Source organism: Spermophilus citellus (genome assembly GCF_964194105.1).
Source record: "Spermophilus citellus genome assembly, chromosome: 14".
NCBI lineage: Eukaryota > Metazoa > Chordata > Mammalia > Rodentia > Sciuridae > Spermophilus > Spermophilus citellus.
In genome coordinates, this window is record NC_138194.1 from 56,336,301 (window position 1) to 56,480,479 (window position 144,179).

General features: G+C 37.9%; 2 protein-coding genes across 2 annotated transcripts; one reads left to right on the top strand and one right to left on the bottom strand.

Moving 5' to 3' along the window:
* Window positions 1-21,979: 21,979 nt before the first annotated feature.
* PSKH2 (protein serine kinase H2) lies at window positions 21,980-37,238 on the bottom strand (the record flags this gene model as incomplete). The annotated part of the gene is made up of 3 exons (XM_081266361.1): window positions 21,980-22,333; window positions 32,045-32,711; window positions 37,063-37,238. 3 exons carry the CDS (start codon window positions 37,236-37,238, stop codon window positions 21,980-21,982), a joined length of 1,197 nt encoding a protein of 398 aa, XP_081122487.1.
* A 20,099-nt stretch (window positions 37,239-57,337) lies between these two features.
* ATP6V0D2 (ATPase H+ transporting V0 subunit d2) lies at window positions 57,338-119,441 on the top strand (the record flags this gene model as incomplete). Its single annotated transcript, XM_081266653.1, has 8 exons — window positions 57,338-57,467; window positions 70,756-70,927; window positions 107,955-108,133; window positions 109,536-109,615; window positions 110,976-111,053; window positions 115,686-115,862; window positions 117,655-117,729; window positions 119,280-119,441. The coding sequence occupies 8 exons, from the start codon at window positions 57,338-57,340 to the stop codon at window positions 119,439-119,441; spliced, it is 1,053 nt and encodes a 350-aa protein (XP_081122779.1).
* Between the last annotated feature and the right edge of the window lie 24,738 nt (window positions 119,442-144,179).

The following is a 144,179-nucleotide window of genomic DNA, read 5'->3' on the forward strand; positions in this document are numbered from 1 at the left end:
TACTGGAATCCCCACAGCAGAAAAGCACGATTATAACTGCTATTCCCTCAATTGCAGTTTCCTTCTGCAAACAAGTGCCTATTTTTTTAATATTTTTTTTTTAGGTGTAGATGGACACAACACAATGCTTTTATTTTTCTGTGGTGCTGAGGATCGAACCCGGGTCCTGCACGTGCTAGGCGAGCGCTCTACTGCTGAGCGCTCCCAGCCCCACGTGCCTATTTTTTATGCTTGTGACTTTGAAGGTCTTAGATCCACAACTCATGCTTTTCCCTCCCTTATCCCAAGTTCGCCTAACCTTTAAAATCCATTTATATTTCAACTTCAAGTTCATTATCAACCTCTTATGACTAGACAGGTCATTTGTAACTTAATAATTAGAACCCAGAAAATAATTTTCTTGTCCAAGAAAGAAATCTGTCCTGGGTTGTGTGGGTTTGAGTGGAGCTAAATATATATATGTTAGTGTTAGCTCTTAGTTGTTAGCTATGAGAACAGATCCTTAAAGGAGAAAGATTTATTAATATCTTCATATAAGTACTTAGAATACCTGCTATGTACAAACCTGGTGATATACTGAGAAACAAGAACTTCAGATAATTTAGAATCTAGAGGAAAAGAAAGGTTTCATAAATATTAATTCAATTCCAGTTGTAAAAGTGCAATATTAAAATATAGGTGCTTTTACAAAACAGCAGGGAGCCTGGTATGGAGGTACACACCTATAATCCACAATGCTCAGGAGGCTGAGGCAGGAGGATCGCAAGTTTGAGGCCAGCCTGGGCCAACTTAGTGAAACCCTGTCACAAAATAAAACAAAATAAAAAGGCTGAGGTAGTAGTAGAGCACTTGCCAAGTATGTGCAAGGCCCTGGATTCAATCCCAATATCACTTTAAAAAGAAAGAAAGAAGAGAGACACAAAACCAGGAGTGACTAAATATTCCCAAGTGACTCTCCAAAAATAAAACTTAATTTGGAACAGGGAAGGTAAGCAATAGTTAGAAGAAGAGTAGGGAGAGTGTTCTGGGATAAGAGAGCAAATAGCTACTCAAAGATGCTACTGTATGTACCCAGATGCATATTTAGTTTGACACATAAACAAGGCTATAAAATATAAAGAGTTATTTCCAAAGACCCAGAGCATAACTCTTTTTTGTTTTTATTTAAGAAAAATGTTCACCACATTTATTCACTCATTGATTGATTATCATTCAATCAAGTAGTTGTTCTGGGTAGTAAGAGTAAAAGGAACAGGAGGGGGTGACTACAGAGGGTGACAGACTAAGAACAGGAATTCTCCTTAACTCAGTGCAATGAGGTCAGTAAGAATCAATAAGAAGCTCCACAAATTTTTACCACATGCACATCAGATAGAGCACTGATCTCCAGGATATATAAAGAACTCAAAAAACCTAACACGCACACACACACACACACACACACACACACACACCAAAATAATAATAATAATAATAACCCAATCAATAAATGGGCTAAGGAAATGACACTTCACAGAAGAAGATGTACAATCAATCAACAAATTTATGAAAAAAAAATGTTAAACATCTCTAGTAATTAGAGAAATGCAAAACAAAACTACTCTAAGATTTCATCTCATTCCAGTCCAAATGGCAATTATCAAAAAAATCAAGCAACAATAAGTGCTAGAAAGGATGTAGGGAAAACAGTGCTCTGATTCATTGCTGGTGGGATTGCAAAATGGTACAACCACTTTGGAAAGCAGTATGGAAATTCCTTAGAAAACTTGGAATGGAACCACCATTTGACTCAGCTATCCCACTCCTCGGTCCATATCCGAAGGATTTAAAATAAGCACCCTCAGTGATACAGCCACCTCAATGTTTATAGCAGCTCTATTCACAATGGCTAAACTGTGGAAACAGCCTAGATGCCCTTCAATAGATGAATGGATAAAGAAACACAATGGAATACTACTCAGCCTTAAAGAAGAATGAAATTATGGCATTTACAGGTAACTGGACGGAATTGGAGAATATCATGTTAAGCAAAGTAAACCAATCCCAAAAAACCAAAGGCCAAATGTTTTCTCTGATAAGTGGATGCTGATCCACAATGGGCATGGGGCAAGGGAAGAAGAGAGAAACTTTTGATAGAGCAGAAAGGAGGGAGTGGGAGGGAGATGGGAGAATGATATGGACATTATTATCCCTATGTATGGGTATGATTGCATGAATGGTGTAACTCTACATCATGTCTACCAGAGAAATGGAGAGTTGTGCTCCATTTGTGTAAAAAAAAATTAATTAATATTAAAAAATCTAAAAAAAAAAAAAAAAGAGAAGCTCCATTTCTCAGGATATACTGGTCTAGCCATACATGGAGGACTGGGTAGTGGAGCCAGGTGGTAGGCACGCATGGAGCTGGGGTGAATACAGAAGCCCTAAGCAGAGAGGATGCAAGAGATGCACAGAGCAAAGTCCCCTGTGCACTGTAAGAACCGCAGTCAGGGCAGAAGGTGAGAGAGGGGAAGGCACTCCTCCTAGGTCCTTTAAAAACTCCCAGCATGCCTATGTAAAGAGCCAACCCACTCCTCCAACATAACTATGCTGGTTTATTTGCCTTCCCACCCCACCACCTCCCTGCTTGTCAGTTCCTGCCAATATCTGCTTCCTCTGGCTTTGCACGTTGGCTCTTTCTTCTTATCTGTTTGAACTGAAGCCCAGCTTTGTTTGCTCCTGACCCAGCACATCCTTGAGATGTTCTTTCTAATAACTTCCCCCCAGGTCTATGTATGGCAGGTGAGGTGAGGAAATCCACAGCCCCCAGTGCTGTGCAGCTTCCAGGAATGATGCTGTTCAGAACCGCAGGACTGACCCTAGGGAAGAAACGCAGATGGGCTGCTCTCTGATTATCAAGGCCCTTGTAGTCACATGTAAGGGGTTTTAACATGGAGATTCTTGGCTATGGGCAGCTGTCACAGTAGGGCAGGCTGTGATCAGATCACACTTCAAAGGAGCGGTGAGAAAGGGATTTGAGGATGAAGAGGCTGAAGCCAAGGAGACTTGTTAGGAGCCACTTAATTATCTCCCAGGTGAGATCAAGGAAGCCTAGCCAAAGGAGAGGCAATAAAACAGAAGTTAAAAGACGTTTGTGTGGAATTTGACATGCCTTAGTGAACATCTAAACACAGAACACAATGGAGAAAATACAATTGAAGCTGGCTTGGAGAGTTCTAGCTTGGAACACTGGGAAGAGTTGATGCCATTAAGATCGAAAATTCAATATGGGAAGAGATGGAGCAGCCATAAGAGCAGAACATCTTCACACCAATGAATCACCAACAGTACACTCAGCAGCCCCCAAGGCCAATCTGATGCTGCCTGCAGGATCCTACAAGGTGTCCACATAAACTGGGGAGTGAAAGGGGTGTTTCTAAGGAATAATTTAAAAATACATATCCACATCACTGGATGAAAGATATCTTCATTACAACCATTTCCCTACTAGCAAATTACTTGGGAATAAAAGTCTTATTTTAAAAGCCTTAGCCAAGACAATTTCTGTCTCAGCCTCATAGCTTTTGAAGGCCAGAACTTGGAAAGATCAGCATGCTGGGCGGTGGGAATTTAGAAACTGGGTGGAGAAGAGGAGGGACTATCAAAAAGAGGGTGGGTGGAATTAATGCAGAAGTTATTGGCACAATCTAGAGCACATGCTATGTGATCCTCTTGCAGATCTGGCAGCCGCAAGGATCACCAAGAGAACCCTGCCCAAACTAAGTAGGTCATGTCACTAGGAATGGGAGGCAAAATCATGGGAGGAAATCTCCCTGAGAGAGGCACAAAACCTGCATCCATAGATGGGGGGAGAAAGGCAGGGGCCTCAGACTGCTTCAGGTGAAAGGCAAGAGTGAAGTGGCTGTGGGTCAGTATCCACAGCTGGCAGCACTCAGGGTGTGATTCCCCCGGGGAAGGGGGACACAGGGCAAAGGACCTGAGCGCAGCCACTGCTTGCTTCATCCCTTCCTCCTCTTGTCGTTTTAGTCTCTTCTAAGAGATCAGAACATCTGTTGGAACGTCTCAGAAGGAGTGCGGGATGTGGGTGGTGCTGCCTAGGTGAGGCACCACACGAACTGAGAAATTACCACAGAAGCTGGTCCACACCTACAGAGGCAAATGGGCACCACCCCACGAGGACACCTTCACAACCAGGGCACCAGCATGATATCGTGGAAAGCAATTTCCACTTGCATAAGCTCACAGTTAAAAATCACAAGCTGTCCAGGGGGATGAGCGGCCATGGAGAAAGCTGAAAGATACAACAAAGAACAGAGATTACTTCTCAAGAATTGCTGATCATGGAGCAATCGGAGATAACAGAGGCTTACTAACGAAGATGGCAGTTATAGAGCACGTCCACACAAAGTGCTATGCCCACTGCTTCACATGATGATTCATACTTTACTCAATGGAACCCGATGAGTAGGTACTACTAGCTTTATGAATGAGGAGAAGGAGGCTTAGAGAGGTTATGCAAACGTACCCAAGAGCACACTGCTGGTAACCAGTGGTATCAGGATGCAAAATAGAGCTCCCCCTTTATATAAACCCTTGCATTAAACCCTTGCATTAAACTTCATCCCCAATAGAATCTCTTAAGACAAGATCTTCTGAAAAGGAACAAACAAAACAGATAAAGAAATATATGAACAAAAGGCTCATAAGAAGATTGAATGACAGATTGAACAGAATCAGTTGCAAAATCAGAAAATAAATTTGGGGAAATTACCCCGAAATATGGTGTGTAGTGATTAAAAAAATGAAAAGTGAAACATCTGAAAGGTATCTGAAGGAGCCCCAACATTTATTTAATAGAAGTTGCAGAAAGAGTGAATGTAGATGATACAGAAAAAATATTAAAGAACAAATTTAAAAATTTCAGAATTAAATGTTAAAATACACATTAAGGTATGCATTTGATCTTAATCATGTTTAATCATCCTGTTACTTACTAACTTTGATTTATTGCAAATTGTTAACTTTTATGAGACTAATTTCCTCTGCCATGAAGAGAGAATTCATGATAACTTATTTCCTTTGAAGACTAAATGATATTTGTATTTAGGAAACATTTATCCCAGATTCTAATACACAGAAGCACTCATTAGTTACTTATTCATTAAATCAGAATTTATTTAAATATTTTCATATTATAACCTTAGTTATCTGATAGGTCTTTTCTCCAATGTTATCAATTCTTCTCAGTTTTCTGAAAATAAAGAAGCTCATTGGAATGTATTTTCTTCATTACTAGGAGAAATACCATCTCCACTTATCTCAACATAGAAAACCATTATCTTAACATAGTAACCATTTGGGCTGGGGCCGTAGATCAGTGGTGAAATGTCTGCCTCGCACGTGTGAGGTACTGGTATGGATCCTCAGCACCACATAAAAATAAATAAATAAAGTTGTTGGGTTTTTTTAAGACCAACATATCAATTAAAAAAAGAAAACAGTAATACTTTAGTAAAGGTTGGGCCTGAAAATAAAAGAAAAATGGAAGTATATGCTATATGGTAACAATATCAATATATAAATTTTAAATGGAAAATATATTTTATAACAATCTAAAAGATATATGTGTGTGTGTATGTGTGTGTGTGTGTGTGTGTGTGTATATATATATCATTCAGGTTTTCTAAATATATGAAGATTTTATGAAAATACAAATTGTTGACCTTGCAGATCTGGCAGCCACAAGGATCACTATATCTTTTCCCCAATGTTTCAACCTCAAGCTTCAGCTTAAACTATCACTTGTCTGCCAAAATATTAACATATGAATGTCTTATGGCACCATCTAGTGTCAAATGGTTATTAATACAACCTGCTTTGCTAGAAATAAGCATCTATATCATAGTATAAAGCTTTCATAAAACATTAGTAAGAATGAGCAGTGAATGCCTGCAATACAAAGTTGGAAGTCCTTCTCTCTGTTAACATCTTGCTCTGTACATATTTGAAAGTAATTATTTTTGCCAGGTGAGGTGGTGCACACCTGTAACCCCAGCCATTCAGGAGGTTGAAGCAGGAAAATGGCAAGTTCAAAACGAGCCTCATCATCTTAGCGAAGCCCTAAGCAACTTAGTGAGACCCTGTCTCAAAATAAAAAATAAAAAGCTCAGTGGTAGAGCACCCCTGGGTTCAGTTCCTGGTATGAAACAGGGGAGGAAAAAAAAAGTAATTACTGGTGAGTCCATGTGTTTTGTTTTGTTTTTTACAATTCTATTTTCCTAGACAGGTAGAAACCCACCTTCATTCATGTCTTTCATACTGTGTGCATACTGCCTGGAATAAGACCAGTTCTAAGTAAATCTGAAAGGATGAGAGAAGAAATATCAACCATTTGATAGAGTTATGCTATCATTCAAAGGAAATGTTTTGATACCCAAAATGATTGCACTATAAGATACATGTCTACCTTTACAAAAAATAACAAAAATGTCTAGTAGTCAATCATTTCTTCCATAAGTTGCTTTAATTGAGGCATCCTGTATTTTGAGTTCAATGGCCTCATTATGCAGCTGTTAAGAGTCCTTATTGACAGAAAATGTCTTACACTTGCGTGGCACTTGAGAGAAAGGAACTGAAGTTCAAAATATGCAATGTTAATATTTGCCCTATGAGAAGTATATGCAGGCTCAATTTCCTTGGTCAGTATCTTTGGGTATAACAAGCCCAATTCCAATGAGAAATAACCTACTGTATTTGCTAGTTTCTTTGCTTATTGGTTTTTCAGGGATGGGACATGATTTCTAATTGTACAATGAACCATCTCAAATATTTCAACAAAATAAAATAAAAAATTGGTCATTTCTCCACTTCTATGAAGTCTCCAGTGAGTGGTGACAGGGTTTTTATGTTTCCTATTCCTTTGATAAGAAAGTGCCTATTAGACACCAACATCTTCCCTGCAAGCATAATAGCTGTCAGACAGAACCACAGAATCTCAGTGAAAACAGTTGTAGGTGCTACAGAGACAAGATAAGTTCAATTTTCTTCCTTTTATCAGCATTTCATCTAATACAAGTGTTGGTGCAATGATGATTTGTTCCTGCTGCTGCCTCAGATTGAAGTTGTAAGCTACCCCTTCCCAGGATCCCTCAGGCCTACAGCAGAGGAGCCTTGACTCTGCAACCCTCACTAGACTCTGATGCTGGCAGCAGGGGGATGTGAAGGGTATTACCAAGAATACCTCATCCAATTAAGCCATTTTGTGTAACTTTTCAATAAATTATAGAACAAATTGTTTTAGCTATGGGTTTTTCTTTTTATTCTTAGCAGGGAAAAAAAAAGGTGGACCCAAATAAAGCTCATCAAAATAACACACATCTATCTTCGAACACATGTATCCTCAGGTTTAGTTTCTGCCCTCTGACTTATCTTTGAGATCATTTATAATTAGAAAATAAAGGAATCCAAATTAAATCAAGATATATTGTTTCACTTCCGAAGGTGGATCTTGTTTAAACTACCCATACCTAAAACACTGGCAAGAATGAAGAAAGTATAACCTCATACAAACTTTCAAGGGAGTAAAGTTTATGCTCTTTGATCTGGCAATTCCATTCTCAAGATTTATCCCAAGAACAAATGTGGAAAGAAAAATGTTATAAGAACTTTCATTATACCACTTACTTACAATAGCAAAGTTTTAATAATGATCAAAAACAGGATGGCTGGAGTGAGATGGTATCTTAGGGTGGTTTTGATTTGCATTTCTCTGACTGCTAGAGATGGAGAGCATTTTTTCATGTACTTGTTGATTGATTGTATATCCTCCTCTGAGAAGTGTCTGTTCAGGTCCTTGGCCCATTTGTTGATTGGGTTATTTGTTATCTTATTGTCTAGTTTTTTGAGTTCTTTGTATACTCTGGATATTAGGGCTCTATCTGAAGTGTGAGGCGTAAAAATTAGTTCCCAGGATGTAGGCTCCCTATTTACCTCTCTTATTGTTTCTTTTGCTGAAAAAAAACTTTTAAGTTTAATTAAGTCCCATTTGTTGATTCTAGTTGTTAACTCTTGTGCTATGGGTGTCCTATTAAGGAATTTGGAGCCTGACCCCACAATATGTAGATCGGAGCCAACTTTATCTTCTATCAGACGCAGAGTTTCTGATTTGATATCAAGCTCCTTGATCCATTTTGAGTTAACTTTTGTGCATGGCGAGAGAAAGGGATTCAGTTTCATTTTGTTGCATATGGATTTCCAGTTTTCCCAACACCATTTGTTGAAGATGCTATCCTTCCTCCATTGCATGCTTATAGCCCCTTTATCAAATATAAGATAGTTGTAACTTTGTGGGTTAGTCTCTGTGTCCTCTATTTTATACCATTGGTCCACCCGCCTGTTTTGGTACCAGTACCATGCTGTTTTTGTCACTATTGCTCTGTAATATAGTTTGAAATCTGGTATCGCTATACCGCCTGATTCACTCTTTCTGCTTAGAATTGCTTTTGCTATTCTGGGTCTTTTATTTTTCCATATGAATTTCATGATTGCTTTATCTATTTCTACAAGAAATGCCGTTGGGATTTTGATTGGCATTGCATTAAATCTATAGAGAACTTTTGGTAATATCGCCATTTTGATGATGTTTGTTCTGCCTATCCATGAACAGGGTATATTTTTCCATCTTCTAAGATCTTCTTCTACTTCTCTCTTTAGGGTTCTGTAGTTTTCATTGTATAAATCTTTCACCTCTTTTGTTAGGTTGATTCCCAAGTATCTTATTTTTTTTGAGGATATTGTGAATGGAGTGTTTTTCCTCATTTCCATTTCAGAAGTTTTGTTGCTGATATACAGAAATGCCTAAGATTGGCAGCCACTATGAATTCAAACAACAACAAGTGCTGGCGAGGATGTGGAGAAAAGGGTACACTTGTACATTGCTGGTGGGACTGCAAATTGGTGCGGCCAATTTGGAAAGCAGTTTGGAGATTCCTGGGAAAGCTGGGAATGGAACCACCATTTGACCCTGCTATTGCCCTTCTCGGACTATTCCCTGAAGACCTTAAAAGAGCATGCTACAGGGACACTGCCACATCGATGTTCATAGCAGCACAATTCACAATAGCTAGACTGTGGAACCAACCCAGATGCCCTTCAATAGATGAATGGATAAAAAAAATGTGGCATCTATACACAATGGAGTACTATGCAGCAATAAAAAATGACAAAATCATAGAATTTTCAGGGAAATGGATGGCATTAGAGCAGATTATGCTTAGTGAAGCTAGCCAAACCCTAAAAAACAGATACCAAATGTCTTCTTTGATATAATGAGAGCAAGTATGAACAGAGCAGGGAGGAAGAGTAGGAAGAAAAGAGTAACATTAAACAGAGACTTGAGATGGGAGGGAAAGGGAGAGAAAAGGGAAATTGCATGGAAATGAAGGGAGACACTCATTGCTAAACAAAATTACATATAAGAGGTTGTGAGGGGAATGGGAAAATAAACAAAGAGAGAAATGAATTACAGTAGATGGGGTAGAGAGAGAAGATGGGAGGGGAGGGGAGGGGGGATAGTAGGGGATAGGAAAGGTAGCAGAATACAACAATTACTATTAGTGCATTATGTAAAATTGTGGATGTGTAACTGACGTGATTCTGCAATCTGCATTTGGGGTAAAATTGGGAGTTCATAACCCATGTCAATCTAATGTATGAAATATAATATGTCAAGAGCTTTGTAATGTTGTGAACAACCAATAAAAAAAATGTAAAAAAAAAATAAAAAAAAATAAAAGACTTCTTAAAAAAAAACAAAAAACAGGATGGCTTATTAAGTTAAGGTATATCGATGTGATGAAGCACCAAGTAGTCATAAAAATATACTTATAGAAGAATAGTTAAAGAGATAAAATTTCACTGTAAAAATGAAGGAGGAACAGGATGTACATGTTTACATGTGTATGATCATGTGAGTGGCAGACAGCTCTGAGTGTTATTATCCAGAGTAACTTGATTTTCTCTTTGGGATTTACAGATTTGTACAAAAAGCATGCACATCTGTTATAATCTGAGAATAAAGAGACAATAAAAGTTGTGTATAAAAAATTAAAAAGTCATGAGTTGGATAGTCATGAGACTGATTGAAGAGACAGAGACATCCATTGTCCTTCTGAGATAATAGGGACTCTGTAGCAGCAAGTCAACCGCCATAGCAAGGGCCAGCCAAGTGTCAGCCCTGTTGAGGATCCCTGTGATGTGATGACTGAGTCCATTTCAGATTCTGTCTTCATAACAATTTATACAAGTGCTGACCTGCAGCAGGACTCTATTAGGCAAGGTACACGCAGGAGGTTTGTGCTGAGGTGAACGGTGAGCATGGTCCCCCTGGGATCACGCCAAGACTTTACAACAGAGTCGCTAAGCAAGCTGCAGCACACACAGTGTTTCTGGAACTTGAAGGCTACCATGTGACCATTTGGGCAGTGGGTAGTACATGGAGGGAAAAGGTGAGGAAATCAAAAAGGGGGTTTTAATGTCTTGAAGAGTAGAAAAATGGCATGAAAGGACTTTAGTTGATGTCTGAAATATTCTGTCAGTCTTTATTTTTTCCCAAGGATTTTAAATGTGTTGATGCCACAATATCAAGATGCGCACTTTTAAAAATGTTTGTGCATGAGTGTGTGCACGTGTGCATGTGTGAGCATGTTGGTGGGAGGGGGAAGAGAGAGATGGAGACAGGGAGAGAGAGGTGTGGAACATGAAGTAAAAAGAAACTAAAGGCAAGCAACTGCAGCACTGATAATTTCAAAAAATAAAAATAAAAAGACCTGAAATAGGGCTAGGACAATAGGAATGGAGAGAAGAACATAGATTAGAGAGGCATCATGGAGTTGATAGGGCAGGGTTCGATGATGCACTGAAGACAGAAAGTGACAGAGGGGACATTTGAAGGTAAATGCTCATGCTGTGATGATATGATCAACACAGTTTACAGGGATGGAAAATCGCGGAAGACCACTAATCTGCTCCTCCTGAACCAGAGGCAGTGTGCCACAGTTGTCCATCCAGCTCCCTCTGTAGGAAGCACTGGCCTGGGTAATCTGAAACAGGATATTTTTTAAATACTGGGTTTAGAATATAAGTACAGTTTTCAAAGAACCAAATTTTGATCATGCCTCCCAAGAAGCTTTTATTTTTTTTATAATTAAAGTTTATTGTTGCTGCTGCTGCTATAGTTTGGCTAATGACATGTGAGGCACTATCCTCCACTCCTTCCTGAACCTCATCTTGCATTCATGGTGGGGGCCTCGGATGGGACAGAGGAAAGAGCTGATGGGTGGGAGTGATGGTGACTCCTGATCCCTCAGAGGAGCCACACATGACCTGGACAGCTCTGTCCCACCTGCTCCTCAGGAAAAAGGGGAAGCATCTGCGTGTCCTGATCACTGACTCTCGTAGGCTGCATCTGGCTTCCCATGTTCCTCTTGCACATTTAAGATGGAAACATTCACCGAAGCAAATTTTAGAGTTGGCATAACTTCTGAAAGTATAGTATTTACCATTACTTAGAAAAGCTACTATGATCCACCGAGGATTTAAAATAGAACTGGATAAGCATAGCTATTTCATTCTTAAAGATTAAAGTTGATTTTAGAAAATTTTTGTAAATAACAGTAACTTTTATATAGGGAAGACTGAAAAAAAGCTAAGGGTTTGACTAACAATGTGAACATTCTACTCTCAGAACTACTTAGGCTACCACCCTGGTCTGATTGTCTTTATAAGATGTGTAACTGGATGGGGTTGTGGCTCAGCGGTAGAGCGCTCACCTGGCACGTGCGAGGCACTAGGTTTGATCCTCAGAACCACATAAAAATAAAGCAAATAAAATAAAGGCATTGTGTCCAACTATAACTAAAAATATATTTTTAAATATGTGTAACTATATCCCTTCTCTCTGCAACAAGAGGTGGTCTTTCCTATTAAAAAAAAAAAGCAAATATTTTCTAAAGTTATGAACCATTGGCTCATTAGACTTTGTACAGGAAATGATGCCATTTTTTTGTTTCCTCTTCTGAATAAATTACAGGCTGGGGTATAGGCCACAAGTATGCTCCAAAACACCCTGTGGGTAAATCTGTTAGGAATAACCAGATATTTCGTAATTTGGTTGTCCTGTTTCTACTTTGCTCTGTGGACAGACTCAGCTGAAGGTATGTTCCTGAGATCAAAGCAAAACTTGGGACTTTAACTTTTTTATTTGTTCTTTCTAGATATACATGACAGTAAGGTGTATTTTCATATATTTTACATACATAGAATAAGTATAACTTGTCCCAATTAAGATCCCATTATTGTGGTTGTATATGATGTGGAGCTACATTGGTTGTGTATTCATATATAAAAATAGGAAAGTTATGTCCAATTCATTCTACTGTCTTTTCTATTCCAATTCCCCCCTCCTTTTCTTTCATTTCCCTTTATGTAGTCCAATAACCTTCTAATCTTCCTCTCCCTTGTTGTGAGTTAGCATCCACATATTAGAGAGAACATTCTGCCTTTGGTTTTTTTGAGACTGGCTTATTTCATGTAGCATGATACTCTCCAGTTCCATCCATTTACTGACAAATGCCATAATTTCATTCTTCTTTAAGGCTGAGTAATATTTCATTGTGTATATATAGCACATTTGCTTTATCCATTCATCTGTTATAGGCTACCTATGTTGGTTCTATAGCGTGGCTATTGTGAATTGAGCTGCTATGTTGATTTTAAGTCCTTTGGATATAAAACTGGGTCAAATGGTAGTTCCATTCCAAGTTTTCTAAGTAATCTCCATACTGCTTTCCAGAATGGTGGAACAAATTTGCACCCCACTAGCAATGTATAAGTGAACCTTTTTTCCTACATCCTCGCCAACATTTATTGTTACTTTTATTCTTGATAATTGCCATTGTGACTGGGGTGAGATGGAATCTCAAAGTAGTTTTTTGTTTTGGGTTTTGTTGTTTTTTTTTAAAGAGAGAGTGAGAGAGAAAATTTTTTAATATTTATTTTTTAGTTTTTGGCGGGCACACATCTTTGTTTGTATGTGGTGCTGAGGATCAAACTCGGGCCGCACGCATGCCAGGCAAGCGCGCTACTGCTTGAGCCACATCCCCAGCCCCTCAATGTAGTTTTAATTTGAATTTCTCTAATTGTTAGAGATGTTGAACATTTTTTCATGTTTTTTGACTGTTCGTATTTCTTATTATGTGAAGTGACTGTTCAATTCCTTAGCCTATTTTATTAATTGTGTTATCTGTTTTTTCTTTGGTGTTTAGTTTTTTGAGTTCTTTGTATATCCTGGAGATTAATATTCTGAGGTGCTGGTGGTAAAGATTCTCTCCCATTCTGAAGGCTCTCTAGAACTCAGGACTTTTAATATCAATAACTTATATTATCTGAGTTTGCAGATCATTAAAAATAATCTTTTGATAGCTTTTATGAATGGTCTCTAAACTTTCTTAACTAGTCTTTATCAGTAAATATGTTCCTGTATTTTAAAATTATACACATATACAACTCTATTAACAAATAACTTAGGAAAATAATACTAAATTAGAAATTTCATAAGGGAAGATGAACACTTCTTTTTAAATAACTTTTATTTAAATTTTTTAAACTGATTATTATTATTTTATTTTTATTATTTTAAATAATTATTTAAAATAATTTTAAATTATATTTATTAGTGATAAAATATTTAACAATAAATTTTATTTCATGTCGCAGTCTGGCTGGGCACAAAATCACGAGCCACTCACACCTTGTAGATTCATACAGCAACTCTTTATTCCCGAACTCTCACCGGCCCTCTACACGCACGTTCTGGGCAAAATCCACGATCTGGGAGAATCCACACTCTCCACCGGGCTCTGAATCCCAAATACTCTCTGAATCTCGAGAGAATTCAATGGGAACTCAAGGAGTGGCGCGCCTGAGGCAGCAGGATATGCCCTATTCCCAGCAGGGTACACCTTAAACCTGGAACCGCCCTAAACCCAAGGAGCAGGATACTCCCTAATCCCAGCAGGATACACCCTAAACCTGGATCCGCCCTGGTCCTTGAGCAAGGTCACCTTTCTCATGCAATGTCACTGCAAATGACCTGGGTCCAATATGGAGAGTCCTTCCTCTAAGCAACATTGGGTAGGCTGACAAAGAAATTGCCATGTGTCATTCCTACTTGGCAATGGCTCTCAGCAATTTCAGGGGCTGGAGTTGTAGCTCAGTGGTACAGCATTTGCCTCATACGTGCGAGGCACTGGGTTCAATTCCCAGCACCACAAATAAATAAGCGAATAAATAAAGTTCCATCAACAACTAAAAAAAAAATTTTTTAATTTGATTTCATTAATATATATTTAATAAGACTAATATGATTATTTATATTATTATTAAAAACTTTGCTTAATACTTTGCAACATTGTGGTTAGATGCTTCTAAATGAGATTCATTCCTCATCTGTTTTTAATGACTGTCAAAGCGGTAAACGATCCCTCACCACGTACGTGTGTGTATTTCAATGGCACATCCTAGCCCAGCACTCTACCAGCCCCTTCTTGAAATGTTATTTTGAGACAAGGTCTGCCTGTGTTGCTGAGGCTGGCCTCTCTACCTTGGGATCCTCCAGCCTCCGCCTCCAAAGTAGCTTGGATTATAGGCATGAGCCACCTCACCTGGCAAGTGGGTAGGAACCCTGAAGAGCCAGGCCTGGTATTACTTTACCCTCTTCTCCCTTTTTCTATCCAGCAGCCACTGATACATTTTAGGAAGAAGGCCCCATGTTCACTATCACTGATATGTGAATATGAAAACACGTGTTCCAGAACACTAACCTTTCATGGAAGACCATTCTCACTGGGGCAACACACTTCTTTCCACTGAGAACACTGTTTTCTGCAGCTGGCTTTTGTACACAGAGCACTTGGCATCTGGCATTTGTGCGCAGTCACATTTCCAAACTGTGACTGTCCTCTCTAGCTTTCCTGCCTAGGAGCAGCGAGTGCAGTCTCCTCGGTCACTGTGTCTCCTGTTTCTTCTGGAAATGCCGATGGAGACCGCCATCCCTGGGACAGGTGCCAGTGCCAGGTCCCCTGTCCTGGCTGGAGCCTGGATTACTGAAACCCTCAAACCCAAGCCGTGACTCACAACCACTCTGGAAGGAGGCTTTGTTTCAGATTAGTGCCTGCTGGGAAAGAAGAGTCCCTTGGTTGCTGTCATGAGTGGAGTGTCTGCTGAGAAGTGGCCATATCCTGCCCCTTCTCCTGTTTTCTCCTGTTCTTGTGAACACGGGTCTGTCCCCAAAGGGCCATGAAGCACTCTCTCCCTCCCCATCCTCCACTCTTCTCACTCTGCTGCTTGTCCCTAACAGACACAGGGTACGGGAAGATGGCATTGATGACGGCAGGGGATGTCCTTCACACTGAAAGTGATGCTAACACAAGCTGTCCAGCACTGAGTCTCACTCGCCAGCCCTGGCACCCAGTGAAGCAGGACTCTTCTGAAATGGCTCTAAACTAGGATCAGAGCTGCCACACCAGGCTGGTACCAGGAACACTGCCTGGGGCATGAATCCAGCTTTAGATGGTTTATAAGAACAAGCAGAACTCTTACCTCCCCATCCAGAGGAGAACAACCCAACTGCACCCATCGGCTAATCTCCTGGAGGACACCGCAGACACAAAGCAGCCTCAACACCCTTCCCGCTGTGTCTCTACCCAACTTTTTAAATGCGGGAGAGGGCAGGAGATGTGCAGGTCAAATATCCAACATCACAGTCCTTTCCCCATCCCATCCTTCCCACTACCATGGGAAGCAAAAGAAACTGGCTTTTCTTTGGTCTGGCTGAAGCAAAGGTGCCCAAGGAACAAGTTCCTTGCTCTTTTGATGAAACAGAAATTTTTTCTTGGCCAAGGAGAGGAGATTCTCTCTGGAGCCAGATCTTTTATTTTATCAAGAAAATGTGTTAATAATTACTAAGAAATTCCATTTAAAATAATTTTTTTCCTGAGTACTGGGGATTGAACTCAGGGGCACTCACCACTGAGCCACATCCCCAGCCCTATTTTGTATTTTACTTAGAGACAGGGTCTCACTGAGTTGCTTAGTGCCTCGAAGTTGTTGAGGCTGGCTTTGAACTTGAGATTCTCCTGTCTCAGCCTCCCAAGCCTCTGAGATTACAAGCATGTGCCACTGCGCTAAGACAGTGACTGTTTTAAAATGTATTTTTACGAACCTTCGCTGCCACAAGCTAGGTTTGTTTCCCCCCCACCCCCGCCCTTGGTCCTGGGGATTACACCCAGGTCCTCACACATGCTACACACATACACACATGCTCTACCACTGAGTTCTGCCCCAGCCCTTAGGTGTGTTTTTAATAGACAAATGAACCTACTATCTGATGCCTGCAGATGGGTAAGTGACGTATTTTAAAACCAAAGTTGTCATTTTTGTCAGATGATCTCCAATTTATAAATAATTCAGAAGTATTGGTACTATACGTGTTGATTTATTCCATTTCCCTAGAAATAGTAATACACTGGTTTATTTGCAAGAAAGGACAATCTGTGAAATTCTGATTATTTGTGGGGGGGGGTTTGCAATGGAAATATTTTGACACAGACACTTTAAGATTTTTCAAATATAAATTATCCATGATATTTACTGGGAAGTTTGGGTGACCTTGTTTGCCTTTCTTTGGGGCATTGCAGCAGGCTCCAATTTCTGGAGAAAATCCTGGCAGCCTCCAAAAATGTGCCCTCACCCTACCTCCGCGTGGAGAGGACGCAGCTTCTGTTCAGCATGGCTGTCAGCCAGCTCCACTGGTGCCAGCTAAAGCAGATGACCGTGCCCAGAGCTGGCATTGCTGGGCAGCCACCTTCAAGGTACTGGTCACCAGCACAGCCTGAACCACCACTGTGTGCTACAAACCAAAACATGGCAAGAAACACTATTTTTGGAATATTGCTTGAAAGGCTCGCTCTCCCTTACAACAAATTGAGGTTAATTTGCTTTAATGTTATAGGTACTTCAAGGCATGTACTACTCTGAATGATCTGCTAGAAACTGTTTTTTTTCCCCCCTTAGTAGTAGTAGTACTCAAATATCCAGCTTATTCTTAGCAAGTTACCATCAACAACGTACATTTTTTAACCTTTTAATTTTCATTTTGAATGTCTAGATAATAAGCTTGCCTTCTAGCTGTTTCCTATCCTTTCTATTTTTATTTTATTTTTTCCTGAGCTCTTCCATTCCATCAAATTAATTTTTATCTCTACTTCTATAAAGCACCTACAACCTCTAAAACGGGAAAATATATAAATAAAGGAATAAAGACTAAACTATCTGGTCCTTTGAAATAATTATTTCTAAGAGACAAATGAAATTCTCTCTTTTTCTGAAGTGAAACTGCAAGCTTATTTAACTTTACAGAATTGGAAGAATTATGCAGAACATGGTTCCAAACAAATCTAATAGTTAACACCAAAAGCACCATTTCATGAAATACTGAAAGTGGATTCCCAAAGCCCAGGCCAGGGGCAACAAGAAAGCCAATGATTTAGGAAACGATTTTTCAGGGAGGATACCACTATTCTCTCCCCGATGGGTGCTAATTGCCACCTGTAATAATTTACACAGAGATCCCTAAAAGATATTTCCAAGCAGATCCTGTGACCTTATTTGGTATAAGGGTTTTTCCCAAGTGTAATTAAGATAAGGATAAAGAGATGATATCATCCTGAAGTCCAATGAAGAGTGTATCCTTAGAAAAGATTGAACAGGAGAAGACAGGGACACACAGAGGAAAGGTCAAGCAAAAAATGAGGCAGAAATCAGGGGTGGGATGGAGGTCACAAATAAAAGAATGGCAAGGATTGCCAGCGACCACCAGAAGGAAAGACAGAGGGAGCTGGTTCTCCCTGAGAGCCTCCTGAAGGAACCCGACATAGTGATACCACCACGAGAGTTTAATTCTGTTGTTTGTAGCCACACAGTTTAAGGAAATTTGTTACAGCAGCTCTGGAAACTAATACACTATCTTAGGTCTCAAGATTCATACTTTCACAGATTCATGTTTTAAATTTTGGAACCTTTCTCTGTGAATCTAAATTTTGCTTAAAATGGCTTTTTAAAAGTAAAGCTTCTATGGCATACTTTTTTAAAAAACAAAATCCCAAACTCAAAGAGTAACTATTGGCCATATTAAATTGAAGGCATTTATACGTTAGCCTAAATATTTTAACTTTCCAGAATTTTACACACTTCAAAGACTGTTCAGCATCCCATAGTTATGTGGTTAATGAACAATAGTAATGATGTATGCTAGTATGAAAAGATGACTAAATATAATTAATGTGAACTTTATTTCTTTTATTTAGATTATGTCAAACATGGAATTCCTCAAAGTACAGTCATCAACATTCTTCATGCATTGTGAAAATTAGATCTTTTGGATATTTTTTAAAATATTCCAAGCAAAGATGATAATGAGCTACCACAGAATCCAGGAGATAGGAAAAAGGTGAGAAAGAAAATACTAAGATAAGAGAACTCATGTATGACAAATAATATTGCAAAACAAAACCTAAATGAATATGAGACTGTGATAAAAGGCTAGTTAATATTATTGTTCAGGAGAAACTTATATTTTCTACTAGAAAAAAATAGTAGTGGTTAATTAACATAATGAGAGAAGAACTTTAAAAATAAATGTGAGATTGAATGTGTTATAAAATAACCTGGGTGTTCTTTTCACTCTATTCATATTAATCAGTTGATGTCAAAAAATAAGATCCAAATATATAGAAAGTGGATTGATTGCAATACCTAATGCTACCAGAAGATGGCAGAATAGGGTCAAAACATGAACCGGTGCTCGTTTGTGTTTCTCCCTCAGGATTTCTCAGTACCAAGTGATATGCCCAGTAACTGGCATTGTCAAAATATTTATTCAAAAACAAAACTTAGAAATGTGATATGTTTTGTTGGCTGGTTGACTTTTCTTGTTAGTGTGTTTTGTTTGGAGTACCGAAAAAAAGAGTAGGGAGAATATCACCCCAGGTCATAAACTATCCCTGTCACATCAAATCAGCCTAACAAGAAACTAAGTAAAAGAACTACAAACTTGTCAGAGAAACTGTTAAAAACAAACCGAGTTGATTTATAAGAACTTCACAAAAGTTGGAGGGAAGAGAACTAATTATTCAACCACAGTCTTCCATTCAAAAACCTTCAAGGTCAGGGGCACCATTAATGTGGATTCAGCAAGTTCTCAACAGGAAACAGAAGAATTATTTCCCTACTAATGAAAATTCCCAGCATAGATGTTGCCAGGCATCTCTGCCCTGACCTTATTATCACACACCTTCTCCCATTTCACTCACCCAAACACTACAAATGGTCAAGCCATTTAAGAAGATCTTCAATGGGAACTTAATGGCCAAGCAGGGCACACCATGAGGTAAAGGGACTATGGAAAACAGTCCTCGAGTCATTTTCAAACACTGTGTGCCTGCTGCGTGTGGGCTACCAGGTCCTGGGCTTTCAAAGGTAAGACCTGGTCTCTGCCCTTAAGAACTTAAAAGAGTCAGAAGCCACTGTCCACCTCTGAATCCTTCCATCCTGCAGGCTCTCTGAGAATTTACATTCCCATGTAAACAGGCACTCTAGGGATCCTGGCTCGATGCCAAGTCTGTGAGGAAGCTCTGACACTTTATTATCTCCCTCTACCTGAGTCTCTCAGTATTCGCTTTTTATCTTTGGGACTAAAATACCTGATGTAAACAATCTAAACAAGGAAAGGTTTATTTTAGCTCAGAATTTCAGAGGTTTCAGTCCGTGGTCCGACAGCTCTGTTGTTATGGCTGTGAGGTGAGGTATCATGGTGCGAGTGGCAGAGGAGAGCTGCTGAGCTCGTGGCAGTGACCTACTTCCCCCAACTATGTCCCACCTGCCTGTAGTTTTCACTACCTCCCATCATTCAATCAGCTATAAATGGATTAATCCACTGATGAGGTCAGAGTCCTACTATCCATTCACTTCCCCAAAGCCCCACCTCTAGACATTGCTGCTCTGGTGACCAAGTCTTCAACACATAAACTGGGTCCATTCCGGATCCAAACTACAACATTGACCCTTCTTTTCTTGACTGCTTGTCTGGATTTCTCCTGGTCCCATCTATTCCAGACAGCCTCCCTGGGTTTCCAGCTCCCTGCCATTGCAGGTATCTGAGGCTTGACCCATCTCCCCAGCCCAGGCCCACCTCTCCTAGACATGCCTCTGTTGCCCAAGCAATAACCAAGTCCTACCTCTGGACTTGAAGAAGTCTGCAGGTGGAATTGGTAAGAGTTAAGACTGTCGTTGATGAAAAAGCACCTCAAGTCCACCTACACAGGCAAAGGATAGAAAAGTCAATTCTCCAAGGAAACTACCAATACCTACACCATAACTTTGCAAAATAGTGTACGCCGTTGGTTCTTTGTGGCAGTATTAAAAAAAATTCTCTGAGGCATCATAGCCTACTTTTTGCATTCTTATTTCTTGGAAATGATCCAACATAGAGATTAAAGAACAAGGTCCAAGTTTCTGATTCCAGATCTATTATTTACCTATTGGTGATCTTGAATAAGTTACTTCACATCTCTGAGCTTCATGTATCAAACCAAGTTAAGAATAACACTTACCTCGTAGATATGTTATAAAGAGCAAATAAAATAAATTATGTTGAAGATCTTTGCATGATATTTGGCACAGAATAAATGGTCAATAAATGTTAGGATAAAACAGTTTCATGTTAAAAAAACTTTTTATTTCATTTTTTAAAACTGTTTTCTAAGTATTTAAGAATCAGAAACTAATATGGTTATGAATTTTTTATTGATATTTTTATTCTGAAAATCTTAAGTAGCAAATATATAAAATATCCAATTAATAAGAACCAGTTTTCATATCTGATTAGTCATTCACCAATTCCTGTAGAGCTGCTAATTCAAGCTTCTCTTTTCAATCATTTACCTTCTTCCACTTGCAGTTTTAATTGGATTTCCTTTTTACTACAGATTTGGAGCAAATACATCAATTAAAAATTTTTTAAGGCAGGAATATGTGTGAAATGAAAAGTAAACCTTTCCCTCCTACCCATAACTTCCTATTCCTTTCTCAGAAACAATCGCAATCTTTATCAAGCTCTTAGGAATCTTTCAAGCCTCTGAACACATTTGTGTCACACCAAGGTCATACTGAAATAGCCATCAACACCTTGCTTCTTCATTTAACACAATAACATATCACACAAAATGACAGTAAGTCTGCCATATCATTTTCAATAGCTGCATAAATGGTAGCCCTTTGCTAAGATGTAACACACTTCAAGATGCCCTTTTAAAAGGCATTTACTTATAGTTTCTTTTTTTATAAATAGCAATGTTTTATATATTTTTGCAAGAATGTAATATGTGTAGGACAAATTTCTAGAAATGCCACTAATAGATCAAAAAAATAATCAATGCTGTGTGTGCTAGTGTGTATCTGTGTGTTTGTGCACACACACACACACACACACACATATGCTAGGAATTAATCTCAGGGCCTCACACATGTTAGGCAAGAGATCTACCAGTCCTTTTTTTATTTTATTTTGAGACAGGGTCTCCCTAGGGTGCCCACACTAACCTTGAACTTGGACTCTTCTTGCATCAGACTCCAGAGCAGCTGGGATTACAAGCACTCACCACCACACTCAGCTTTCCTACATAATTTATCTTTTTGTGGAAGTATATTTTCAGGAAATAAATATAGGAAGGATTATAGACAAAAAAATACTAAAGCTAAGGATCAATGTTATCAACAGTAACCATATGCTCCCATGTCCTTGAAGCTTTAAGGTGCCCTGATCATAATGAAATGGTCCCTCCTGAGCTACTGCTATTAATGGAGCTCATGAATCTGGTTTAAAATTGGAGAAAATGGTTTTAGAAGCCATCTGCTTATAAAAGTGCGGTAGCGGTGATTCTGCTATCTTTATGCTTCTCTTGGTCCACATGTGTTTTGATTTGTGAGAATAACGTGACTTAGAAGATTGTGCAGATCCTGAACTCTGAGACTGGGGAGATGTCCTCTGAGTGAGGTTCCGGGAAATGGCTCTCTGAAGATTGTTCATGGAAGCCCCTGCAGCCATAGTGATCACCCAGGGATGGTCCAGCGCCTGCCCAGCCGACATTCGATGACTAGCCTCCAAAATCAGTAGTTTGTCTATAAAGTCCTTTGCCAAGTGGGAAATATTTGGCCAAGGCTGAGAAGAAAAAATAAATGAGCAAAAGATAATAAATAAAAACACACACACAACGATATTCATATTCTTGAACAGATCAATGTCTATCAAATCCAAAAGACTTTTTCAAATAAACAATTTGAATACTTTGTAACTGTAATATATTAATGAACCTAAAAAAGTCACTTTTGGGAGAGACCTGCAATTAGTTTTCTTTAGGAAAAAAAAAAAAAAAAGCAAACACAGAAATTCTCCTCTAAACTCTCTGACCAACAAATGAGAATTTCTTCAGAAATCTGTGCAGCATGCTACATTCACAGCCCATATTTCCACATCATGTTGACAAGAACTGGACCAGGCAAAGCTGCTGATTTTAATAAGCCCCATCAATAAGTTAGAGTTTATCACACTGCGATCATCTCCCAGAGTCCCTGTGACTCCAAGAATGAGCTAGAATGGAATGCCAAATGGATTGAGGAATTATTCATTTTTCTCTCCCTTTGAAAACTTACTCTAAACTCAGGATGCCTCTGTCTCCACTGCCTGGAGAGAGAAGAACAGTCAGGGCAATTCAGCAAAGGACCCCGCTGTGGTGAATTTCCTCAAACACACAGGGCCCTCTTTGTTCCCAATCAGTTGACTACAAATGGAATTCAGCATGGAGTAAAGGTACAGCACAGTGTGGGCCGCACAACCAGCTGCCTGAGGGTCCAGACTCCTTCTGTCAATATGTAGGGCATTTACATATACCTGAAGTCCAATAGGAGCAGTTACAGCAACATTTGTAAGATGGGGACAAATGAGCTATTGTTTTTATACTTAAATTTGTTTTCTGCATTATTTACCACACATAGGGCTGAGGCTGTAGCTGGATGGTGACACATTGCCTAGTATGAGACCTTGGGTCTGATCCCAGTACACACAAACACAAACACACATACACACACACACACACACACACACACACACACACATACACACACACAATAATGATAATAAATTTTTAAAAACTAACTACCAACTACATAGCAAATACCTAGGGGAAAAAAAAAAACTAAGTTCTGTATAACCAACCTCTACAAAGAGAGAAAAATTGAAAAAATTGCCCATTTTCTGTATCTAAAATACAATTTCTAGTGGGTGCATTTTTTTTAATATATCCAATCTATTGCCGTTTCCCTTGTGTAAGGAAAAAGCAACCGCAATAGGTAGACATCACACACTCTAATTTCTTAGCATTCTGTTAACCTAAATTTTAATAACAAGAAACCTGTAAAAGAACTTTTTTTTTGGTTTAGTTTATTTAGATAAATTAGATATGAGAAATATTTGCTCCAAAAATAGGAGCCATGAAATAAATGAACATATTTTTCAAATATCAAAATATGGGGGAAATAAAAAGCACACGTTACTCGTCTAGACCAAGCACATCCGGGGCTGACCCAGGGACTCGCCCTCTGATTCTGGCTAGACATCTGTTTGGCCCTGGATCCAGACACATTTATCTGGGCTCAAGATTATTTAAATGAAAGTTAAATTAGATGTCTCCAATGGAACATTTTAGGACAAGGAAAACTGAATCTTTCTGGAAAGAATATAAAACATTATCAAGGTATATGGAGAGCTCTTTAAAATGACCCTAAATGAATGAACATTAAAAACAGCAATTTCAAAAAATAAGGTAACTGGTGTGCTGGAAAAGAAGTTCTTCAGCCAAAGCTTATTATTCAAATACAAGTTATAAATTATACAATTCCTGAGCCATAAAGAACAATCAGATGGTATCTATGAGTCAGTTTCACATTGCATGAGAAAAGGGCAGGTACAGGAAGAAAACAAGCTTCTATTTTATTTTTTATCTTCTTACTCCAAATTTTATTTTTGCCTATGTTTAATAAGGGAAAAAATAAACTAATATCTATGCACGCACATAGTCTACAAATGAATAACAACTGAGTGAGAATGCTCAAAATTTTTTCAACTAATAATGATATATGATCAAATACAATTAGGAGACCACACAATGAATTAAATTCCCACTCTGGACCAGGAGTCACCTGTTAAAGTGAATGGTTACATTAACATTCACTTTAACATTCAATGAAGCTTTCCTCATAATTTCTCATCCCAGGCTCAGCCATCCCCACTGCCTCCAAAATTCACCTTAGTCTGTTTTCAGCAATCTCAGGTTGGGTTTGGGCTGGCTTGGGTTCAGCCTGTTAATCCACTTTAATGAGGAAAAAACAAGAGACTGAGGTCAGTGGGCCTGAACTATACAGTCTGCCCAGCCACACACAGCTTTGCAACCACAGATGACAGTTTCCTCCGAAAAATTGGGATCCTAATTCATTTTCACAAGAGTACTACTAGTATCAAATTGAGTATATAAAAATATTCAATATTACATAGATTGTTATTGTTTTATGAGTTACTACTAAATCTTCACAACTTAACTCATTCCTTAGCTCTTGTGGATATATTTGCTGATATGCAGAGAAATGAAATATGAATATTATCCAATACTTGCCAGACTAGTTCCACATATTATTACCATGGGAAATGGGTGCCCTCAAAAAAATAATATTGACTGGGGGTGAAGGCCAGTGGGTAGAGTACTCACCTGGCATGTCAGGCCCTGGGCATTCCCCCCAAAAATGTTCTGGGTTAATTAACTATGTGAAAATAAAGATAGAACTTTCTTTCATGCAAAAATGGTTTAATTAATTTATTTGCAAGTAATAAATAATATTTGTAAGTGATTCAGGCCCTTTTATCCATCTTCTTTTTCTCATCTGATTCTGGTTCTTTGCCAATTAGTAGGTTGAAGTCTATGCAAAAGATTGATAAGCATATAAAAACTGATTTTAGAAATGAATAATATTCCTGTGACTAGTCAAAGCTTTCATATTTCTTACCTCCTTTTCAGAAATGCCCACAGAGAATCATTAAAAGTATCTTTCTAAGATCAAGCATGACAAACAGACACACGCACACCACAATCTCTTAAGTTCGTAATACAAAACTTTGAATTTCAGGGTTGCAATTAATGTCACAATTTTCTAAATTTAAAGTTTATTGATGAATATGGTACTTATTTTATTGATGGAGTTAAATATTTTCCAAAAAAATCTACAAATATCTATTAAAAAAAAAACAGATGGGGGTGTTATGGTTGTAGCTTAGTAGTAAAGCACTTGCCAAGCATATGCAAGGCTCTGGGTTTGATTCCAGCACCAAAATAATAATAATAATAATAATAATAATAATAAGAAGAAGAAGAAGAAGAAGAAGAAGAAGAATTTGTTATAATTCAAATCCTTGCATGAAAACCTCTCAATGTAGCATCTGTCCCCTAAAACAATAATAATTTTAGTAAAAATTTCTATTGGTGACAACCCTCTGACTTGCATTCTCCTTCATTCTTTAATATTAGTGTTTGGTTTTCATATTATTTAACTCAAGGCTTCGCAATCAAATTTTATGCAATGTGCCCAAAAGGACAGAGTAACTCCCCAGGACTGCACTAGCAATAAACTCAGGGAAAAGTAGTCTTTCTCAAACAGCAGGAGGTTCCATAGATTATTTTATGTCACCAATATTTAATGTTTTTCTTTATTCCCAATCTATAAAGCAGACTTTAAATTGTGCTTTACCTTTGCCAAAGCTGAAACTGCTCCGAGACACAGTTTAGACTAATTATATCAGATTGAAAATGTTCCCTTTTCCCGGGCATTTGCAAACTCTGGAAAAAGTGAATTCACATTTATAGGTTATAGGTGACATATAATTTAAACATGGAGAGGTAATGAACCCCATCTCGGGCTCAAAAAGAAGTCATTTTTATGAGTACAGAGGCTCTACCATGAGGGCAGAGATCCCACTTCTTTGCCAACCAGGAAAATGCTGAAATTGAAGAGGATTGAGTAGAGTTAAAGGTTTTTGAGCACCTATCATTTTTTGAAGCATCAGAAGTTGAAAAGAGGAGTGTTCCATTTTTTCTCCAAGGAAAGAACCTAAGAAGAGTAATCAAAACAAACAGGTTACCTCTTGAACTCCAAATCAGCAGTTGATTTATTTTTCTATACCCAACATACATTTTACAACTAATTCCTATAATATGGCTCTCAGAAGCCATGATATAAATAATATAAACACAGTATCAAACCCAGATACTCCCAGGTCTCTAGCACTTTTGTATGGGTAAAATTTTTCCCCTCAGCTCCTGATTCCATTGTTGATATCAAGGTGGAAAGTGCAGTAAAATCAAAGAAGCAGATGACATGGCTTCTTTTGCACTCCGCTCATCACCCTCCCAGTCCAGAGGTAACATCAGCACAGACAACACAATGCAAACCAACTCCAGTCCCAAAGAATACTCATTGTCTGGGGTTGGGTTTCAGGGAAGATTTGTATGTGTTCCCTGAATGTAACTCAGAGCAGAAATGAAGGAAGTGACAGAGTGCAAATTAAGCACATTTCCTGAAATTTTATAACTATTAAAATGAAATTGGGGTTGTGTCTGGTGAAAATGAACATAATCTATCAAATTGTTACTTCTAAGGGAGTCTATCAATAAACTTTCCTCTAGGGATCATGGCTGAGCCTAAGCAGGTGGGGATAATTTTTTATCAATGTCCATGTGGGTTTTTAAATGAATATAAAACACACACACACACACACACACAGAGATACACACACATTTTTAGTGCAGGTGTTTATCCTTGATACCTGGCTCATACAGTTGTAAGATTCATTTTACTATTAAATTATTTCCCACCAAAAAAAAATTCACTGTGATATAGGGGAGTACACTTAGACAACTCATTGGCAAGAATGCTTACAATGTATCATTAGTATTAAAATTCTAATACCAAACCTTGCTTACTATTCCATTTAAAAGATCAAAAAGGTACACTTGGTAAATAAGTTTTGTACTGTTAAAAAAATATAACTCATAATTTACTTAAGTTATATGCAAACTTTCAACCCCAGTTTCCCATGTTAATAGTAACAATAACAGAAATAGCTAATGCATAAATAGCACTGACTCTGCTTGGAACACATGTGGAACTATTCTAGGCACTTATATTATTCATTCATTTAATCTTTGCCACAACCCTACTGCTTTACAAACAGTAATGGAAGCTCTCATCCTATATAATGTGGAAACAGAAATACAGAGAAGTTAAAAAGCATGACCAGGGCTGGGGATGTAGCTCAAGCGGTAGCGCACCCGCCTGGCTTGAGTGCGGCCCGGGTTCGATCCTCAGCACCATATACAAACAAAGATGTTGTGTCCGCCGAAAACTAAAAAATAAATATAAAAAAAAAGCATGACCAAAGTTGCACAGTTAGTAAATGGCAAAGCTGGGAGTAGAATCCAGCCAGTATTGTTCCAGATTGTATTCCTAACCATTCTATTGCACTGCATTATGAAATATTTACATCAGAAATCATGTATGTACACACACAGCATATGAGTACACACACAAGCTCAGAAATTCTTACATTTTAATAGTCAATTTATTCCCTCTTATGTGCTTTTCCATAGGTTGTTCTGTTTGGAATGTGTTTATCTCCTCCCTTTAAGAAACTTCTCACCTTTCCTCCAAGACAGAACAAAGGTCACCTTCTTTATGGAATCTGACCCAAGTCTCTAAGCAGTGATTGTCCCTCTTCCATTGCTCCCACAGTACTATAGGGTGGACCTTAAGTGTCCCCCAAAGGACAGTGCCTTAAAGGTTTGGTGGCCAGGATAGCACTATTGGGAGGTGCCAGCACCTTTAAAAGATGAAGTCTAGTTGGGCCTGGAGACTTCATGAAAAAAAAATATATTTCATACTAAAATCCAAAACAGTTAAAATGTTAATATTATAGCCAATTTTTACTTACATGTGGGTGGGGCTAATTCATGGATTGATTGACTGGGTTTCTAACAAAATATTTGGTATTTAGAAGGCTTGGGATAAAGCTCAGTGGTTAGATCACCTGCCTCACAAGCTCAAGGTCCTGGGTTCATTCCCAGAAACAAGAGAAAAAAGAAATTCACTGTGATATAGGGGAGTATACTTAGACAACTCATTGGCAAGAATGCTTACAATGTATCATTAGTATTAAAATTCTAACACCAAACCTTGCTTACTATTCCATTTAAAAGATCAAAAAGGTACACTTATATTAAACATATCACTCTTCTTCACCATAGGAGCTATATACAACATGGATCCCTGGAAGCTCTCAAACTATTTAATTCACTTTGTCCACCTGAATTCCAGAGAAGAAACGCAATACATCATTCCTGAAATTTCTGTTATAGACTTAAGGACTTTTTTTTAAAGGCAAATTTTGGTTTCTGTAAACAAAAAGTTCAAAATTGGTTTTATAGGCTGAAATTAAGGTGTTACTGAGCCACGTTCCTTGGAGAGTCTCTGGGGAGAAATTGTTCCTGGCCTTTTCTAGTTTCTTCTTACTGCCCTCATTCCTTGACTCATGTCCCCTTCCTCCATCTTCAAAATACGTCACTCCCACCTGTTTCCATAGCTATCTCTCCTCTCTCTAACTTTCACCTACTATATGGACCCCAATAATCCAGGATGATCTCCCCATCTCAAGACTCTTCACTTGGTCACTTCTGCAAATTCCCTTTTGTCATATAAGACAACATTACCAGGTTCTGCGTATTAAGATGTGGACATGATCAGTTGCCTTTATTCTAACATCTAGGCTTTCAGACGAGGTGGTCACCCTAATTTCGAATAAATGTGTGCATTAGGAATTAATAAGCTTGTCAATAAGCGCTAAGTAAACAATAAAAATGATGATATACTTTTTAGGGTCTATCACCATGACCCTGAGGTGTTTTGGACTGAGTGTTTCTGCACCCCAAAAATTCATATGTTGAAGCTGTGATCCCCAAGGTGGCTGTGTTCAAAGATGTAGCCTCTAAGGGAATAATTAAGGTTGAAAAGAAGTAACTAAGGTTAGGGGCTGGGGAATACAGCTCAGTTGGTAGAGTGCTTACCTCACATGCCCAAGGCCCTGGGTTCATTCCCCAGCACCACCAAAAAGAGAGAGAGAGAGAAGTAACAAAGTTAAATTAAAGATAAAGCCTTGGTCTGATAGTGCCTTTATAAGAAGGAACACCAGAAGGCTCTTTCTGAGCACCCAAGGACTAGGCTGAACACCCAAGGACTAGGCCATGGGAGCATACAGCAAGATAGCAGCCATCTACAACCTAGGAGAAGAGATATCAGAGTGAAACTACTTTGCCAGCCCCTTGATCTTGGACTTCCCAGTCTTCAAAACCATGAGAAGTAAAAGTCTATTGTTTGTGTCACTCAGACTATGATTTCTGTTATGGTCTCCTAGGCTGATGGATGAGCGCCTGGTCACCATGAGGAAGACAGTCAAGGGAACATATAAACAATAACTTATTGTAAGTGCTACACTCTCACAGCTATCAGTACTCTGGGGCTACAGACAGGCATCTCCTAGAGGAACAGAGGAGCCTTGGGGTTTCTACCGTGGAGAAGGTGTTCGTGCTCCATCTGGACTCCAGGCCCCTCTTTTTTGTATGTAGGCACATAGCCCTCCTTTAAAGTGCTTAACTTCTAAAACCCAGCACACATTATTTGCCTGAATCGCAGAAAGCTGGAGAATTTACCACCAGCAAAACCCCACTTGAGCAGCAGAGAGGTAAGCATGTGCAAGTCTACCTCTCTGCCTCTGGACAACACTGATAAGTAACTTCTCTGCTGAATGAGGTGGACTCTCTGTGGCCTGGGCCCCTGTGCTTCCCTGTCCTGCTACCCCCACCACCTGCTCTGCCCCCCTGGGAGTCTGTCCCTAGCAAATCACTTGCACATGAATCCTCTTCTCAGGATTGCTTCTGGGAAACCAAAACTTAGAAATCCTCTGAATTAAACCTGACAAAAAGACTTTTAACAGAGTATTGTCATTATTTTTTCACACTAAAAAAATGTGTTGAGATATCTGGTCCAAATATGGCCCCTCAACGGAGGACACCATCCAGTAGCCACACTCCATGTGATTTCCTCTCACTTGGAATGAGGTGGAAGTGATCCTGTGCCATTTCCACATCCAGCCTTAAAGATAACTGCCAACTTCCACTCTCTCTCTTTTGGAATACTCCATTTTCTGGCTGCCCTGCTGGAGAAATAGCATGAAGACAAAGACACCCTGAAAGGCCAAGAGAGGATAATGAACCAGGTTTCCAGCCACCCCGACCAAGATGTCAGATATCTGAGTGGACGTTCCATTCCAGTCCAGTCCTCAGATGACTGCAGTCCCACCCCATAGCATGGGAAGCAAAATTGCCCTAAGATGAGCCCCATCAATCCACAAAATCATGTGCCATAATAAAATTGGTGTTGCTTTCAGCCCCTATGTTTTGGTTATCTATTATTGCACAACAAACTGTTGCAAAGGTAGATAACCAAAACAGAAATATATGTTACTTGAACACAAAACAAATACAGGGATATAAAATATTTAAAATATAAAGAAGAAAACAAAATGATCCATAATTCCCAAACCAGCTCTTTTTTTCCATTTGGCATATATTGTGAACATTTTCCAATGTCCTTAAAATTTTTAAACAGGCATAAATCAGGAGCTAGAATACTATATCATATCAATATTCCATAATTTATTCACACATTCTCTTAGGATAATATTTGTAAATACAACTCATATGAACATCTGAAAACTTTGCTGCATCTGGGATTATTTCCTCAGAGTCTTAGAAGGGAAATCACCAATCAAAATATGTACATTTTTTTAAATATATTTCTAGATACAATCAACTTTCCAGGAAAACTGTGACAATTTCCCCTCTACCAGCAATAAATGAGAGAGCTAGTAACATTTAGCAGCAATGATCAGAATTAATTGAGAATTTTTCAATCTGAAAGACAAAAAGAAGGATATTTTTGTTTTCAATTGCATTTCTTTGGTCATTAGTGAGTGTGGACATTTTAAATTTTTTAATAATCAACAGTATTGCATTGTATCAGTATTTTTCTTTATGAAAAATTCAAAGTAAAATAAGTTGGGTCACTTGTCCTACATAAAATGAATTTACTATTTTGTTGAGCTCCCCACACACAATCCTTGGCAACTTTCCTTTTCCCGCCAGAGCAACTAAAAGTGAACACATTCATGAGCACCGAGAGTTCTGAGTCTAAACAATGGATAAATGCTTTACCCAAGCTGGAAGCTTACACATTTCCCAGAGTAAACACTAGATCACAAAAAGAGATTGGACCATCTCAATTTGAGGCAGAAAATCCGTTTACCAAACAGCTAAGCACCATGCAGAGATTCTAAGGAACACATTCCTCTATTTGCCAGATCAGGCCCCCAGTACTGAAGGAAGGGGAAAAAACCTTAACTAACTCACTTATCGGAAATACTAGGAGTTCAAGGGCTAACTATAAAGTTCACTAATCAAGGCCCTTGGTTCCTTGAGACCAAGAGCTCTCAATCAGGGACAATTTTGCCCAAGGAGGAACACTTTCAAGGACACTTTGAATGTCACAACTGGGGAAGTTGAGTTACTGGTAACTAGTGGGTAGAGGCCAGAGATGGTGCACAGGAAGCCCCCATTTCCCCCTCCTCCCACCCCCCAGACTCCCACTCCCACCAATACAGAATCATCTAAGAAACTTTATTCTAGGCCCACACAACAGGCATAAAGTAATGTTCTCTTACCTCTCCTGTATAATTATATTTGCCTTTCAGAATCTTCCTGTAAAGTCTCGTATGGCTTTCATCATCAAAAGGCAGGGATCCACTAAGTAAAATGTATGTGATTACACCCAGAGCCCACATATCCACAGCACCGGTATAAGGTTTCCTTAACAAAATCTCGGGGGCCATGTACTCTGGGGTCCCGCAGAGCGTCCTCATGGTCCAATCGCCACTTTTGTTCCCAGAGTGTGCTAAACCAAAATCTGTGATTAAAATTTTCGACTCCGCACCTGGATGATAGTATAAGAGATTTTCAGGCTTTAGGTCCCTGTGAGTTATTCGCAAAGCATGCAAATACCTAATCCCATCAGCAACCATGCAGAGGATTCTGACGGCATCCCGCTCTGTAAATGATCCCTGAGCAGCCAGTCGATCAAAGAGCTCCCCTCCTGTAGCCAGCTCCATCACCAGGTAAACTCGATCCTGGGCCTCAAAGATCTCCTCAAGCTGGACAATGTAAGGATGGCTAACTCGCCTCAGGACACTGAGCTCAGCCTCACACGCTTCCCGCCCTTCGTTCACTCTGGTTTCCATCACCTTCATGGCAAAAGGCTTCTTGGTGGTCTTGCGCTCCACCCTGACAACCTTGCTGAAGCTGCCTGTACCGATGATGGCCTTGATGTCATATCTGTTGGGGAAGAAAATCCAAAGCTATTGTCTTCTGAAGTGATGAGTCTCAAAATTATTGAAGTCCAGGCTTAATGTCATCTTTCTATCCTTATACCCCCCACACACACACCAGATTTCCTTGTTTATTACTGCTCACATTCATTTATTAATTTATTGTGATGCTGGGGATTGAACCCAGAGCCTTGTGCATGTGAGGCAAGCATTCTACCAACTGAGCTATATCCCCAGCCCTCATCTTTATTTTTGAAAGCTACTTCAAATCCTTTATTGAAATGGAGGCAAATGAAAATAAAGATCTTTAGTTGGTAGAAAGACAGTCTTAATAATAATAGCTACCATTTATTATGCATTTATTATGTGCCAGGAATTTTTGTTTTAAACTTCAGCCCTATGGAAACCCTAGTAGGTGACATAATAATAACCCCCTTTCTCAGATAAGGAAATTAAAGCTTAAAAAAAAAAAGAATTAGTGTCTTCCCAAGGCCTCACAGATGGTAGCTGGAATTGATGGGATTCAAATTTAAACCCTCTAAATGTTTTTCACTTTAATTTCCTTAAAGAATTTTAGGGCCTTCCTCTACTCTTTTCTTTCCTTCCTCCAACACTTGTTTCTGTCATTCTTCCCCAGTAACAGCCAAATCAGGTGGAGAGAATAAAAAAGAAGCTTTCTCTTGTTTGTAAGTTCTGAATACAGGGAGAATACCATCATAGGGACAAACAGTATGTTCCTTTGGGTTACCTGACTTTGGGCTCTGTCCCAGGCATACCTCGTCCACAGTAGATCTTAATACAGAAAAGTAAACTTGGCTGAGCTACTGTAACAGCAGGTTTCAGAGGTCTGGTGGGAGTAGTGTTAAGGCCACCCTGAAGCCTCAGCTTTGCACAGTCTCCACCCCTGTCTTCTACATTTGCAACTTCTAAGCAGTAAAGAGAATTTTAACACAGAATATATGTCAATAATGTGCCAACTAGTTTCTCACAAAAAGGCCAGGAAGTTAGCTCAGATTTCACATGCTAAGGATCTTATATTTTAATATATAAACTTCTACTTAAATTTAAGAATCCTATCCAAGTTAGCCTTCTACCTTTATTGAAGAAATGTTGAAAAAGTGCTAGACTTAAAAGCCTCCCCCCACTTTTTTTTTTTTCAGCAGAAGCAATATTTAACCCAATTCCTCATTGTACAGATGAGGAAATCTGAAAAACAAGTTAGTCCATTTTTTGCTTAAATGAGGACTAGAACCCAGATTTTCTTATTTGCACCACAATTTAGTATTCTCTCTTTTGAAAATCTCTCCCAAGGAAGGATGCCAGAGAATGGAATGTACCCAGGGAGAAGGCAATTCTTTAAATCACATACTTGATACCAAAGTTTCAAATACAAATATCAATGTATTTTAAATGGCCTTATTTCTTTTTCTGAGCTTATTCTTGTAATTTTTATTTTTGCCTATTTATTTGTTCCTTATATTCCTGGGCTTACTGAGTAAAAATGACATTTGGCTGTACCAGCTTACAGAAAGCAGCTTTTGTTCTACACAGTGCATTTAATTTTCTGGCCAATTACCTTATCAAAACAGATAGCAATTTAATAATCTTAAATAGATTTTCTCCCTCTTCCTTGTCCAACTCTGCTTTTTTATTCACATACTCTCTCAGTATGATTTCGAAGATAATCACAGGCATTTCAAATCCTATTGCTTTTCAAATCAAATTTTACATTACCTCTAACATGGATGAAAGCACTTTGCAAATACTAATTTATCACTATACCCTCAAAACTGCAAGCAAACTCATTTGCTCACAGAATTCATTGTTAGTTATCAAACAAAATACCATTTTTCAGGAACTATAATCTTTTGCTCAAATAAAAGGAGCTTTGTTCGATACTGTTAAATACAAAATATTTAGGGGGAAAAATGCTAGTGATTTGGCAGAGAGGGAAACAGGAGGCTTCAAGCCAAGATTTAAAGCAGTGGAAATAACGTTCTTACTTTGATTAACGACCTGTGCCATGTTCCGTAACAAATTCCTGCAACCTCAGTTTTGCCTGGTAGTCCCTGCCAGACATAGATCTTGACCACTTCTGACTATGACCTTGTGTAGTACATAGCACAGAGGGGGGTCAGCAATAAATGTCCAATGAGAGACTCATTCCCAGAATATATATTTTTCCTGAATCATTACATATATTTTGAAAACTTAAGTGGTGATGAAATCAAGCAGAAGAAAATGCTTTTATGAGGTCTTTCCATTTCCCCCACTTTCACTCATCCATTCCCACCTCTCACAAAGCAGCCTCAAAGTCACTTTTATAGACAGTGCAATTTCACATCATTCCAGATTGTGTAAATTGAAAATATTACCTTAACCTCAGCTGCTACAGCAGGGAATTTTTGAACATGGGTAAAAAAGTTAAATGGGGGAGCTAGGGATACATCTCAGTAATGGAGGGCTTTCCTGGCATGTACAAGGACCTGAGTTCAATCCCCAGCACCTCAACAAAACAAAAAACATGGAAATAATAATACTGTAATATCACTGCCTGTATGATGAAGCAATGATAATGAGCTCCCAAAAGAAAGTAAATATAGTCAGATTTAAATTCTATCATCTCTTTTCTGCTAGAGTGATAAATGGAATCAAAATGGGAAAGAAAGAGAACTGTGTTCCCAATTCTGCCACTAACTTGGACAAGTCGCTTAACCTTCTGGGATTCAACTCTTCATCAGTTAAAGACGACGGGCTCTGAGTTAGTCTCGGAATCCTTTAAAATGTTACTCCTCCTTTACGCTCAAAGGGGTAGAAATTACTGTGGTAATAAAGAACAGATCCAGTAGAATAGACTCCCTGACTATAGGTGACCAGAGGTGCCACTTAACCAATTCAGTGTTGGCAAGAGCCTGTGTCCATTCAGATTAAAGTTCAGTCACATCAGCCAGTTTGGCTCTTCTCTTAGCTTAGCAGCTATTGGACTGATCCTTCACTCATCATTGTAAAGCTCTCCAGGAAGCTGGGAATGGCTCTGCATAGATTCACTTTGATGAATTGAGCATATAAATTCATATTAATTCTAGGTCTACAAGTGTGGAGGAAGCACACTGGGTCACCCATCACTGTGTCCCCCAAACATTGCAGAGCAAAAGGGGATTCTGTGGCTCCCTTGGGTGACGTATCCAACATGACATTCTGAGGAAATTAGTTCCCAGGCTAATCCACCAGCAATCTGCTCATTTCCTACATAGGGCTAGCTAGGTCTTAATTATTATTTCATGAAGACAAAAATAAGGATTGGTTCAGTGATAGAGTACTCCCCCCAGCATGTGGGAGGTCCTGAGTTCAACACCTAATACCTGAAGAACTAAAAAAGAAATAAAATAACTACTGCACTACTATCTAAATGAGGCCTTGTGCCATGCATTGCACAGCATGATTTACACATATTAGTTTAGTTATCCTCACAACGATGCAATAGATATTATCATTCCCATCTTACATATTATCATTCCCATCTTACAGAGGCAGAAATTGAGAAAGAAGAAAGGCAAAGGAACATTCTAAATGGCACATGACACAAGAGGTGCTAGTGGATTGCGAGTCTGACTCAAAGGCCCATTCTATTCCATTAGTTACAATCCCACTTGATAGAATTTAAGAAGATACTTGGCAAATCAAGTTTGCTGGCCCAGCCCCAGGATATGAGTGGCAGTGCTACTCCCCTTACAGAGCTTGTGAGGCTTGGGAGGCTTCCTCCTTCCAGCTCCAAGGGCAGGAATTCCCTCTCTCTTCTTGCTGCTGCTCTGGTTCTCCTTTTCCTCGTCTCTGTACTCCTTGCTCAGAGATGTCAAGAAGAACTTGTATTGGACACTTACTAAAAACAGCAGGGAAACCTCTATTCCAGACTATCTCAATAGGAATCAAGACTACAGTAGCAGACAGAGTGAACTCAACTCAACTCTATTTTTTAAAAAGCAAGAAAAGTTTCAGGAGCACCACTGCAGAAGTACTGGAGGTCACTGTGGGCATGACAGCCATCAGTGCTTGCTAATTGATTCCTGCTGAAGTCGCTCTCCCACCCTCCTACAGAGACTGGGAGATAGTGGCCCTAAATCTTCCTTGAGGATTACAATTCAAAAGGATGATTTGGATGCCCTTGAAAAAGATGTTCCTTTCTCAAAGGAAAAAGAATTTAGGGATATCTAAGGTCTGTAATCTGGAATAAACCTGTCTAAAGTTTAGGCAAGCTGACCTGAAAGTTAAGGCAGTCTGGTCAATAGTTTATCTTCCTCAACCCAGTTCCAGGACAGTCCCGCCTGGTGCTTCACCTGGCGCTTTACCTGGCGCTTTACCTGGCAAGGACCCGGGAGTCGAACTTGGCTCGGAAGCGGGCCACCTGCATGCTCTGAGCTGCCTGAGCCACCACCTCCTGCCCTCCTCCCACGCTGCCTTGGCTTTGACCCTCCGGCTTGACCTGGGCCAGCGCAGGAGGCTCTGGGACCACCTTCTTGCTGGCTCCACAACCCATCTGGGGCGCTCCGGGGGAGGTGGGGGCTGAGCAAGTAGCCTCTGAGCCTTGCTCATTTATCCTCAGGACAGCTGGAAGGGGGAGGAACCTGTGACTTGCTCCCAGGGGACTTTGAAAGAGACCCCTGGGAGGTGAGGTCCCAGTTAAGAAGATAAGCCTCCAAGTGCCCCGCTGATGGTCACAGTGCCTTGATCAACATTGACCAACTATTTATATGTAAAATTTAACAAAGTTAAAAACAAGGTGGACTAGAAGGTAGGAGCCTGGGCTTAACCCTTTGGGCCTCCCTTTTCTAAAGGTCTCCAAATTGGGAAGAAAGTGAACAATAAAATCATACAGTTCCATGGAGTATGTAGTCCTTCTGAAGAACTCTTATGTTTCTGTAGCTGAGCTCATATTCACATGCCATGAACATTATCACTGCCAGGCGTGTTGGTGCACACTTGCAGTCCCAGCAAGTAGGAAGATTGCAGGTTCAAGGCCAGCTTCAGCAGCTTAACTTTTGAAACTCTGTCTCAAAAAATAATTAAGAAATGAATAAGCTAGAGATGTCACTCAGTAGTAGAGTGCTCCTAAGATTCAATCCCCAATATCTCCCACCTTCAAAAAAAAAAAAAACTCTATTACATTAATTAGACAGTGGAGGCTGGTCTGTGTCTGGCACTGCACTAGCCCTCTTACAACTGTAAGAGACATGACCTTGACCCTCTGGGTAATCCTTCTGAGGCAGAAGAACAGTAGATATCTAGAACCCAGATGAATATCCTAAGCAAATGCAAAATTAAAATGTTTTTTAAATTACATATTTAAAATATATTATATAATAAATGAATATAATATATTATATTTAAAATATATTATAATCACATTTTCATACATTTCATTCATTCATTTATCTTTATACATGTACTATGTGAGAGTGCATATATGCAATATATACAATATGTTTATTTATATTTGTCTCATAAGTATTATTTTATACATTGATTTTATCACTAAATTGAATACATATTAATAAATTATATATGGTATATACAATTTTATACATATGTGTGTGTGTGTGTGTGTGTGTGTGTGTGAATGATGTCGGAAGTGGAATTCAGTTGAGATCAAACAAGTCAAGTTCACCTTCCTGGCAAGTTGCAAAACCCAAGATCAAGGTCAAATCTCCCAACTTCTGATCCACTGCTTTTTAAATTGTGTCATTTCTTTTCTAATTGAATTAATTTTTAGTTTGGTTTAATAGGACATGTCTATCATGGGTCAATTAGTCACAAGTTCCTGAAAGAACTGTATTTTGAAGGAAAATTCAACATATAGCTCAGGTACAGCTGAAAGAAAATAAGCCCATCCTGCAAAGGAACCAAATAAAGGACTTTTCTTAGTAAATAGCCCTCAGAATTTTCCAGCTGCCAGGAGACAGAGAGGTTGATTCAAAGCTAGCTCAGTGGAAGAGTGCTTGCCGGCTTGCACAAGCCCTGGGTTCAAGTCCTGTTGCTGCAACAGAAATAAGAAGAGGAAGAAGAAGAAGAGAAAGAAGATGAATTACTGGTGCTTTTGGTCTCAAGCTTTTGAATTAATTTGCAGAATAGGCTATATAAGCTGAATGGAAAAGAGAAGGAAAAGGAAAGAAGGAATATCAAGGTGCCATTTAAAGAATGGTATCTGTGCCTCAGGGACCCCGGGAATAAGGATTGTTTGGTAGGTGTGGTCTAACAAAGAGGATGGTCTAACAAATATCCCCTGTTAATTCTAAACCTAATTCCATGGGGCAGACATTCCTTCTGTGTGGGGGGTTTCTCCCAGTAGTGTGCTGTTTCATCATTGGCTATAAATCCTCTCATGTCTGACCCACATAGCTAGGAAACTTTGTGAAGGATCTCCCCCTAATCCTGACATGGTTCTTGAAAATTGGCTAATACAGTCACTCATTTTAAACCCTTAAAAAAAATGAAAACATTGATGGAACCACTGATTGTTCTCTTTTGTGAAGTACCATTAACTGGAAGTGTTATTGATAAAATAATTCTGGCCTAGAGACAAAACTTAACTTCCTATAAGATAGTCAAGGGTGACACATATGGGACATATGCTCCATTCAGTGACAGGTTCCTTCCATCCTATACCCCATTTCTAAAAGCAAGGTAGAAAGCACATAGTTAAATCCTAGACTATGTCTTGAACAATGGAGATTGTGAACCCTAAAAACTTCCTAGAACAACTCTCTGGCTTGTATTTCACACATTGATTTAATTAAGTAACTTAATTTGTGAAAGATATGCTCCACAAGTTATAAACCAGCCCTTAAAGAGTATTCCACTAAAAGGACATAAGAAATTGTGCTAAATTAAAACCTCATTAAAGACAATCTATCAGGGAAAACTCATTTTTCTCCTACATCAACAATATTGGTGGAAAACACGGAAAAATATATAAATAATTCATATTCTACTCTCAGTCTTTTAGTGTACTTCAGTGAAATAAAGAGAGCAAAACAAGTAATTAGGCGGTATCCCAGGGAGTGATATATTCAAAAGATCTACAATGCAATACCCTCCTACTTCCTAAAACTAAAAAAGATTTAACCGAAAGACAGTTTTAACAGGAAACATGAGAAATTCACTTCATTTAGAATTAGTTCTTCTTTGAATAGCTGTGATTTTGTTGTTGTTTTTCAAATTTTAGCTCTCTTTAGAGCCCCCCTGCTGGGATTAATTTTCTCTAAAGTGATCTCCTTTCTTAAACATCAGTTTAAAGGTGTTCAGTTTACTGACTTCCTTTCCCCAAGGTGTGGGATTTGTGTTTGTAATGACAACTGGCATGGGGCTTTTGTAAGCCCATTTCACATACCCCATGATGTGTGGAACTCACAATGCAAAGCACTCTCAGAGCCTTCCCATGAATAAATAATAATAAGCCTCCAAATAGGAGGTCTTTGTGTGAAACCCAGAGATAGGAGCTGTCTTGCTACACTTGCCTGCCTCTTACTCACTATCACAGCACTTCACAAATATAGGACCCTAGTAATTCAGACAAGTCAGTCATGCTTTTTCAGTTCCTGAAAATATTTTTCCTTTACTACGCTAGTGAATAACTCATGTTAATTTGCATATATTTACATTTAGCACTAAAGAAAGAGAATTTGGGGTTGGGACTGCAGCTGAGAAGGAAGCAGGGGAAGAGGAGGGGAGGAAAGGAAAGAAAAAAGAAAATTAGCTTTTGAGCAGTTTCAAGTTCTACAAGTAATTTGTCTTATAACTACAAAAAACATAAATATTAGTAAATAATAATAAATTACAGGTTAAAAAATCCCTGCTATTAAGTAAAAACACAAATTTTACTTTATATAGAACCGACTTAAAGATACCACCAGTCATGGTGGTAAATGAAGTTTCCCAGTTTTAGGGCATAAATTTAGAAAGATAAAGTGAGAGAGCATTTTACTATATTTTAGTTGATTTGCTTCAAGGATCTTTGCCTTTTCAAGTTGGCAATGTGCATCTAAAACCTTTAAAACTATGATAGTTAGAAATATGTTTAGTCACATAGAAAAATATTCACAATATGTTGCAGGGTGAAAAAAGAAAAATCTATATTGCATGATTTCATTTTTAAAACACTAATGAAATAAATTCCTACAGTGAGGAATGGAGACTTCCAGCCGGGAAGTGAGGCATGTTGATGACCCTGTGAATCAACTTGGGAATAGATTCTCAACCCTAGCAGAGCACTGAGATGACTAGCCTTGGCCCCCAGTTTGCTAATAACCTCCTAGGAACTTGGATTTGAAAGCAGACTTGCCAGGATCGAGCACTGATAACAACACTTAACAGCTTTCTAACCTTATGGAACTTTTTTAGCCTCTTTGTCTCCCCAGTTTTGTTATCTGTAAAACTGAAATTATAATAACATAAATGTCATAGAGTTTTGTTTTGTTTTGTTTTGGTACTGGGGATAGAACTCCAGAGGCACATAAGCACTGAGCCACATCCCCAGCTCTTTTTAAAATTTTCTTTAGAGAGAGAGGGTCTTGCTGAGTTGCTAAGGCTGGCTTTGAACTCACAATCCTCCTCCCTCAGCCTCCCAAGCCTCTGGGATTATAGGCATGAACCACTGCACCCAGCCCTTGTTCTTATGAATAACTTGACTTGTGTGAAGCACCTAGAATAGCACCTGAGATATTATAAATGCTCAATAAGATATTACCTTCTATAACTGAGTGGCTTTATAATGTTGTATTAGTTATCTACTGCTGCATAACAAGTTTCCCCTCAAATTTAAAAGCTTTAAAACAACAAATATTTATTTTCTCTCATTTTCTAAAGATCAAGGATGTAAGAGGGTGCATCTGACTCAGTATCTCAGGAGGTCGGTTGCAGCCAAGCTGTCTGAGGAGGCTGCATTTACCATAGGCTGGACTGAAATGGAATCTCCTTCCAGACTCAAGCATGTGGTGTTAGCAGGCCTCAGCTCCTGCTGGCTGTTGACAGATGGCCTCCATACCTCCCCATGTGGGCTTCTCCACAGGCTGCCTGAGTGTTCTTTCAGCGTGGCAAAAAAAGCTGGTTCCCCACAGCTATTAAGGCACAGGAGCACGCAGGACAGAACCAGCAGGAGAGCATCCAACATCAGCATTTCCGTCTTTTCTACCTTTGCCTCAGAAGTAGCATACCATCACTTTTGCCCTGTAAACTGGTCACATGGAGAATTCTGGGATGATGTGGTAGGGAACTGCACAGGGGTGTGACCACAAGAAGGTGAGAGTTCAGGGGAGCCACCGTGGAGGTTGGCTTCACCAAGAATAGGACTAGGACTGAAAAGTGTAATTTCATTATAAAGAGGAATTTTAAGAGTCAAAGATAGATCTAGGGAGGGACGCATACTTAAAAAGTTTCAGGCTCTCTATTTCTAGAGCTGTTCAAGCAAAATCATGTCATCCCTGGCTAAGGAAGAAAATATTCAGGCACAGGGTAATTGACTTTGAATGTTCAAATCTCTTTTAAGCTGAGCTTCCTTGACTTTTTATTTCACGTGGACAACTCTAACCATAACAAGGTCGCAAGCTCTTGAGAGCCTGGCCTTTAGAGCTCCAGTGGCGCAATCGGTTAGTGCGCGGTACTTACAAGAGAACCTGGCATTTGAGTCCAGCCAAGTGTTGACAACAAAACTGGGCATAGTGGCACATGCCTGTAATCTCATCAGTTTAGGAGACTGATACAGGAGATCATGAGTTCAAAGCCAGCTGCAGCAACTTAGTGAGGCCCTAAGCAACTCAGTGAGACCCTGTCTCTAAATAAAATATGAAAATGGGCTCGGGATGTGGCTTAGTGGTTGAGCGCCCCTGAGTTCAACCCCCAGTACCAAAAAAAAAATTGTTGAAAACAATAGAGGATCACTAAACTGTATTAATTCAGTCTGTAACTTTATGAGATTAAAAGTATTATCAGACAAGATCAATAAGAGTTTATGTTGTATCTCTATGTTTATATATTTTAAAACATTTGTATCTATACCTCTGTGATCAGATTCTTTGATGTTGCCCTTATATTCCTTGTCTTGCATTTCTTTAGAGATTTCCCCTCCACTTTATAAAACATTTAAAGGTCTATGATAACTACTAACCCATGTGATTTCAAGTAAACATCCTGCAAGGCAAGTATGCAGTTGCTAGGAGATTAAGAAATGAAAATGAAAAGAGGATCAACTCATCTAAGAAAGAGAGGAGACTGGAAATACAAAAATAAATACGAGTGTTCTCAGCATGGTAGGACATTTTTAAACTTTCCACCACGGCAGTCTAGACTCTAGCTCCATATTTGTTTTAGTCGGTTTTTCATTGTTGCAACCAAAAAACCTGACAGGAACAATTAGGGAAGGAAAAGTTTATTTGGGGGCTCATGGTTTCAGAGGTGTCAGTCCAAAACAAGTCTGGTTCCATTCCTTGGGGCTGAAAGTGAGGCAGAATATTGTGACAGAAGGGTATAGTGGAGGAAAGTGGCTCAGAACATCTTACCAGGAGGCAGAGAGAGAAAATGCTCCTCACCATGACAAAATACAAACCTCAAAAACATGCCCCAAAAGACCCACCTCCTTCAGCTATACCCTACCTACTCTCAGTGACCACTTGGTTAATCCCTATCAAGGATGAATTCACTGATTGAATTAAGGTCTCATACCCAATCATTTCACCTCTAAACCTTCTTGCATTGTCTCACACATGAGGTCTTGTAGGACATCACATATCTTAACCATAACATTTCTGTTCTAGCACTTCAGATTCAACTGTGTAACCTCCCATCCGAATACAGTTCTGAGGGAAGAAGCTAACAAAGAGAACTTGTGTTATGCCAGGTCCTTCAAGAACCGAAATAGGATTAATGTGCACAGATTCTATTAGTTGAATTGTTCATGTCACTGAAAATAGGGAGAGAGATGGGAAAGGGCTAGGAGAACTACTGAAGAGGACTGGGACAGAGTGTCCTGGAGCACCATCCAGAAGGTCAGAGAAAGTCCTTAGGCTAAAGTCAGGTGAGATAGGACCCCTGTTTCTCAGCAGCACGTCTGCTTTAGCATTCCCGCCACATTCATGCATCTGGTGAAGAGCTGCTCAAGGGAAGTGTGGCTTTGGTGCTGCTATGGTTTGGATGTGAGGTGTCCCCAAAAGCTCACTGTGAGACAATGTAAAAAGGTTTAGAGGAGAAATGACTGGGTTATGAAAGCCTTAACCCAATCAGTAAATTAATCATCTGATGGGATTAAATGAATGGTGATTGAAGGCAGGTGGAGTGTGGTTGGAGGAGGTGGGGCCTTAGCAGCATGGCTTTGGGGTATATATTAGTATTTGGCAAAGAGAGATCTCCCTTTCTGCTTTCTGATCATCGTGTTTCTTTAGGGGCTCATAGTTTCAGAGGTCTCAATCCAAAACAAGTCTGGTTCCATTCCTTGGGGCTGAAAGTGAGGCAGTGCCACACTATTCTGCCATTCATGTTCAGCCTCAACTTGAGCCCCAAGGAATGGAGCCTGTTGTCTATGGATTGAGACTTCTCAAACTGTGAGCTCCCAAATAAACTTTTCCTCCTCTAAAATTGTTCTGGTCAGGTCTTTTAGCCACAGTGGCAAAAACACTGACTAAAACTGGCCAACTCAAGGACAGATTTCAAAACTCAGGTACTGATCGGTCCAATTGATTGTTTTCTCCATGGGCAGAGATTTGCAAAAGTAAGTTCTCCTGGCTGCCATATATATCATTATGTCTAATGTCATTATTATAAACACAGCAACATCTGAATACCTAGACAAAATATTTTCAAATGAGTATTATAACCAAAATCACCTCTTCACTTTCATTCAAGGAATTTTGCATAATTTTCATAAACATTTCAGAATTGATTTCTAACTTTAAAGAAACCAACATTTCTTAACTATTTATTGAAATATGTCCTATACTTCCCTAATGAAACATTTAACATAAATAGAACTTTTAAAACTTAGCAGAGAAAAGAAGATCCTTGCATCTCATTTGACTTGTTTCTACATATTTGCACAATCTATACAACATACTTCTCATATATCTATAATTCTCACACAAATCTTTCCTCCAAAGAAATTGCTTTTTCTTCTTAAAACACTATCAATTGCACTCTTGCCAATCCTTTTCTTCCCTACTGTTAGTCTATGGCCAATTTTTCTCTCTGCAACATTTTGAAGAAACCTGCTGTAGGTTGAAATTGGAGGTCACGGTTTTCTTCCAAACATTAGTTTCTGAATGTAGGACACAGCCCTCCTACCCAAGAGAAGACCATAGCCCAGTCGAAGCCTACTGTGAAAGACTTCAAGACCTAATTCTCTTCAGTCTTTTATCAGCTTCTCTGGTGTTCAAAATTGTCAAGCGTCATTTGACTTCAGGAATACCAGAGAATGTTTAAATCCAGATTTTTATCCTTCCATTACTTAAAGTGCTCCTTCTGAAATGCTATTATTTTTTAAAGACATCGCTTCTTGGTTTATTTACTTCAATTTTCAAATACATGTGAGGTACTTTAATGAAGTAGGAAATTTCTGGGGGAAAATAAGCTCTCAGGTTATTAAAATTGCATCATTTATTTGTACCTATTTTTGTGTGTGTGGCTTTAAAAGTGTCCACTAATCATCTCTCAGGAAAATAGTTCAAACAAGGAGTCAAAAAACACAAAATCAGAGTTTAAAAGCACGCAGCAGGAGCTTGATATGTGTGTTCTTATTTTTCTTACCCTTGATCTCAGCCATTATCAATAGTTCTCACACTTTAACGTGTATAAAGTAACCAGGGAGCTAGTTTAAAATGCAAATTCTAGAGTGTTATTCCCCAAATTTCAGATTTATTGGGCTTGTCTACAAACCACAATTTGAAAACATGGTTTTAGATACTCAAATTTAAAATTTAAATCCAAGATGAATGCAGAGATTTATAGTCATATTTACTGCTATTACTTACAATGTGGCAAAGTTGGCTACCTAAACAGTAAACTTATAGGATTCAAGTGCTTCACTTTCAGGAAAATCGGGATATGAGGCAACCACCAGGTTAAAGAGTGGAGAGTGAGAGCTATGAGTTAAAGTGAGAGAGAAACAAAGGGGGACTGGGGAGAGAGAGAGAGAGAGAAGGGGTAAGGCCACTTTACATCTACCAGGCTCTAAGAGGCTTAGACAGGTAGAAAGCATTGTATACTTATTACTGCAGAGAAATTGCTTTACCAACTCTTTTGTTTAGTTTACATTTGGTTTTCCCAATTTTGTTTTATTTTTATTTTATTTTATTGGTACTGGGATTGAACCCAGAAACATTCTGCCACTGAGCTACATCCCCAGTCTTTTTAAAGTTTTATTTTAAGACAGGGTTGGGCTAAGTTGCTAAGGCTGGCCTCAAACTTGCAATCCTCTTGCCTCAGTCTCCCAAGTCACTAGAATTACAGATGCTTGCTACCATACCTGACTGGTGTTTTTCCAATTTTAGCGTTAATACATGTTCAATGCAATATTATTAAAAATGCAAAGGAAAGCTAGCCATTAGCAAAAATAACTTTAGTTTATAAACATGTGAATGCCATTCTAGTCCATATTTATGTTACTGAAGATATCATTGTGTATATAAAATACAATATAGCATGTTGCCCAACTAGCATTATTTTATTTTCCCATGACAAAAATTTATCTAAGATGGTTTTAAATGGCTAACCAGGATTCCATCATTCTATATTTAATTAAACATTCATTCATAGCAGCACAATTCACAATAGCCAAACTAGGGATCCAAGTGTCCATCAACAGATGAGTGGATAAAGAAAATGTGATATATATATATATATATATCACAATGGAGTTTCAAAGTTCGGCCTCAAAGAAAAACAAAATTATGTCATTTGCAGCAAAATGGATGGAACTTGAGACCATTATGTTAATGGAAATATGCCAAGCTCAGAAGGTCAAGGGTTCTGTTTTCTCTCATATATGGAAGAAAAAGGAAAAGAAAGTGGGGGGTGGTGTCTCATGAAAATCAAAGGGAGATCAGTAGAGGAAATGAATCAAGGGGTAGGAGGAAGTAAGGGAGGGTAGTGCTAGGGAATGATTTTGGTCAAATTATATTGTTACATTGTGTGCATGTATGAATATGTAACAACAAATCTCATCCTTATGTACAACTACAATGCACAAATTTTTAAAAGTTGAAAAAAATTTTATTCATTATTGAATATTTAGTTCCACTGTGTGGTGATCAATGGACTGTGCCACTACCATTCCCATCAAGACCAAAGCACTTTTTCCTACCTCTGGAAGTTCTGCTGGAAGATACCCTATGTACAACCTTCAGCAGGGGTGCATCAGCTTTGGACCCCTGGAGTGATCATTGTTTTATTACCCCTTTCCCTCTTGACCATATATTTATTTTCCTTATAATCATACAAGTAATAACAACTAGAAAATATACACAGACAACAAAAATTTTGTGGGATTTTGCTAATATAAAAAGGCCATTAATATAATAACACAAAAAAAATGGAAAAATAATGGATAAATACTTTTAAGTTATACCTATATATTTTAAGAGAAGAAGAAGAAATTACTCCCACATGTTGGCCTGTTATAATACTAAATAACAACATTATAACTTCTAGTTATGAATATATTTCTGCCAATTTGTGACTGACTTCATCAAAATTGTTCTTCTTATATTAATTTTCAATAGTTTAAATAGCCAGATTTGTCAATCAATATTTCCTCATGGTTGACAAAACAACACTTTTTTATTATCTTAATTTTGACTAGCTTCTTAGACATGGAGCAACAGATATGTGAATAGTTAAGAAAAGTCTCAAATGTTGAGGTTAAATTTTAAAGACTTTTTATAGTAATTTTAAAAAGACTTTGGCCAACTAGATCTTTGAAAACAAACTATATCTAATAGGAATATAACTAGTGGATTAGAATTCCAGAAAACATGTTATACTTTGCTAAGAAACAGATATTTCTAATACTTGGAAATAGCCGAAAATGTAATGATCTGACTCAGAAAGTCAAGCATCCCTTCCTATTTGCACAGTTGGTGTGACACTATATCAAATGACCTCTGAGGTTCTCTTCTACACTAATATTTCAAGACTTATTAGTATAAAACCTTTTCTGGTTACAAATCTTTCATCTGTGACATTTTTCTAGCCTTATAATATAAAATAATGACCTTTCTACATATAATTCATTTTTCTTAGTTCATATTTTCTCCTAGAAATACTATTCTCAGCATAATAATGCTATTTATTATTCCCACTGGTGAATTTTCCATCATTAGTTTCATGTAATTACCATACAAGATACTACTCTAGCAAGACAGGTCCTGGGAACACTGCCATCAAAGTTTGAAAAGAAAAAAAAATTTTTTTTTAATGGAAACTACTTGGTGGGAAGAAAAAAACATTTTAGACTATTAAATTTTAAAATATGTGTGAACTTTAAAATATAATTTCTCCAAGTGAAAATTAATTGAATATTTATAAAATAATAAGAGCCTTATGACACTTCTTAAAAAATTGATGTTATAAATCAGAGCTCCCAAAGGATGTTCCAAAGAATACTACTTCTTTACATTTTAAAGGTGCTAATTACCTAAATAAAAAGACCTATTGCCCAGTCAATTATTTGGAAATGCTGGGTTAGAGTTAAGAGTTTTAATTACTGAAGGATTTCTCAAGAGACTTTACTATGTTAACATGCACATTAACTGTCTAAGATGGAATACACGTTCAAATGCATTTCTCACACCAATTTATCCATGCAGGTCTCTTCCCCCACAGAAAATATCTCAGGGATCCTAAACAAGATATATCACTGTAACAGAGAGAGTAAATGAAACCGGCTTGTGGAATAACCAATGAGAAGGTAGTTCCATGCCTCTTAAGAGGAAAGGGGGAGGACTTGGACCCAGTAATGGAGACATTGGTAGTCTGGGGCAAGGAGTAAAAGACAGAGGGAGCAGGATTCCTTGACACTTGTGAGTTGCCTAGAGACTGTTTTAAGACAAACTGAAGGACACTTTGTTAAAACTTCAGTGTAACACCTTTCAAATTAAAAATTTATTGGTTCCTGAGCCCAATGAAAAGACATGCTTGCTATAATGTTATGGTGACCTCTTGTGGCTCAAGGCCAAAATGACCCTTGGAAAAATTAAATCTGGAACCCAGAGCAAAAACATTTTGGTGATTCAGGGGCCTTTTTCAATGTCCACCCAAACTGCTTTGGGAGATTATCTTTTCAGAAAAATATTAGAGTGACTTTTATCTCATTTATTTCTGTAATGGCTCAATTTTTGCAAAACATATGAATTGCTCTGGTGAGAAGAAAATAACAGAACAAAATAAGATAAAATATAGGGGAAAATGATTATCTTCCTCATTCATTTCTCTGAAAGCTAGCATATAGAGTTTGGATTAAAATACTAATAAATTCCCTTAAGAATTTGAAATTAACAGCTGATCCATAATTTTGAAGTTTTCAGCTTTGTTTTGTAGTTATACCTATGTAAATATTTTATCTTATTGCTGAGTGATGACTGATTTTTCTCTTATCAGATTAAAAATTCTTGCCACAGAACAGATTTTATAATAAGAAATGAAATAGGGTCACTGAAGAACAATGAGATATTATGAAAGAAAAGATGCACTAAAATAGGACCAGGTTTAATTAATATATAAATGCAAAATATCATATTGTTAAAGTACAAAAGGTACAACCTTAGGGCACATACCACATTACAAATCATTGATTGGCAAGATTTAATGGCTGACCAACATCTGAAATTCTTTTAGTCTTTTCTTTAGGAGAAAGAAAATATTAAAACCGACAGAGTACAAATGATTCCACTCCTAACCTCAGACATAAAGGATCTTTCGTATGAAGTGGCCCAGAAAGTCAGTGACTCTGATAAGAGTTCACAAATTTTCCTGTTTGTAAGAAGCAAGCTAAACCAGGAGTGTGCTCAGCCTTAGCAATGCCAGAGCTGTTCTGAATCGCTGTCAAGGGAGCAATCTGGATTTGCCTGCAGCACTCCTGTCGTGAAGACAGTCACATGCTTTCTGGTTTTTGTCACTGTAATCCACTTTAATCAAGTCAGGATTCCTGAAGAACATACACAGAAATTAAGTTCACGGGGCTTTAAATTTTAATTTTCTTTCAGCATATTTTTCTTAAACTGACAAGGGAAGTTTGTTTTGTTTTGATATATTGTCATTAAAAAATCTTAGGTAGAGGATGGAAAATTAAGGAAAGGTAACCACACATGCATCTGCCCCTGGAAATCTGCCACCCTGGTGGTGACCTCAGCCTCCAGGGAGTAGCACCCTCCACTACAGGGACTTCACCTTTTTCTGACCATGAATTAAATGAATTAAGAGCTGCAGTGGTCTTCAGGTTTATCCATGTTGTTGCAACATAGATTTTCTTCTTTTTATGACTGAATGATATTTCACACTCACACAATTCTTTATTCTGATCACCTGTTGATACATACGTGGGTTGGTCCATGTCTTGTGTATAATGGTGCAATGAATGTGGAAGTATAGAAACCTTTTTGGGATACTGATTTCATTTCCTGTGTGTGTGTGTGTTCATATACATATATGTACACACAGTTGTGGGAATAGGAAGACAGACACCATTTGACATCGTAGAAACAGAATTAAAATGATAGCTGCCAGGGTAAGGTGGGGAATGGGGAGATGTTGGTCAAAAGGAACACACTTTCAGTTTTAAGATGAATCAGTTTTAGGACTCTAATGTACAGCATGGTGACTATAGTTTATAAAAATATATACTTGAAATTAGTTGAGAGAGTTGATCTTAAATGTCCTCACCACACATATTTACATTGCTCTTAAAAGGTATTGGAAAGGTTAGTTAACTGGTTTGTAGTAACATTTCACAATGCATACATATATAAAAATTCAAATTTTGTCAACTATATCTCAGTAGAACTGAGGGAGGGAGGAAGAACTGAAGTGTTCAAACAGAGCTTCTCGGAGAATTAGCTGGTTCTAGATCTAGGTTGTACAGAACAAGCAGGGAACATCCTGTTGTTCTAGATCAAGAAAGCTGTGAAAGAGTACTAGAGAGATATCAAAAGAACAGGTCAGCTGGGTGTAGTGGCATATGCCTTTAATCCCACCTACTCCAGAGACCAAAGCAGGAGGATCATAAAACAGGTCAACCTCACAGGTTAACAAGACCCTGTCTCAGAATTAAAAATAAAAAGGACGGGGATGTAGGTCAGTGACAAAGTACACCTATACTGAAAATAAATACATAAATAAACAAGCAAACATGTAAACTGTTTTTAAATATATAATTTAATATTTGTATTTATAAAAAACATATTTGTCTCTTTGGAGGATGGTAAAGAGCCCATTATATGAAAACTGGTAAATAAATGGAGAAGGTTACACATCTATTCTGCTTTTCCTACACACACTGGTAACAAAGGTAAACGCTAGTTGATGTTGAAATTTTTCTTCTTATAGAAGTACTGCAGCCAATAAAGGAAAGAGGAATAATAAAATATAATGATTTTGTTGTTCCTAATGAAATCATGGATCTAGGTGAGGATCATAAATGGCTGCTTTTACAAAAAAAAAAAAAAAAAAGGTGAGAGACAGGTGTTCCTTGCATCTTGATGTAGTATTCAGTACTGCTGTGAGTGTTCTTGAAAAAAAAAACAACTCTAACATAAAAGTGATCTAGTCTCCACATCTAAATATCAATATATAAGAATTACAGGAGACAGCCCAACAATTAAATGACACAAGATACAATCAGCTAATTTTAAACTGTGGAAAACTCTATAGGATATATGACCCAGTTTTTCAGAAGGCAGAAGTGATGGGGGAGGGAGAGGGTACCTAAAAGAAAATGAGGAGTTATATAAACCATTTATAGTGTCTCTTCATTCAAACAAACCAACTGCAAATAAATAAACAAACAAATATTATGGGGCAATCAAAAAAAAAAGTTGAACATTGACTGGATTTTTATTATATTAAGGGAAATTTTAAATATTCTTATAGAATTGTGATTACAATATAAAAGGATATTTGCCTTTTAGAGATACTGAAATATTTATGGACAAAATAATGTACTAAGGATTTACTTGAAAATAACCGAGACTGGGAGAAAATAAGCAAAATTATAGATCAGGGATTGACAAATTATGACCTTGAGGTCAAATCTGGCCACCCCGTTTTTGTAAATAAAATTTTACTAGAAAACAATAATACCTATTCATTTATGTGTGGACTAAAGCAGTTTCCCTATTACAATGTAGAGTTGAGTAGTTTTGACAAAACTATATGGTTCACAGTGCCTAAAATATTTACTATTTGATATCATACAGAAAAAACTTTCTTATCCATAAATCAGTTCAATCAAGTTTGGCCATAAGTGATGTAGTATGTCCCCTGAAAAAGTTAATGTGTAAGCAATGTAGCAACATTTAGAAATGAAAATATGGGATTATAAAAAGCTATAACCTCACCAATGGATTAATCCACTTGATGGACTAACAATTTGAATGGATCACAGGATTGTACGTGTAGGCAGGTGGGCATAGCTAGAAGAGGCAGATCACATGGCCTTGGACTATATCTTGTCCCTGGCTGTCACAAACTGAGCAGCTTTTCTCTGCCACATCCTTCTACCTTAATGTTCTGCCTTACCTCAGATCCAGAGCAACTGAGTCAGATGAACATGGATGAACTGAACCTCTGAAACTGCAAGCCCCAAATAAACTTTTCATCCTCTAAGTTGTTATTTTAGGCATTCTGATCACAGCAACAAAATGCTGCCAACACAGTAAATAATTATTGAAGCTGAATGATGGATACATGAAAGTTCATTATAGAAATGTTTCCTTTTCTATTTATCTAAAATTTTCTGTAATAAAAAAATTTTAAAATGGTGCTGAAAGAGTTAGAAAAGGATTTTGACTTGGCTTTTGATTTTTTTTCATAATGGATTACATTCTGGGTTTGCTCTGAGGGGTCCCTTCAAAACCTTGCTTCTAAGGATACTCTCAGGGACTATCTGAGTGTGGTCAAGGATAACTCCCTGATATTAGCTCAGAGTTCAGCCAGGCCTCAGCCTGCCTTAGCGGCATGGCAGACATCCAGAGGGTGGTGCACAGGCACCAGCCTTGATCTCCTTTGCTCCCTCACTGTGTTTTGAAAAGCTCACCACATCCAGAAAACTCTTATATCCAGAGTAACAGGCACCATACCTCTCCAAGGAACATCTTTATTCCTTAGAAGAATAATCGATCCTCTAAAACTATGAAGCTAATGACTCCTGGGAGCTCTTTAAATGGACAGAAAGTCACAATAAACACCACACAACCTTTAAGAAAAGACACACAGCCACAGTTACATATTTCGGTATATTCTGCTACAAAAATCACAAAATACCCCTACCATTCAGATTCAGTTACCAAGTGAAATGTTTCCTGGAGAAACATAAAATTAAAGGTTCTCTAGAAGCAATTTTCAGTCATGTTAGACGTGTGACTCTGGTTAATAAAGCAAACAGGAATTGAATATTGCTTTCCCACAAGGCCTGCTGCTAAGCACTTGAGAGAGAAATGGACGAAGCTTTATAGAACTCAATTCAGTGTTAAGTGATTAAGATCCTGAAGGTTTGTCAGTAAATGGAGGAAGAGAAGCTGCTGCAGAGGCTTCCTTTGTGAAGTACTTGGAACACATACTCACATGTGCTAAGCATTTTAAAGATTTTATCTTCTTTGATCTTTATAGCTACCTAGGAGGTAAGTGGTATTCCCATTTTACTCATACCATAACACCCACTTTCCTGAATCTCACTGGTAGTTTAAATCCTGAAATGAATTTCTTTATTTTGTGTCTACCCTAAGGACCAATGTATAAAAAATCTCCAGATCTTGTCAATGTTTGGGTTTCTTCTCATCTCTCATGAGCTTTATTCCATGTTTGACAAGTGCCTCTAGCAGGAATAAGACATTTTTGCTTCTGCCAGATTTGAATAAATATGTGATAGGAAAGGGAAGCATTTTTCCTGCCTCATCCATCAATTTCATTAAAAGTGGATCACATAGGTGTCTTATTGTTTTAAAGAAACACTGGAACTTTTCTCTACATATAAATATAAAATGTGACAATGAATACAAAATATAAAAGGACATTTAATCTATTAAACTTATGCTGCATTAAATAATATAGTTATATAAAATTGATATATGTGGTCGTTAATAAAAATATTAAGAGACTATTGCTTAGTTTCTTGTTTCATAATGATATTATGGTTGTGGTTTTTGAGAGAATCCTTATCTTTAGGAGACACATTGAATATTTACAGAGAGAAATATGAAGTGTGTCTGGGGCTGGGTTGTGACCCACCGGTAATGTGCTCGCCTAGTACATGAGAGGCCCTGGGGTTTGATCACCATTGTCACATAAAAATGAATGAATGGAATAAATGTATTGTGTCCAACTACAACTAAAAAATAAATAATTAAAAAAGAAATATGCAGTGTCTGGTGTATGCATCAAAACAATATAGTACAGGAGAGGGTAGAGAAAAAATAAGTTTAGTAAAAAAATCATCATTTTTGAAAGTGAATGATGGGTATTCATCACACTAGTTTCTCTAATTATGTAAATGACAGATACTTTATATAAGATTTTTATAAGAAAAGCTTAGCCCAGGTGCAGTGGCGCACAACTACCAGCTACTCAGGAGGCTAGGGCAGAAGGATCACAAGTTCAAGGCCAACCTGGGCAATTTAGCAACACACTGTCAAGAAAGAAAGAAAGAAAGAAAGACATGCTTAAATTGAAAATAAGAGAGCTGATTACTATTAATTTTTCATAAATAAGTAAATAAATGAATTTAAAAATATGGAATGGGGGGGCAGGGTAACCCAGAATTGAACTCAGGGGCACTCAACCACTGAGCCACATCCCCAGCCCTATTTTTGTATTTTATTTAGAGACAGGATCTCACTGAGTTGCTTAGGGCCTTGCTAAATTGTTAAGGTTGGCTCTGAACTAACAATCATCCTGTCTCAGCCTCCTCAGCCTCCCCAGCCACTAGGATTACAGGCATGCACCACGGCACCTGGCCTAAAAAATATGGAAAATTGAAAAGCTATTTTGCATACACACAACAACATTCCATTGTTTTTTAAGAATGTTGACTTGTAGGACTATTTCTAGGCAAAACTGAAGGTCTATGTACTTCTTAGATCTGTCTCAAAAAATATGTGTGCATGTTTATTTTAAATTTTACTGATTGATATAAAAGGATCTTTTATCACCAAATTCACAAATAACAATAAAATAATATTCTTTGTTGTAAATTCCATATAGTTGGTTTCACAACACAATTTTACTGATTTTGTTGGTGCTGTTTAGCTCTTGAATCTGTAACCAACCAATGGCTGCAGTGAACAGATAAGTGTACTTCATGTATATGTTGGTTGGTTATTTTTATATATGTTAAAGGGTAGAATGCAAAGGATATGTGAGAACTTCATTTGTTCCTCATAATGTGAGGGGCTTCTTTGCTGATTCAGAGAAAAGTTTTTAAATACTGAAAGAATATTTCTTCAAATTTCTTGCAACTTACAACATGATGGCTTATAGATATTACACATTTTTAAGTTTAATTTGCTTTATTAACATTTTCTCCATCATTTTCTTATGACTGAACAATCAATCAAACTAGAAATGAAGCCCTAGTTTTTAAAATTTGCCTATTTTCATGATGTAAATACTCCTGCCATGAGTGGCCAAGAAGAAATATACATGGTATATGGTAACACACTGTTATATAGAATCTCAACCCAACTGGGCTGGAATGTAGTTCAGTAGTACTTTCCCAGCATATGTGAAGCCCTAGGTTCAATCCCTAGCACTACAAAAACTGCAACAGAAATATCTGCCAGCTGGAAGTGATGGCCAAACATCTATTATCCCAGAGGCTCTGGAGGCTGAGACAGGAAGATCATGAGTTCAAAGCCAGCCTCAGCAAAGGCAGGGTGCTAAGCAACTCAGTGAGACCCTGTCTCTAAATAAAATACAAAATAGGGCTGGGGATATGGCTAAGTTATTGAGTGCCCCTGAGTTCAATCTCTGGTACCTTCCCCTCCCTGCTCTGTCCCCCCAAAAATGTCTGCCATACATCTACAATAGTCACAATAACCTCAAGTGCACAAATAATAGTAAAACATAATAAAAATTATTAGGAAAAGAGAAGTTTATGTTTATAATTTCATTGCAAGTTTGCATTAATTTGAATTCTGAGAAATAGCTGATGTGTGACCATTTGCAGAACTATCAAAATAATAAACAAGCTCATATGATTCAACACAAAACATATTCAGGATGTTTGCGATGGTGGAACAGTTAGGGGAAGGAGGGATAATGATGACATATTAAGAGCCAATCCTATTTGGGAGGCACTTTCAAAGTCAGGCACTGTGTAAAGCTAAGTTTGATTCTCTGTGATTTTCAGCAACTAAAACAGAATTACACTGGTTCTTTTCTACTTTGCCCACACAGTTTGGAAATATGGAGACAAAGTCCAGAGAATTTCTGGCACTTTAACTCCAATTAAGAATGTGAAACACTGTATATGCAAATAGTGCTTGAGTTATTTGACAAAAATTTCAATCTAAGTATACTGGGAGAATGAGTACTTCTTTTTGAAGCATTAAACACAACAATTAAGTCCCTGCTTCATTTAACACCTACTGCATTACCACCTGTGCATTTTGAGCTGCCTTCCAGCTTCTGAGAATTGATTCCTTATTTGTGAGTTAAGTAGTAATAGTACCTGTGCAGATACTCATCTCAAAGTAATCATGCAGTTCAGATGGGAAAAAAGAAAATGAAGAGTACTTTATAAACAGTCAAATTTTGCAAAGCAGTGGATTATTTATTACAGAACCAGCGGGCTCTGCCCCTAGACTGTAAGAAGCATTCATCCCTTGGCAATTTTAAACATTAGTAACATTTGTTTTACAAACCATGTTGTAGAATTAGCTTCACAAGAGTCTTCAAACAGCCGGCTCATATTTGATTGATCAATCTATGTAGTTTCTTTTTTTAATTCTGAAGAAAAGCCTTCTCTTGGTGCATATTAATAGTTGTCAAAAAAAAGGAACAAATGCAATTTATAATTGAAAGCTCATATAGTTATGGAAATATTTACAAAACATTCAGGTGTTTGAAGCCTTCCCATTGCAGTCAGGGGCTGGTGCTCTGGGAGGGAAGAGTGGAGCCCCTCCCCCTCCCCCTTAGGTCCTAATTTCCTCCCAGTAGGATCTGCTCCCAGGGTTTTTACTTGGGTCATATGGCTCACTCACTGTTGCCATAAAAACAGGGCTGAGCATAGAGTGTTGAAAGCCACTGAAACCGGAGGAAACTAGTCACAAACACCCTGACGATCAGCTGAGAGACTGTGCCACCAGCACTCTTTCCAGACTGGTGCAAGTGTACAGAGGCTGACCAGGCCTCGGAGCTGCTCAGCCTGATCCCCTGCGAAACTTCCCCATGCTTGAGAGCTCGGAGCTGTACTTCAATGTGGACCATGGCTACCTGGAGGGCCTGGTCCGAGGATGCAAAGCCAGCCTCCTGACCCAGCAGGACTATATCAACCTGGTCCAGTGTGAGACCCTGGAAGGTAAGTGTGTTCTTCTCGCCCTTTAAAAAGGAAAGGTGGAAATGATGTCGCTCTCTGGAAGCAAGGAGAAGGGATCATGATCCCATTGTCCTGTGTCCTAAGGAGGTTCTTGTCTCTGGAGTCCAGATTTGGGGGTATTTATGAACTTGGAAGAGGAAAAAAAATAGATCTCCAGTAAATCTAAGTGAAATTTAACACTTCCTTTCATCATGAACGTAGGGTACAAATCAGGGTGGTTGGTGTAAGCAGTACCTGTGGCTTTGTCACCAACAAAAATTAAATATTTTCATATCCACTTAATGTTCTTGTAGATACCTTGAAAAATCATTTGGTTTTTTCTCTTTGGAAGCCAGAATAAGAGTAAAGATTACACTCATGCTTTAAGTTTGATTTTTAACATTTTATTAAAGAAGCACAATATTTATTTTAAAAATTTTGGATATCTATATTTTAAAATATTAGTAATCTTATGTATTTTCATTCTACTTATTTATAAACAGTATTTAGAAAAGTGTTTCACCAAATTGTCAGAAGATCAATGGGAAAAAAATGCAAAAAATCAGGTCGGTGGCGGGCACAGCCCTGGATTCAGAAGTCCTGGCTTTGACCTTTGCCATGTGTCCATGGGTGCTTCCAAGTCCCCATTTGTCACATGTGATGGCAAATGCCTATTTAGGTGAGTTACAGGGAGAAATAAACAAGATATATGAAAATTACCTTTAAACCACATTTTTTTTCCCAAAACTTTACCAAAGATCCCATATCTGAAATAGTATTGTCATTATTAAAAACAAGCTTCACTTGGTCACCTTGAAGCATAATTGTAGAGTCAATAAAATGCTTCAAAACTTCCAGATTACTCTAAAGAAACCTGTAAGCACTAAGGATAAAGCTTCTCAGGAAAGGTAAAAACAAACTGAAAAGTCTTCTGAAGGTGACTTTGCAGGCTTTTCAGGTAGAGCAGAAGAGTGCTGAGGTCACTTGTTTATGGTTGTGACCAGATAAAGCCAGAGTTAAACACCCAAACTGAGTTACACCCTGTCCTTTCCTCAGCAGTGGAAACAGCTAGAATCTTTCAGATGGTAACTAATTCTGTTGGCTACAAGTAATTACAATACAATTCCAATCCTAAATCTCTTCAGCACATTAAATTAGGAGTCTGGTGACTGGAGAATGTTAATCATGTATAGAAAAATCTGCATAAATATGACAAACTTAAAGAACACAGAGCAGAATAAGTGCTTCTGAGAGAAGCCATTTAAATAAGTTCTGTTTCATTTTCACTCAAGCCTTTAAATGAGGTAAGAAATGCAAATTTAAATGTAACCAACACATAAAATATCTTTGCAATACCAAAAACAGTGTTTAGCCTGCTTACGAGAATTCAGAGAGAAACCATGGAAAATCCATATCTTAAGTCATGGAAAGAATTCTAGGAAACAAATAGGTTAAAAAAAAAAAGATTAAAATTAGGAATTTAAAAGTCATTCCCAATGTTTTCTGCTATGGGCCCTTTTGACCAAAATATTCTGTTAAGATAGGGAGAGAATTAAGGAATGAGGTTAACAGATCTAGCATCTAAATAAGTACTCAGCTGAATTTGGAAGCTTCGTTTGCAATTTGGGAAAGAAAGAATACTTTCAGACCCTTTTGGAGACCTCAAGAATGAAGCTTCTTAGAAATAAATATATATGTGCACACAAACAATTTTCCATACAATGTCAGGGGATCATGGACCCATCCTTGTACCCTGTTTAAGAAACACTGCCATATACACATTGCTTTATCACTTTAACATCTCATCGTTTCTACCTTCTCAGTAATATATATTTTTTCATTTATTCATTTCGAGTCTGCATGCCAATCTACATTTGGAGGCTCCCAGAAATATTAAGTATGAATCATCAAACCACGTTTGAGTAATTATGGCTGCTGAAAAAAATAAATCTAGGGCTGGGGATGTAGCTCAGTGGCAAAGCACTTGCTTAACATGTGCGAGGCCCTGGGTTCAATCCCCAGTGCTGCAAATACACAAATAAATGAATCTAAATAAGAATTTCACACCTCCTCACTTAACAGTTGAGGACACTGAGACTTAGAATGGCTGTGATCAACCTACAAACTGTCAGCGGTGGAAGACAGAAATAATCTGTGTCTCTTTCCCCGCCAAAATGCTACTACTCCCTGAGTATAAGTTGAAGATGCATGAATATTTGGATTGAATTGATATCAGCTCCATTTTGATAATAGAAAATAATAAGGACTGCTTTAAATTCGATGATTTTCCAGGATGTTGGGAAATAACTGAAAAGCAGAGCATTTGTTGCATCCATAAATGTGCTTAGAGAGACCCAGCCACCTTCAGAGCTAGATTGAGAGTTGAGGATCAGTCAAGGGCATTTTGGGGGGATAGAAATTAAGGATTTAAGGATTTCTGTTGATGTTTGCAGAAAGTGTATACTGTACAAATTATGGATAAAGAAGAGAAGGTAACTGTGTAATTACAGTACTACATGGTAAAGCAGGTGCTTTCTGTGAAAGAAAAGCTGACATGGCAAAGGTAGAATTTGCTTTTAGTCCTTTAAAGTCCTCTAATATTTAAAAGTATTCAGATAGCAACAAACTGTGTTAGCAGTACTTACAAGGAACACATAAATCTTCAGGTAAATTTAGAAGAGATAAAGATATCCCAGAAAAGCTGTGGAAAGCCTTAGTATTCATAATTGTGCTAGTTCACATGCATAAGGGAGCAAGTGTGATCAGAAATGCTCATCTATTCCAAGGCCTGTCCCTGACTAATAGGCACCTGACCCAGTCACTGGGACTCAGTCTTTCCAAAGTACAAAAAAAAAAAAAAAAAAAAGTTGTATTCTTTTTAAAATAGTTGTATTCTTTTTAAAATTAGCCTTACTATTTTTATCAGGATTTTAATTAAAACTGTGGCTGTCATGTAAACATTCTTTCCTCTTGGAGAAAAACAAGATGGTGAAACTAGTAAAGTTTAGTAATATATGGGCTTTTTCTAAAACATATGGTAAACATGTTCACTGACTCTCAGGATGTGGGGAGAAATGGATTGAGTTTTTATTTTGTTCCCCTTTACGCATTTTTTGGAAAGGGAATGAAGAGAGCCTATTACATCTCAATAACAATTACATTCCTTTTAAGAGATTTGACTTTCCTTCCATCCTTCTCCAACTATGCTGTCAGGTACGAATTAATTCAGTAATCATGTATTTAGCATTTTCCAGCTAGGAAGTAAAGATGAATAAGATACAGTCCTTGCCTTAAAAGTGGAGAATGAAAATATTAGAAAAATAAGAAATCCTTAAGGAGGATAGTTGGACAGTACCCACCGAAATTACAAATAAATGCACATTCGCCTCAGGAATCCCACGTCCCACAAACAGACATGCAGGCATGTGAGATGACAGCTATACCAGATCTCACTGTGGCGTTGCTTGGAATAGCAAAAGATGGAAGCAAATCGAATGTCCCTCTGTAGGGAACTGGTTAAAATAAGTTATGTAAGATTTATATAATGAATATTCTGCAGCAATAAAAATGGGGAAAGCATGAGGAAGCACTCTTAAGATGTTAGGAATGAAAACATTACTGAGATATATTAAATGAGATAAGTGAGAGGAAGAACTTGGGGTGGAATGATACTCTTGAATAGAAAAGAGTGATAAATTGTAAAAATGTGTCCTATATGATTTTATAGATTCAGATACAGTGTGAAAGGATCCAAGGGAAACAGGAAATAGTAATTATCCGGGGTAGGCAATAAGCGGCAGCAGTGGTAGATGGGTGGATGACAAGTCTAGAACTTTCACTGTTTACCTGTGTGTTTCTGTGTGTATGCCTGCATGCATGCATGTGGTATATACCTACTACCTATTTTTAAATTAAACAATACATATGTGAAGAAGACTGTTATTTCAAAGAACATTCTCCATGATTCCTTAGACATTATTTGTAATTATAGCACTTATTTTTTTCTGCTTTATATAAAAAATGTATATCCACAAATGGCTTCCATGAAGCAGAAGAAATGTCTCTCTTGGCTTAAAGGCCTCCAGTGCTCTGGCTGGTCTCAAGAACTTCCTCAGCACACTCTGCTTTTTCTAAAGCTATTCCTTCAATCACAAATTCCATTCTCCATGTGGTTTGCCTGAAGAACATTCACTCCCTTTAAAGTCTCCTTTCAATCCTGTTCCTCTATCAACCTTTTAATACTGCTATAACCTTGTGAGGGAGAACTGATAGTCTCTCATTTGTGCTTCAATGTAACTTGCAATGAATCTAATGCTATATAGCATTGGTGACATTTGCATAGGTGTATCACACTGGAGCAGGACACTTGTCTCTGTTGTCTTTGATGATGCAGAGACTATCCAAGTTAGATTCTTAGCTCATGAGTAAGTGCCTCTGTCTCCTACACTCTAAGCCAGTTTTGTTGTTACTTTGTTTTGTTTTGTTTTTGTGGTGCTGGGGACAAGCGCTCTACCACTGAGCTACATCTCCAACCCAATCGTAAGCTTTTTATGGGCAGAAAATACACCGGACACTTTTCTCTCTCCTGCCTCTTATAGCACAAGACTGTGTTTTGCATAGGAAGAATCTCAAAATGAACATTAGAAATGTCTAAACATTCTCCCTCATTCCTTTCTGTGTCTCTTCTTTCTCTCCTTAATCTCTCTCTCCCTCTTTCCTCTCCATCTTTCTTTCTCCCTCTCTTCTGTCTTTTCTTGCTCTCTCTCCTCTCCTCTCTCTGTCTCTCCCATCTTAAAAAGAAAAAAAAAAGAGGAGAAGAAGAAATGTCTAAATGTTTGGTCTTATGTCAGGCTCTTCTAGCTCCTGGCTATAGGATAAATGGGCTGTTCAACCTTTAGCATGGGTGCTTTCTTGTCTGATACTGAGATAGTATCTCGACTGGATTAACTCCCAGTTCAGGAGAGGATCAGAAATATTTGAAGATGGTTTTTAAACTGTCAATCTTAAGTATTTCTGGGAATTGGAGTGCATGTACAACAAGAATCCTTCCCTGCTAGACGCTGGAATTGGTTATTTCCGTTGCATGGTCTTGGACAGTGGTATTTGGCATATGACTAGTTAATTCCGTTCTCCTTCAAAGGGTACCACTTTTGGAAATACTCATTCTAGGAATAAGAATCAATTGAGTTGCAACATTGTTAATACTGAACTAATGAAGCGCTGTGTGACTGCTGGTCTATTGGACCCAGTGTCACTGACTCAGTGGGTCCTTAAACTTGTGCAGGATAGAAATCTAATGAAGAAAGGATTAGAAAGAATCATTTATGGCATTGATTAGAATAGCAAGGTGGCTACTTCATATACAGAGTGGCCGGGCAATAAAGTGACCACTCCATAGGCAGAGTGACAAGAAAGTCAGAGTGCAGAGCATTTATACAGTGGTGGATTAGGAATTTGGATATTTTTAGTTTGCATAGCAATATTCATGATTATGCTGCAGTCTCTTGATGCACCTGTCTCATTTTGAATATTGATAAAAATGTGTCTAAAATTGTGTTAGGTCCTCCCTGTGGGTGTATCTTGTAACATGGAAATGCATTTAAACGAGAGAGTCTCAGGTACTTTGGGTCAAGGAGTTGTGGTCTGACCTATTTGCATCCTTTGATGTTTTTTTGCTGTTTGTCTTGGACAATGGAGTAGTTGGAAAGGCCTTTATACCATTGATCTTAAGCATAAATCATGCAGTGCTTTTTCTTTTAATCATCTCTAACTTAAACTTTAACCCTGTATTTCTGTTCCTGCCATTTATCTGAAGCAAGGAACATGTAGTCCCTATTGACTGTCATCAATTTCTTTGAACCCTATACGCCTGCCTCACCAGGTTTTAATCACAAATTAAACCAAATATTTGAGGCACAGCTATGTGACAACAGTTTTATTAGGTGCCGTGGAGAGTGTAAAGAACAACAAGACCCCTAGAAAAGGAAGAGCAAAACAACAGCAAATGTAGCAGAAGGCAAGAAATAATTAAAATCAGAGCGGAAATCAATGAAATTGAAAGAAAAGAAACTATTGAAAAAATTAACAAAACTAAAAGTTGGTTCTTCGAAAAAATAAATAAGATCGACAGACCTTTAGCCATGCTAACGAAGAGAAGAAGAGAGAGAACTCAAATTACTAACATACGGGATGAAAAAGGCAATATCACAACAGATGCTACAGAAATACAGAAGACAATTAGAAATTATTTTGAAAACCTATATTCCAATAAAATAGAAGATAGTGAAGACATCGATAAATTTCTTAAGTCATATGATTTGCCCAGACAGAGTCAGGAGGATACACACAATTTGAACAGACCAATATCAATGGATGAAATTGAAGAAGCCATCAAAAGACTACCAACCAAGAAAAGCCCAGGACCGGATGGGTATACAGCGGAGTTTTACAAAACCTTTAAAGAAGAATTAATACCAATACTTTTCAAGTTATTTCAGGAAATAGAAAAAGAGGGAGCTCTTCCAAATTCATTCTATGAGGCCAACATCACCCTGATTCCCAAACCAGACAAAGACACCTCAAAGAAAGAAAACTACAGACCAATATCTCTAATGAACCTAGATGCAAAAATCCTCAATAAAATTCTGGCGAATCGAATACAAAAACACATTAAAAAAAATTGTGCACCATGATCAAGTGGGATTCATCCCTGGGATGCAAGGATGGTTCAATATACGGAAATGAATAAATGTTATTCACCACATCAATAGACTTAAAGATAAGAACCATATGATCATCTCCATAGACGCAGAGAAAGCATTCAACAAAGTACAGCATCCCTTTATGTTCAAAACATTAGAAAAACTAGGGATAACAGGAACTTACCTTGACATTGTAAAAGCTATCTATGCTAAGCCTCAGGCTAGCATCATTCTGAATGGACAAAAGTTAAAGGCATTCCCTCTAAAATCTGGAACAAGACAGGGATGCCCTCTATCACCACTTCTATTCAATATAGTTCTCGAAACACTGGCCAGGGCAATTAGACAGACGAAAGAAATTAAAGGCATAAAAATAGGAAAAGAAGAACTTAAATTATCACTATTTGCAGATGACATGATTCTATACCTAGAAGATCCAAAAGGGTCTACAAAGAAACTACTAGAACTAATAAATGAATTCAGCAAAGTGGCGGGATATAAAATCAACACGCATAAATCAAAGGCATTTCTGTATATCAGGGACAAAACTTCTGAAATGGAAATGAGGAAAAACACTCCATTCACAATACCCTCAAAAAAAATAAAATACTTGGGAATCAACCTAACAAAAGAGGTGAAAGATTTATACAATGAAAACTACAGAACCCTAAAGAGAGAAGTAGAAGAAGATCTTAGAAGATGGAAAAATATACCCCGTTCATGGATAGGCAGAACTAACATCATCAAAATGGCGATATTACCAAAAGTTCTCTATAGGTTTAATGCAATGCCAATCAAAATCCTAACGGCATTTCTTGTAGAAATAGATAAAGCAATCATGAAATTCATATGGAAAAATAAAAGACCCAGAATAGCAAAAGCAATTCTAAGCAGGAAGTGTGAATCAGGCGGTACAGCGATACCAGATTTCAAACTATATTACAGAGCAATAGTGACAAAAACAGCATGGTACTGGTACCAAAACAGGCGGGTGGACCAATGGTATAGAATAGAGGACACAGAGACTAATCCACAAAGTTACAACTATCTTATATTTGATAAAGGGGCTAAAAGCATGCAATGGAGGAAGGATAGCATCTTCAACAAATGGTGTTGGGAAAACTGGAAATCCATATGCAACAAAATGAAACTGAATCCCTTTCTCTCGCCATGCACAAAAGTTAACTCAAAATGGATCACGGAGCTTGATATCAAATCAGAGACTCTGCGTCTGATAGAAGAAAAAGTTGGCTCCGATCTACATATTGTGGGGTCAGGCTCCAAATTCCTTAATAGGACACCCATAGCACAAGAGTTAATAACAAGAATCAACAAATGGGACTTAATTAAACTAAAAAGTTTTTTCTCAGCAAGAGAAACAATAAGAGAGGTAAATAGGGAGCCTACATCCTGGGAACAAATTTTTACTCCTCACACTTCAGATAGAGCCCTAATATCCAGAGTATACAAAGAACTCAAAAAATTAGACAATAAGATAACAAATAACCCAATCAACAAATGGGCCAACGACCTGAACAGACACTTCTCAGAGGAGGATATACACTCAATCAACAAGTACATGAAAACATGCTCTCCATCTCTAGCAGTCAGAGAAATGCAAATCAAAACCACCCTAAGATACCATCTCACTCCAGTAAGATTGGCAGCCACTATGAAGTCAAACAACAACAAGTGCTGGCGAGGATGTGGAGAAAAGGGTACACTTGTACATTGCTGGTGGGACTGCAAATTGGTGCGGCCAATTTGGAAAGCAGTTTGGAGATTCCTGGGAAAGCTGGGAATGGAACCACCATTTGACCCTGCTATTGCCCTTCTCGGACTATTCCCTGAAGACCTTAAAAGAGCATGCTACAGGGATACTGGCACATCGATGTTCATAGCAGCACAATTCACAATAGCTAGACTGTGGAACCAATCCAGATGCCCTTCAATAGATGAATGGATAAAAAAAATGTGGCATCTATACACAATGGTGTACTATGCAGCAATAAAAAATGACAAAATCATAGAATTTGCAGGGAAATGGATGGCACTAGAGCAGATTATGCTTAATGAAGCTAGCCAATCCCTAAAAAACAAATACTAAATGTCTTCTTTGATATAATGAGAGCAACTATGAACAGAGCAGGGAGGAAGAGCAGGAAGAAAAGATCGACATTAAACAGAGACATGAGATGGGAGGGAAAGGGAGAGAATAGGGAAATTGCATGGAAATGAAGGGAGACCCAATTGCTATACAAAATTACATATAAGAGGTTGTGAGGGGAATGGGAAAATAAACAAGGAGAGAAATGAATTACAGTAGATGGGGTAGAGAGAGAAGTTGGGAGGGGAAGGGAGGGGGGATAGTAGGGGATAGGAAAGGTAGCAAAATACAACAATTACTAATAGGGCATTATGTAAAATTGTGGATGTGTAACCGACGTGATTCTGCAATCTGCATTTGGGGTAAAATTGGGGGTTCATAACCCACTTCAATCTAATGTATGAAATATGATATGTCAAGAGCTTCGTAATGTTGTGAACAACCAATAAAAAAAAACAGTAAAGGTTGAGGGGGAAATGGTAGAGTGGGAAGAGAAAGCGGTTTATCAGAGTGATCTTGTCACCCATATGGATTGGATATCTCATCCTTAAGCAAAACCAAATGTGTTTAACTACATTATCCTAGAGAAAGTGTTTCAAGTAATGGAGAACAAGTAGCGGTAATGTTCTTTATGAAGTTCTATTTAAGACACCCATACACAGGGATCTCTCAACCAGAGGGTATTTGTTACAATTAAATAAATGAAATGAAGTGAAATAAAAAAAAAAAAGAACAAGACACTATTTACTACCTAAATACAGGTTGAGAGGATGTCATCAATAATTTACCGAAAATTTTAAGTGGCTCTAAACTCCTTCTTAGACCATTAAAGGAGCAAAACAATTCTTAAGAAAGATTAAACTTGAGGCTAGAAACACGTGAGGGAAAACAAGTTTGGAAAAACCTAAGAAGTAGACAGTCATTCTAAACCCAAAAATAAAGAGTAGAAATCAGAGAAGAAATGCAAGGGATTTGGCATTAAAAAAAAAAAAAACACTAAAGAAGACTTTGAAGTTTCCATATCACATGAATGGCAATAGCTTCATAAAAGTGGAGGAACACATGTCTGGTTTTACAGATTTTGATATATTTATTAAAAGTCTAAGTAATTATTAGATCTGATGGTAGAATCCAATACATTGGTTGGAAAATTTCTGATTTAGAGAATAATAACCAAAGTTTTAAGCCAGTTGAATCAAAATATTTTGAAAGTGACCTCCCTATAGCAGTATTGTTGTTGTTGTTGTTATTATTATTACTACTACTACTACTACTACTACTACCACTGCTGCTACTATTATTATTATTTGGAGCTGGGGACTAAGAAAAGACTGTCATCTTACTTATTCTAATCCATGATATAGCCTGCAAGCATAGATTTGATACTCAGTATACTTTGTGTATATGTGGTGCTGGGGATCAAGTTGAGCATGTTAGGCAAGTATCCTACCACTGAGCTATGTCCCCAGCCCTCTATATCCATTTTGTAGGCAAGGAAATAGAGTTCAGAAACATAGTGTACAGTGGCATAGGCCTGTAATCCCAGCTACTTGGGAGGCTGAGGCAGGAGAGTGGCAAGTTCTAGGCCAAATTGTCCTATAACTTAGCAAGACCCTCTCTCATAGTAAAATATGAGATAGAGGGTCTTGATGGGGGTGGTGCTGGAGTTGTAGGTCAGTGGTAGAGCGCTTGCCTAGCATATGTGAGGCACTGGGTTTGATCTCAGCACCACATAAAAATAAATAAATAAAATAAAGGTATTGTGTCTATCTCCAACTTAAAAAAAAAAAGAGGGACTGGGGGTACAACTCAGTGATAGAAAAGAAAAATGAAAGGTCAGATAACTTCCATAAATTCAGCACCAGCAGGAGGCGAGAATGGACAGGGGGCCACTTGGTGATAGCATCTTGGACAAGCACCTCTAATGTGCTTCCTTGACATAGCCTTACCTGTAGAGTGGAAGGTCAGACACACACTTTTTTGGTCACTATATGGAGCAGGACCCAGCAGGGCTCTACCACTGAGTTCTGTCATCAGCCCCTTTTAAATTTCGTTTTCTTTTTTTTTTTTTTTTTATTTAACTGGCAAAGTTACCCAGGCTGGTCTCAAACTTGCAATTGTCCTGCCTTAGTATCCTCAGTAACTGCCATTAGAGGTGTTCACCACTATACCAGGCTGGACATTCATTCAGGCCAAAGCAGGACACTGCTTGGAAAAAAAAAAATACTACTCTAAAAATGATCTGCCAACAAATTAATAGAAGGTGATCATGATGTCTCACTTCCCTGTCCTGACTCATTGACTAGTCAAGTGATCTTCCTTTAACTAGGCAACGGCAACTCTTAGAGGACACTTTTTTTACATTCTACCCATGTATAAGCCTGCAGGCACACATATATTTATAGTCTTTCAATTCCTGAAATAAAGAAGCCTATTTATTCCAAATATTTGACCACAAAGTCTTATTACTGACATCCCTACTTAGATATGCATTTAAAGAAATGCAGGGGAAAAAAAATTAAGTGAACCAATTTTGAAAATTGTAAATCTATGAGCACTGTTGTTTTTATTAGTAGTAATCTACCATCATCTCGGAGCAAACATTTCATATCCTAGGGTTTCCTTAGAATCCACACGTGAGTTCCCTTGGATTACTTTGGAGCTGGGAAGAGGGTGTCTTGTAGTCTACCCGCCTCTCCACTGACTCCTGATTCCACAGTTCCTACAGGGCCTGAAACACTGGAGACATTAAACTTCAGCATCTCTCTGGCAACTGAGAGGTTTGAAAGTTGCTTAGCTTAGAAGAAACATATGTCACCGAGCAAAATATCGTGGTTTTGAAAGAAATACCATTTGTGTCACTTCTGTTGGCAAATATTCCTTGGTGCTGAGAATGCAAACTGTCAAATTACTTAAAAATCTGAACTGCCAAAATAAAAGTGAAACAAGGCACACACACACACACACAAAAAGCATAACGTTTTTAAGTGAATTCATTAATTATATAATCAAGCAAATAAAAGAGCCTTTCAATACAAAATCTACTTGGAATGCCAAAGAAGAATGGCCCATACCCTGTATCTCAGCCACTCAAGAACTGCATCTTGCCTAATGACAGATCCACCCTCCCCCAAGGCTATCAATTCATAGATCACAGTGGCTCCCTCTTTTTCCCAGGATACAGATACCAAGCCCTCCAGGATGCTCCAGTGTTTACTTCATCTTTCCTCTCCTTTTCTACCACCTTTTATAAAATTTGGCATTAAAAATTGTATATATTTATCTTATATAGCATAGTTTCTTCTTTTTTATGTATAAGTATTTTTTTTAACTGATGCATCAAAATTACATATTAATGGAGATACCATTAGCCCTGGGTTCTAGCCCCAGCACTGGGTTTGAGGGGTGGAGTTTTCTCAGAAGGAAATGACAATAAAAGAGGCTGGAATTTAGCTAGGTGCCGTCACAGTTTGTAATCCCAGCTACTCAGGAGACTGAGGCAGGAGGATCTCTTCAAAGCCAGCCGCAGCAAAAGCAAGGCACTAAGCAACTCAGTGAAAGCCTGTCTTTAAATAAAATACAAAATGGGGCTGAGGATATGGCTCAGTGCTTGAATGCCTCTGAGTTCAATCTCCAGTACCCGCTGCCCCCCAAAAAAGAAGCTGGAATTTAATTCAATCATCTAATAACCCAAACCACTGACATTTAAAGAATGCATGGCATAGTCTGGTGGACATGATGTTGGATATGTTGGATTTTTAACAGAAGTATCATCTCCTGTCCTACTTCAGCCATTAAATAACTCCAGTATTTAGCCATTTAGCCATACTGAGCTTTGGGTTCTTTATTTATAATGAAAGGAGTTGAAATGGGGCAGTGATGGCTGCCACTCCATGGGTGTGATTACTAATACATTTTTCTTTTCTGTCAATTTGGGACAGAGACTTAGTATCCACTCAACAGTTTCCCAAACTGCTACTTCAAAATGACTAAAACTGGCTCAGGTAAAACCATCTCTGCTAGGTGTCTGTCGTTCTTTCTTTCTAGCTCTGTGAAAAAATACCAGATTTCTGAGATAATTGGAAAAATTTTTGGTGTGCTAGAATACGCATATTTACACTGAATTTTTTTTTTAAAGAAAGAGTGAGAGAGGGAAAGAGAGAGAGAGAATTTTAATATTTATTTTTTAGTTATCAGCGGACACAACATCTTTGTTTTTGTATGTGGTGCTGAGAATCGAACCCGGGCCGCACGCATGCCAGGCGAGCGCGCTACCGCTTGAGCCACATCCCCAGCCCTACACTGAATTTTTAATGGCTTCAGAGATCAACATGCAAGTTTAAATAACATATAGACGTTATATTGAAATCTAGTAAGACACTAAGTGTTTTACCTTAAAGTTACTACATGTTTAATTAATGTTGAAAAAGCTATTTATGCATGCTGAAAATTTAACTTGATTTGTGATCTCTTTTCATTTCAGATCTGAAAATTCATCTTCAAACCACTGATTATGGTAATTTCTTGGCTAATCAAACAAATCCTCTTACTGTTTCCAAAATTGACACCGAGATGAGGAAAAAGCTGTGTGGAGAATTTGACTATTTCCGAAATCATTCCTTGGAGCCTCTCAGCACGTTTTTCACCTACATGACGTAAGTGATGGCAGGAAGCTCTGATAGCCCCAGTGTGTCTGTGCAGGTGCCCCTGATGGTCGCAGTGGAGTGTTAGGGATGAGGACTTAAGACTTTTCCCATTATTTGTAAATTTGAATATGTTCAAATTTTAGCAGCTGATAAACTCACAGCCACATTTTCACATGAGGAAAAAAAGATATCATCAATTTATAAAGGTTATGTGATAGTGGCTCCATGTAAAGCAATGTTGTCATTTCAAAAATAATTAAGCGATATCTGATGCTCAAGGTAAATTTTATGTGACCTTTTTACATCATTTCTGCAGGTAGGGTTGAGATATCACAAATGGTTCTGAAGGTCAATTCTACCTCTCTCAAATGCCCTTGGGACCATGTAAGTGCCCCCTGTCAAAGTGACATGTTTGTTACCTTTATCTATTACTAGAGTTCCAGTCTTTAATGTATGGACTTCTCATTCGAAGAAATATAGTAAACATCATAGTAAATTGTACTTTTATTAATCCAGTTAATAAATTATATCCAGTTCCAAAATGAGCCTTTTCAAATGCCTCTGTACCTCTCTAGTTTTCCTAGCTGACGAGTGGGAACAAAGGTCTACAGTAGACAAGTTGTTTATTATGTAGATAAAATTTAGATATAAGGTTAAAAACTTAGGCCCAAGTCCTACGTTGGTGCTGGGCATCCAGTCACTCAGTACATTTGTGGAAAGATATTAACAATGAGTCAAATGCTGGATTGTTTAAGCCAAATGTTGGTCAAAAGGGAACAAAAGAACAAACAGGACTTTGTGTCAACTCTGTGCTCAGAGGTAGAAAATTAGGGAAATGAATATGAATAAAAGAAACTGGGCTTTGGTGTACATGCTGGGGGCTTCTCAGAGCAATTGTCTCTCAGGACAGTCCAAGATGTTTAGAAGCAGGTTCCAAAAGAATAAGAGAAAGCCAGGATGAGTGAAAAAGAGCAGCTTCAGTATCTGCCTGGTTGACTGGTAGCATATAAAATGAGGGTGCTGCCTTGAGGGCCAGGCAGGAGAAGAATCTGCTTATCTGACCAGGAAGACACTTCTTCTGTTCTCCTATCCCTCTTTACATCCTTCCACTTCTTTATCATCCATTCTTCCATTTTACAAATATCAGCAGCTCTGCCCTTGAGTCCAGTGAACAAGAGAATGAAGCTAAGAATATCCTCATGTTTGTGCAGAGCTTACCCAAGCTAGATGGACTCTAATTGCTACACATGACTTTAGTTTGAGGGGAAAATTAATATGCCAGTCAGCAAGATTTCTCACTGTAGCAGATACTTCTTGGAACCTAACTACAACAGCCAGAAAATACCCCATGGAAGAGAACTGCAGTCCCAGGGTTTTGACACAGAGGAAAATCAATGTAAACTTTCTATTATTCATACTGGGCAAGGCCAGAAGGAAAGGAAGTCTCTCCCTTTTTTGATTGCATATTACATTAGCTATTTGAGAATCAACTTTACTTCATGAATAGCATCTTCAAAAAAACAAGGTTGGGGGGTGGTCTGGGGATGTAGCTCAGTGGTCGAGGGCCTGCCTAGCATGACAGGGGCCCCTGGTTCAATCCTGAGCCTTGTAAAAAAAAAAAAAAAAAAAAAAAAAGCAGGGGCAGGGAATCAAGGGACATGAGTATAACCTTCCAAGAGTTCAGAAAAACATAAAAATTGCTTTATTCTGTCTTTCTCCATCTAGGTCCTCCAAAACTAACCACTTGTTTCTTATATATGAAAAATACTTAAGGTTATGTGTGCCTGTGGATATATACCCCACCTCCTCACCCCACATTTCAAATGTATATAAATGACATCATCTTCCTTATTTGCTCTTTCTCCCTTAATATTTCTAATAAATGTCTTTGTGAATGTCATTCTTTTAAAATAACTGTAGAATTCTGTGTTTTGTATGTGTCATGACTTCATTCATCAGTCATCTATTAACAAGTAGATAACCTTTTTTTCCATTACATTTGCAATTAGTTTATTTCTGTGAAGGTCTATTTTTTTTTCTTTTCCCAGTGCTGGGAATCAAACCAGGGCCTCATGCATGCTAGGCAAGCACTGTACCACTGAGTTACACCCCCTGCCATCTACGCAGATCTTAAATTTGTTTCTCAGCTCATTTTATAGCACTGGAAGTGGTGAGTCAAGGGAACATGCATATTTTATTTTGGTAAATGTTACTAAATTTTTCTTAGCAAAAGTAGCACCAATTTACATCCCTAAAACAGTGCCTAAGAAGGCCTATGACTTTACACCATGACCACCACTGGGTACTTTTTAATTTTTACCAGTCGAATAGGTTTTAAAAATGGTGTCTTTTTTCTTCAATTTATAGTCAAATTGATTTTTTATCAATGAAATTGATTCTTTCATATTTATAGTTTGTGTACTTGACTGAGTTACGTTACCTAATTTTTATTTGAGTTTTCAGTACTTTTTAATTGACATGTAAGGCTTTTTATAAATTAAGGACATTGGACCTTCATAATACAAGTTTAATATGTATTATCTTGGTTTGATATAATTTAATTTTTTTCAGTATTTATTATTATCATTCTTTTGCTTGCTGTAGAAACATTGAACTTTGGTGCTAGGGAACTGAACCCTTACTCAGCAGGTGTTGTGCCACTGAGTTACACTCAGGGAGCATTTTTAATTAGCTATAATGATCAATATTTTCATCTGTTGGCATCTGGTTATTTTACCGCATCCAATTTCAAAAGCCCTCTTTAATTTTAAATTTGTAAATAAATTCACTTGTCTTTTTTCTTCCACTCATCTGTTGTTGATAGTTCATTTTTAACATTGATAACTTATCTTAGAATTTATTTGTTGTAAAGAATGGGATGAGGAGCTCTCAATCTTGAATTATTTTTTCCCAGTAGCTCTCCAGTTGTTCCTACCCCATTTTCTATGAATAAGCAAATAGAAGAAATGACCACAGTTCAAGGAAGGAAGTAATTGATACACTTGAGACAAGTGGTTAGTGCTTATGGTCCTTGTTTGCCACAATCAGTCCTCCTATCAGCAGTGGGGTAGAATTCTTTCTATTTTATTTAAAGACTCCACAAATATAGGGCTAGTTAGAGATGAAGATGAGGTATGAATTTGGATCTGACTTGGTCCAGGTATTCTGGAAAGCTTTCCACAAGGTCTGACCTTGCCCCTAGAATGGGGCAAGATTTGGCAGTGTGGGAGAAAGCCCTGCATCTGGGGCTGAAGCATGCAGATGGGAAGGGTGTCACATGCATGAGTCACAGTCAAGGTGGCCAGCAGTGGAGTAAACCAAAAGAGAAGGGGAGAAATGAGGATGGGAGGCTGGAGAAGTAAACTGCAGCCAGATTTTGAAAGTCTTCAAAGCCAGGCTAAGGAAGTTGGACTTTATCACAGCAAAGTATTTTTTATGTATGTGTGTGTGTTTGTGTGTGTGTGTGTGTGCACGCGCATATGTGTTGTTTTGTTGGACCCCCTCTGAAAAAAAATTTAAATCTTAAGGGAAATTTCAAAACGTAAAAGGGAAGAGGAGGTCAGATTTGCTCATAGAACACCTTCCCTCTCCCCATAATGGTTGTGTTGAGGTGGATAACACTTGGCTTTGGACTGAGTTCCATCTTGGTTCATATCTAATCTTCAGTGACTGCCTGTGAGAGGTTTTGCAAGCAGCAGTGGCTCCTGCAGAAACACCTGGCACAGGTAATTATAGAGACTTCAAGGATTCCCAAAACAACTAGGGACAAAAGGGCCCTAGTTGTGTGGATGTAGAAATGATAACTAAAATGCCAGCCAGCCTTTCTGAATAGCACTATGTACCAGGGGTTCTGAAAATGCTTTACAAACATCACCTCACCTAACCCTCCTGATAAGTCCTACACAATCTTATCACCATTCTAGGGATGTGGAAACTAAAATTTAAGTGCAATAACTGCAGGTCTAACAAGTGAAGGAGTGTCATGGTTTGAAATAAAGATCAGCAGTAGGCCTCATAAAATTATTTAGCTCAGATTTTAATGGAGTTCAGAAAATCTGACCACAATGATGCACCAGGGCAGCTCATTCAACTAGGTCAGAAAGCTGCCAGGTTTTGTAGTTTGGAATCGGAAAACATTTCACATAAAGGAAATTTGCCCAAAATATATTAGGAAATGTTCTACTTCTAAGAATGATTGTGAGTCATTTGGTCAGTGTTCCTCTTATGTGATGAACCCAGTGAGTTATTGTTTCTTAGTCATAGAGTCTTGGTCCTGATGGCGCCTTAACATTTATTAAGATAACATCCTCATTTCCCAACAAATGACCATGTTGAGCCTCACTTCCCCACAAACTACTATGTTAAAAATATATTCTGTCCCTGAAAAACAAATTATTTGAAATTCCAAATATTTCTAGTCAATAACAATGTTTAAAAATTGAATTTAAAAAACACAGAGAGTCACAAAGTCATCTATAGAATGTGAATATAAAATTAGAATCGGAAAGATAGCTTTGGTAGTTGAATTTAGTGTCATTACCAATGTACATATTTTACTTTATGCACACTATTGGCTGTACACTCTGAATTAGTTCTTTTGGTGTCTTTATCTAGAACTACTCATATATAATGGCATTAAATATTTGTTAAATCAATATATAATCCTGTATTTAGCAGCACCTTACACAGAACTAGAAAATTATTTCTTCAGAATTTAGCATTTTATATTTTATCTTACACTGAGGAATTGGTTATTCATTTGGTCAATACACAAGATACAACTGGATGATATGGCTAAAGTTATGTTTTGTGATGTTAGTTCAGTGGGGTTTTTTTAATTAATATATTAGGCATGAGAAAAATGGAGGAACTTTGCTCAAGGTGGTGGGAGGTTGGGGAGGGTGCATGGGGGCAGGAAATATGGTGAAATGAGATGGACATCATTACCCTAGATACATAAGAATGCACATGAGATGTGACACTACATCATGTACAGCCAGAGAAATGAAAAGTTATGCTGCAACTGTGTACTATGAATCAAAATGCATTTTGCTGTCATATATACCTAATTTAAATAAATAAATTTAGAAAAATAAAATAAAAACCACAAAAATAATTAATATATTTAGTCAGGGTTTGTACTCTCCCATTAGCTAATTCCTAACATTCCTTGTTATCTTTCAAGCTTCATGTTTTAGATTACTTATCAGACCCCTGAAGATATTTACTCAGACCTAGTTGTTTTTTTACCTGTCTCTTTATACAAAAACCGTGCAAAGAAAGGTTTGTATTGCCATTCTTTTAAAAACTGAGAGTCAATGAATTAGTGAATTTTCCAAAGTCACAAATTAAGGGACTTGAGACTTGAAAGGGATTCTGTTCCAGGTCCCATCAATCTAAAAAGCCTATGTTCTTGCAGCTCTTAGAAGTTGATAACAAGGCATGCAAGTCATAAATGCATGGTCTTCAAAAAAAAATGTGCATATTCTCCTTTGGGAGATTGTGATCTTATTGGCCTTAGAGTAGGGCCCAAATGGATTTCAGGAAACTCTCAAGTTAGGCTGATGTGCACCTCTGATTTAAACTATCTCATCATGGGGCTTTGACTTCACCACTTGGAAGTGACTTTGACAAATACTTTCATGAGTTTCTCTCTAAGCTATCAACACAGAATTATCACCCTATCAAGAACCAGATAGCTCAACTGGACCAAAGCCCTGTATCTTCTGAATCTCTGTCCATGTTTTGTTCCACCATGTCATCATGTCCTGTGACTTGCCAGCCCTATTGCAGAACTTAGAGATTTATTTCAACAGCAAAGGTTGTACAAATAGAAAGGTGTCCCAAAATTTGAAACCATTTTTCTTATTTCTCTTCTTGAATGTTTTTTGATCAAGTGTTTAGCACCCATGAACTTATATCAAATAGAATTATTTCCTGTCCTATTAGGAAATACCCAAGGCAGCATTATACAAATGACTAAGTCAACCTAAGAGAAGCAATCTAAATTTAAGTTAGTGTAATAAAAATAATCTTAAGCATTGCACATTTTATGTGATATAATTACTGTACATGAGAAATTTATTTTGAAAATCTGGAACAGATATTTTTAAATACTTAATAGCAGGAAGATCTGGAGGTTTTGTATACTATAATTACACACAGTTGTATGAAACAAAGGAATGAATCCAATAGCATTTTAATGAAGACTGTTTAATGTAGGCCTGGGTTGTTTTCTTTTTCTTCCTTCCTACCCAACACTTCTAGCAGCATTTTAATTTCTCATCTCTTTTCAAATTAGCCATCTTTTAAAAATAATCTCTCAAGCATTCAGAGTATCCCACCACAGTGGCTATAAAATTTCTGAATATAAGAAGACCAAAGACAGATTTTCAGTATGGAGTATAGTCAGCCCTCCATATCTGCCAATTAAGCCAACAATGGATAAAAAATATTAGAGAAAAAAATTGCATTTATACTAAAAATGTAAAGACTTTTTTTCCTTGCCATTATTCCCTAAATAATGCAGTGTAAAAGTATTTACATAGCATTTACATTATCTTAGGCATTATAAGTAGTCTAGAGAAAATTTAAAGCATACAAGAGAATGTGTACAAGTTATATGCAATTTTATAACAGGGACTTGAACATCTGCAGATTTGGGTACCTCCAGGGAGTCCTGTAACAAGTGCCCCCCCCCAGTAGATACTGAGGGATGACTATAATGCATCATCTTAAATTAAGAACATAAAATTCCTGAGAATTTGATGTTAAATGCCACACACTGAAAACGTCTTTAAAGATTGGTTTATAAAGGTTGATCTGAGTTCTTGAATATCTCAGTGATGCATTAGAGACAATCTATAGGCTTGCCACTGTGTGAAACATACACTTCAGGGCTCCTAGTGCTGAAATCAGGAAAGTCCTCAGCAATTCAGATGAGTTGGTCACCCTGACACCTGGTAGGCAAGAAATGAATACTGTAACCCTGGTTTACCGACAGCTTCCAATTGAGAAAAGCCAGAAGATGTGTCCAGAAATGGTGAGCAACTAAGACCAGGATAATAGTGGTAACTATCACAGAGGCCCAAGCCATCAATCAATTAGAGGAGCCTAGAAAAAGTGAAGCAACTCATTCTGACTTCAAGATTTTGGGGAGAAAGCAGCATATGAACCAATATCGACAATGGGCTTAGGTTGAAGGAATAACAGGTATGAAAGGACTTTGTGTTTGGATATAACTACCCATCTTAGATGTGGCTGGACCTTAGACATGAGCAAGGAGAGAGCCTGGACTGGGAGCAGAGCCTGCCTAGATTCAGAGCTTGGATTCTAGATCTCCAAGTAAAAGTCAAGAAAGGAAGACTTTGGAGAGGCACTTCTCATTCACATGCGTCTGGTGTGCTACAGTCTATAACTCTAACTTAATAGTCACCACCCTGTAGGATGAGGAGTATGTTCCCCCTGGGAGGCCATAGAAAGTGGTTGAACACTTCTGCCATTTCTGGCTGGGAGGCCAAACACAGTTTAACATTTAAGCATTAATCAATTTCTCATCTGGCCAATGGGAGAGCACTTAAAGAACCTAGGACACGTGGGTACAAGATGTTCTCTCCAAAGGGCTTGGGCAACCCTGTACCTTTGGCCTTGCAGGTTGTAGTGCACTTAGGCTCTGTCCATAGTCAGCAGTTTTTCTCAGCAGACAGTCTGTGTTACCAGTACCTCTTAATTTCTGAGATCTCCATGCTTCATGAATCACCCTCTCAGGGGCAACCAGCTGAGATTCCAGTCCTGCTGTGCTTTCCCTGGTATCCCCAGGCTTCCTTTGAAATCAGGTGGAAGTCTCTCTGACCTAACTCCAGCATCCTGCATTCCTGCAGAACCCAGTATCCTGTGGATGATACAGATAGGGGCCAGACAGATGTGAGTGGTGGGAGCACGAGAGACTATTCCTACAAAATGGGCCCACTGTGCTCACCACCACATGTTTTCTTTTCCAAGAACCAATTTGCCTGCCTGGCGTAATGGGACAGGATATTTCACATTCCTCAGAAAACTACCTGTTTGTTAGCTGCAGGAGAGATAGAGGCCAGCAATAATGTTGATAACAGGAACCCATGTTACACTAAAGGAAGATTTTTATGACCCTTTTCACAGACCAGATCTCAGAATTCAGGGAGATAAGAATAATTCCTCCTAGCCATAAAGTCTGTGAGAATTTATGGTTAAGAATCCAATTAGAACCAGTCAGCATGGGCCAAAGTGACCTAGAGTTGTCATGGCAATGGGGACTTGAAAGTGTGATGTCGTAATGCCAGATTCGTGGGACCCCAATAAGATCTCCAGGAGCCGAATCCGATGCAATCACACAAGAATCTTTATTGCAAGCTCAACCCTGGACTCACAACCGTTTCCGATGCAGCAGTCCCAGGGAGTGAGTCCTGGTCCTTTGTCCAGTGAGATTTTATAGGTTTTGGGGGGATACTCTATGCATCACAACATCACACAGCAAATCATTCCATACCACTGGAAAGTCAAACAACAGCTCTTAACATTGATTAGCACATTCAATGGTGGGAACAAGTTGGGTAGGGGTGATTGGTTAGTACAAGAGGGAGATTCCTTTGAACTGATTGGTTTAAGCCACGAGGGGAGTACTGCTAAACTACATGGTTTCCCAACATGTTATCAACCACCATAAACTACTTCGGGGGTCATCTGGCATCCCAGGTCCTTTCCCTGTCTCATGCTGATTGGTTGCTAGGGGGTTGCTATGGTTCTTCACCTAGCCTAACTGAGTCAGGGACACCTGGGGCCACAGATCTCTCCTGTTATTTGCAGACAAACAACTTAGAAGGGTGCTTAGGAGTGCTCTGTGGGTTTTTCCAAGGACAAGGGTCACACCCCCCTTCCTTGGACAGGCTTTGTTCTGAGGTAGGGGCTGGCTTCTCAAAAATGGAGTCACATTAGTTTCTCAATGTCATTCTGCTGTCAGTGAAAAGTCAAAAAGTGAACCTGGATGGAGCTCTCTGGAAACTTCTCTGGGACCCAAATAAAACTGGAGTTTAGGAGAGGGACACTGTCATCTCTGAGAGAACACACTCTCTCCCTTTCCCTTTTCCTATTGCTTTAATAAACTCATGCCTGTTACTCTGAACAACATGTCTGAAATCTTTCTGACTTGATTGCAAGAATCAGGCCTTGAATGGGGGGTAGTCTTCACTGCCTCAGTTTCCCAGAAGGCCTCAGCCCTGTTACAATGCCAATGTCTGCTGTCAGCTTGGATAGTAGTTAGGTCTCCTAGAATAATGGATGAAGAAGCCTCTGAGTGCCTGGGCAGCTGAAGCGATACAGTAACTTCCTAGGCCTCCCTGTGCAAGTAGGGTGCCCCCAGGATCTCTTCTCTTCTGTATATTTATGCTGAAATGGGTATAGTCTAACAAATTCTGAGATGATGTCAGGCCATCTTTCCTATTGTCTCTGTGTAAAGTAATTAGCATCTCTTTAGTAGCTATAACCTCCTTAACAATTGCACATTCCTTGGCCTTTTTACATGGACTTTTCTAGATAAACTACAAGTTTTAAAAATCTTTCAGCTCTGCTTTCTGCACCTGATTCTCACAGTAAACCTGGCTAAATGCTGCCAGTGAGATCCATGCCACTGACTGAATGTTCTGCTGCCTTAAAATCTCCTGTACCAGATTAGTCCATTGCCTTAAAATTCAGCCTCACAAAAGGTCTCAGAATGTGGGCAAAATATAGCCAAGTTCTTTGCCAGAATGTAACATGAATGGCTTCTAATCCAATTCTCAGTAGAGTTCTCATTTCCCTCTGAAAGCTTGTGAGCACAATCCATATTCCTGGTTTTATGAACTCCCATCCGAATTGCCCATTAAGCTCCACTTACATTTTAAGGCTTTTGCAGCCTGCAAATATTTACAAACTCCTTCTACAAATCAGCTCCAGAGGCTTCTGAACCACATGGTTAGGTTAGTCATAAGGATGACCCCACTTCTCTACCAGTTTCTGGGTTAAGTCAGTTTTTCATCATTGTGACCAAAATATACCTGACAAGGATAACTTAGAGGTGGAAACGTTTATTTTGACTCATGGTTCAGAAGTTTAGTCCATGGAGAGCCAACTCTATTGCTCTGGGCCCACATGGAGGCAGCCTTCATGATAGAAGGGTGTGGTGAAAGAACAGTGCATGGTCCATGGCTGGCAAGAAGCAGAGGGAAGAATGAAGAGAACACAAGGGAAATGAAATGAAGCCTTCCAGGGCATACCACCAGTGCCCTACCTCTTCCATCTATACTCCACCAGCTACAGTGACCACCCAATCCACTTAAACTAGGATGGACTGATTATATTACAGCTCTCACAATTCAATCATTTCATCTGTCAACATTCCTGCATTAACACAGGAAGCTTTTGGGGGAGACCTCATATCCAAATCATAACCATCAACATAACATTTATTAAGTGACTGCTGTGAATAAGGGTTTATATAGATTCTAACATTAGAAATGTATTGAATATAGACTTTATTTTCTAACCAGTGGAAAAATTACTTACAGAGTGGATTCTAAGACTATACTTCCAAAGATTATAATTTAATAGGCCCTCGAATGTGGTCTGTGATATGCATGTTTGAAGGTTTTCCAGGTGATACCTATACAGATGAGAAACTCTGCAACCAGTAAATAGACTCTAACAGGGGCCTATGGTGTGCCAGCCGTGGGGCCTCAATAAAAGTTCATTAATCACTCAAAACCTTAGTTTCCTCCTCTTTTCTAATGGGCAAATGTAGTTACATACAATATGGAGTTATGAGTTTAATTTAAAAATGAGCTAGCTGTGTGTTTTGTGGAACCAACTGAAAGTGAAAGTACAGGGCCTTTTGCTTTAAAATGTTTAATAATTTCAAGAGAACAGTAAATAATTAAATAAAATGTGGGGCCCAGTATGATTATGTGGTTTGCACACAAATGAAATGAACTGATTAAACTATATATATATGTTTACTGTATATTATATCCATTATACATATACTATATACAAATGTATAATATTCATAGGGTTCATTTTCCTTATGGTTCATGGCAAATCTAGCAGAAAGAACAGAAAACACAGGTTTAATTAGTCCTGCCATTGGATTGTTGATACAAACAATGTCAGAAAAATTACTGTCTTAATATAAGAATTTTAAGGTAATGAATGTGAAAGAGCTTAGGAAGTCATTGCTGCAACAGTTCTTATTGGGATACAAATCAGGGGCAAGATTTCATTTGGGCTTTGTCAACTTTCTGGCTAGCCATTTACCAACCACCAGGGGGCAAGACTGATCCCAACAACCTGCTTTCCAAAGTGTTACTCCTTCTCCGAGAATTGCTTAGTTTAAGAGATTTGAGGCTGTGCTGTAGCCTTAGTTTTCAGAATGGGGACTGAAATGTAGACTGGTACTAATCTGGTACATGTTGCTGTACTTTTATTTTATCTTGTTTTTTTTTTAATTGAAAATAAGCACCTGTGTGTTTTCTTAAAGGAGAGTTTTTAATTAAAATTTAATGCCCACCATATGCCAGTAATTTTATAATTACTTTACATATATTAGGTTCATTTAATTCTCACAACAGCCTTGCTGGGTAATGCTACCAGTGGTCGCCACTCATAAGTTTGATGAATATCTTTTGAATTACTTCCTATATGAAAAAAATTAGATATGTGCATATATATATATATATATATATACTTTTAAGAAGATAAATTATAGACAATACATGTATATACATATGCACATATATACATGTATTGTCTATAATTTATCTTCTTAAAAGTAATCTATGAATTTTCCATGTAAGTATCTATAGGTCTATCTTATATAATGAATGTAGTATATCACATTTTTTGTGTGTGTTTGGTATATCATAATCGATTTAATCATTCCCCTTTTGTCTAACTAGGTTGTTTCATTTCTTTGATGGGTCAAGTAATGTGGTAATAATAATAATAAAAAAGTCATGTTTAACCCACATCACTGTACATACACTTTGTTTTCTTATGGCAGAACTTCTCTAGAATCTAGTCCCAGAAGTGAAATTGCTTTGTTAAAGGTTATGCAGATTTTAGGTTTTGATAGATATTAGCAAATTACTCTCTAATACTCCACAGGGTTTGGAAATCTTGCTTCTCGTTTATCGTCTCAGCTGCAGTGATTGGTGTTTTTCCCCATGTTAGAAAAACATGAAATTATCCAAAATGTGTTCTGACTGGTATTTTAAGCATAATAAAGATGAGATCCACAAGCCATTGTTCTTGACCATGTCGAAAAGACATGATGTGCACTCATAGCATGCCTAGCCAAACTGACAAGCACTCCATTGTTTTTGTTCGGAGTGACCACAGTATTCCATGCATGGCTAGAAGAGAAACAACTCTGGAGCAATCTTTTTTTTTTTTTTTTTTTGAACCAGGAATTGAACTCGGGCACCCTCAACCACTGAGCCACATCCCCAGCCCTATTTTGTATTTTATTTACAGACAGAGTCTCACTGAGTTGCTTAGCGCCTTACCATTGCTGAGGCTGTCTTTAAATTCATGATCCTCCTGTCTCAGCCTCCCAAGTTGCTGGGATTATAGGCATGCGCCACTGCACCCAGCTAGAGCAGTCTTTTTAATATTATGAAGATTCTCCTGGGAGGATACATTACAGAAAATTCAAGGAATAGGCAGCTATGGCTCCTATTAAAGAAACTCAGGATTAAGATTCCAAGTAACCAGATATTTCCTTTACTTCTGCTCACCATGAGTTAACATACTTTTGTGAACATAGAGAGATATTTATTCATCAATTGAAAAAGTGACAATTATATCTCTGTTCTATGCAAAGAAGAATTCATGCCCCTGTGAGATCACAAGAAATATGTTCAATAAAATCTCCACGTTATAGATATTATACTTAATAAATATGGGTAAGAATTAGCTACAAATAACTATATTTAAGATGAATATATAAAACAACTTAACCATGGGGAAAGGAGGGCAAGGGTTGGATACAATCAAAGTGTGTTATATACATATACAAATATGCCACAGTGAAACCTACTGTTATATATAATTCAAATTCACTAGCAAAAAATAAACAAAATAACTTACCCAAGAGCACACGGTTGAGTAGTGGCAGAATTAGTACTGGAATCCAGGTCTTATGTCATACTAAATATGCGATAAATGTTTGTGAATGAGCATGCTAACTATTCCTCATGTTCATCACTGGTACTGCCAATGTGTGTTGAAAATTAATTTTACCCCAGGATAAATATAAACACAAAGATTTACAGAGAGAGGAAAAAATATCACTCTTACTGGAGACATTTTAAAAGCTTAAGGAAAAATGTGATGTTTGAATGTAGCTCTAAAGAATGGGAAGGATTTCAACTTTTAGCAACTTTATACATCTAGAGATGAGTAGGACCCAAGACACCAGTGTAGAAAAGGACAAACAAGTTTGAAGAATTTTTAGTGCAAACGGATGGTTTAGATCAACATTGTAGAGAATCTTAAATGCTAAAGAATTTAAAGATTCCACAACTACAGAGGATTTGGGAAAGGCAGAGTGATCAGCATTCTTGCTCTGAAATATGCTATAATAGGCCTTGCTGACTTCTGAATAATTTTTCAGTGTTTTTTTTTTGCTAGAAAGAAAAATGAATGTGACAGCAAAATTGTTTTTTAAAATACATTTTCACTTCCTCTATTTAAGAGAGAGAGAGAGAGAGAGAGAGAGAGAGAGAGAAGCATCAGAGGAAATGTTACCAAAAATGCAAGAGGGAGCAGAATGTTTATGGGGATATTCTAAATCTCAGCAGATTATTTACCAAATCAGGCAAAATGGCTGGGCTTCCCCATATGAGCATCCTTATGTGCTTAACCCTGGATTGAGCGTACCCAGGGTTTAATGTAATGTTTACCAATGTTTAATGTAATGTTTACGAATGTAATCAAGGAAAACTTTCATTTAAAAAAAATTAACACATTGGGAAATACTTCCCATATAACATAGCCCTTGTTATCCTTATAACAATAAGTACGGGTAGAACTGATAAGAATGAATCAGCACCATTTATTGAGGAGATTCACTGAGGAATAAAATAACTTATACACAAAGTTATACACACACACACACACACACACACCAGTTCTATCCATGAACAATTACCTCTGAGAATTTATTTTATATCCCTATCTTGGATTATTCTTCTGTACAAGTGTGACTTAGTCAACACATCACATAGTTTTGGTCACCTTAAACAGTATCACCGTCATTGAGAATACAATATATTATGTTTTGCAGGTTAAAAAAAAAGAATTATGACCACACCTGTTAGGTAGAAAGGAACCTGTATCAAACAAGGCCTAATCTAAGGAGGTGACTCCCATGTCTAAGACAATGTTTTCAGACAATGAATCTGTTGCAATCACCAAGTAATTTACTATTCATTTGGGACCAAAGGAAGTGTTCAGACTGAGTTCTGAAGTGCCTCCATCTATTGAAAAGGTTTGGGCCTTTTTACATATTAAAGTGATTATCATTTATAACAACCTATTAGCAAACTTCTTTTTGAAATCAATGATTATATTCCCAAAGAGGTAATATTGGGTCTTTTGAACTCCAGATATCTTTTACAAAGCATCATATTTTTTAGAAAACCTATCACCAAAAGGCAACTCGAGGTTTTGAAGGTGCAGAACAGAATGGTAATAGGCTTTTCACAATAAGTATAAATCAGAGCTAAGGACAACATCCTAACAGGTAACATGATGTATGGTCTTGTCATGTTCCAGTCTTCCACAGAACTGTACCACTCGGCTCCTTGTCTCTACACCACACAGGCTTGATACACTCCCATTGTCTAAGAGCAATAGGCAACTTTAGAAAGAATTCTGAGGATTGAATCCAGGGCCTGCTGCGTGCTAGACAAGTGTTCAATCGAGCTATATCTCCATCCATTTTTTTCATTTTATTTTGAGACAGGATCTCACTAAGTTGCCAAGTCTGGCCCAGAACTTGCCATCCTCCTGCCTTAGCCTCGTGAATAACTGGAATTGTAAGCATTCACTGATGAGTGCCACCAGAAAGGATTCCTTTAGCTGGAACTAAATGTAAAACTTCAAAGATGCAGAAACTTCAGGCTTAAAAATGAGTAAAAACCTTACTTTTTTTTTTACATTAAAGATTACATGGTTTATATTTTCTACTCCCATCCTGCATAGATCTGTTTATAGGAAAATATCTCTCTTATTTGGGGCAGCACTCTGTCAGTACTTTCTTAAGTATTTACAAGTCCTGATGCCAACCATTCAAAATTGAACAGATATTTTCATTTTTAAACTGAGGAAATGGAATACTTGTTAAACTGGTTTTTAAGTGACAGAACCGATCTTAAAATCAGGATTATCTACTCCAAATTCCAGACTTCTTCTGTGACAACTTCTTTTGATTTACAAGCTGCTATTTTGTTGTTGTTGTTGTTGTTGAAAACAAGGTCTTGATAAATTGTTCAGTCTGTCCTTGAATTTGCAATCCTCCTTCTTCAGCCTCCTGAGTAGTTGGGATCAGAGGTGTGTACCACCATGCCCCATTGACAGACTGCTTTTATATGTATGTTTTGATATAATTTGCTCAGTGACCCTGTGAAGTCTTCCTCTCCCATGAGGACAAGTTTGTGAAAAGATTAATAATCCTTCTATTTTCTGTGTACTCATCCACTTCAGTCTTGTTTCCTCTCCCATCATGTCACCAAAACCTTGCTAGTTGCTAAGCCCAAGGATGCTTTTCAGCCCCTTCCCAACTCACCATGGCACTTAACAGCGGGTTGTTGAAGTCCTGTCCCAGTCATTTTGTGATGACACTTTTTCTTTTCACTCCTTTGACCATTCAAACTCCTTTCCATTCTGTCTTTCAAAAATCTCCTTTCTGCCCCTTAAGAACTTTCAGAGGTCTGTCCTGTTCTCTTTTCTAAAATGTATACTTCATTTTTAATGATTTTTATCCACATCATAGCTGGAGAAGAAATCACAGACCAATTAATAAAGGACCTTATATACAAGGATGAAAAACTTGTGCTTTATTCTGATCATTGATAAAGGGAGGGATTACAAAAGAAGGAGAAACAGATTCAGTGCCTTCAGTTTTTAAGATCACATGATTTAGGGGCCTGTGGGGAAATCAGGCAGTCATATCTGCAAAAAGAAAGGACAAGAATATGGGTCAGAGCTGGGGCTGGGGCTTAGTGGGAGAGTGCCTGCCTAGCATGAGTGAGCCCCTGGGTTTGATCGAAACACCACAAAAAATATATATAAAGAGAGAGGGAGGGGAATATGGATTTAAGGTTGGGCAGAGAGATTTTGATTAGAGTTGAAGATTTGCAAGAAGTCTGCTTCTACATGTTAGAGAAGAAAAGTGTGGCCATGGGTGAGAACTTTGAGTGGAACATACTGAAAGAGAATAATGTCAAAATGCATCCTTGGTTAATTATACACATAAATATTTCTTTGCTCTGCTGGCTAAGAGGACTTAAAAGGAACAACAACCTAGTAATAAGCTCAGCTGATGCCTAGATCTTGATTTCTAATGCCCTTCTCCCAGATGAGGAACCAGATGTCCTTGGAAAAATAATCAATTCTAAGACTGAGGCAGGAAGTATTCAAGATGAGCCTGGACTTCCTTGTGGTGCTATAAAGTAAGAAAGTGCTAGAAATAAGTACAAACGGGTACATCAGAGGAGCCACCTGAAGGAGCTTGAAGTGGCCAACGTCTGGAACACTTGAAGCAACAAAATAGAGGAAGTAGCATTGAATTATCACGCCAGGTATAAAATAAATATCCACAAATCTATATTGGTGTAAATAAATGGTTAAGAAAATTAATAAATAAAGGTGAAGGGACAAAACTCCCTTGGTGAAGAATTCCAAATGATTTACGTAGATACTTTGTGCTCGAGGATGAGAACCACAAATCTTTCTTCTATCCTTTTTTTTGTTTTTAATTTAATTAATTTTATTTATTTGTTTCCTTTTGAATTGAGGTCTTGCTATGTTACCTAGGCTGGTCTTGAACTTCTTCCCTGAGTAGATGGGACTACAGGCTTGTGCCACTGAACCCAACTTTTTCATTTAGTTAATTTTTTTAAAGAGATTGGTATCTGGCTGTTTCCCAGTCCAGCATCCCTAATTCTTAAGTATCCTGAACACAGAAACATAGAAGTTTCCTTCCAAAAAAAAAAATGAAATATGGAAAAGAATGGAGGAGTACTTTTACTTTGGAGACACCTGACAGATACTACTTAAGCCAGTTGATCAAGGTCAACATTGACAGTCACAAAAAATGGTAATACTAATCCATACCTTTGATATGATGTGATAAAATAGCACTATACCTATGTGGTCACAGCCCAAGCCTTATAATAAAACACACAACTCCCAGTAATGAGGCATCCTATAAAATCTCTGACCAGTACTCCTCACAATTATCAGGATTGTCAAAAACAAGTCTGAGAAACTGCTACAACCCAGAGAGGCCTGAAAAAATGTGGCAACTAATGCAATGTGATGTCCCAGATGAGATCGTGGAACAGAAAAAGACATTAAGTTAAAACTAAATAAGTTTGAATGAACTATGGACTTGAGTCGAAAAATAATATGCGTAGGGCTGGGGTTATGGCTCAGTGGTAGAGTGTTCATCTAGCACATGAGAGGCCCTGGATTCAATCATTAGCACCACATAAAAATAAATAAATAGAATAAGGGTATTGTGTCCAGCTACAACTAAAAAATAATTTTAAAAAATATGCCTATATGGATTCATTAATTATAACAAATATGCCATACTAATTGAAGATGTTCACGATGGGATAGTTAAGCACTGTGGTACATGACTATAATCCCAGCTACTTGGGATGCTGAAGCAAGAGGCTCTATAAGGAAACCTTGGAATACTTCCATGGGCCATAATGAACCCCCTCCACAATTTTTCCCTTTGATTTCACTTTAAAGGCCTGAATTTACCTCTGTCTCTGCTCACTCTGACTCAGCGCTCATTAGCGCACTGGCAATCTAACTCTCCAATAAGAGTCTCTTGGATTTTATCTGAGGGACAAATGGCATTGTGACTAATAACTCTTGATTGTGTAGTGTCCCATGTCTTTTCTGTCTTCTTAGATCAGTGATCATCATCCTTTGATACACCCCAGTAATTTAAAAATGCACAATAATTCTTCTAACATGTGTATTTTAGAACACTAAAATTTTAAAAAAAAAAAAGAAAAAGAAATTAAGCCATTACAGGGGCACATCCTTATAATCCCAGCTACTTGGGAGCCAGAAGCAGGAGGATCACAAGTTTGAGGTTAGCCTGGGCAACTTAGCGAGACCCTGCTCCAAAATAAAAAGAGCTGAGAATATAGCTCAGATGTAGAATACCCTTGGGTTCAATCTCAGTAGTGCAAGAAAAGAAAAATGAAATTAAAAGTCATCCTAGTGAAAAAATTTTGAATGCCCTCTAGGATAGCAATTTTTCAGCTGTGTTAAATGTCCCCCTAAGTGTGTGGGGTAACTTTCCAAGTGTTATAAATATGGGAATAATGGCAAGGTAACCATCTTCCAGATCCTGAATGCCTATACATAGAACTGCCTAAGAGAACTTACAGGAAGGCCATCATGCTGGGGTCCCTTCCACCTCCTTTCCATAATTGTCATTCTCCCCAAGTGCTTTTTCCCACTTTTCTCTCTAAACCACATCATGGTGCACATCCCTGAGGTCTGGAAGGTTTTAGGGCACAAAACAAACCATGGGACCGTTCCCTGTACTGGCATGGCACAGCATACTAGAGATCTTCACTGGACTCTGTTTCTTCTCTCACGCCAGAGTGCTTAGCCAAGGACAGCCATTTCCCAGCTTTTGCTAAGACACTGAAGTACTAAAATTTTACCCATAGAAGAAAGTTCCTTTAATTCAGCAATACATATAATAACTGTCACATAGTATAAATAAATAAATTTTTTAAAATAAATAAATGAAAAGACTTAGAATTTTTAAAAAATATTTTTTAGTTGTCAATGGACCTTTATTTTATTTCTTTATATGCAGTGCTGAGAATCCAACCCAGTGCCTTACACATGCCAGGCAAGTGCTCTGCCACTGAGCCACAACCCCAGCCCCAAGATATAGAATTTTAAAAATATATTTTTATAACCTAAAATTTTTGAAATTGAGTAATTTAATTAGTCTATCACAGTTTTAGATGTGTTCGTGGTTTTCACAGGTGCTTATATCAGAGTTACAGAATAAAATGCTTAAAAAGGCTGGAAATAGGATTTTTGTATAGACCATGAATAAGAGAAAAATTAATCTGGCTGATTAGGCACTGCCCCTGGCTCTGTCATTACTTATGAACAGAATTATCTGAAACATGTGGGTTTGAACTAGATGAATAACTGGATGTCTTGAAGATCAAAAATTGCTCAGCAATTATTTTGTTCTTTCCAGTGGAGGCATGGCCCTGGAGGTCTATAAAGACTACAGTCTAGAGCAGAATAAACTGTCTTGGGCAGGTTACCTTCCACCCCAACAGACAGTAATAATGATATTTGATGCAGATGTCTGATGGGGAGAAGAAAGGGGACAGGAAAGAGATCCCTGCCCCCAGCATGAGCCAAGCCCTGGGTTTGGCCTTAATTTCCCGAACACCACAATAACTGGTATTACTGTCCCATTTTAGAAACAAAGTCACTCAAATAAGGAGTGGAAATAAAATTGAATTCAATCTATAAAACTCTTACTTACTGTAAGACAGGACCTAGCCACTCTATTAATATAATAATAATAACAACAACAACAAGAAGCATACTCAACACACACAAGCACACATTCTATATAAGGCACAGGCTTGTTTGTTACATGTGGGTGAAATCCTGCTTACAGCATTGACATTTGTCACCCATCAACATCAGTCTCCTAGTCCTCTGCAGATTGGGCATGTTAACAGCTCATATGCTTTTACATTACAGGGATGCTGTGGGGAACAATTAAATGTCTAGAGCCAGCTAAGGATTATTAAGAGCTAGCAATTCCCTTCTCAGGTAATTGCTTTTGAGCCATAAAGGGACAGTTAAATAAGCGCTTCCATTTTAATATCATTTTCAAGAGATAAAAAGGATTCTAAAATTCTATAATGTCTAAATTTGGTACTGCTGTTTGGGAGGTGAAGAAACTGTATAGTCATGTGCTTTTTATAAAGGGATAATTGCCTGCTTCAAAAACTTCTTTCGTTAGAATTTTTATTGGGGTAAACTGTAGAAGTTCCACAGAGAAGGAGCCTTACTTTTCAGAAATCAATCCTTGTGCAGGAAGTCTGCAACTCATAAAGCCATTCTGCAGACAGTGCTTCTAAGTGTCCAGGTTAATTTTAATCCATTGCAAGGTGTCATTTTTCAAGTCTATCTTGTGGCAGTTCAGCCCTGTCACTGTCAAACCTTGAGAACCTCAGCTCATATGGGGACTGTCCCTTCCCTCTTCCTGTCTGCAAATTCACCTTCTCCACTGCCTCCATCCCATTTAGCACTTAAACATCTTTGTTTCTCTTCCACCTTAAAAAAAAAATACTAAAACTCAAAGCCAAAACTCATTTGGTTCCTATATTTTCATATAGCTCTTTCCCTTTACTTTCCAGTTGTAGATGGACAGAATGCCTTTACTTTGTTTATTTTTATATGGTGCTGAGGATCAAACCCAGGACCTCATGCATGCTAAGTAAGTGCTCTGCCACTGAGCTACAGCCCCAGCCCCTGAACGTGTTTTCATCGAGTTCACAGATGACCTTTTAGCTGCCGTATCTATGGATGTCTACTTCACTGACATATCTGGCCCTTTGACACTCTACCACTTCTTTCTAGAACTCTGTAGTATTCACACCCCAGTTCTTCTCCCATCTGATCATCTTTTTCAGTTTTCTTCAAGGTCTTTAAATATTGGAACTCCCCAGAGTTATCGGGAAAGAACACTTTACATTCCTTCTGGGATATGATCTCAGATATTCCCAAGACTTTGGCTTCCACCTTTACATGACTCCCTCCTTGCTGAGCACAATGATACACATCTGTAATTTCAGCAACTCAGAAGGATCACAGGTTTGAAGTCAGCCTGGACAACTTAATGAAACCCTGTCTAAAAATTTTAAGGGTGGGGGGAAGGGGGTTGGGGATGTAGCTCAGTGGTAGAGCACCCTTGGGTTCAATCCCCAGTACTGCAAAGATAGATAGGTAGGTAGGTAGGTAGGTAGGTAGATAGATAGATAGATAGATAGATAGATAGAATCCCTCCCTCCAGATCCTCCCAAATGCCTCTAGTCTACCACTGTTTCCAGGATTCAGACTTCTGAGACTTGCTTAGCACCTCCTCTTGGATATCTCCTGAAAACCTTAAACTCATTACACTCAAAATATCTGTACTCACTGCAACCTCCTCTTCCTCCAAAGCACTCATCTCATTAAGTAGCCCCCAAATCTAACTGCTAGAAACCTATGCATCATACTTGATGATTAAAAGCAGCATGGATAAGGGTTATGAATAGGGTCTCATCTGAGTTTGATTCTCAGCTGCCCACTTAGTAGCTGTGTGTGTTACGGGCTTGGTTTGTGGCTCTCTGGATCTTGGTTCCTCACCTGTAAAATGGAAATAAGAATAGACTCTACCTTACAGTGTTCTTATCAAGATTAAATAAGGTAAGTTTTACAAAGCCCTCATACTATATGTGTGTATTTACCTCTTCTCCTGTTCTAATATTTAATACATAGATGATAACACTCCCTTCCACTTAAAGGTATTCAGTATCCTTCATTATCTTCAACATCCAAATTCCTTATCTGGTCTACCGTGACTGTGCATGCTTGCCTCAGCCCCATCTCATGTCTCAGTATCAGGCAAAAAAAAAAAAAATAGTATGAATATTCTTGTGCTGTCATGGTCGGGGCTTTTCAAATGTTCTTCCTTGACATACTTCCCCCCAGCTTCTGGCCCCTTGTGCCTGCAAAGCTCCTCCTTGTTTTTCAGGTATCAACTGAAATGTTACTTCCATAGGAAGTCTGATTCCTGGACTAGTTGAGGCCCCAACTCTAGTGGCACCCCCTTTCTCCACAGAAAAGACTTAACTGGGCTGCTCCAGAAATCTTCACCATGGCTGATTTTAGGACTGCCAGCAAGAGTCTCTACAAAAGAGTTTAATGTAGATAAACTTCCTATTTTCGTGTTGCTCTATCTTATTTTTTTTCCTTTTTTTTATTGTTTGTTCACAACATTACAAAGCTCTTGACATATCATATTTCATACATTAGATTGAAGTGGGTTATGAACTCCCAATTTTACCCCAAATGCAGATTGCAGAATCACGTCGGTTACACATCCACAATTTTACATAATGCCCTATTAGTAATTGTTGTATTCTGCTACCTTTCCTATCCCCTACTATCCCCCCTCCCCTTCCCGCACATCTTCTCTCTCTACCCCATCTACTGTAATTCATTCCTCTCCTTGTTTATTTTCCCATTCCCCTCACAACCTCTTATATGTAATTTTGTATAGCAATGAGGGTCTCCCTCCATTTCCATGCAATTTCCCTTTTCTCTCCCTTTCCCTCTCATCTCATGTCTCTGTTTAAAGTTAATATTTTCTTCCTAATCTTCCTGCCTACTCTGATCATAGTTGCTCTCATTATATCAAAGAAAATATTTGGTATTTGTTTTTTAGGGATTGGCTAGCTTCATTAAGCATAATCTGCTCTAGTGCCATCCATTTCCCTGCAAATTCCAGGATTTTGTCATTTTTTAGTGCTGCGTAATATTCCATGGTGTATAAATGCCACATTTTTTTTATCCATTCATCTATTGAAGGGCATCTAGGTTGGTTCCACAGTCTAGCTATTGTGAATTGTGCTGCTCTGAACATCGATGTGGCAGTATACCTGTAGCATGCTCTTTTAAGGTCTTCAGGGAATAGTCCAAGAAGGGCAATAGCAGGATCAAATGGTGGTTCCATTCCCAGCTTTCCCAGGAATCTCCATACTGCTTTCCAAATTGGCCGCACCAATTTGCAGTCCCACCAGCAATGTACAAATGTACCCTTTTCTCCACATCCTCGCCAGCAATTGTTGTTTGACTTCATAGTGGCTGCCAAACTTACTGGGGTGAGATGGTATCTTAGGGTGGTTTTGATTTGCATTTCTCTGACTGCTAGAGATGGAGAGCATTTTTTCATGTACTTGTTGATTGATTGTATATCCTCCTCTGAGAAGTGTCTGTTCAGGTCCTTGGCCCATTTGTTGATTGGGTTATTTGTTATCTTATTGTCTAATTTTTTGAGTTCTTTGTATACTCTGGATATTAGGGCTCTATCTGAAGTGTGAGGAGTAAAAATTTGTTCCCAGGATATAGGCTCCCTATTTACCTCTCTTATTGTTTCTCTTGCTGAGAAAAAACTTTTTAGTTTAAGTAAGTCCCATTTGTTGATTCTAGTTGTTAACTCTTGTGCTATGGGTGTCCTATTAAGGAATTTGGAGCCCGACCCCACAATATGTAGATCGGAGCCAACTTTTTCTTCTATCAGATGCAGAGTTTCTGATTGATGATATCAAGCTCCTTGATCCATTTTGAGTTAACTTTTGCGCATTGCGAGAGAAAGGGATTCAGTTTCATTTTGTTGCATATGGATTTCCAGTTTTCCCAACACCATTTGTTGAAGATGCTATCCTTCCTCCATTGCATGCTTTTAGCCCCTTTATCAAATATAAGATAGTTGTAACTTTGTGGATTAGTCTCTGTGTCCTCTATTCTATACCATTGGTCCACCCGCCTGTTTTGGTACCAGTACCATGCTGTTTTTGTCACTATTGCTCTGTAATATAGTTTGAAATCTGGTATCGCTATACCACCTGTTTCACACTTCCTGCTTAGAATTGCTTTTGCTATTCTGGGTCTTTTATTTTTCCATATGAATTTCATGATTGCTTTATCTATTTCTACAAGAAATGCCATTGGGATTTTGATTGGCATTGCATTAAATCTATAGAGAACTTTTGGTAATATCGCCATTTTGATAATGTTAGTTCTGCCTATCCATGAACAGGGTATATTTTTCCCTCTTCTAAGATCTTCTTCTACCTCTCTCTTTAAGGTTCTGTAGTTTTCATTGTATAAATCTTTCACCTCTTTTGTTAGGTTGATTCCCAAGTATTTTATTTTTTTTGAGGATATTCGAATGGAGTATTTTTCCTCATTTCCGTTTCAGAAGTTTTGTCGCTGATATACAGAAATGCCTTTGATTTATGCATGTTGATTTTATATCCTTCCACTTTGCTGAATTCATTTATTAGTTCCAGTAGTTTCTTTGTAGACCCTTTTGGGTCTTCTAGGTATAGAATCATGTCGTCCACAAATAGTGATATTTTAAGTTCTTCTTTTCCTATTTTTATGCCTTTAATTTCTTTTGTCTAATTGCTCTGGCTAGTATTTCAAGGACTAAATTAAATAGAAGTGGTGATAGAGGGCATCCCTGTCTAGTTCCAGATTTTAGAGGGAATGCCTTCAACTTTTCTCCATTCAGAGTGATGCTAGCCTGAGGCTTAGCATAGATAGCTTTTACAATGTCAAGGTAAGTTCTTGTTATCCCTAGTTTTTCTAATGTTTTGAACATAAAGGGATGCTGTACTTTGTCGAATGGTTTCTCTACATCTATCGAGATGATCATATGGTTCTTATCCTTAAGTCTATTGATGTGGTGAATAACATTTATTGATTTCCGTATATTGAACCATCCTTGCATCCCAGGGATGAATCCTACTTGATCATGGTGCACAATTTTTTTGATGTGTTTTTGTATTCGATTCGCCAGAATTTTATTGAGGATTTTTGCATCTAGGTTCATTAGAGATATTGGTCTGTAGTTTTCTTTCTTTGAGGTGTCTTTTTCTGGTTTCGGAATCAGGGTGATGTTGGCCTCATAGAATGAACTTGGAAGGGCTCCCTCTTTTTCTATTTCCTGAAATAACTTGAAAAGTATTGGTATTAATTCTTCTTTAAAGGTTTTGTAAAACTCCGCTGTTTACCCATCCGGTCCTGGGGTTTTCTTGGTTGGTAGTCTTTTGATGGCTTCTTCAATTTCATCCATTGATATTGGTCTGTTCAAATTGTGTGTATCCTCCTGACTCAGTCTGGGCAAATCATATGACTTAAGAAATTTATCGATGTCTTCACTATCCTCTATTTTATTGGAATATAGGTTTTCAAAATAATTTCTAATTGTCTTCTGTATTTCTGTAGCATCTGTTATGATATTGCCTTTTTCATCCCGTATGTTAGTAATTTGAGTTCTCTCTCTTCTTCTCTTCGTTAGCATGGCTAAAGGTCTGTCGATCTTATTTATTTTTTCGAAGAACCAACTTTTAGTTTTGTTAATTTTTGCAATAGTTTCTTTTGTTTCAATTTTGTTGATTTCCGCTCTGATTTTAATTATTTCTTGCCTTTTGCTACATTTGCTGTTGTTTTGCTCTTCCTTTTCTAGGGCTTTGAGTTGGAGTGTGAGCTCATTTATTTGTTGGTTTCTTCTTTTTTTGAGGAATGACCACCAGGCGATGAATTTTCCTCTTAAAACTGCTTTCATTGTGTCCCATAGATTCCGATATGTTGTGTCTGTATTTTCGTTTATCTCTAAGAATTTTTTGATTTCCTCCTTTATGTCTTCTGTAACCCATTGATCATTCAGTAACATATTGTTCATTTTCCATGTGATGTAGGATCTTTCCTTCCTTCTTTTATCATTGATTTCCACTTTCATTCCATTATGATCAGATAAAATGCAAGGTATTATCTCTACCCCTTTATATTTACTGAGGGTTGCGCTATGGCATAATATATGGTCTATTTTTGAGAAGGATCCATGTGCTGCTGAGAAAAAAGTATATCCATTTGATGATGGTTGATATATTCTATATAAGTCAGTTAAGTCTAGGTTATTGATTGTGGTATTGAGTTCTATAGTTTCTTTATTCAACTTTTGTTTGGAGGATCTGTCCAATGGTGAGAGAGGTGTGTTGAAGTCTCCCATAATTATTGTGTTGTGGTCTATTTGATTCTTGAATTTGAGGAGAATTTGTTTTATGAATGTCGCAGCACCATTATTTGGTGCGTAAATATTGATAATTGTTATGTCTTGTTGGTGAATGGTTCCTTTTAACAGTATATAATGACCTTCTTTATCCCTTTTGATTAACTTAGTCTTGAAGTTGATTTTATTCGATATGAGGATGGCCACCCCTGCTTGCTTGCGAGGACCGTGTGCGTGGTATATTTTTTCCCATCCTTTCACCTTCAGCCTGTGTATGTCTTTTCCAATCAGATGTGTCTCCTGGAGGCAGCATATTGTTGGATTTGTTTTTTTAATCCATGATACCAGCCTATGTCGCTTTATTGGAGAGTTTAAGCCATTAACATTCAGAGTTACTATTGATATATGGTTTGTACTTCCAGCCATGTTTGATTATTTATCCTTTTTAAAAAAAATTTAGTTTGTTTCTCCATGATTATCTTTCCCCCTCACCCTCTGTCTTTACTGAGGCACTTCCCACTGATGGTTTTGGTTATTGTTTTTCATTTCTTCTTCTTGTACTGTTTTGCTCAAAATGCTTTGCAATGCTGGTTTTCTGGCTGCAAATTCTTTTTTTTTTAATTTTTTTATTGGTTGTTCACAACATTACAAAGCTCTTGACATATCATATTTCATATATTAGATTGAAGTGGGTTATGAACCCCCAGTTTTACCCCAAATGCAGATTGCAGAATCACGTCAGTTACACATCCACAATTTTACATAATGCGCTATTAGTAATTGTTCTATTCTGCTACCTTTCCTAACCCCTACAATCCCCCTCCCCTCCCCTCCCAACTTCTATCTCTACCCCAACTACTGTAATTCATTTCTCTCTTTGTTTATTTTCCCATTCCACTTACAACCTCTTATATGTAATTTTGTATAGCAATGAGGGTCTCCCTTCATTTCCATGCAATTTCCCTATTCTCTCCCTTTCCCTCCCATCTCATGTCTCTGTTTAATGTTAATCTTTTTTTCCTACTCTTCCTCCCTGCTCTGTTCATAGTTGCTCTCATTATATCAAAGAAGACATTTGGTTTTTGTTTTTTAGGGATTGGCTAGCTTCACTAATCATAATCTGCTCTAGTGCCATCCATTTCCCTGCAAATTCTATGATTTTGTCATTTTTTATTGCTGCATAGTACTCCATTGTGTATAGATGCCACATTTTTTTTATCCATTCATCTATTGAAGGGCATCTGGGTTGGTTCCACAGTCTAGCTATTGTGAATTGTGCTGCTATGAACATCTATGTGGCAGTATCCCTGTAGCATGCTCTTTTAAGGTCTTCAGGGAATAGTCCGAGAAGGGCAATAGCAGGGTCAAATGGTGGTTCCATTCCCATCTTTCCCAGGAATCTCCAAACTGCTTTCCAAATTGGCCGCACCAATTTGCAGTCCCACCAGCAATGTACAAGTGTACCCTTTTCTCCACATCCTCGCCAGCACTTGTTGTTGTTTGACTTCATAGTGGCTGCCAAACTTACTGGAGTGAGATGGTATCTTAGGGTGGTTTTGATTTGCATTTCTCTGACTGCTAGAGATGGAGAGCATTTTTTCATGTACTTGTTGATTGATTGTATATCCTCCTCTGAGAAGTGTCTGTTCAGGTCCTTGGCCCATTTGTTGATTGGGTTATTTGTTATCTTATTGTCTAATTTTTTGAGTTCTTTGTATACTCTGGATATTAGGGCTCTATCTGAAGTGTGAGGTATAAAAATTTTTTCCCAGGATGTAGGCTCCCTATTTACCTCTCTTATTGTTTCTTTTGCTGAGAAAAAACTTTTAAGTTTAATTAAGTCCCATTTGTTTATTCTAGTTGTTAACTCTTGTGCTATGGGTGTCCTATTAAGGAATTTGGAGCCCGACCCCACAATCTGTAGATCGGAGCCAACTTTTTCTTCTATCAGACGCAGAGTTTCTGATTTGATATCAAGCTCCTTGATCCATTTTGAGTTAACTTTTGTGCATGGCGAGAGAAAGGGATTCAGTTTCATTTTGTTGCATATGGATTTCCAGTTTTCCCAACACCATTTGTTGAAGATGCTATCCTTCCTCCATTGCATGCTTATAGCCCCCTTATCAAATATAAGATAGTTGTAACTTTGTGGATTAGTCTCTGTGTCCTCTATTTTATACCATTGGTCCACCCGCCTGTTTTGGTACCAGTACCATGCTGTTTTTGTCAGTATTGCTCTGTAATATAGTTTGAAATCTGGTATCGCTGTACCGCCTGATTCACACTTCCTGTTTAGAATTGCTTTTGCTATTCTGGGTCTTTTATTTTTCCATATGAATTTCATGATTGCTTTATCTATTTCTACAAGAAATGCCGTTGGGATTTTGATTGGCATTGCATTAAATCTATAGAGAACTTTTGGTAATATCGCCATTTTGATGATGTTAGTTCTGCCTATCCATGAACAGGGTATATTTTTCCATCTTCTAAGATCTTCTTCTACTTCTCTCTTTAGGGTTCTGTAGTTTTCATTGTATAAATCTTTCACCTCTTTTGTTAGGTTGATTCCCAAGTATTTTATTTTTTTTTGAGGATATTGTGAATGGAGTGTTTTTCCTCATTTCCATTTCAGAAGTTTTGTCGCTGATATACAGAAATGCCTTTGATTTATGCGTGTTGATTTTATATCCTGCCACTTTGCTGAATTTATTTATTAGTTCTAGTAGTTTCTTTGTAGACCCTTTTGGGTCTTCTAGGTATAGAATCATGTCATCTGCAAATAGTGATGTTTTAAGTTCTTCTTTTCCAATTTTTATGCCTTTAATTTCTTTCGTCTGTCTAAATGCTCTGACCAGTGTTTCGAGAACTATATTGAATAGAAGTGGAGATAGAGGGCATCCCTGTCTTGTTCCGGATTTTAGAGGGAATGCCTTCAACTTTTCTCCATTCAGAATGATGCTAGCCTGAGGCTTAGCATAGATAGCTTTTACAATGTCAAGGTAAGTTCCTGTTATCCCTAGTTTTTCTAATGTTTTGAACATAAAGGCTTGCTGTACTTTGTCGAATGCTTTCTCTGCATCTATGGAGATGATCATATGGTTCTTATCTTTAAGTCTATTGATGTGGTGGATAACATTTATTGATTTCCGTATGTTGAACCATCCTTGCATCCCAGGGATGAATCCTACTTGATCGTGGTGCACAATTTTTTTTGATGTGTTTTTGTATTCGATTCGCCAGAATTTTATTGAGGATTTTTGCATCTAGGTTCATTAGAGATATTGGTCTGTAGTTTTCTTTCTTTGAGGTGTCTTTGTCTCGTTTCAGGATCAGGGTGATGTTGGCCTCATAGAATGAACTTGGAAGGGCTCCCTCTTTTTCTATTTCCTGAAATAACTTGAAAAGTATTGGTATTAATTCTTCTTTAAAGGTTTTGTAAAACTCCGCTGTTTACCCATCCGGTCCTGGGGTTTTCTTGGTTGGTAGTCTTTTGATGGCTTCTTCAATTTCATCCATTGATATTGGTCTGTTCAAATTGTGTGTATCCTCCTGACTCAGTCTGGGCAAATCATATGACTTAAGAAATTTATCGATGTCTTCACTATCCTCTATTTTATTGGAATATAGGTTTTCAAAATAATTTCTAATTGTCTTCTGTATTTCTGTAGCATCTGTTATGATATTGCCTTTTTCATCCCGTATGTTAGTAATTTGAGTTCTCTCTCTTCTTCTCTTCGTTAGCATGGCTAAAGGTCTGTCGATCTTATTTATTTTTTCGAAGAACCAACTTTTAGTTTTGTTAATTTTTGCAATAGTTTCTTTTGTTTCAATTTTGTTGATTTCCGCTCTGATTTTAATTATTTCTTGCCTTTTGCTACATTTGCTGTTGTTTTGCTCTTCCTTTTCTAGGGCTTTGAGTTGGAGTGTGAGCTCATTTATTTGTTGGTTTCTTCTTTTTTTGAGGAATGACCACCAGGCGATGAATTTTCCTCTTAAAACTGCTTTCATTGTGTCCCATAGATTCCGATATGTTGTGTCTGTATTTTCGTTTATCTCTAAGAATTTTTTGATTTCCTCCTTTATGTCTTCTGTAACCCATTGATCATTCAGTAACATATTGTTCATTTTCCATGTGATGTAGGATCTTTCCTTCCTTCTTTTATCATTGATTTCCACTTTCATTCCATTATGATCAGATAAAATGCAAGGTATTATCTCTACCCCTTTATATTTACTGAGGGTTGCGCTATGGCATAATATATGGTCTATTTTTGAGAAGGATCCATGTGCTGCTGAGAAAAAAGTATATCCATTTGATGATGGTTGATATATTCTATATAAGTCAGTTAAGTCTAGGTTATTGATTGTGGTATTGAGTTCTATAGTTTCTTTATTCAACTTTTGTTTGGAGGATCTGTCCAATGGTGAGAGAGGTGTGTTGAAGTCTCCCATAATTATTGTGTTGTGGTCTATTTGATTCTTGAATTTGAGGAGAATTTGTTTTATGAATGTCGCAGCACCATTATTTGGTGCGTAAATATTGATAATTGTTATGTCTTGTTGGTGAATGGTTCCTTTTAACAGTATATAATGACCTTCTTTATCCCTTTTGATTAACTTAGTCTTGAAGTTGATTTTATTCGATATGAGGATGGCCACCCCTGCTTGCTTGCGAGGACCGTGTGCGTGGTATATTTTTTCCCATCCTTTCACCTTCAGCCTGTGTATGTCTTTTCCAATCAGATGTGTCTCCTGGAGGCAGCATATTGTTGGATTTGTTTTTTTAATCCATGATACCAGCCTATGTCGCTTTATTGGAGAGTTTAAGCCATTAACATTCAGAGTTACTATTTATATGTGGTTTGAACTTCCATCCATGTTTGATTGTTTATCCTTTTTTTAAAAAAATTTTTTAGTTTGTTTCTCCATGATTATCTTTCCCCTCGCCCTCTGTCTTTACTGAGGCACTTCCCACTGATTGTTTTGGTTATTGTTTTTCATTTCTTCTTCTTGTAGTGTTTTGCTCAAAATGCTTTGCAATGCTGGTTTTCTGGCTGCATATTCTTTTAACTTTTGTTTATCATGAAAGATTTTTATTTCGTTGTCATACCTGAAGCTTAATTTTGCTGGATACAGAATTCTTGGTTGGCATCCATTGTCTTTCAGTGTTTGAAATACATTGTTCCATGACCTTCTTGCTTTCAGTGTCTGTGATGAAAAATCCATTGTTAACCGTATTGGTTTACCCCTAAATGTAATCTGTCTCCTTTCTCTTGTAGCTTTTAATATTTTCTCTTTGTTCTGTATATTGGATATCTTCATAACAATGTGTCTTGGCATTGGTCTACTGTGATTTTGTGTGCTCGGTGTCCTGTATGCATCTTCAATTTGTATATCTGTTTCCTTTTTTATTTCTGGAAAGTTTTCTGTAATTATTTCATTCAGCAGGTTACTCATTCCCTTGGTTTGAATCTCTGTACCTTCTTCTATCCCGATGACTCGTAAGTTTGGTTTCTTCATGTTATCCTATAACTCTTGGATGTTTTTCTCATGATTTTTTACCAGCCTATCTGAGTTGGCTAGACTCTTTTCAAGATGGTATATTTTGTCTTCATTATCTGACGTTCTGGTTTCTACTTGCTCCACTCTGTTAGTGATACTCTCAATTGAGTTTTTAATTTGGTTTATCATTTCCTTCATTTCTAGAATTATTGTTTGATTATTTTTTATAATCTCTATCTCCTGATAAAGATGCTTAACTTCTTCTTTTATCTGTTTATGAAATTCATTCTCAATGTGTTCTTTCACTGCTTGGATTTGCTGTCTTGTATCCTCTTTAAGGTTCCATTCCATCTGTCTAAGGTGTTCCTTGAGTTCTTTATATGACCATTTTTCTGATGACTCTAGGTCCTCCTGAATATTTAGGCTGTCCTGCATTGTTTGTACTCCTTTTCTTCCTTGTTTTTTGAAGCTGCTCATGTTACTTCTTGTTCTGTTTGACTGCTGAGTTACTGTTTACTCCTGTAAATTAATTTGATGTTTGGGAGGAAAGGTATTTGAAGGGAAGGGAAGAAGTCTCTAAAGAGAATGAGAGTAGGCAGGTAGAATTCAAGGAAAGGGGGGATAAGAAAAATGAAAAGACTAAAGAAGAAAAAAATAGGAACTAAAAAAGAAAAAAATTAACAAAAAAAAAAACCAAAACAGCAAAAAAACAACAAACAAAGAAAACAAAACAAAAAAATAATAATAATAATTAAAAAAATTAAATTAAAATTAGTAGAAAAAAAATTTAAAAAAATATTTTGTAAAAAAAAATTAATATAACAACAAGAAAGAAAAAAATGAAAATGAATGAAAAACCCAAATCAAAAAAAAAAGAAAAAAGAAAAAGAAAAAAAAAAAACCTAATAAATGCCTTCTTAGGGTTTGATTAACTTCTCTTCCAGTAGATGGCGCTGTGCCCACCGGGTCAAGTTTCTCCTCTCAATACTCGGGAACCAATCACTGTGCAGCAGCTCTTCCCAGACTGGGCGAGTCTCCAATCCTGAGTGTCTAGGGCCTCCTCTTGTGTCTAGTCACTTCCCACTTTTTCTTTAGCCAGGCCCCTGTCACCACAATACTGGCTACACGCCAGGTCTGCTGCTCCCGGGAGCCCTGTTTTCATGAACGACTGGGCACACTCTTCCAATTTGCCATTCCCTCAGACCTTAAGTTTGTAGAGCTTGGGGCTGAGAATCCTCAGCGGATTTTACTTGCCCTCCGGTAGCCACTCCCCCGTAGCTGGTGCAAGAGACCTCAGCAGTCAGCCCTGGTGGGAGCAGTAGGCGGGTCCGCACCACCTCTGATTCCCGCGGGCTGGCTGTAGCACCTACGGGAGAGCTGGGAGGGGCCCTTACGGGAGAGCTGGGAGGGGTCCTTAAGGTTTTCCCGATGTGTGGAGAGGGAAGGCTATGGGATCACACACCTTTAGCTGCCGGTTTCAACGAAGTTATCTCCTCCGCAGCAGTCTGATGAGGTCGTTTCCCTTTGCCAGGTGACCAATTCAACGCGTGGGTCCTTCTCTCCCAAGCCCCGTTTCAAACCTGTGGCCACTACTTATGAAGGTTCGGTAGGCATTTACCTTCGTAGGATGAGAAGGGCTGACCAGTTGTTTCAGCCGGATGAATTAATGCCGAGTCATAGCTGTTTGTCTGCGGGAAGCAGGTGACCGGGAGTTTGAATTCAGCGGATCAGGGCTCAGTGCGTGTTCTCGGATCACTTGGATTTTAAATTGTCACTCATCTTATCAGCTGTTTCATTTAATTCGGCAGCTCATTTGCGCGGTGAAGAGTCTGCTCTATGTTGCTCCGCGGAAGGCGGCGGCGGCAGTAGCGGCCTTCGGAACCCCCGGAGAGGGGGTGTGGGTTGGGGGAGGGGAGGCGGCGCCTCAGGGCCGCGCCGGCCAGTACTGGACACGCGGGAGAGCGGGCGGGGTGGGGGAAAGAAATTGAGATCTAGATTTAGAGACTGAGCTTGGGAGGAGAGACGGCTGGGGAGAAGCAAGGCGGAGAGGCGGAGAGGAGAAGGAGATGGGGCCGATAGAGCCGTGCAGCTTGGGCTGCAGCCTTACTGCTCGCGCTGAGGTCGTGATGGACTCCCTCCACCTTGGCTGGATTAGTGGCGGATTCACTCCACCTAGGCCCCTTTCTTGACACGGTGCTGGGTTTTTGTTGACAGATCTCCTTTAATGATCTTTACCTCATCTTTTCAGACGCGGCGGCGCAGAGCACAGAGCTGCTTACTCACTTCCCGCCGCCATCTTCTCCTCTCACTTTTCCGGCTGCAAATTCTTTTAACTTTTGTTTATCATGAAAGATTTTTATTTCGTTGTCATACCTGAAGCTTAATTTTGCTGGATACAGAATTCTTGGTTGGCATCCATTGTCTTTCAGTGTTTGAAATACATTGTTCCATGACCTTCTTGCTTTCAGCGTCTGCGATGAAAAATCCGTTGTTAACCTTATTGGTTTACCCCTGAATGTAATCTGCCTCCTTTCTCTTGTAGCTTTTAATATTTTCTCTTTGTTCTGTATATTGGATATCTTCATAACAATGTGTCTTGGTGTTGGTCTACTGTGATTTTGTGTGCTCGGTGTCCTGTATGCATCTTCAATTTGTATATCTGTTTCCTTTTTTATCTCTGGAAAGTTTTCTGTAATTATTTCATTCAGCAGGTTACTCATTCCCTTGGTTTGAATCTCTGTACCTTCTTCTATCCCAATGACTCGTAAGTTTGGTTTTTTTATGTTATCCCATAACTCTTGGATGTTTTTCTCGTGATTTTTTTACCAGCCTTTCTGAGTTGGCTAGACTGTTTTCAAGATGATATATTTTGTCTTCATTATCTGATGTTTTGGCTTCTACTTGCTCCACTCTGTTAGTGATACTCTCAATTGAGTTTTTAATTTGGTTTATCGTTTCCTTCATTTCTAGAATTATTGTTTGATTATTTTTTTGAGTGAGAGAGGAGAGAGAGAGAGAGAGAGAGAGTTTTTTAATATTTATTTTTTAGTTCTCGGCGGACACAACATCTTTGTTGGTATGTGGTGCTGAGGATCGAACCCGGGCCGCACGCATGCCAGGCGAGCGCGCTACCGCTTGAGCCACATCCCCAGCCCTGTTTGATTATTTTTTATAATCTCTATCTCCTGATAAAGATGTTTAACTTCTTCTTTTATCTGTTTATGTAATTCATTCTCAATGTGTTCTTTCGCTGCTTGAATTTGCTCTCTCGTATCCTCTTTAAGGTTCCATTCCATCTGTCTAAGGTGTTCCTTGAGTTCTTTATATGACCATTTTTCTGATGACTCTAGGTCCTCCTGAATATTTAGGCTGTCCTGCATTGTTGTACTCCTTTTCTTCCTTGCTTTTTCAAGCTGCTCATGTTAATTCTTGTTCTGTTTGACTGCTGAGTTACTGTTTAATCCTATAAATTTATTTGATGCTGTAGCCGCAGGTTTCAATGAAGTTATCTCCTCCGCCGTGGTCTGGTGACGTCAGTTCTCTGCCATGGTGGTATCTCTTGCAAATGGCGACAGTTAGTTTCCCTTTGCCTGTGACCAATGCAACGGGTGGGTCCTTACTCTCTCTCCCAAGCCCCGTTTCAAACCTGTGGCCACTACCTATGAAGGCTCGGTTGGCATTTTCCTCCGTAGGATCAGAAGGGCTGACCAGTTGTTTCAGCTGGATGGATTAGTGCTGAGTCACAGCTGTTTGTCTGCGGGAAGCAGGTGAATGGGAGCTTGAATTCAGCCGATCCTGGCTCAGTGTGTGTTCTGAGAGGCCCAGACTGTTCGCCCCAGATCCACGTCAGCTCAGCATTGCCTAGTGATCCTGAGCAAACAGAATTTAGATTGTTTATGACTCCCTATGCCCACACAGCTGAAGAGGTCAGAGACTTGATCTCTCTGCACCCGCCGCCATGTTGGAATCCCATTTTCTTGCTCTATCTTATTTGGACACTAGCCAGGAAGAAATCAGCACTCCAGGTTCTGGATACCCCTTACTAGTTTTTCACAAATGTATCCAGTATAGTAATTTGTAGAAATGTACAAACAAGGCCTCTTGCCTTGAGCTGGGCTTCACAGAGATGTCTACATTTCTAAGATAAGAGAAGTTACCAATTGGGCTCCATGGTAACAGCTGGCAGGGGGAGGAAAGAAAGAGGAGAAGAAGCTCTCCCCTTTTCAAGTGCTGTCCTTGAAGAGTTAACTTGCCCAAAACAGTGAAAGAAAAAGCTGCTTTTATGTTAACTTCTGAATCCTTCCCCTTACATGCTGGGTATAAAATTCTGAAACTACCTGAACTCGGGGTTCAGGGGATTGAATGATTACAGCAAAAGCTGTGCCCTCTGAACCTGGCTGCAGCCCAATAAAACTGTTTCCTGCTATCTTCGGTGCCTTGCCTCATCTATCCCTACAACACAACTACAATCACCACACCACCCTTTGTTTCTTTTGCATAGCATGTGTACGCTTCATTATTGTTTATTGTAAATGCTTCTTTGTTCAGTTAGATCCTACTTTGAACTGTATTCTGTGTAAAGCAAGGGACTGGGTCTGCTTTACTCCCCAATCTTATTTCTTGACATATCTTAGGTGCTAGAAACATGAGCAAACAAACACATTCACCCTGTTTTGAAGGCACAATTATATCAAGTAAAGAAATCACAAAAAGTATAAACCTATGGGCTCTTGAGGACATGGGTTGAATGGCTAGAAAATTCACTACCTGGTCTCATAGAAGGAAAAGAACACAGAATATTTTTAGCATAAATTTTGAATTTTCTGTGATAGACTTCACTGTTGATTTTAATAGTCAATTTTTAAAGTAGAACGAGGTGCTCTATGTCTATCAAGAGTGTAGTCCATTTTGATAAATCAAACACTTCACACCCTCACTTCTATTCCACCACATCTGACAATTATTACATAATGGCCATCTTTTGCATATTCCTACCAGCCAGGGTTTTTTGTTGTTGTTGTTGTTGTTTTTAATTCTGGATATTGAACCTAGGGCTTCACATATGTAGGTAAGTGCCTTCCCTCTAAGCTACATCCCCAACCCCACCAGCTAAAGTTTGTTAATTAGTTGATTGTGGTTTTTTAAACTATGACTGATATTTTTACCCACCTCAAAGTTTAAAATTTTTAGTTTAAAAATTTTAAAATGTTCAAGAGCTTTGTAATGTTGTGAACAACCAATAAAAAAAATTTAAAAAAAATTTTTTATATGCTCCCTTTTTAAATGAAAGAGATTATGGCTGAACTGTATGTTTTTACTTGTGGGATGCTTCTTTTCTTCATGCAGTTGGTTCTCTAATATTTGAGTCTTCTTCTAAACCAGGTGCAGTTACATGATAGACAATGTGATTCTACTGATGAATGGTGCATTGCAGAAAAAATCCGTGAAAGAGATTCTAGCCAAGTGCCACCCATTGGGCCGTTTCACAGAAATGGAAGCTGTCAACATTGCAGAGACCACTTCAGATCTCTTTAATGCTGTTCTGGTTGAAACACCATTAGGTATGCATGCATAAACTGCCCATGTATGCTATCCCAGTCAGTAGAAAATGTGCTTTCAGTTCATAATTTTTTCTAACATGATTGTATTTTTATACAATACAGATTTGCTGCAGTTGGGGGGGGGCATTTAAAGATTCTTCTAATCTTTTTTTTTTTTTTTTTTCTGAGGGAGGAGTAGCAGGAATTGAACTCAGGGGCACTCAACCACTGAGCCACATCCCCAACCCTATTTTGTATTTTATTTAGAGACAGGGTCTCACTGAGTTGCTTAGCACCTCGCCATTGCTGAGGGTGGCTTTGAACTCACAATCCTCCTGCCTTAGTCTCCCAAACTGCTGGGATTATAGGAGTGTGCCTTTGTGCCCAGCAGATTCTTCTAATCTTGATCCATCATTTTTCAGGCCAAGATAAGTGAATCAACCTGCTTAGGGTCACATGTGAACCATTCATAGTGGAGAAGAAGCTGGGGATCATCTTCCAACTTGCAAACCCTGTACTATAAATGTTCATTTATTATTATTATTATTATTATTATTATTATTATTATTATTTAAAAATGCAATCTTATTCTTTAACAATGCTAAAGGAATAACTTTATGAGTATTATTTATCTATTATTGTCAGGAACTCTGGATAGTAGCATTTCACTGTTAATCATTTGTCAAAATAGATGCCTTTTATTTTTAACTTGCTGGGGATTAAACCCAAGGCCGCCTGTGTAATAAGAATGTACTCTACCACTAAGCTGCACCCCTAGCCAAAATGATTGCCATTTAAGACAGAAATTTAAAAAGGCAAAAAAAGAAAAAACTTTGTGTCACCCTTTTGTGTCTAAGGCTAAGGCAGCATGGCCTATGGAAAAGGGGTGAGTCTAGAATAAGACAGACATGAGCCGAAGTCAGGCTCTGCCTGGTCTCACCAAGGTGACTTGGGACTATTCAATTTATCCCAGTTTCTTCATTTTGGAAATAATCATATCTTGTGGTAACAGAGTTTTGCAAACTAACTGTGACATAATTTTTATTCATAACAGCATAAATTAGGTTGCAAATGATAAATATTACTACTAGATAAGCAGCCATGTGTTGGGAATATAAAGGAGGGATTTCAAAAAGTGAGCCTTCAGTGAGTAGTTCCAAGGTGCTGAGAAGATTAAAATAAACCAAAATGAATTCAGTGTTTAGTACAGTGAGCAGTGTCCAGGCCTCATTCATAGTAAATGCTCTATAAACAATAACTTCTATCATCCTAATTCCTGCTAGCCTTATTGAGTCTGTAGATTGAAACTCCATAGTGTTCTCATTAGCAGTGAGCAGGGAGTCATGTATTCAGGAAACGTTATCTACACTTTATAACCTTGCCTTTGATTTATTTATTTTTTATGATAAATTTATTTTTTCAGCTCCATTCTTTCAAGACTGTATGTCTGAAAATACCCTAGATGAGCTGAATATTGAATTGCTGCGCAATAAACTGTATAAGGTAATGGTTTTCCTGAATATTATATTTTTCTTGATTATGTGATGTATCATAACCAGAGTTCTTTATCAACAAGTTACTTTGCCCATCAGCCAACTTCTATAATAATGAAGCTATGGAGATTTGGAATGTAGTTCTTTTTTGTCTGTCTTCCTATTGCATTCATACATGTCAGCTTCCCTCAGCCAACAAGATTTTTGAAAGGAAAAAATGCCCTGTACTTCTGTATTCCTAGCTTCATGCACAGTGCCCAGAATATAAAAGGTGTTGCTTGCATGGTGGTAGGTGGATGGATAAGAGTGGGGTGAACCATATCAATCCATTTAAAGTAACCAGCATGCATAGTAAACCTTCTGCTATATAGTGTCCCTCTCTGTCGTTGATGCTGTTATAGAGTCCCCACATCTCATAGTTAACCTGCCCACACAATTTTAAAGTACAGTGTGCCGCAATCACCAAAATGAAAAACTGGTGGCCGCCACATCACATACACCACTTTGCACAATACAACTGTCTGGACTGTGCTGCCACCATTAGAGTAGCCCTGTGTATGGACTGAGCAAATCTGTCCTTTTTCATTCCAACCTTTGTAGCATCTTTGGATACTCCCACAGGATAAATTAATATATAGTGTCATTTATGTATAGCATGCTTAGCTCAAACACATGGTCCTCTCAAAAGTATTGTACTACAAGCAATTTTTCTTTTTATAAAAAGACATGTGGGCTTTAAGGAGATGTCCCTGAGATATAACTAACAGAAGGTACCACTCTAAGCCATTTGTAGGCCTTAACTTACTTCATCTAACAGCCAAACTGGGATTTCTACCATACCCATTCCTCAGGTGAAAAAACGGAGACATGGAGATGTAGGGTTTCCTTGGTAGATGTTAGTTAGCTAGTGAGCATGAGAATTGGGATTCATACACGGGCAGTCTGACCCTGCAACCCAGTCTGTCTTTCCAATATATCCTTACACTCAAGTCATCCTAAATATGTTTCTGAGAGATTAAATGTCAGCACAGGGCCGCTAAAATCACTTGCTAAGCTCAGAAAAGAACTTGGCACTCTTGTTAGAATAGCCAGAATTAACCATGTGAAATAATTCAAGAACCATGCAAAGAAAATGCGTAATTATGAGTTATGATAAGTGCCATTTTGTTCTTTTATGGAGTTCTTTTTTAGTCTGTGCAACATGCCGCAACATGAAAGTGTCTACCAAATTTATTATAAAATGTCTCCCTATTGGAAAAAAAAATTCAATTGCCATGAAAGCATTTAATACTCCATAAAAAACTGATCTGGAAATTTCCAAAAGGAAAACATATTCATTTTATTGTTTTATGATCTTTCTTCTTTTTCAGTCTTACCTTGAGGCATTCTATAAATTTTGTGAGAATCACGGTGATGTCACAGCAGAAATTATGTGTCCCATTCTTGAGGTAAGAAAGAGCCCTGAACATTTTATGCCAAATAATGTGTTTACATACTTTTTCTTGTTTTGACCCTGCTTATATTTTTTTTAATTTAGAAGCCATGTAAAAAAATAAGCAGACACTTGATTATATATGTCATTTGATGTCTTAAATTAAGAGTAGTATTTGCCTGGGGCCCAGGGGCATAGCTCAGTGGTGGAGTGCTGGTTTGTCTACCTCTGCAGCAGATACTATACTCTTTTTAATTCCTCTTTATCACCATGATTCTATCTATGCTTAGAGGTCCTCTTGCATGAAAGTGGATTTACAAATGCATGCACGATCAGGGCAGGGAAGTTTTGCCCTCTGAAACTAAGTTTTATGTAAAGAATATTTTTAATCATAGGTTATCTGTTATGTTGACTTCACAGGTGGATAGATATTGAGGTAACCCAAAGACTTCTGATTTCAAGAAAAATCTAAGCAACATAAGAAAAAAGCAGCAACAACTGAACATCATTTGCATGTATTTTAACCTAATGTTCTGTTACTGCATATATGAAATTAGTTTTCCTCATATATCTAATCATTAAAATTTTACAGTTAAAAATATGTAGCTATCCCCTGTTGAAATTCTTAAATCCATAGCACTGCTTGAAGTAAAGATCTCCAAAAAGTAAAGAACTCCAAAACTATGTTTGTCCTTATCCATGTTATACAGGAAGAAGGTATCAAATAAATAAATAACTTTTTTTTTCATGACAAACTTAAAATCAGAAAGCAAACTAGTCTCTTTCATGCTGGTCATATAACATGAATAACCTAGTGACCTTATGAAACTATTCTCTTTCATTTCATAAATTTAGCCACACGGTAAGTCTTATTTATTATAAAAACGTCTCCCTATTGGAAAAAGTCTTATTATTTATCGTTCAAAACTAGTTTTTAGTTGGCATCATTTCTGTGGTTTAGAAGTAGTTTTGTATATCTTAAACCTAGAAGTATGTGAAATAAAATTTTGTTAAGACTTATAACTTTTCAAAAGGTATAAAATGGCGCTATTCATAGCCAACATTTACCATGCGATAGTCTATCCTGTGTGCTTTATATTCATGAATTCACATGGACTTCAGAAGTGCACAACAAAATGGGCATTTTAGTATTTGGTTTCTAGAAAGCACAACTGAGGCACAGAGAAGGGTAGTGACTTACCTATTGTTACAACTCTAGTAAGTGGTAGTGTCAGGATCTGAACCAGGCAGCCTAGCTCCTGGTTGTCAGCTCTGTATGAACTTCACCATTCACAGTTGTCCTGTATAAAGTACTAATTCATAAGCAAGATCCTACTGTATAGCCTAAAAATTCAGAAATCAGTAAGAATTATGTTTTTGTAATCCTCACTGGTGTAAAAAGACACAATAGTGTTAGAAAAATGTTTGCCCCTGAAAGAATTTGACCAAATACCTATAAGCCCACTGTTCTCATTTTCTCTTTCCTATCCTCAAAATACTATCAAATTAGAATAATTTTTTTAACTATTAAAAATGAAGATTCAGCTACCACTATACAGCTGTATATGGCATGCTGGACAACATTATAACTTTTCTAATTATATGTTCAGAAAAGATCTGTTCATTTTACATACATATTTTTCATCATATAATAACCTTCCTTTCATTTGTGCAGTTACAGATAAATTTATAAAGTTTCATATACATGCTCATTTAATCTCACTTGATGGTTTCTTCAAAAGACTTAAGATGGAAGAAGAGAGCATAAACCTAGACTTGCATGTGAAAATTTGGCCTCATTATAAGATTGTACCTCCATATGAAGAAAAGAAATTGATTAAAATTCAAAACAAATGCATTACAGTATACTATCACCTTTTGTTCCTGATCTTCCATCTACTGTAAATGGTTAATGATGCAGTACACAGGCAATAAGGTTGGGCCGGATTCCAGTTCACCTCACCCTTCCATTGCCATGGACACCTCTGCTCTCTGACCCCCACCAGGTGTATCCTTTTTCCTTTAAGGAGCTGGCAATGTGTGACCTGATCAGTTCAACTCTATGATATGCAACTGATAATTACTGAATAAGTCAACAGAATGGTTTTCTCTTAACAACAACAATAAAAATAAGTTATGATTTGACAATGAATATTTCTAGAGTGGTAAGGGCATCCAACATACACTGTGCCACACGGGAACCCAGTTCCCTGCAAAGAAAACAGGAGCTAAATCAAACCAGTAACACCCCCATTTGATTTCCTGTAGTCAGATATTGTCAAACTTCACTTAGGGATGATCAAAGAATAGTCTTTTCCTAATTCTAAAATTATAGTTCTTTTCACTGAGAGGATATTCACACACACACACACACACACACACACACACACACACACCATACACACACACACACACACACACACAGCCTCTACAGTAGAAGAATAAGGTGGATATGCACATAGTTATACTATAAGAGAAATGAAAGTATAATAGGGGTTCAAAGGAAATCATGTCCACTTAGGGAAGAAATAGAAGGGCTTGTTGTGAAAAAATGGCATTTGATGGAGCCCTCAAAATACAGGGAATTCAACATGCAGAGGTATGGTACAGGGTCTATGTGTTGCAGGCTTGGGGAAGAAGTAGTAATAAGGACAAGGAATTGGCAAGTGTACAGAATGTTCCCGTAATTATTGTGTCTGTTGAAGTCCTCTGTTCTTGACAGGGCATGTTAAGCCCTTCATGTTCTCTCCCCAGTTGCCAGTCCACCCACCTCTCTAATTGCTTCCCCGATGTTTGAATTGCAATCATTCCTCCAAAATGTCATGCCCTCCTTCACTCAGGCTCCTCCTCTGGCATGGCCTCTGCTGTCTTACATATCTGCAGTGCTGCCTACCTTGCCCTAACTCTCGCCTCAAAATCCTAACATCTTAGAACTAGAAAACACATAAAAGAACATCTGGGACAATCACCTCCATTGTTGCTCCTCCTGCCCTAATTTTTATTTTAAGGTTTCTTATTGCTGTGAATCTCCCTCTTGGCATTTCTTCTCTTGTCCCTTCAAGGTCTAAACTTACTGACAGGTCTGGTGCTATTCAGTAGCCAGAGGCAGCTGCTTTTGCTTCTCAGTTGGGCCACTCCCAGCTCCTGGCCCACCCATAATTTCCATGAGAGCAATCAAATGGATCAGACAAAACTCTCACTCTCCTTCTGATAGGAAACACCTGTTCTAACAAAAGAATTCCAGTAAAATCTGTTGCAAGTCTGGTTTTGTCACTGGTTAATTATCAGAAGTAACGATTAAAGGATAGCATAGAAAAATTCTTTTCAGCTTCTGTAGGCACATGAATAACCTTGGAATCTTGTTAAAAAGCAGATTCTGGTTCAGTAGGTCTGGACTGTGGCCTGAGACTCTGCATTTCCCTCGGGCTTCCTAGTGACAAACTCCTACTGAGTTGTGAAATACTGAGTAACAACATTGTAGAAAATATTAGAGAACTTTGAAAGTAGTAACACCACAGACTGTTCTATTGGATTCAGTAAACTGTTAAGATGTTCCTGTGTGTTGGGCACTAGTTATTCAAAAATGAACAAGGAAGAAGAGATTTGATCCCTCAAAGATCTAAGAGTGCAGTGAGCATAAAACACAGGCACGGATTTCATACTAATGTGTAAGTATAGGGCACTTCAAGTTTCTGAGGCCAGTGACCATGGCAAATACCAGGGTAGGTGGAAGAGGAATCCTGGAAGGATAGAGTAAGATGGAATGGTCAGAATAGGTAGAAGGAGAACCAAGAGATAGTAAAAACATGGACAGCAAATGAAAAGAAGGAAGTCTCTAGAATGAGTGATTGGATGAACTAGGTCTTACATGAGGATGGGAGCTAGTGGCTTTATATTGACTTACCTTGAGGATCATGTAGCCAACCCCATCCTCTTACGAATAAGGAAGCATAGGCCCTGAGAGGAAGATAACTCACCCAAGCCATAGAATTCTTAGGTACAGAGTTGGATTTTCTTTTATATCTAATCAAGGATATTAAAAAAGAAAATCCAAACCATGAAAATAGAAACAAATGGTTAAAATTATGAGCTAGGGATATCACTTAGTGTTAGAGCACCTGCCTAGCTTGCGTGAGGGCCTGGAATCAATCCCCAGCCCTGCATGTATGTGCAGGTGTGCGCTCACACCCACACCCACAATTATACTGACAACATTTAGAAAGAGATGTTAACTTGTATGAAATGCACTTTTCCCCCCCAGCACTGTGCTAGGCACTTCCACTTACATGGTCTTATTCTGTCCCTGACTGCACTATAATGCATAGTATTCCCATTTTTATGGTATTAGGCTCCATTTTTTATGTGACTGTAGTAGCCCACATGAGATGCAGGGTGTCTGGGAAATAAAACTTGGTGGGGTTTCAAGGGTCGCAGGTCATCACCTCACTGTGAGATCCTGCTCTGGGAAGCAAAGTTACTCCTTTCCAAAAAAGAGACTAAGGGAACATTAATAACATGTCTGCATTCAAATTAGACAGAGGTCAGGAAAAGAAAGCAAATCACTTCAGAAATGAATGCCTGCTTAGGGTTTTGTTTAGACCATTTTGTAGATTATTAGATTTTACTGATTTTTGTCTTGCAAATTCAGTTTGAGGCTGACAGACGAGCTTTCATCATCACTCTTAACTCCTTTGGCACTGAATTGAGCAAGGAAGACCGGGAGACCCTCTATCCGACCTGTGGAAAGCTCCATCCTGAGGGGTTGCGTTTGTTGGCTCAAGTAGAAGACTTTGACCAGATGAAGAGAGTAGCAGATCATTACGGAGTACGTAATTACCCCAGGTGCCCCAAGCACCTTGTGTGATTTCTTCTCTTTCTTTCTTTTCTTTTCTTTTTTTTTTTTTTTTTTTTTTTTGGTACCAGGGATTAAACTCAGGGACACTTGACCACTGAGCTACATCCCCAGCCCTATTTTGTATTTTTTTAGAGACAGGGTCTCACTGAGTTGCTTAGCACCTCACAGTTGCTGAGGCTGGCTTTGAAGTGTCAGTCCTCCTGCCTCAGCCTCTGGTGCTGCTGGGATTACTAGCGTGCGCCACCACACCCTGCTACCTTGTGCAATTTCTTCACATATGCTTTAGAAGCCCACACATCCAATTATACTTCCTGTCAAAAGAAGTTATAGTTTATTAGGTAACAAAGAATCATCTCTCCCAAAGACATACTTCAAGTTACTGGTCCAAGTGTGTTTTTTAAGGTTCCTGCCAAGCAAGTATTTGTTTAAATTTCTAAGGAGTGGCCACCTGAGTACTCCTTTGAAGAGCTCGATAAAACAAGTTACCCAAGAGATGATGTGGTGTTCTGGAAATGTGAGCTCATGTCAAAATTATGTGCAATACCCTGACCCAGTGGTCTTTTCAAGTACTCATTGAGGAAACAGGGCAAGGGGCCAAATATTTATCTGGACTACAGGACAGGAATGGAGATATGCATGCATTTTTCCACTCCTTTTGCCGAGTAGCAGAAATCAGGAGAGGCTGGATGTGGTGGTGCACACCTGTAATACTAGTAACTCAGGAGGCTGAGACAGGAGGATTAAAAGTTCAAGCCCAGCCTCAGCAATTTAGGGAGGCCCTAAGCAACTTAGCAAGACCCTGTCTCAAAATTTAAAAAGGGCTGGGGATGTGGCTCAGTGATAAAGCACAACTAGGTTCAATCCCCAGAATGTGGTAGGAGGAAAGAAAAAGAAAGACAAGAAACTGGGAGAGGAAAGAGAACTACTGGGATTCTTCCCCTCTGCTGGCATTGAGCTACTCTAAAACAGCCTGAAGCTTCTCAGCTCAAGGTTACATATCTCATCCCAGATTCTATTCCCTCTGACTTCTGACAGTTACATACTCTCCAGGTAACTTTTACCTGGACTAGAATGACACTCATCTTTTCCTATGGAATTTGTGTGTGTGTGTGTGTGTGTGTGTGTGTGTGTGTGTGTGTGTGTGTGTGATATGCTGGGGATTAAACCCAGGGCCTTGAGAATGCGAGGCAAGCACTCTACCAACTGAGCTATATCCCCAGCCCTTCCTGTGGATTTCTGAAGCCCTCTAGTAAACAGAAAAGTCAGCAAATGATACATGGACCTTCAAAACATCTCACCTGTAATTACATGAGACTATTCAACACAGTTTTAAATTGGTGCTTTCCCCCAATTCCCATCCCTTCCACATTTGAAATTTCATGTGAATTTTATCAGTTGTCATCTCCCCTCATGAACCCATATTGATCAAACTATAAGCGTTCACTGAGTCCAAAGAACTGGAGTGTGTAATTAGTTCTGACAGTGTATGTTGAGACTAGAATGTCAGCTTTTGCCTCTTGCCTTGTATCCCCGAATAAGTGAAGAGGTTAGAATTTCATCCACACTCTTATTATTTGGATTATTTTTCTCTTTTGTCCAGACCAGAGACCAAAGATCCTACATAAAATATTTAGGGCTTCTGGTATAGATTAAAAAAAATAATAATAAATGCACAATTTCTATATTTCTAGAAAAATATATTCACATACATTTATAATAAGTGAAGATTTCTTAAAAATTAATCTTTGTCTTTGTTTTTAAGGTATACAAGCCTTTGTTTGAGGCTGTAGGTGGCAATGGGGGAAAGACATTGGAAGATGTGTTTTATGAGCATGAGGTATGATATAAACAAAAAAGGCTATCAGTTAACATACTTTTACTGTGGGTTTTAAATATGCTCTAGTTTGGGTATTCTTTTTGTAGTTGAGCAGGCCAATCAATGCGTGTCAGTTAATAGCATATTAATGGCTGACTTGGACTGCCAAGGTTCTACGGCTTACACATGATAGCTTCATATGGAATTGTCCTGGAAAAACAGATGTGCAACCCTGGATGCTCTGGAGGAAAGCAGCTATTCCATAATTAACTAGAGAAACCAGTTAGTACCTCCTCACCATCAAATATTGACAGTACTCACCATTTGATACATCTCGTTCTAATCCATTTTCCCTTCAGGAAGGGTTTTCCATGGTTAAAACACATGGACACGATTTTAAATCTTAGGAATTATTTATATGGAAATCCATTTGGAGATTCTAGACTCTTCTCTTTCCCTAAAAAAGGCAGAGGAGTACTTAACTCATGTATAGTCAATTAGTGGACTACTGGACTGTTTTAACAAAAGTGTTTCCCCCCAACCAGGTAAATTCCCCCCAAATCTAGAGAATGTTTCTCATGTATTCATTTCTCTGAAATCATTGGTCCTTCCATCTCAATCTGACCGAAACTAATAATAGGGTTGGATTGGCTCCCGAAAGCCGTTTGGAAACTTTCTGTACCTACCCTTTAGCCATTTTCTGAGAATTCTCATGTCTGTCATAGAAAAAAGCAACAACAATGCAAATTACCCAATATAGTAGGGTTCTTTCTAAATTCCACATTATTGTGCTACTGCTGCGAAAGAGGCTGTTAAAGAAGCTGCCCTTGGCAGGGATAAGTATCTATTGCTGAGAACAGAGGCAGCCTCAGCTGCCTGACTGTTTTGTGCAGTGTTTTCAGAGCTACATGAGGAACTAAATACTTCTCCTCCTTTTTTCCATCCTAAATGTCAAAACGGAAACAAAGGAAAGAATTTCCAACTTTATTCCAGTTAAAAAAATTATTTTTGACAATTTTTGTTTGCTCACTTAGCTTTTACAGAATAAAACAACTCAACTGTATGGAAAAATGCTGCCAAGTATCTTTAAAAAGCTCATAATATCACTCAATCTAAATTCCAGGAGCCTGTGACATTGCCCCGGAGGGGAGTTAGACACCCTAAATACCTTTTTCAATTTTTAAAAGTTGTGTCCAAGAATACTTAAATGAGACAAGTTCACTAGGTAGAAGCCAGACAAATATTAGTACAAAGTTAGACACACATTCCAAAATACACCTAGAAATCTCTACCCTAGCAGCAGTGCTGCTAAAATTTGGAGTTTGTATTATGAGTCTATACACTTGGTTTTTTAAAGTGCTGCTTTCTGCATTGGTCAAAGTTCTAATGCTCCCTTTAGAACTTACTGAATTGCTACTATTTTCTTCTTCCATTTGGCCCAACTTGGATATTGTCTTTTTAAATTCAAATAAGCACTGATTGAACAGAAGCCAGTCTGTAGCTTATTATTTCATAAGTACAGTATGTTCCAGAGAAATTGATCACCCGTGTTGTTTTTTTTCCTTCCTCAGGTACAAATGAATGTGCTGGCATTCAACAGGCAGTTCCACTACGGTGTGTTTTATGCATATGTAAAGCTGAAGGAACAAGAAATGAGAAATGTTGTGTGGATAGCAGAATGCATTTCCCAGAGACATCGAACTAAAATCAACAGTTACATTCCCATTTTATAAGCCAATATGGAGGCTTCAAATGCAGACAATCATGAATGTTAAAAGTTACTGAGGAAAAGAAAAGGAATTATGCTACATTATCTAAATTACACAAAAATAAGCCACACTGTACCTTGGTGAATTGTAGATCCACTGCAAAACCAATTGACCAACCTGAAACAAAGCATTTCTTTTGTTAAGCAGCCTTAAATTTTGTTTCCACGTTTATGTTTCATTCTTCAATTAGACACTAGTTTTAATTAACCCTACAGTACTTTTCTTATTCTTACTTGGTCATGTTAAAAATCAGACCTAATGAAAATATTATATTCTTTCTTTTCCATGCTCCTCCATAGGCCCAAATACTGAAAATCTCCTTTACTTTTTAACTGCCTTTTCTCCTCAACATCCATAAAAATCAAAAGCTGGATGTAGCCAACTTAGACCACATTTAATGAGAAATGTTACATTTCTTTTCTAAGATATTTTGCCTTGGTAGAATTGAGAATGCTACACAATTCCCTTGATGCAAGTAGTGTTAAATTTGTTAATGAGTTACTTTCTCACAACTTTCTTTAAATAAAAAAGAAAACTGTCTTTTTTTGTGGTTCCTTCATACTTTACCAGAGAAGAAAAATAACCTCACTAATTGTTTTTTTGTTTTTCCATTCAGAAGCAAAAATCACAGATATTGTTTGTACAGTATGGATTCTCCATAAAACCTCAGTAAAAGTAGTGTATAATGCTACCCCGAAAGAGTAAAAGCAGCAAAACTCTGCTCAAGTCCTTTCTTTAATTATATATATGTAATTATATATATAATATATATTTTTAAATTATATAGACACACACATATTTTAAATCCTAAATCTAAAATCTGTGTTTGCTATGCTTTAAAAATTAAATGCATACAGGGCTGGGGGTGTAGCTGTGGTAAAGTATTTCTCTGGCATGCACAAGGCCTTGGGTTTCATCCCCAACACCACCACCACCAACAACAACAACAAAATGTAGCTATTTGAGAATTCTTTTTTAAGTGAGAATATAGAGATTACATATACACATATATCTAGAATTAGATGCATAAATCCAAAATTTTTAGTAAAATATTTTAGTAATGGGGATTTTTTTAAACATAAAAATAGTGACACATAAGACCAAGAAAGCCAAGTGCCTAATGACTTTACTTAGACATTTAATTAACCCTGCAGTGCTTTTCCTATTCTTACTTGGTCGTGTTAAAAATCAGACCTAATGAAAAGTTCAAATGGGATGGGGCTATAGCTCAGTGGCAGAGCACTTGCCCAGCATGTATGAGGCACTGGGTTCAATCCTCAGCACCACATATAAATAAATAAAGATCCATCAACAACTAAAAAAAAATATATACATATATATATGTGTGTGTGTATATTATATATATGCCGCAGTTTTGGCTGGGCACAGAATCACGAGCCACTCAAGCAGGAACAAAACTTTATTTTGAAAAAGCTGCCGATACTCTCTAGGCGCCGGCAAGCCAAACCCGGTCCTCCCACGCAGGCGTCTACCAGAACCGCGCGCCTCCCGGAACCAGGGGTCCCCCGGACCTCCCCCGGAATTCCCTCCTACTATCCTTCCCCAACCAATGGGAACTCTCCATGAGTCCCGTAACATGAGTCCGGTAGCAGGCCAAGGTGAACAGCGGGAGTCCCATTTCCATATGAATGTAAATCTTAACATAATCATATCTCAGTGGCTAGCTGGCGTCACTTTACAACCAAAGGTGCCATACATCGTATATTTGCTTGTGGCTCCTAGCATATATATATATATATTAGAAAAGAAAAAAGAAAAGTTCAAGGCCAACCGCAGCAACTTAAACACCATTTGAAAATAAAAAGGGTTCAGAATATAGCTCAGTGGTAAAGCACCCCATGCAGGAGTCCCAGCCTACACCCAAGTTTTGATGGTAGCTGTGCAGGACCAAAGTGCAGACCCATCAGCTGAAGCCAAAGCACCTATTGACCAAATGGCCCTTGAGATGGAAAGTATCCTCCCTCTCTTGCTCAGGCCACTGTCCTTCATAGTAGGACTTGCACTGGGAGACTTTTGTTTTCCATTTTAGTCTGTGTAGATTTTCAGGGTCAGGGCATCTATAAAGATTGGAAATCAAAATTGATAGGAAAGGGATACAAGAAGGGTATGGAAATGCTTCTCAGAATGACTCCTTCCTACCCACTCTGCAAGTTATTTCTAGGACCCTTCGTGGGCCACAGGTTGCAAGCTGAAGTTATACTCACTTTCCTTGTATATGAAGACTCAAAACCCTTCCTTAGCCTTTCAAGAGTCCAGCTTTTGTGAGAATATACAATCTCTTGAGGCAAATAGAATGTGCCCAATCATTGAAAAGGATACACACAGTTGCAATTTGAACCTTGCCCTGAAGTTTCAGAGTTTACAAGTGACTGAGCTGGGATCTGACTTTTCCATCAGGCATCAGGGAACTGGGTTACTATGAAGAACGTAGACCTCTGAAAAACACTTTATCATATAAGGCCAAAAAGTCAGGTCTATAGAACGATGAGAAACAATGAGGCAAAATGTATTTCTGATTCTAAGTGACAAAGCTGATGCTCCTCACCATTTCTTCCCTGCCCTGCTCCCAGCCTTTCTTCAACTTCTCAAATTTCCACTTCTCTTGTCTGGTGCATTTGGTCTGGGAACATTGTATTCCAATGACCGCACACCCAGAATTCTTGCAGGTTGCAGCCAGTCCTGCTTGTTCTTTCCTAGAGTCTTCCAACCATTCTGCACTCTCTCCCTCCCTGCTCCCTTCAGCATTGCTTTCATGGTTTTGCCAAGTCTTTTTTCAGCCTCTCTGTGGGCAGGAACTTGTTAGACCTTGAAGGAGGTTTTGCATTCAGGAGATTGGTAGTGCTCTTTGGGCTCCAAAGGTGAGAGTTGCAATTCTCAGGATGTTTGGAGAATACGTAAGATGAAATAAGTCATATCATTTGTTCTGATGCTCCAGGAAAAAGGAACACTGAGGGAAAGTGGACCTGGCCGTTCTGCATCTGGATGCATTTTGACCCAAGGCTAAATATTTTTAGACCATGAAGGTACTCTGTCAACCAGTCTGAAGTGCCTCTTCTCCCTCTGCCCAGCATGGCAGCAATATAGTATGACATTGAGAAGACTAAGGAATCTTTGTACAGTGTAGAAAGACTCCATGATCATCAAATCTGAGGAGCTTGTTAATCATAACTTTTAAGTTCACCACTTAGAAATGCTGTTAGCAGTGTCTTAAATCCAGTTAAGACAAGGAAAGGAGACAATTATAATTTCACTCTGTTTTGTCCTAGTGATTCAGGACCAAAATTCTCCCTATTGTATGATTCATTTTGAGTCATTTTTTCTCTACTTCAGTATATGGAAGCATTAAAAACTTCGTATGTGTGTGTGTGTGTGTGTGTGTGTGTGTGTGTGTGTGTGTGTAACATATATGAGGAGAGAGAATGACTAAGAATAGCTAGGAAATACATGTGACATTATCAAAGGGCATCATTCTTAGTGATTTCATCCCTTATGTCTCTCAGTCGCTGAGCCCAGAAGTTTTGATGTCATTTTGGATGACTGCATAGCCATAAAAAGTGTACATTTTATATAATATGTATACAAAAATAAGGTGTAGAAACTATAATAAGGCCCAAATCTCCTTCCTTAAGTAATTTCTTCTCTCTTATATCTTCATCACTGCATCTGGCCTCCCATCAATGACCTTTCCACCTGCTCTCCCTTTCCCCTCAGTCACCTTGTGGTACAGTTTTAAGTGTCAGCCACTAACTGAAGGCTTGATCCTCGGCTGGGTACAGCATTGCTCAACAAGGATGATCCCTGACTGCTTCTATCAGGGAAGGCAAGTTGGAATTATCTTTGGAAAGAAAGGAGAATAAGTAAATAAGATACATGTATAGATCAGTATGACTATAAATATAACAGAAAGGAGATGTTCCCAGAGAATGATCACTCTATCCAGATCCACAAATGCCATTTAAAAGCCAGGACCATTGACAAATGTATGAGTACATCAGGAGCTTGACTTGAGGCACTCAAATATTGGTGATGCTTGCTAGCTGGTGTGGTTCTCCTACTGACAGCAACACCAAGTTGATTAGCATCACCAACTTCACTGACATGAACTCACCTGGTAGTCTGGTGGCCATAGTGTATGCTAAGTAAATCCTTCAGAACCTCAAAAGGCTTTCAGCAAAAGGATCATAGGAAAGATCTGCAAGATCTGTATATACAAATAAACGAACATACATTATATTCTAGGGAATTAACATTCCACCACTTAACTGTGCCCTGTGTAATTCCATAAAATATCAGTTCATTTTAGCTATAAAACTTAACATGAATCCTAACAGTGACTTTAATCATTTAGGTTCACATACCTGTTAAGAATCTGATGAACACTAAGACATATGTCCTAAGAATGTTAGACACCTGCACATCCACATGCAATTTTGCATAATATATGAAAGGAATATGCACCCTCTAAAATCCATTCATGGGCAACCTAGAGGTTTATAGACTCCAGGCTGGAAATCTCCACTGCAGAGCCTGAGGAATAGAAGAAAATCACAGTTTAAAAATTAATGGATGGGAAAGTATTTTAATTTGAGAAATAATATATAAGTGCTCATGTATCTTCCCTGTATCTTACAAGTACATTGTGTTGAGCCAAACAAGCTGAACAAGCTTCAGGACATGGGTACCTGCTTTGGTGGGGAAGGATTACCCACCTGGACAACAGCCAGTCATGTCAATCATGGGGAGGACACGGGGCCAAGGTCACAACCAGTTTGCTCTCATACTAAATTGAAATTATAATCCAAAACATCCATACTTAACTTCCTAAAATAATTGATGTTCCCGGCCATCAAATGCATTACCCGGCGTTACTGGCTTTTGCAAAAAGATAGGTGAAAACTTTATGGATTGGTTAAAAAATAAAGGTCGACCAAGTAATATTTCCTGAAGCATATATCCAGAATTGAGTGATCAAATGGGACAAATTACTTTTAAGGTTTCATCTCCAGTGAAATAGATAAAAATTGTGCTCTCACATCCCTCATGGCACCTGGAAATGAATCATTTCTATCTTTTTGGTCATCTTTTATTACTTAAAGCCAAATAAAAGTAAATCAAATGGAAGAGTAAAGAGTGAGCAGACAGATGCATAATCTCCTCAGTAAATACCGTAGATCCAGGAAGAGCAGGTGGAAATTTAAGTCAGTATATTTCCCAGAAGGAAGCATATATCTTTATGTTCAAGGAATAGCTTATACTATCCTGCACTATAAAGCCATTTCCAAGCAAAATCAGAAATGTGAATCAAAAACAGCTGAGCACACTGCTGACCCCTCCTGAGCCACATGGAAGGTATAACCTAACTTAAGACAGGAGGAATTTGCAAACATGAAAGGCAGCAGCAAGGAGAAAAGAGATGCTTCTGTAAAAAGAAAGTAGAAACCAGCAGGCAATTCAGACGGAACTTCAACAGAGCAGATGATTTTTTTCACCCCTCAAATTAGCTCTAGGTTGGAGCCATGAGAACTGCCCACTTTGAGAGATAACTTAGGAAAAGTAAACCAAAGCAAATCTTGCTGAGGTTAATGAGAGCATACACCCTTTATAAGTCATGCTAATGCCTTAACATTTTCCCCATTATCTTTTTTTTTTCATTTTTAGGGTTTCTGCTGTGTATTTTCCCAGTAGAATATAACTATTGTAGTATAAATGTTAAATTTAATTAGGATAGAATAGACTCAGAATGAGAAAATAAATGCCAACCTTAAATATAATTCCTAGGCTTTATGGAAGCCACAAAATGTAATATCTCAGAGACAAGGGAAAGCAATGTTGTAGCTTTTGCTAAATGTCCACAGGACCCACTAGAGCAGCTATTTAGGTGCTCTTTATCTCAAATTCAACAGTTAATAGAAAATAATCTCCAAACTCTGAAATTCTATGAGTGTAGTTGCAGGTACAAAAGAACAGCTCTTTTTATTAAAATAGAAATTGTAAGAGTTTACTTATCATTTAAACTGATGTAAATTGAGAGTCTATCTTTTCAGGCTTATGAAAGTGCTAACAGCCCTATTACACTGTTTTAGGGACCAAATGATACTGCTAACTAATGTAAGCCAGAATTTAATAAAGAGAGTTTTTGAGCATTCTTTTGAAAAAAAGCTAATGGGGACAGATATGTCCTATTTACTTTTGACACCACAGTTTCTCAGCTGTGCCTCATGCAGATCACAAGGATGTACAGATGTCAGTCCCCCAGCCTGAGGATTCCCGTCTTCTGGAGATAACCCAGGTTATCTTTTCTCCCAAGCTCCCAGGTGCCACTCAATGTTATCATTTTATGATTATGAAATGGTGTGGAAAATAGGGAAGCAGTTTTAGCTAAGCAAGATAGAAGATGAATAACCATGGTTTCTCCAAAGAGATATCAGCCACAATCAGTAGAACCCATTTTTATATTTTTATGATACTCTTATGGACCTCAAAACACCTGTTCTTCATGCTCTATATTCTCTGTAGCAAGGCCTTTGTCTTACGATGAAAATTCTAATGAAATATCTACAAAATATCTATGAATAAATTGATGTACAAGAAGTGACCTCTCTTAATTTTTATACTGTAAACAATTTGCTTTCTTGGTCATATCTTTGATCTAACAACATCAGTACTTTACACTAATATCCTTTGTTTCCTTATTCAAAGTTGACTTCTAAGAAACAGAACTTCATTTCTTCCTTGCTATACCTTTCCTAAAGAGAACAAGAAACAAGATGTATGATGTTAATAATGTATGAAATATAGGCATTAAACACATGCTGAAAAATACAGTCACCAACTTAATGATGCTTGGATTACAATTTTTGACTCTACCAAACTGCAAGTGATATATGTCATTTTGATTCCCAGCAGTGCAAAAATTGGAAAAATGAAAGGAAAATCGTATTTGGAATTTTGATTTTTTCCCCCTGCAGTATAATACTCGCTCATAAAGCTAAGAAGGTCAAGATAGTTTAGCCACACTATCACCAGGTAAATACCAACACTCTACAGTGGATTATGTTGGTAAGCCATGATGTTTGGCAGGTCAGGTGTATTAAATGCATTTTTGATTTACAGTATTTCCAACCTTCTATAGGTTTATTGAGATGTAACCCCACTGTAAGTCAAGGTGTATCTGTATAGAATTTCAGAGCTAGAATGGACATGAGTCTTCCAAATAAGAAAATTAAAATCAGAGAAAAGAGTCAAAACTAGAGGTATGTGTCCTGATTTATATATATATATATATATATATATATATATATATATATATATATATATGACTTTCTCAGTGTTGCCTTCATTTTTACAAGTCATACCATCAATTTAAGACTAAATAAAGTATTTAGTGGGCCAGAATATGATCTATGAAAAATAAGAGGAATTGTATCAAACTAGCTTAAAATTCAAAAAGGAAATTTTATTTTTGCATGTCATGGGAAAAAGAAGAGCTCATGGGATTGGACCCAGAGCTTCGAACTTTTCATTAAAAATTGTCTCTTTCTGTTTTTCCCCATGTAGTATCAGGGAGATCGGCAGCAGCCCTGGCTCACAGACTGCCAGTACCCAGCCCAGCAAGTAGAAAGAGTACCTCTTGTCCAATAGCAATAAAACATTCTGGGTTTGCCAGTAACTGGCCTGCCAAGATATTTGAGGTAAACCTTTCCAATTATAATATTTATTATTCCACTAATATTTGAGAAGTTAGGACAAATTATAAAAATAATATGCTGTTAACTTATTTCTATAAATTATTGGAATAGTAGAAGTACCACCTACTTTAATTATTCATTTAATATATTTTTGAGCATTTACTGAGTACCAGAACATATCACACTCAGTATAATTTGTGATTTCTAGTTGGAAGTGATGTTGTCATTGTTCAATCTTAATATTAGTTATCAAAAAGTTGGTTTATTCAGATTTTAAATTTATAATGTTAATAGTTAAGTTTTTTTGTTTTGTTTTGTTTGTACCAGAGATTGAACCCAGAGGCACTTAATCACTAAGTCACATTCCCAGCCCTTTTTTATATTTTATTTTGAGTCAGGGTCTCACCTAGTTGCTTAAGGCCTCGCTGAGTTGCTGAGGCTGTCTTTGAACTCACAATCCTCCTGCCTCAGCCTCCCAAACTTCTGGGATTAGAGGCATGCAATAATTAAATTTTATTGTGCCATTAGGTCTCCTTCTCCCATCATATACAACCCATCAATAAGTTCCCCAAATTCTACTAACAAAAATATTAATAGAAATCATACCAGAAATCAATCTTTTTTCATCTTAGAAATCTAGATTAGTGCTATAGACCTCTAACTGTAATCTAATCTTTTTTCAATCTATTATCCTCTGTAACTGAGAGTGTTTTTAAAAAAAAAAAAAAAAAACCAAAGTCCATGTCACCCCCTTATTTCAAACTCTTCTGTGACTTCCTCTTGTATTTGAAGTAAAATCAAAACACTTACCATGACTGAAATGCCCAGGAATGGTTAGGTTTTTGCCTACCTTTTCATTCTTTTCTCCAATTGGCTCCTCCTGCCCTCCATCTACTACCTCCCTCTCATTGGCCTTTAATTTTTATTTATTAAAAATGTAGCTACTTTTTCATTTGTTTATTTGTCCACTTATGTGCTGGAGATCTAACCTAGAGACTCTCAAATAATAGGCAAGCACTCTCCCACAGAGCTACACCCCTGGCCTCTGGAAGTTTCCAATCCTCCAATTTCTAATATTCATTTTGGAACCATTACACATATTCTTCTCTCTGCATGGAATCTTTTTCTGCTGGATTTTCAGATAACTACCTCTTTCTCCCTTTCAGATTTTAATGTCTCCTCATCGTCATGTTGCCCAACTCTAGTAGGTATATTTCATATCTTTGGAATTTTGCAAACCACCAGTACATGAAAATATGGCATACCACCCTCAAAGAGGTCCTCCAGTCTTAAGGAGGAACCTTGTACGTTGGTGTCTCTCACATTGTCTTTTGCTTCGTAATTCTAAGCACAGTTTGCAACAATAAATGCATTTTTGGGCTTTACTTGTTTTGCAATTTCAGTCTTCCCCATCCAACTATCATATTAGAGTAAGAATTTTATTTATTTATTTACTTATTCCTTTATTCCTTTATTTATTTATTTATTTATTTATTTATTTATTTATTTATTTTAGTACTATGGATTGAACCCAGGGGTGCTTAATCACTGAGCCATATCTCAAGTCCTTTTTTAAAAAAAAAAATTATTTTGAAACAGGGTCTCACTAAATTACTCAAGGCTTCATTAAGTTGCTGAGGCTGGCTTTGAACTCACAATCCTCCTGACTCAGCCTCCCGAGCCACTGGGATTACAGGCATGTGCAACCATGCCTAGCAAATTTATCTTTTTGATCTTTTTGATTACTGCCTTCTACCCACAGCCTGGCATGTAGCAGCATTTAACATACATTTGTTTAATGAATTAATGAACAAGTTCTTCCACCTGTGAAATTTAATTTTTCTTTCAAACCTCAGGCCTCACCCCTGCTAGTTAAGTGATCTACCACTGAGCTATATCCCCAGTTCTTATAAAGTTTAATTTCGGGGTTGAGGTTGTGGCTCAGTGGTAGGGCGCTTGCCTAGCCTGTGTGAGGCACAGGGTTTGATTCTCAGCACAAATAAATTTAAAAAAAAAAAATGTCCATTGACAACTAAACATATAAAAAAAATTTTTTTAAAAAAGTTTAATTTCAATCACAGAAGAGTCAGAACAAATTCAGCAAATGAATGAATTCATATATTTCTATTGAGGCACAGACATTTTGGTACCCAGGAATGGAGAATGCAAAGCAATTGAAACTGAAAGTTTCCCATAGCCTCATTCAGAGAACATACAGATACACATTCAACCATAGAGACCCCGTTGTCTCCCTCTCTGATGAAACCCTGAATCACAGTGCAATGCTCAGCGCAAAGTAGACACAACACATATTTGCTGCATGAATAATCCATATCTGGTACAACTGCTGCATCAGCACCACATCTGAATCCTGAAATAAACAAGGGAAAGAGTAAAGGGGGACCTTCCCCCAGTACAGCGTTCCCTGAGAGCAGGGAACAGCCAGACCATTGTTGTTTGCTTGCAGTGATATTTTGGCACTGCTCTGTCACTCAGAAGCCAAGCCAGTTCCATCACAGAAATATCCATTAGCCCAAAATTACTTAATTAAATAAAGTCTTCCTTCCATGAGCTACAGATAAATGTGCTCCCAGAAGACAAACTCAAAAGATAGGTAAATACACTGAGATTCCGCCATGATACCCACCAAACATCAACACAATCTTGGGATATGACTCACAGCCCAATTTTGCCTCTCTGCTCAAATGTTTAAGATTCTACTTTAAACTTCATAGGAACCTAAAATACATAAAGAACTGGTTATTTCCTTCATTTATGGCATGTATTAAAAGAGAAAAAAAATCAGAATAAATTATCAAGTGAGATTTACTCTGCCATGTACTGTTTGTTTATTCAACTAATTTTGTTATCTCTCCTTCAAAGTGCTCCTGGCACATAGGTCAAAACAGAAGCATAGAATATTCCATTTCAGTGATGAAAATTAATGAGTACATTAAAGGGAAAAAAAAGATAAATGATGTAAGAAAAAGGAAGAGAGAAATTATTTCTAACATTTGCAAATGCACTTAAGGTTAATTCCAAAGTCTCTGGCATTATTAAACCCAGTGTTCAAATACCAGGCACCAAGCCACAAAGTGTTCATCCCATCAAGAACAGAAAGGCACACAGACTACTCTTAAGCTGGAGGAATAGGTATCAAGACTTTCTGAAATAATTGTTTTGGGGAGTCTTGCACTTATTACGTATTCATTGCGTGCTCTCCTGACTCTTAGGGAACACTTAACCATCTATCCCATTGAGCAACCTTTTTCACTTAATGAGAGAGGGACATTCCATAATGGAATCCTTCAGGTGTAGGTGAAGATTAAGAAGCAAACAATGTTCAAACACAGACCGCCAGCCACATGAACATACCATCTCATAAACCCTCTGAGGTTGTGCAATTCTCTCGGGAGCTGAGGAATGCTGAAAATGTCCTTGCTAAGCACCACAAGCATGTCCTCAGTGACAGCTTCTCCAAAGCACTTAAACATTAAACCTAACCTCAGCAAGTGTTTCTCACACGCACCATTCCAAGTCAGATCCTCAAGGAAGCATTTTCCAAATAAATCTGTTCAATGGTCCTAATACTGCCATATGCATAAACTGAACAACACCTGTGAAACATGGGCCCAGGTTAAGGAAGGTGATAAAAGATGAAGGTATTTGGACATACTGGTCATTATTTGTTGTTCTTCTGCCATAGATACTTAAATCTTCACTGGAACCTACTTCACAGTCCCGGGGAGGTATTCCAAAAACAGGACAACATCAGACACTTTGCTTTGGTAGTACATAGAAAAGATCAAAGAGCTAAATGATGTGGAATAATGGAATAATAATAATAATAATATCCAATTCCCAAGGAGATATCCCCCTTTCAATCTCTTATTGGTCCAATGGGTTGCCTTCATTCTGCTTGCAGAGCTCAGCTGATAAAAAGCCTGATAAATAAGTGCTTCAAACCTCATCAGTCAAGAAACAAACAAAATTGAACTCTAAGAAATTAACTGATTAGAGCCCAAAAGGAAATGACTCCAAAATTTAGAGAGATTTGAATCTGTCTGCTCTAATTTCCAGAACTATGAAATACTAGGCACGTTAATGAACTTTTCAGTTTCCCCATTTGTGACAATGACGTGAGTTTATCTACTTCTTCAGATTTCTATAAAAGTTAAATGATATGTTTTAGTGCTTAGTGTACAGCATGACATAAAGTGTGTGCTCAATAAATAAATTCGTACCTCCTTTGTATTAGGATTACTTGTGTGACTACCCCAATCACCAGACTGAACACACATGGAAAATAAGCACCATCTCTTATTTATCTGTGTTTCCGTTAGTTCACAGCATAATATTTGCTCAAAATAAATCATATCTCCTTTTAAAATAAGACCAAAATTTTGGTATTGGAAATAGATAGATGGATAGATAGATTGACAGATTGACTGATTGATTGATTTAGACTAAAATAATTTTACATTACAGCTGGTTGCATATTAGTTCTAATCAATAAGGACTCTCACCCTCTATATCCACCAACATTGTACTGCATGGTTTCCTTGGTATGGTGATTTCTCCTGTTACCAACCCAAGACCTCCCTTCCCCAACCCCCTAGAGCAGTTCATGTGCTTCTTTTGCAATTTCAGTTACTCCCCTTCCTCTTTGCCCTCCTAAATCCTTCATAGTACTTACTGTCTGCCACAATGACAGCTGAGCCCTTAGTCACTTCTGTTTCCTAGGACTCTTACCTTTCTTCATTCATTCCCTTTCCATTCCCCATGCCTCAACTCCATCTTATAATAAATTCCTATAGGAAATTTAGATAAATGTGTCTTGCCTTGGGCTGGGGATGTGGCTCAAGCGGTAGCGCACTCGCCTGGCATGCGTGTGGCCCGGGTTCGATCCTCAGCACCACATACAAACAAAGATGTTGTGTCCGCCGAGAACTAAAATAAATAAATAAATATTAAAAACTCTCTCTCTCTCTGTCTCTCTCTCTCTCTCTCTCTCTCTCTCTCTCTCTCTCTCTCTCTTCTCTCTTAAAAACAATGTGTCTTGCCTTTTTAAACAGTGGTCTTCACATAGAGTATAAACTCTTCTTAACAGCTTGGGATGCTCCTCCACCCTGAATAATAATAGACATTTATTTCAAGAAAAAAATAAGCCCAGTAGACCTATGTATTCTTTTTTTTTTTAAAGAGAGAGGGAGAGAGAGAGGAGAGAGAGAGAATTTTAATATTTATTTACTTTTAATTTTATCGGCGGACACAACATCTTTGTTGGTATGTGGTGCTGAGGATCGAACCTGGGCCACACGCATGCCAGGCGAGCGCGCTACCACTTGAGCCACATCCCCAGCCCCGACCTATGTGTTCTTCTTTGAAAACCTCCAAATGAGTACATGTTCTGTAGTTTTATGTGTGCTTTTTCTATAAATCATTTTCTTGTCCCTCTCTAAGGCCAGGCATGGTGGTGCATACCTGTAATCAGAAACTTGGGAGGCTGAGGCAGGAGGAGAGCAAGTTGGAGGCCAGTCTCAGGAGTTTAGCAGATATTCAGCAACTTAGTGTTACCCTGTCTCAAAATAAAAAATAAAAAGGACTGGAGTTCAGTGGTTAAGTACCCTGGGTTCAACCACCAGTACAAAAAAAAAAAAAAAAAAAGTTACTTTTAGTTACTTTTTAGAACTTTTCTCTATCCTCCGTGTATTTCACTTGATTTGGGACTTATTTACATGAAGCCATAGACTAAAATTTTATACCAGTTAAAATTAGGTCTAAAATTAGAGAACATACAAGCTTTAGCACCTGGACTTTTGTGACGCTGCTTTGAATATTTGGTAAACTATTCAGCTTGATAGATTATCCTCTATTTCCTGAGAGTTTAGATTGCTTTCTTAAACAACTGCTGAGTACGTGAGGGTTTTTGTATTAACATTGTTGTTGACAGGAAGTGGGGCTGACTCAGCAGACTGATATGTCCCCTAAATCAGTATTAAGTAATGTCTTGTGAGATATGTAAAGACCTTGGGTCCTGGAGATGCCAGTTGCCAGTTGCCAAACTACATTAGAAAAATCAAGCTTTTAATTCTTTCTGATTATTAAGTATTCCTCTGAATATGTGTGTGATAACAAAACAGTACAGGAAGGATATTTTCTTTCCAGTGTTCTGCCAAATCTCAGCTTGAATTTAACACTTTGGCTGAGTACATTTCCCCTTTCTATTTCATCTGGATGAATTTTGCTTTTTTGTCTTCCTGTCATATAAGGTTATGTTTACAAAAAGGCCATATCTCATAACCTCTCATCTTTGGGTAGAAGGAATTTTTGCAGTGTACTGTCAGGCTAATTAGTGAGTAAAGCTGCTTACTGCTAGCTGCTATGGAAACATCAGGTGCTTACAGACGTCAGACTGTGTCATTTTAATTGGCACTGAGGGAAAGTGGGCCTGATATCCAGGAACAATGGAAGCCAACTTAACATGTCATTTAAAATTTGAAGTGGAAAGTCTACTTCTTGAGAGGAAAAACATATTCTTTTTAAAAATAAGAAAAAATAAAAAGGACAGTTCAAAAGAAAAACACTATTCAAATTGAATACATGTGGATTGTAGGAAAGACTATTGTCAATTGATGGTCTACTTTTTTTTTTCCTGCAACATCTAATCTCTCAGAAGAGCTTTAGTGTGTGGGTTTATGAGAAGTGAAGTGCCAATCTGCAGAACAGAGAATTAGCCAATAATGTAGTAACTTTATAATAGTTAAGGGTCTTTTATTTGCAAGCAAAAGAAACAGACTTTAACTCAACCTAGTGAAATGGGTGTGAGTCTTTGTGTGTGTGTGTTTGTGTGTGTTTTAAAAGGGCTGCTCACAGCATCAATGGAAGAGCAGGATACAAGAAAACCCTTGAAGAGAAGAGAAATAGCAGTAGATCTGGAAAAATGACCAGGGTTGATGCTCATGAAACTTCTCTGCAGGATGCTCACATCAGATCTGGGAAACTTCAGTTTCTGTACATCTCAATTCATTTCCAAATGCTTGGCACAGCCAGGCCTCATTTCTCTGCCAATGATATGGGATGGAGCATCAAGGGAAGGCAATACTCACAGATTCACTGTGTACTGAGCAGCAACCCTGTTGCAGAGCAAGACTAACCACCAATCACGGAGGTTCTCGGCCTTCAGTTCTTTGGGATCTCACCAAAAGGATTTCAGAGAAGTCACTCAGAGTATCGGGAATGAGTTTATTAGAAGGGATAGGAAAAAGGAAAAGTGGAACACTCTTAAGGGAGAAAAACAGAGAGTGGGTTCTCTCAGAGAGAAGAGGAATAGTGTGTCCCTCTTGCCCTTCTTCCCTGTCCCAGGGAAGTTTCCATAGAGTTCCACTCAAATCCACCTCTTGACTTTTGATCTGCAGCAGGATTGCTTCAGACTTTCAAGTCCCCACTGTGCATGGCATTACCTCTTGGAGGGGAGATTTTATTATTATAATGACATGCCAAAGATCCAAGGCAGCCCTGGGTCACCTTGGCCCACACTGACCAGTTCTAATTGGAACTTGCTTTTATAGATTTTATAGTTGGAGGAGGCTTTGCTTTTAGTTATCCTGTCTCCCTGAGTCCTGGGATCTGTCTGTGTACAGGTCAAAAGAGTTACCCCTCCAGGTTAATTTCTGTTCTTATCGGCAGGGAGGAAGCTTTTGAGTCTGCATTTCTCCTACGTATCCTATTGACTTAAGTCAGGCAAGGCCAGAGTAGCCTGGTAAATTGCCCTTGAAAAGAAAGCATGTTAGAGACACCACAGTAGTCCCAGTCCACAATCTCATGTCCTCACTGCTCACGCCTGTCTGCACCTATCAACCCCACTTTGCATTTATTATTATTGGGGAGCACATATCCAGGCTCTAGATTCATGTAGCTATGAGCCGAACTTTGTTTTTTCACATGTTTTTAACCTTTTAAATTAATAATTTCAACATTTTATGACGTACTTACAGCATACCAGGAAGAAGGCAATATGCCACCTATAAGAAGATAATCTCTGTAACCGACGTGATTCTGCCATCTGCATTTGGGGTAAAAATTGGGAGTTCATAACCCACTTCAATCTAATGTATGAAATATGATATGTCAAGAGCTTTGTAATGTTGTGAACAACCAATAAAAAAAAAAAAGATAATCTCTCACTCAAGTAAAGAAAGATGCAAAAGTATAAAGAGATTAGCTTCAGAGTGAATAACAAGGCTTGTGCATACATAGGGGGCTATTAGAAAGCTTTGAAGAAAAGTGTCAGTGTACATATGCCTGAAGAGATTTTTAGAGAAAACCTCTCAGAGGAAAGAATATTTGGATTGAGCGGTTTTGCTATGGAAACAGAAAGAAAGACATGCCCTATAGAAAAGGTACCTTTCAAAGCATATAAGAACAACAAAAAAAGAGCAAGACTCCTTTAAGAGCTGCAAATAGCTGAGTACTGTTGGAAATTTAGAATCTGAAGATGATACTGAAAATCAGCCTAGAGAAAGAAGTGGGTCCCTGAAGTTTCTATTATAAAACATCAAGGTGAATGGACTTGAAGCTTTAAACAATGAAAAGTTGTTGAAGGATTTATGATTTGTGGAATTGATATGATAAAGGTTGGTTTTAGAAAAGTCTACTCTGGCAGCAGTGTGGAGGACAGTTTGAATAAAAGATGATCCGATATAAGATAGCTGCAATGGAGCAGAAAAGAGACATCTAGGGAAATTTAGTTTTCTTTCATAGACAGCAGACTGGCTAGTGGACTCACTGAATTAAAGAATTTAGGAAGAGAATGTTGAAATCATTCTAAGACCAGGTGCAAGCATGAGTTTGCAGTCAGAAAAGGGAAATGCTAGACTTGTGCTTCTGAGTCAATGACATGATGTAACAAATAGCTCAAAGTGTGGGTATAGAGGACATTTTCTACATATAATAAAGTAAGCACAAACCTCTGGCTGAATCCTTGGAGACAATTAAGGAGTAGATCAAGGAAAAAAAGATTGAGTTGGAAAATCAAGAATAGTAGGAAGATCAGTAAGGAGCCAATATAAGAAAGGGAAGAGAATTAGGAACAGTATGTTATTCACTAGGATTAGACTTAGCTTCAGGCTATAGTCCTTTCATAGACCAGGTGTGGAGTTGAGCAGCCAGTCTTAGTATGGGGGTTCCATTATCATCTGGTCCTTTCTACCTTCTATTCTGTATTTTATAGTCCAAGATGGTTGCTGTAATGTAAGTTCCTGTAATGTGTCCCACCACCTCCTCTTTAAGAACTATGACATTGTTTTAGTCAGCTTTTTCAATTCTTTGACCAAAAGACCCATCCAGAGCAATTGTAGTTTATTTGTGGGCTCACAGTTTCAAAGCTCTCTGTCCATTCCTTGGGACTCAAGATAAAGCTGAACATCATAGTGGAAGAGTATGGTAGAAGAATGCAGCTCACATGCTAATCAGAAAACAGAGACATCATTCACCAGGTACAAAATATACATCCCAAAGGCAGGCTCCCAGGGACGCACCTCCTCCAGCCACCCCTTACCTGCCTACAGTTAACCCTCAGTTAATCCCATCAGGGATTAATTCACTGGTTAGGTTAAATCTCACAACCCAATCATTTCTCCTCTAAACCTTTTTGTATTGTCTTACACATGAGCTTTTGGGGGACATCTAATATCTAAATCATGACAGACATATATTGGCTTCTCTTCCCCAGGGAACTATTAACTCCAACAAGTCTGTGATTCTCTGTTTGCCTCACATGGTAGCTTTAGTGCCAGCAGTGCCTGGCACATATTTGGTACCCAGTAAGTACCTGCTGAATACATACCTGCCTGTTATAATTCCTTGAAAATGATAAAATAATATAGACAAAATATATATATATATTAAGAAATATTCGGCTGGGGCTGGGGCTCAGTGGTAGAGCTCTTGCCTTGCACATGTAAGGCACTGGGTTGGATCCTCAGCACTACATATAAATAAATAAATAAATAAAGTTATTGTGTCCATCTACAACTAAAATTTTAAAAATAAATTAAACTTAGTCTTTAAAAAACATATTATGATTTTTTGAACAATTTTTTTTCTATTTTTATTAGCTTTTTCTATTTTACATTTAAGGTTTCACAATTCATTTCCTAAATGATGACTTTTTTTTTAAATAGTTCAATGTACTTTTTTTTTTTATTGTTGGTCGTTCAAAACATTACATAGTTCTTAATATACCATATTTCACAGTTTGATTCAAGTGGGTGACATTTTTGTTTCTATAAAACACTCATAACTAAACCATGATAAACTAATTATTTAACTTGAATTAGATCTGACTTTTGTTATTATAACAGAATTATGTAAGAATGAATGAGGGTAATATTTATAATGACTTTTTTGAAATTTCTTTTCTCCTATTTTAAAAATCAGCTTTCCAGAAACACATTCTTCCTCTTTACACATTAATATAGTTAAAACATAATACTAAACTATTTCCTGTCAAAAGAAATTTGTTTCAATTATCAGAAATCTCTTGGAAAACACTTCCAGTAACTTCTAGTAAAGTGAAAATTGCATCATTGTCATAATTATTTAGATTATATTTACTGGAAGAATTTCCATGTATATAGAAAAGTATATTCATGACTATTTCCTCTTGGTTCTTTTTAACTATTTGTACATTTTTATGCTGTTCTCTTCCTCCCAATGAATGCTTTCTTTTGTCCTTAGGGCACTAAATGCAAATTATATTTATTTGGTCATTTAAACAATTTCAAAGACTGGGGCATAGCTCAGTGGTAGGGCATTTGCCTCATCTGCATTAGGCCTTCGGTTCAAACCCCAGCACCACAAAAGACAAAAACTAACAAAGAAACAAAATGTGAACTAATTGGTAAATGCAATACCTTTGCAAACATCATAACTTTTTCTTGGTATATCTATTTCTTCCACATTATTGCATCTTAATTTAGGGAGACTAAGATGCTCCATCAAGGGATAATATGAAGAAACAGTTGCTACTCTTTATTAATCTCTGTCTTTTGGAATTTAATGCCAGTTGTGATTGGGTAGATATATTTTAGATTAATACTAGGGATCTAGTAAGTCCCCTATGGTTCCAAATCCAAATCATCTCCATATTAGACACAACAGAAACAAAGGCCTTATACAGAATAATCAGATTAAGTGGCCAACTCTTACCTGCGAGTTGGCCTCTCTTCATTGGTTTTCTTATTCTTATATCTGGATGTCATCCAGCAATACAATGTCCCTTGGTTGCAAAACTGCATGTTTGTGCATCACCTTATTAAATTTTCTTGTTTGTCTATCATTCGGAAAGTGCTCCTGTTCTTCAGTGAAGCACTGTTTTAGTATTATGTTGTCTTTCCCTATCAGCACACACTATTTGTTGTAATTAGTCTCTGGCTCCAAGTCTACACAAAGTGAACAGGCAGTTGCTCAGTCTTTCAGTTGTATTTGATCATTATAGACAACAAACTGACAATTTAGACCAAAATAACCTCATTCTTCTCCTTAATGAGAGAATAGCTTGTAGTTTTTGCTTGGATTTTCTATGGACTTCAGTTGTCCTAGTAGATTTATATGAACATTTTTCTCCACCTCTTATTTTTGAACTAAGCATTATAATTTAAACACTAATCTGTGTTTGTTTGTTTGTTTGTTTTTTAATGATACACAGCTTTGGGAAGTGCACTGTGTGTGTGTGTGTGTGTGTGTGTGTGTGTTCCCAATCACTGCACATTTAAGGGAAGAAACTGCCATTCTTTCAATTTCCAGGGCTCTCACAAATTTATCCGTCCTGGAAGACTCATGCCCCATCTGAATGTCACTGGGCTACTTAGGGAGTGTCAGCCCAGATCATTCACTGCCTTGTTGAATTACTCCCACCCTTCTGGAGAATGTTACTTCAAAATAAATGACTCACAGTTAGGAAAATCTCCAGTAGAAGAGAAGAATGGTGTGTGGGAGGAGATTGATTTCTGTGGTTAAGAAGCATGATTTTTTTAGTCTTTTGGGGCTGCTATAACAAAATTCCATAGACAAAGTAGCTTATAAATAACAGAAAGTGGATTTCTCACCATTCTAGAAGGTGGGAAGTTCAAGACCAAAACATAGATTGGGTGTCTGACCAGGGCCATATTCTTGTTGAGGCTTGCCAAACAAAGTCAGAAAAATTAAGCATTGGGTTGAAGGAGCCAGATTAGGAGCAGGAACGTGTCCAAGAGTAGATCCCTTATGAAAATGTTAGTTTCTTATATGCTGAATGAACCCTGAGAAAAGGCACATTTGAGGCATATTTGATACTGCCCTTGAATTACCCTGAGCTGTGATAGTTTGAGAAGACTGTTCTGTGTATGGTGGTAGTGGATGGCAGTAAAAAAAGAGAAGCCTGCAGTGCATTAACCTGGTCCTTCTTGGTGCTCATGGACAGTAGCTGGTGGCCCTTTACCAGGCCTGAGACAGAGCCAGTCTAAGGCAGTGTATTATATAGGAACGATTCTCATGGGCCATCTAGGGGAGGTAAGATTTCAAATTAAAGACAGTAGTCCCCTTCCCAAAAGTCATATAATTTTTCTCTATCCTGCTCCTTATTTAATTCTTATTGGATTGATTTATCAAAGAATTAAGAGATTCCATGATTCTTTAAAGGACATTATCTGTAGTTCATCCTGGCCTAAATATTTCCATTCCCAAAGAGTTTGCCTATAAGTAAAAGTCAGAAGACAACAGATATTAAGCCACTTGTCATTGCTATCCAAGTGGTCTCAGTGATTCATAGAGCCATTGGTGGGAAGAAAGATGTCATGATAATGCTCTGCATTTCAATAACATAGTATTCTAATGACATAAGACAATGCATAGGAGATTCCTTATATTAAACAGCATTTATTTTATAAGCTTTATTTCACAGTAGTTAATCCAATAACTATTGAAAAAGATTGTTAGGCTGGGGATGTAGCTCAATGGTAGAGTACTTCCCTAGCATGCGTAAGGTTCTGGGTTCAATCCCCAGCATGGCAAAAAAAAAATTATACATGTATAATATGTATATGTATATATGTGTGTATATGTGTATATATGTATATGTGTATATATGTATATGTGTATGTGTATATGTATATGTATATATGTATATGCATATATGTATGTGTATATATGTATATGTATGTATATACACATATATGTATATATACTTTCATATATAAGTATATATAACACATTTAAAAATTACATGTTTATAATATAAACAGGTTATCATCTGTTCTCAATTTAAATGTATAATCTCCAACCTAGACGTTCACTCAAAGCTAAAACAGCCATTCAATTATCAATATGCATTTATTTTACATGGATGTGTATTTATATATATTTGCATGTCTAATATGCAACTATTCATTTCTCTGTTAAATCCTTACCATTTTTCCCATTGTTATGAGGGGAAAATAGTAAGTTAAAGGGCATGTACCCAACCAGCATTCAACAACTACACATTAATGATGTAGTTGATTTCAAATTAACTGTGATGATTTAAGGGGTAAGATGAGTTAAATTCAACATTTTCTTCTGATCCAGAAAACATAATTTTTTTCTTTCATGACAGAATTCAAGTGAAAATGATGAAAAAAGCTTTCACAGTGAAATTTTCCTCATTTTGTCTGCACCTTCCTTTCTTTCACACCAAACCTATCTGGAGGGTTTCCTCCAGTAAATAAAGGGAAATATATATATACCATGCCTGCCATTCTTCTGCTGAGATTTGGACAAGCATTAGAAGCAGTTGCTCCAGACCTCTTCTTTCCAAAAGACCCTACCCTGGAGCATCTTACCAACCTCCACTATCAATATCATATCAGCAACAAATTCTGAGACTCTTTCGGTACAGGTGACATGTGACTCCAGTTTCTTGGAAAATTCTGGTCTCCTAAAAGCATTAGGCAGACAAATCAATGCAGTACCATAATGGATAACTACGAGTATAATGCAATCCAAGTTGCACATTGGAATATCTGACCAGGTCTGCATATCCTTCAACCAGCTAATAAATTCAACCCTCTGAGAAACATTGTAAACCTGAAACCAGGTAATCTGAGTTTTTCCTTTGGAAGTTTGAAACCAGTAATCTTTATGTCTCCTCCTATGAATTAATTAGGTATGTTTATTAGTGATTTTAGCTGGACCAGTTTTAGGGATACATTTGATCTTGCATCAGGCATGATGCTGACCTTAATCTCTTTGTTTAGTCTCAAATGAAATAGTGTCATATAAATTCCACATTTGATTCATGGCATTTCCTCCAGGTACAAGAAAAAGATTACTGTGTAAAGAAGATTTATCATGTTAAATGGGCCATGATGCTGTAACTTCCTATTTATCAGATTATTTCCCTTTTCATCCCCAGAACACATTTGAAGTTATAAAAAAAGTTTTGCCTGGCAAATAGTAGGCATAGAAATAAAAGGGCTTTACCATGAACAGATTCCCAGTCCCAGTCCCAACCTATTCAGTTTCAATTAACTTACCTGAGGCAAATTGAAACATAATTATCAATGAAAATAACACTAATTTTTGTTAAAAAAAATCATTCTCAGGGCATTCCCAAATTACAATATTTTGATTGTTATTACCTCAAACAATCTACCTCTCCCAAATTATTAAGTCAATTAATGTATCTATTTTATCCAAAGTTTCTAAAAGAAATTTGACCAAAAAAAAAATAGATCCTTTAGTAGTACTACCTGCCAAAACAAATTAAACAATTTGGAAAAAGTAACAATTTGGAAAATCTACACATAAAATAATAAATGAGAAATTTATTGGAAAATTTTAGTTGATGAGGCTTTTTGAAACTCTGTGGGGATAAAAGTTAAACTGCAGAAAATTGATCAAAATGTAAATAATTCCTTTGTTCATGGTTGCCATGGTTTTGATATGGTTAGAGTGTGTCCCCCAAGAGTTCATGTGTTGTAATCTAATCTCCATTGTGCGATGTTAATTGAGTGAAAAATCCAAATACAATGTTTAGAGATGGGATCTTTGGATGATGATTAGGAATAGATAAGATCATCAGGGTAGAGCCCCCATGTCAAAATTCTGGTAGCTTTATACAAAGAGAGAGGAGGACCAGAAGACACCCAGGAACACATGCACCCTGTCTCTTCCATGTAATGCCCTACACTGCCTGGAGAGTCTGCTAGCAAGAAGGCCATCACTAGAGGTGTGCCTATGAACTCTGAGCTAAATAAATCTCTTTTCTTTATAAAGCAATATGCTTCAGATATTTTGCTATAGTAATGAGAAACAGACTAATACAATGACAATGCAAATTAATTTTGCCTCATAAAGAAAATAAATCTCTGTAAATCAAATACATATATATGTATATTTTATTTTTATTCATTTATTTATTTACTTTAGTACCAGGGATTGACTCCAGAGGTGCTTAACCACTGAGCTATATCCCCAACCTTTAATTTTTTTTTTTTTTTTTGAGACAGGATCTTCCTAAGTTGTTTAAGTCCTTGCTAAATTGCTGAAGCTGGCTTTGAATTTGGGATCCTCCTGCTTTAGCCTCTCATGCTGCTTGGATTATAAGCATGCTTATATTATAGGCATGATATAATATATCCCTGCTTTTTAGAAACTAACATTTAGAAATGAGGAACTATGATATGCACCATGTCTATAATACATGCTGGGATTCATTAGAGAGAAGATTGCTACTAGAGGATTGTTATTAGAGGGTTTGTTATAGGGAGGATTGCTACTGCTTGGAGAACAGAGATTCCAAAAGGATTCAGACTGCTACCTTCCAATAACAAAGTCAGAGACAAAGAAAAGAGATATTATAAACAAATATGTGGAAATGGAGCTATAAATTAAATGTTAAAGGAATGGCAACCAGATCAATTGAATCACAACATGAGTATAAACCAGGAAGTCATAAAATGTAAGGTCAACAGAGAGAAGACTGCCATTTATAAGAACCTGAGGTAGGAGGTGAAGGAGCTATTGTTTCCCTTGGGCTCTTTCTATGAAACTGGTATTTCACAGTTTCTAGGGTGACATATTTACAGGATGACTTTTAAGACTATGATAAATATTTAAGAAATAAATGTGAAATCAGTAATTGAGAAACTTAAAGATTGAAGAATAATGCTATTTTTATAAACAACACATCTCCTTACTAGCATTATTCATTCCCTTTCCACCAACCATGCAACTTCTCCAATGGACCCAGGTATCTTTCTCAGGTGTGGGAATCTGGCTATCTGTTAGTAAAATGCTATATGAATATAGAAATGTAATGAACACTGACACACAGAGATTTAGGTTCAGCTCTTGGCTCTGTCACATACTAACTCTGGCCATAGGAACGTCAGGATCTTCTTTTATAAAATAGTTTTGTGTGGGTCTTACAGTCTTTACTTTTGACTTTGTGGGGACAAGACTGGGGGATAGGGAGGCTGGGGAAGGAGAAGATGAGTCAGGCATTCAGCACTATTATTTCTTTAACTCCATCTTCTCATTCAAAAACTGAAAAGCTCAATTACCTGCTATTGAATTGAGCCCTGAGAGTGGAAAGGAATTTCTATTGCCTGGCACAGAAAATTCTAAGTAAAATTTAAGCATCCTTATTTGTGCTCAAGGTTTCAGTGATAAAATCAAAATAACACAGATGTAAGGAGTTATCTTATATAACTCTTCTGTTGGAGTTATCTTATATAAGAATATGGAATTGACCAAGCATGCATATATAGATGAATGGATAAGCAAATTGTGGAAGATACATACAATGGAATAAAATTCAGTTTTATAAGGGAAGGAATTTCTGATACATGCTAAAACATGCATGAGCCTTGAAGTCCATAAGACTAAACAAAATAATCCAGTCACAAATGGACAAATACTCTTTGATTCCACTTACCTGAGCTTCCTAAAGTAGTCAAAATTACAAAAAAGA